The sequence below is a fragment of the Salmo salar genome, chromosome ssa02 (genome assembly GCF_905237065.1).
Source record: "Salmo salar chromosome ssa02, Ssal_v3.1, whole genome shotgun sequence".
Classification (NCBI taxonomy): domain Eukaryota; kingdom Metazoa; phylum Chordata; class Actinopteri; order Salmoniformes; family Salmonidae; genus Salmo; species Salmo salar.
In genome coordinates this window covers 1,251,775-1,367,620 of record NC_059443.1, presented here as the reverse complement: position 1 = coordinate 1,367,620, position 115,846 = coordinate 1,251,775, and the positions used below count along the sequence as shown (strand labels likewise).

Sequence of the window (115,846 nt, the reverse complement as noted above, 5' to 3'; positions counted from 1 at the left end):
AATACATTCATAACATCTTTCATAAAACATTAGGTTGTGCCCTCAGGCCACCACTCTACTACCACATATCTACAACACAAAATCCATGTGTACGTGAGTGTATAGTGGGTATGTTATCATGTGTTCGTATACATGTGTCTGTGCCTATGTTTGTGTTGCTTCACAGTCCCTGCTGTTCCATAAGGGGTATTTTTATCGGTTTTTACTTGATGTGGAATAGAGTTCCATGTAGTCATGGCTCTATGTAGTACTGTGCACCTCCCATAGTCTGTTCTGGACTTGGGGACTGTGAAGAGACCTCTGGTGGCATGTCTTGTGGGGTATGAATGGGGTGTCCGACCTGTGTGGTAGTCGTTTAAACAGGCAGCTCGGTGCTTTCATCATGTCAATACCTCTCATAAATAAAAGTAGTGATGAAGTCAATCTCTCCTCCACTTTGAGCCAGGAGAGATTGACATGTATATTATTAATATTAGCTCACTGTGTACATCCAAGGTCCAGCCGTGCTGCCCTGCTCTCAGCCAATTTTCATAAGTCCCTCTTTGTGGCACCTGACCACACGACTGAACAGTTTTGTCCAAGTGCGACAAAACTAGGGCCTGTAGGACCTGCCTCTCTGATAGTGTTGTTAAGAAGTCAGAGCAGCGCTTTATTATGGACAGACCTCTCCCCATCTTAGCTTCTGTTGTATCAGTATGTTTTGACCATGACAGTTTACAATCCAGGGTTACTCCAAGCAGTTTTCTCACCTCAATTTTCTCAATTTCCACATTATTCAATTCACAATTTAGTTGAGGTTTAGGCTTTAGTGAATGATTTGTCCCAAATACAATTATTTTAGTTTTTGTAATATTTAGGACTAACTTATTCCTTGCCACCCGTTCTGAAACTAACTTCAGCTCTTTGTTCAGTGTTGCAGTGATTTGAGTTTCTGTAGTAGCTGACGAATCTAGTGTTGAGTCATCTGCATACGTAGACACATTGGCTCAAAGCCAGTGGCATGTCGTTAGTAAAGATTGAAAAAAAGAAAGGGGCCTAGACAGCTGCCCTGGGGAATTCCTGATTCTACCTGGATATTGTTGGAGAGGCTTCCATTAAAGAACACCCTCTGTGTTCTGTTAGATAGGTAACTCTTTATCCACAATATAGCAGAGGGTGTAAAGCCATAACACATCCTTTTTTCCAGCAGCAGACTATGATCAATAATGTCAAAAGCTGCACTGAAGTCTAACAAAACAGCCCCAACATTCTTCTTATCATCATTTTCTCTCAGCCAATCATCAGTCATTTGTGTTAGTGCTGTGCTTGTTGAATGTATTTCCCTATAAGCATGCTGAAAGTCTGTTGTCAATTTGTTTACTGTAAAATAGCATCGTATCTGCTCAAACACAATTTTTTTCCAAAGGTTTACTAAGGGTTGGTAACAGGTCGATTTGTCGGCAATTTGATCCAGTAAAGGGGGCTTTACTATTCTTAGGTGGGGGAATTACTTTTGCTTCCCTCTAGGCCTGAAGCCACACACGATCTAGTAGGCTTAAATTGAAGATGTGGCAAATAGGAGTGGTAATATTGCCAGCTATTATCCTCAGATTTCAAAAATTACAAAGCTTGTCTTTCACAATTTGGTCAAATATACTTGGATGTGTAGTGTCAGCGTTTGTTGCTGGTATGTCATGCCTAAGTTTGCTAATATTACCAATTTTAAAAAATCATTAAAGTAGTTGGCAATATCAGTGGGCTTTCAATGAATGATGGAGCTGAGTTTGCCTTTTTGCCCAAAAATGTAATTTAAGGTGTACCAAAGCTTTTTACTATCATTCTTTAAGTAATTTTTCTTTGTTTCATAGTGTAGTTTACTGACATTATTTCTCAATTTGCAATACATTTGTCAATCGTTTGTGCAGCCAGACTTATTTGCAATTTATTTTCCCTCATCCCTCTCAACCATACAATTTTTCAATTCCTCATCAATTCAAGGGAATTGAGGAGGAGAAGGAAATGGAGATGTCTTCCTTGGAAGGCAAGTTCCAGGCTCTACAGCCTAGCTCTGTGGCTCTACAGCCTAGCTCTGTGACTCTACAGCCTAGCTCTGTGGCTCTACAGCCTAGCTCTGTGGCTCTACAGCCTAGCTCTGTGGCTCTACAGCCTAGCATTGTGACTCTACAGCCTAGCTCTGTGACTCTACAGCCTAGCTCTGTGGCTCTACAGCCTAGCTCTGTGGCTCTACAGCCTAGCATTGTGACTCTACAGCCTAGCTCTGTGTCTCTACAGCCTAGTTCTGTGGCTCTACAGCCTAGCTCTATGGCTCTACCGCCTAGCTCTGTGGCTCTACAGCCTAGCTCTGTGACTCTACAGCCTAGCTCTGTGGCTCTAGAGCCTAGCATTGTGACTCTACAGCCTAGCTCTGTGACTCTACAGCCTAGCTCTGTGGCTCTACAGCCTAGCTCTGTGGCTCTACAGCCTAGCATTGTGACTCTACAGCCTAGCTCTGTGACTCTACAGCCTAGTTCTGTGGCTCTACAGCCTAGCTCTATGGCTCTACCGCCTAGCTCTGTGGCTCTACAGCCTAGCTCTGTGACTCTACAGCCTAGCTCTGTGGCTCTACAGCCTAGCTCTGTGGCTCTACAGCCTAGCTCTGTGGCTCTACAGCGTAGCTCTGTGGCTCTACAGCCTAGCATTGTGACTCTACAGCCTAGCTCTGTGACTCTACAGCCTAGCTCTGTGACTCTACAGCCTAGCTCTGTGGCTCTACAGCCTAGCTCTGTGACTCTACAGCCTATCTCTGTGACACTACAGCCTAGCATTGTGACTCTACAGCCTAGCTCTGTGACTCTACAGCCTAGTTCTGTGGCTCTACAGCCTAGCTCTGTGGCTCTACCGCCTAGCTCTGTGGCTCTACAGCCTAGCTCTGTGGCTCTACAGCCTAGCTCTGTGACTCTACAGCCTAGCTCTGTGGCTCTACAGCCTAGCTCTGTGGCTCTACAGCCTAGCTCTGTGGCTCTACAGCCTAGCATTGTGACTCTACAGCCTAGCTCTGTGACTCTACAGCCTAGCTCTGTGGCTCTACAGCCTACATCTGTGACTCTACAGCCTACCTCTGTGGCTCTACAGCCTAGTTCTGTGGCTCTACAGCCTAGCTCTGTGACTCTACAGCCTACCTCTGTTCAGCCCATGCTGAGGGAAGGATAGGGAAGAGATAGCGTGACAGCAGTCTGTCTGTGCCCCTGGTTGACCCTGAGTGACAGGTAATCTTGTGCTGTAAAGGGCCTTAAATGTTTAACACGTTGCCTGGTGATATTGGTGCTAGGGTCTTGGCTGAGAGCGCTCCTGAATAGACGGTGGTGTACTTGTCATATCACAGTGCCTCCATGTACCCCCTGACTCCTCTGTGAACCCTACTCATCCAACCAACACTCTGTGTGCCCCACTCACAACGCCACGGTCCCCCCGCCCCCCTCGTCTCAGCCAAGTGAGAAACGAAGATGACATCAGATCTATTGACACTTCTAGAGAGAGTGTGTCAAAGCTTAGACAGCGTCCTGTCCTGAGTGCTCAGATTGTCACTAGAGAGGATTTGGGATAAGAGGGTGATATACGGTGTGTTGCTGTTGTTGTCCGTGGTTGTCCGTTCTATACCGGAGAATGAGAGCAGTTCAGAGGTATTGTATTTATTAGGGATCTCCATTAGCTGCTGCCAAGGCAAGTCTGTGGGCCTCCAATAGCCTGTTCTGGACTTGGGGATTGTGACGAGATTGGTGGCAGGTCTTGTGGAGGTATGGATGGGTGTCTGAGCTGTGTGCTAGTCGTTTAAACAGACACCTCGGTACATTCAGCTTGTCAACACTTCTTACAAAAAACAAGTAGTGATGAAGTCAATCTCTCTTTCACTTTGAGCCATGAGAGATTGACGTGCATGTCATTAATGTTAGCTCTCTGTGTACTTTTAAGGTCCAGCCGTGCTGCCCTGTTCTGAGCCAATTGTCATTTTCATAAGTCCATCTTTGTGGCAGCTGATCACATGACTGAACAGTAGTCCGGGAGTGACGAAACTAGGGCCTGTAGGACCTGCCTTGTTGATAGCCTCTTGGACCTGCCTTGTTGATAGCCTGTAGGACCTGCCTTGTTGATAGCCTGTAGGACCTGCCTTGTTGATAGCCTGTAGGACCTGCCTTGTTGATAGCCGCCTGGACCTGCCTTGTTGATAGCCTCCTGGACCTGCCTTGTTAATAGCCTGTAGGACCTGCCTTGTTAATAGCCGCCTGGACCTGCCTTGTTGATAGCCTCCTGGACCTGCCTTGTTAATAGCCTGTAGGACCTGCCTTGTTAATAGCCGCCTGGACCTGCCTTGTTGATAGCCTCCTGGACCTGCCTTGTTGATAGCCTCCTGGACCTGCCTTGTTGATAGCCTGTAGGACCTGCCTTGTTGATAGCCTGTAGGACCTGCCTTGTTGATAGCCTGTAGGACCTGCCTTGTTGATAGCCGCCTGGACCTGCCTTGTTGATAGCCTCCTGGACCTGCCTTGTTAATAGCCTGTAGGACCTGCCTTGTTAATAGCCGCCTGGACCTGCCTTGTTGATAGCCTCCTGGACCTGCCTTGTTAATAGCCTGTAGGACCTGCCTTGTTAATAGCCGCCTGGACCTGCCTTGTTGATAGCCTCCTGGACCTGCCTTGTTGATAGCCTCCTGGACCTGCCTTGTTGATAGCCTGTAGGACCTGCCTTGTTGATAGCCTCCTGGACCTGCCTTGTTGATAGCCTCCTGGACCTGCCTTGTTAATAGCCTGTAGGACCTGCCTTGTTGATAGCCTCCTGGACCTGCCTTGTTGATAGCCTGTAGGACCTGCCTTGTTGATAGCCTCCTGGACCTGCCTTGTTGATAGCCTCCTGGACCTGCCTTGTTGATAGCCGCCTGGACCTGCCTTGTTGATAGCCTGTAGGACCTGCCTTGTTGATAGTTTTGTTAAGAAGGCAGAGCAGGGCTTTATTATGGACAGACTTCTCCCCATCTTAGCTTCTGTTGTATCAACATGTTTTGACCAGGACAGTTTACAATCCAGGGTTACTCCAAGCAGTTTAGTCATCTCAACTTGCTCAATTTCCACATTATTTAATACAATATTTATTTGAGGTTTTGGGTTTAGTGAATGATTTGTTTCAAATACAATGCTTTTAGTTTTATAAGTACTTAGGACTAACTTATTCCTTGCAACCCATTCTGAAACTAACTGCAGCTATTTGTTTAGTGTTGCAGTCATTTCAGTAGCTGTGGTAGCTGACGTGTTTAGTGTTGAGTCATCCGCATACATAGACACACTGGCTTTACTCAGAGCCAGTGGCATGTCGTTAGTAAAGATTGAAAGGGGCCTAAACAGCTGCCCTGGGAAATTCCTGATTCTCCCTGGATTTTGTTGGAGAGGCTTCCATTAAAGAACACCCTCTGTGTTCTGTTAGATAGGTAACTCTTTATCCACAATATAACAGAGGGTGTAAAGCCATAACACATGCAGTACGTTTTTCCAGCAGCAGACTATGTCTAACAAAACAGTCCCACAATCTTTTTATCATCAATTTCTCTCAGCCAATCATCAGTGATTTGTGTAAGTGCTGTCTGTGCTTGTTGAAGGTATTTCCCTATAAGCGTGAAGAAAGTCTGTTGTCAATTCGTTTACTGTTAAAATAGCATTGTATCTCGTCAATAGTTTTCTAAGGGTTGGTAACAAGCTGATTGGTCGGCTGTTTGAGCCAGTAAAGGGGGCTTTACTATTCTTGGGTAGCGGAATGACTTTTCTAGTAGGCTTAACTTAAATATATGACAAATAGGAGTGGCAATATCATCCTCTATTATCCTCAGTCATTTTCCATCCAGGTTGTCAGACCCCGGTGGCTTGTCATTGTTGATAGACAACAATCGTTGTTTTCACCTCTTCCACACTCACTTTTCGGGAATTCAAAAGTACAATGCTTGTCTTTCAGAATTTGGTCAGATATACTTGGATGTGTAGTGTCAGCATTTGTTGTTGGCATGTCATTCCTGAGTCTGCTAATCTTGCCATTGAAAGAAATCATTAAAGTATTTGGCATTATCAGTGAGTTTTGTGATGAATCAGCCATCTGATTCAATGATTGATGGAGCGGATTTTGCCTTTTTAAATCAAAAACATAATTTAAAGGTGCTCCAAACTTTTTACTATCATTCTTTAAATCATTTATTTTTGTTTCATAATACAGTTTATTTTTTTATTTAGTTTAGTCACATGATTTTTCACTTTTCGGTGTGTTTGCCAATCGGTTGTTCTGCCACACTTATTTGCCATTCCTTTTGCCTCATCCCTCTCAACCATACAATTTGTTTATTTTTATGAATCAATCCAAAGGGGATTCAACCGTTTTTACAGTTATTTTCTTAATGGGTGCATGCTTATTAGTAACTGGAATAGGAAATTTCATACATGTGTAAAAGTGTAGCGTCTGGTTGCTCCTCAATACACACCACAGACCAGCAAATATTCTTTACATCATCAACATATGAATCACTACAAAACGTATTGTATGACCTCTTATACACTATATTAGGCCCAGCCTTTGGAACTTTGGTTTTCCTAGATATGGCTGCTATATTGTGATCACTAAATCAAGAGGATCTGGATACTGCTTTCAAGCTCATTTCTGCAGCATTAGTAAAGATGTGATCAATACATGTTGATGATTTAATTCCTGTGCTGTTTGTAACGACCCTGGTAGGTTGACTAATAACCTGAACCAGGATGCCGACACTAGTTACAGTTTGAAGCTTTCTCTTGAGTGGGCAGCCTGACAAAAGCCAGTCAATACTTAAATCACACAGAAAATATTCTTCTCTGTTGATATCACATACATTATCAAGCATTTCACACATGTTATCCAGATACTGACTGTTAGCACTTGGTGGTCTATAGCAGCTTCCCACCAGAATGGGCTTTAGGTGAGGCAGATGAACCTGTAGCCAGATTACTTCAACAGTATTTAACATGAGATCCTCTGTAATCTTTACAGGAATGTGGTTCTGAATATAGACCGCAACACCTCCACCTTTGGCATTTCTGTCTCTTCTGTAGATGTTATAACCATGTATTACTACCACTGTATCATCAAAGGTATTATCTAACTGAGTTTAAGAGATAGTCAGAATATGAATGTCATCTGTTACAAACTAGTTATTGACTTCATTAACCTTTTTTCTTAGGCTACATATGTTAATATGGGCTATTTTAACACTTTTCTGGGTTGCTTGAATGTTTTCAATGCTTTACTGGGAAGCTTATCAGAAGTAGACTTGGACGGACTGCTGACTGATTTCTAATCTTCTGTGTAGTAAAGGTGCACTGACAAATGTGAAGCACAAGACCTCTTCCTTGACTGAGGGCTTTAGATCAGGGCTTCAGAGCGGGGCTTCAGAGCAGGGCTTCAGAGCAGGGCTTCCCAACTTCTTTGGCCCACAACTCCATTCTGATATCTGAAAATGTGCGAATGATGTCTGGAGCCCCAGGCTATCCGTAAAAAAAATAAAAAATAAGAAAAGAAAATGGTGCCATTTGGTTTGCTTAATATAAGGAATTTGAAATAATTTATACTTTTACTTTTGATACTTCAGTATATTTAAAACCAAATACTTTTAGAATTTTACTGAAGTATAACAATCGGTTACTTTTTCCACCACTGGAAGGGGGGCAGGGTTCGCTTTCGAAGGACTCTCTCCGATAAGAATTCCTTCCTTTTAATCCCCTGATTCGGTCAATGATCTGTAGAATGTTGTTGTATTTCCCTGCATGCTTGCATTCAGTTCGTTCAGTTTCCCAAATATGTCTGTTACATAGGCAAGGAGAGACATTTTATTTAACCAAGTCATTATTTAATTTTTTCCATCAATTGTGAATAACAACAGCTCCTCTCTCAACGCCAAAAAAATCTTTCCAACATTCCCCGACAATGGTTTGCTTAATATAAGGAATTTGAAATAATTTATACTTTTACTTTTGATACTTCAGTATATTTAAAACCAAATACTTTTAGAATTTTACTGAAGTATAACAATCGGTTACTTTTTCCACCACTGGAAGGGGGCAGGGTTCGCTTTCGAAGGACTCTCTCCGATAAGAATTCCTTCCTTTTAATCCCCTGATTCGGTCAATGATCTGTAGAATGTTGTTGTATTTCCCCTGCATGCTTGCATTCAGTTCGTTCAGTTTCCCAAATATGTCTGTTACATAGGCAAGGAGAGACATTTTATTTAACCAAGTCATTATTAAATTTTTTCCATCAATTGTGAATAACAACAGCTCCTCTCTCAACGCAAAAAAATCTTTCCAACACTCCCCCTCGATAACAACCAAGCCTGGGTGTGAAATAGAGCATTGTCATGCTCAGTGGGGATTTTAGCATGTCAGTCTTGGTGGGGCAATTTTTTTTGGGGGGGGGGGGGGGTGAATACCAGCTAAGCAACTACACAGATTTTGAGGTGACGTGGTGTCCCCATGAGTGACAAAACAGTGAGCCAAGAAAATGCCCAACCCCCCTACGCTCCGTATTTTCCCCTGGCTGCCCCACCACCACAGAAAGCACTGAGCTGGGCTGAAACACCTGCATTTTGGAGCTGCCTTGCGAAAAAAAAAAAAAAAGAGACCATTTTTGTATGTGGCTTATTAACTCAATTATATAGATTATTTTTTACATTGTTTGCAAACTGATATGTGACACATATTAATGCCAAAATAACACATTTTTTATTTGATTTTTTTAAATATTTTTTATTATTATTTAAAAAAATGTTTTTACACATTTTTAGTTAAACAGCTGTGACTCCAAACAGGCCGTGAACAACGGGTCGCTACTGGTCCTGCTCTGATCCCGTGTCTCCACATAGTTCTGAACGACGTGTCGCTACTGGTCCTGCTCTGATCCCGTGTCTCCACATAGTTCTGAACGACGTGTCGCTACTGGTCCTGCTCTGATCCCGTGTCTCCACATAGTTCTGAACGACGTGTCGCTACTGGTCCTGCTCTGATCCCGTGTCTCCACATAGTTCTGAACAACGTGTCGCTACTGGTCCTGCTCTGATCCCGTGTCTCCACATAGTTTTGAACGACGGGTCGCTACTGGTCCTGCTCTGATCCCGTGTCTCCACATAGTTTTGAACGACGGGTCGCTACTGGTCCTGCTCTGATCCCGTGTCTCCACATAGTTTTGAACGACGGGTCGCTACTGGTCCTGCTCTGATCCCGTGTCTCCACATAGTTTTGAACGACGGGTCGCTACTGGTCCTGCTCTGATCCCGTGTCTCCACATAGTTTTGAACGACGGGTCGCTACTGGTCCTGCTCTGATCCCGTGTCTCCACATAGTTCTGAACGACGGGTCGCTACTGGTCCTGCTCTGATCCCGTGTCTCCACATAGTTCTGAACGACGGGTCGCTACTGGTCCTGCTCTGATCCCGTGTCTCCACATAGTTCTGAACGACGGGTCGCTACTGGTCCTGCTCTGATCCCGTGTCTCCACATAGTTCTGAACGACGGGTCGCTACTGGTCCTGCTCTGATCCCGTGTCTCCACATAGTTCTGAACGACGGGTCGCTACTGGTCCCGCTCTGATCCCGTGTCTTCACATAGTTTTGCGAACATGCGTGTGCGATGCAGGATATCTCAGAGTTCTGTGCTCAGCTCTTTTGCCTCCAGTTGCTCTCTGTGTTTCATACAATGAGTCCATATAGCAGAGAGAGACACATTCAGAGGCCTGCCCACCGTTCCACCATAGATGGAGCCTCATCTGTACAAAAGTCCACCATTCCATCCCCATGGAATCTGTTTTTCCATCATTTGGGGAGGGCGGGCTCGTGGTAATGTCTGGAGCGGAATCAGTGGAATGGTATTAAATACATCCAACACATGGTTTCTAGGTGTTTGATGCCGTTCCAGATATTATTATGAGCTGTCCTCCCAACAGCAGCCTCCTGTGATAGCCACGCAGCACACTGAACATCCCCTGTGTTCGTTTCCTGTTCGGGAATCGTGAGACAGAACAATATGTCCTCGTGAATAGCGTCCCCCCGACATGTATAGCGAACAGAAGTCAATGCATGGGGCGTCTCGGCCCTCACAGCTAACGTCCATTTGGAGAGCAGAAGCTGGGGAGTTTTTGTGTCGCTCAGTCAGTTTCCTGTTGATTGTTAGCTATAGTATCAATTCTTAGTTTAACCGTTTTATCTGACGAAAGGTATTGATGTGTGTTTCTTTGTCTCTTCTTTGTCTCGGACTTATAACCGAAAGGTTGCAAGATCGAATCCCTGAGCTGACAAGGTAAAAGAAAACTGTCGCTCTGAACCCACTGTTCCTAGGCAGTCATTGAAAATAAGAATTTGTTCTTAACTGACTTGACGAGTTAAATAAAATAAAAAAACACATTGCTTTCACCATAACAATTGCATCTGGTTTTATCAAAGTCTCTGCAACAGTGTGTGGTTTAATAGCATAGTGTCCTAACCATTCACCGTGGGAATGATTCAATACTGTGTGGTTTCATAGCATAGTGTCCTAACCATTCACCGTGGGAATGATTCAATACTGTGTGGTTTAATAGCATAGTGTCCTAACCATTCACCGTGGGAATGATTCAATACTGTGTGGTTTAATAGCATAGTGTCCTAACCATTCACCGTGGGAATGATTCAATACTGTGTGGTTTAATAGCATAGTGTCCTAACCATTCACCGTGGGAATGATTCAATACTGTGTGGTTTAATAGCATAGTGTCCTAACCATTCACCTTGGGAATGATTCAATACTGTGTGGTTTAATAGCATAGTGTCCTAACCATTCACCGTGGGAATGATTCAATACTGTGTGGTTTAATAGCATAGTGTCCTAACCATTCACCGTGGGAATGATTCAATAGTGTGTGGTTTAATAGCATAGTGTCCTAACCATTCACCGTGGGAATGATTCAATACTGTGTGGTTTAATAGCATAGTGTCCTAACCATTCACCGTGGGAATGATTCAATACTGTGTGGTTTCATAGCATAGTGTCCTAACCATTCACCGTGGGAATGATTCAATAGTGTGTGGTTTAATAGCATAGTGTCCTAACCATTCACCGTGGGAATGATTCAATACTGTGTGGTTTCATAGCATAGTGTCCTAACCATTCACCGTGGGAATGATTCAATACTGTGTGGTTTAATAGCATAGTGTCCTAACCATTCACCGTGGGAATGATTCAATAGTGTGTGGTTTAATAGCATAGTGTCCTAACCATTCACCGTGGGAATGATTCAATACTGTGTGGTTTAATAGCATAGTGTCCTAACCATTCACCGTGGGAATGATTCAATAGTGTGTGGTTTAATAGCATAGTGTCCTAACCATTCACCTTGGGAATGATTCAATAGTGTGTGGTTTAATAGCATAGTGTCCTAACCATTCACCGTGGGAATGATTCAAGTGCAATGAATGGTTAAGTGTGGCCTTTTCCCACGATCTAACGCAATCTCTGGTTGAAATGTATCTTTTAGATTTTAATACATTTTAGTTTGATTTTTAAGGTCAACCACATTACAATGATTTTGACATACAAAGACGATATTATAATAAATATATTTTTGTATGCATACATATATATATTTATTTCAGAATTTGGGAAATTCGCGCAACCCCATTTTCATACCAGGCGACTCCACATGGGGTCGCGACCCCTAGTTTTAGGAACTGCTGCTTCAGAGCCTTGTGACCCAATTCTCAGTCCATTATGACAAGAACAGGATGGTCTATGGGTCTTTATTATCTAACGAATGATGAACCTAAAGATGAGAAAACACTCCTCAACAACACCTCTACAGGGACGATGGACCCATGATTCATAATATCACATCTAAAAGCAGCAGGTTATTTCAGCAGTCGCTAGCTTTTCTAATTCCTACTGGCTCCTATTTATCCTGAATCGTGGAGCAGATCACAGAAGAGAGGACAAGCTTCAGAGGAAAAGGTGCTAAAATATACAGCGAGGGGAGAAAAAAAAACTCCCAATGTGATAGAGAGGAGTAGAGAGCAAGCAGAAGGAGGAGAGGAAACATATGGGGGAAGAAGGAGGAGAGGGGGTTGATTTGGGTTTCAGTTCTGTGAGACTACACCAATCTGCCTTCACTCTCAGGGGAAATTCTCCTCTGAGCAGTTTTTTATTTACATCTAAGGTTGTTTTCTATATGATGTTGTCTTCATCAAAGGAATTGAGGAGGCTACCAAGGTCAGATAGAGAGATATGGAGGAGGCTACCAAGGTCAGATACAGAGATATGGAGGAGGTTACCAAGGTCAGATCCAGAGATATGGAGGAGGTTACCAAGGTCAGATCCAGAGATATGGAGGAGGCTACCAAGGTCAGATCCAGAGATATGGAGGAGGCTACCAAGGTCAGATCCAGAGATATGGAGGAGGCTACCAAGGTCAGATCCAGAGATATGGAGGAGGCTACCAAGGTCAGATCGAGAGATATGGAGGAGGTTACCAAGGTCAGATCCAGAGATATGGAGGAGGTTACCAAGGTCAGATCCAGAGATATGGAGGAGGTTACCAAGGTCAGATCCAGAGATATGGAGGAGGTTACCAAGGTCAGATCCAGAGATATGGAGGAGGCTACCAAGGTCAGATCCAGAGATATGGAGGAGGTTACCAAGGTCAGATCCAGAGATATGGAGGAGGCTACCAAGGCCAGATCCAGAGATGGATTGTGGAGATCGTAGATCCACTGACAGCGACCACAACGATCACGATCATCACAGTGTTGTGAACGTCTTATTGAGGTGAATCTTCCATCTCACTTTCTTTTTTTCTTTCTTTCTTTCTTCCTTTCTTTCTCTGTGTTTACTGGCTCCCTATTCTCTCCCTCCATCCCCATCCCCATCTCCTCCTCTCTCCTCTCCATCTCTCCACCCAGCCCCATCTCCTCCTCTCTCCTTTCCATCTCTCCACCCAGCCCCATCTCCTCCTCTCTCCTCTCCATCTCTCCACCCAGCCCCATCTCCTCCTCTCTCCTCTCCATTCCAGCCCCATCTCCTCCTCTCTCCTCTCTCCTCTCCATCTCTCCACCCAGCCCCATCTCCTCCCTCTCTCTCCATTTATCACCCCATCTCCTCCTCTCTCCTCTCCATCACCCCACCCAGCCCCATCTCCTCCTTTCCATCTCTCCATCTTTCCCCCCAACCCCATCTCCCCTTCTCTCCTCTCCCGAGCACAGGGAGCAGAGCAGCAGCCTCTCAATTAACGACCTCTCCTCACAGCTCCTCACAGCTCCTCACAGCTCCTCACACCTCGTCTGTTTCTGTTAATCACAGGATTAGTGACTCTGATTAAGATGCATTTAACCCACAGCACCAGCTACCATTCAACCACCATTAAAAACCCTATTAAATGAAGCAGGGTCCTCAATTAGTGACAGACAAAGGCCACAGTACCTAAAGTGTGTGTGTGTGTGTGTGTGTGTGTGTGTGTGTGTGTGTGTGTGTGTGTGTGTGTGTGTGTGTGTGTGTGTGTGTGTGTGTGTGTGTGTGTGTGTGTGTGTGTGTGTGTGTGTGTGTGTGTGTGGTTTACCTATCCTTATGAGGACCACAAGATTCAGGGTTGAGGGGGTGGCGTTGATGGGAGCAGGGGGATACCCTTGTATTTAGCATCTTCCCCAGCAGCTTGGGGGGGGGAGTAGGAACATAAAAAAGGAGGTAACAGGTTTCCGCCTGCGGGTGGGAACCAATTTCCATGACGATTTGTTTTTTGTTCATCTTTGAGCAGCCGAAAGGAATAAAATGGTTAAATGATATGCGTGGCTTAGAATACCCCTTATTTCTCAAGAGCATTTCTAATGTAATTAATTTAGAAAAGGGGTTTAAAAATATAACTTTACATCTCTAAAGTCTGATCACATTTATCTTGTTCGACCTTTGATTTGACGTGAATGCTTCATATTCCTACTCTGTCTGTAGTCCACCTCAGATTCATGGGAACATTTCTACTTCCTTTAAAACTTCTCCCAAAGCCCGTGATGATAACGATCTAGAGTTTACATGATTTATTCATTTAGCAGACGCTCTCATCCAGAGAGACTTACAGTTTGGACAGTTGGGACAGGTCAGACAGGTGGGACAGGTTGGACAGGTAGGACAGTTGGGACAGGTAGACAGGTGGGACAGGTTGGACAGGTAGGGCAGTTGGGACAGGTAGACATGTGGGACAGGTGATAAGGTGGGACAGGTAGAACAGGTGGGACAAGATGACAAGTGGGACAGGTAGACGGGTAGGACTGGTGGGACATGTAGGACAGGTGGGACAGGTGGACAGGTAAGACAGGTAGAACAGGTAGGACAGCCACATATCACAGGCATAGTCAGTACATGGCCTCCTAAGACGCTTGTTATTTCACTGCTGCTGTTTAATTATTTGTTACTTTTATTTTTTCTATTTTCAATTTTTTACTTAACACTTATTTTTTATTAACTTCTTAAAGCTTCATTGTTGATTTAAGGGCCTGTAAGTCAGCATTTCACTGTAAGGTGAATGTGAGAAATAAAATTGGATTTAATTTTATTACATTTTTCCTCAATAAAGTAGTTACCAGCAAGGTCAGAGTTAATCGGGGGGGTCAAGGTCAGAGTTAATCGGGGGGAATCGATATGGGGTCAAGTGTGAGTGTTCGTTCACTAAGGGGGGGGGGCTGTGGGCTTATTTAAGATACACTTTGAAGAGGTAGGGTATCAGTTATTTTTCTGAAGCTGGCCAGGGACTCCACCAATGGAGTGCCAGGACAGAAAAGAGCTTGGACTCGGCTGAGCGGGAACCCGGGGGTTTGGCCGGGAGTACCGAGAGACCAGAGGCGGTAGAACAGAGTGCTCGAGTTAGGGAGATCTGTACCCCTTCCCCCGTACCGCCGCTGGGAAACTTAAGGAGCTTACCCATTACCCCCCCTGGGGAAGTGATTAGCCACAGAACCGATAACAGTACATCAAATCAATGAATCCCAACGAAGCCTGAGCATCTCCACTGCTTATTATCTATGTGCTCTGATTACCAATCATCTGTGGAAAAACAATGAAAACAACACAAGAGTCCTTTGCAGGTTGTTAATCCTAAATGTGAGGACAGACTCAGCACATTCCACACCAGAGGCAGGCGTCTTTAGCTCTGAACCGCAATAAGGGCAATAGTAATACCACTCTCCATTTCCTCAGATAATGTATTGTAGGAGCTGTTCCTTGGTGGTCACAAGATACATTCTAATTGATATGTATGGGATTGTGTTGACGTTTCTTTGTCTCTCTCTGTCTCTCTGTGTTCTTGTGACAATGAGGAAGTTTGACAATATTTCACTTGTGAGTTGAGCGCTTAGATCAAAATCAAGGAAAATTTAAGACAAAGTTGTTTAATTCAAATGTTTTTTTTTTTTTTGCTTGATGTGAGTGATTTTAATTGATTTGATATTTTAATCTAAGAGCTCTGTTCAAATCTCTCGATTTGTCTTCAGGTAACTAGAGTTTTTGACGTGACATCTCCTCGGATATCGTCCCAGATTTAACGGCAGTAAATAACATCAGCATCGGGTTTTTTTCTCGACAGACGTTCAAATTCACTACCTTCTAAAAGTGTGTTGCATCTAAAAAAGAATTATGCTAATAGAATCTAATTAGCAAATGCAAAAGGAGAAAAGCTGAGATGTTCAGCGAGGCAGAAGAGGAGCTCCACGGGAGACCTGGAACATGTCAGCTCGACCACCCACCCCCCCCACGATGGGCACCAAATGTGATGGTCCGCTCCTGCTGCTGCTCTACACAGGACACTGGACTCTACCATTAACAGAAAGGCGGGGGGGAGAAGAGGGGAAGAGGGTCACTGGAGTTCTTCACCTTCTGGCATCCGTACCTCCCCTCTCCAAAATGTCCCCATGGTACATTTGACTGCATGGAGGGGTTTATGTACTGTTATTCACATTCCAATAATTGTATGTAAAACTGTACACCCCTGAGTCAATCTGAATTCCACTATTTGCTGAGCATCAGATGGTAGGTCTACCCACTGCCAAATCAGGTTGACAGTTCTAGAAGCAAATCAGAGCTGCGGAGAAAGATGGAACTCACCATTCCACCAATCGCAGCCTCTCACCGGCCCCTGTCATTATGACATCATGAGGAGCGTTGGAGCGTAGTGTTCCTGGCATGGCGCAGGGGGACCGGACCTTCTGCTCTCCGCAGGGTGGGATTGGCCTCACCCTCGGCAGCGGTGGCCTGGGTCACAAGCTCTTTCTTCCTGCCTGGGCACGGCGGGGGAGGGGGGGCAGGATGGCAAGGTGTCAGAAACAACCCTTTAGACGTGTCAAAAAGAAAACACAGGGGAAGCTGCTCATCAAGCGTGACGGTCGAGATAATCTCCCTTCCGAGACTGTCCACTCTGCATTCAGGAACTCTACTGTTACCCTGTTACATGTCATGTTTTCTTAGGTCTCTTTTTATGGTCTCTCTTTATGTAGTGTTGTGTTGTCTCTCTTGTCGTGATGTGTGTTTGTCCTATATATATATATTTATTTGTTTACATTATTTTAATCCAAGCCCCTGTCCCCGCAGGAGGGTTTTTGCCTTTTGGTAGGCCATCATTGTGTCACGTCCTGACCAGCAAAGGGGTCATTTTGTTTGTTTTGTGTGTTTCGGGGTTTTTGGTGTATGTTCTATGTTTTCTATTTCTATGTGGGTTTTCTAGTTTTTCTATTTCTATGTTAGTTTTGGGAACGACCTCCAATTAGAAGCAGCTGGTTGTCGTTGCTTCTAATTGGAGGCCATATTTAAGTGGGTTTATTTTCTCTTGTGCTTGTGGGTGGTTGTTTCCATGTTTAGTCATAGTACCTTACAGGACTGTCGTTTTGGTTCAGTGTTCACCAGTAAATAAAAGTATACTTACCACACTGCGTATTGGTCCGATAATTTCTCCTCTTCAGACGATGAAGAATATGACACATTGTAAATAAGAATTTGTTCTTAACTGACTTGACTAGTTCAATAAAAAAATAAAAATAAAATCGAGGTACAGACCAGATAACATTACACATTATAGAGGTACAGACCAGATAACATTACACATTATAGAGGTACAGACCAGATAACATTCCACATTATAGAGGTACAGACCAGATAACATTACACATTATAGAGGTACAGACCAGATAACATTACACATTATAGAGGTACAGACCAGATAACATTACACATTATAGAGGTACAGACCAGATAACATTACACATTATAGAGGTACAGACCAGATAACATTACACATTATAGAGGTACAGACCAGATAACATTACACATTATAGAGGTACAGACCAGATAACCAATAATGAATGTTGGTTTAAAGGTTTTCCTTCACAAAATGGTTGTAATTTATTAGTTATACTTTACATAGGCAGATCAAATGAATATCAAAATGAACTTGGTTCTGTCAGAGTTGTGATGGGAACATGCAGTAAATCTGTCCCCTCCTGTTGTTACGCTCGTCGTAAACATTGGACCAAGGTGCAGCGTGGTAGATGAACATTTTACTTTTATTTAAAATGAACACCGACAAAACGACAAAATACCAAACGAACGTAAAGTTCTACAGGCTACACAGCAACTATGCAAAAACAAGATCCCACAAACTAAGGTGGGGGAAAAAGGCTGCCTAAGTATGATCCCCAATCGGAGACAACGATAGACAGCTGCCTCTGATTGGGGACCATACCCGGCAAACAAAGAAATAGAAAACTAGAATGCCCACCCAAATCACACCCTGACCTAACCAAATAGAGAAATAAAAAGGCTCTCTAAGGTCAGGGCGTGACACCTGTCCCCTTCTGCCCCTCCCCCTCCTGTCCCTGTTTGCCCCTCTGTCCCCTCCCCTCCTGTCCTATCCAGTCCCCGTCTGCCCCTCCCCCTCCTGTCCCTGTTTGCCCCTCTGTCCCCTCCTGTCCCCTTCTGCCCCTCCCCTCCTGTCCCTGTTTGCCCCTCTGTCCCCTCCTGTCCCCGTCTGCCCCTCTGTCCCCTCCTGTCCTATCCAGTCCCCGTCTGCCTCTCTGTCCCCTCCTGTCCCCTTCTGCCCCTCCCCCTCCTGTCCCTGTTTGCCCCTCTGTCCCCTCCTGTCCCCATCTGCCCCTCTGTCCCCTCCTGTCCTATCCAGTCCCCCGTCTGCCTCTCTGTCCCCTCCTGTCCTATCCAGTCCCCCGTCTGCCTCTCTGTCCCCTCCTGTCCCCGTATGTTCCCTCTTGTCCCCGTCTGCCTCTCTGTCCCCATCTGCCCCTCTGTTCCCTCCTGTCCCCATCTGCCTATCTGTCCCCTCCTGTCCCCTCCTGTTCCTGTCTGCCCCTCTGTCCGCTTCTGTCCCCGCCTGCTCCTTTGTCCCCGTCTGCCCCTTTGTCCCCTCCTTTCCCCGTCTGTTCCTCTGTCCCCGTCGTCCCCTCCTGTCCCCGTCTGTCCCCTCTCTCTGTCGCTTTCTCTCGCTACAAGAGGTGTTGAGGGGGCAAGAGGTGTTGAAGGGGTCTGAGCTATGAGAGCGAGGAGAGCCCACCTCTTCACACCTGTGGCTGGCAGCAGAAAGAGTCAATGAGTCACTGAGAACAGCCAATACTCCCACATCTTGAACACACACCACGCACACACACACACACACACACACACACACACACACCCACACACCCCCACACACAAACACACACACACACACACACACACACACACACACACACACACACACACACACACACACACACACACACACACACACACACACACACACACACACACACACATACACCCCCACACACAAACACAGACACACATTGTTGCCAACCAACACTTGTTTATCCGTTTGTGTACATGCATCTGTGCGTACATCCTGATGTTTGCGTTCTACTGTCTGTGTGAAGACAGTGATCAAGTGTGTCTTTCGTATCTTCGCTTGAGAACCAAACCCACAAAAACTACATAACCCATCACAACCTGGGCCACACCAGGGGAAGCCAAACCACATGTCTGGCGGCCGACCCAGGGTTTCTCTCTATCTCTCTCACACACTCTCTCACACACACGCACACAGACGCACGCACACACACACAGACGCACACACACACACACACTCACACACACTCACAGACGCACACTCGCACACACAAACCCACACACACACACTCACAGACGCACACACACTCACAGACGCACACTCGCACACACGCACACACAAACCCCCACACACACTCACACACATTTTGCAGTACAATCAATCTCTACAGAGAACAACAAATCAAATCAAAGTTAATTTGTCACGTGGGCCGAATACAACTGGTGTAAACCTTACAGTGAAATGCATACTTACAGGCTCTATCCAACAGTGCAAAAAAAAAAATAGAATTAAAATCATGTGATAATTGTATTTATTTTTGTTAAATCTTGGAGCATTTTGAAGTACAGGGTTTGCAGACAGCGTTCTGACTCCAAACACCTCCATCTTGGTCTGAGAAGACAGTGATGCAACATCAGGAGTCACTTCTACTGAGGAGGGGGAAGAAAAACGCTTTTTCAAACTCCACATTGGAGCAGGAGTTGGATCTGGGTGTAATGTGGGATGTCTATGTGTGTGTTCCTGAGAGAAAGACGGAGATAAAGAGAGGCCGGAGAGAAGCAAAGCCTTATCAAGGCTGTATCAAAACCGGCCGTGATTGGGAGTCCCATAGGGGCGGAGCACAATTGGCCCAGTGTTGTCTGTGGTGGGCCGTCATTGTAAATAAGACTTGCCTAGTAGCCTTGTGGTTAGAGTGTTGGACTAGTAACCGAAATGGTTGCAAGATTGAATCCCCGAGCTGACAAGGTAAGAATCTGTCGTTCTGCCCCTGAACAAGGCAGTTAACCCACTGTTCCCCGGTAGGCCATCATTGAAAATAAGAATTTGTTCTTAACTGATTTGCCTAGTTAAATAAAGGTCAAATACAAATTACGGTCACAGGACAAGCACAAGAAATGGCAGGCTACTCAGAGTTTGATCAAAACACATATTCATCAGATGAATATACCTTGATAAACACCGTCCTGAAAAGGGGACCGTTTTAACTGGATGCCGTTCAGATTGAATTTAAATTGGTTTTATTAAAACAGGATAAATGAAAAGATAGAGTCTCTGTGGAGTTGATTTGAGGTGGGACAGCTACACTAATCTCTTCACCATCAGCCTGTCTTTCACATGTAAAAGACCCAGTAAGCAGCGTCTGGAGGTTTGACTGTGGCCTTGAAGTTCATGTTGTGACAGGATGTGTTTTAGAGGGTCTTTAAGCTGCTATCAGCTTAAAGAACCCCAACAGATCAACAGATGACCCCCCCAACAGATCAACAGATGACCCCCCCAACAGATCAACAGATGACCCCCCCAACAGATCAACAGATGACCCCCCCAACAGTTTCACAGATGACCCCCCCCCCAACAGATCAACAGATGACCCCCCAACAGATGACCCTCCCACCAACAGATTCACAGATGACCCCCCCAACAGATTCACAGATGAACCCCCCCAACAGATCAACAGATGACCCTCAGCCCCAACAGATCAACAGTTGACCCCCCCAACAGATCAACAGATGACCCCCCAACAGATCAACAGATGACCCCCAACAGATCCAGAGATGAATGCTCGTCGTCAACACACACCAACACAGTCGTAAAGACCCCTTTTCCCCCTCAGGAGGCTGAAAATACTTTTCATGGGCCCTCATCCTCAAAAAGCTATACAGCTGCACCATTGAGAGCATCTTGACCGGCTGCATCACCGCCTGGTATGACAATTGCTTGTCATCCGATGGCACAGAGGGTAGTGCGTACAGTCGAGTACATCACTGGGGCCGAGCTCCCTGCCATTCAGGACCTCTATACCAGGCGGTGTCAGAGGAAGGCCATAAAAATGATCAAAGACTCCAGCCACCCAAGTCATAAACTGTTCTCTCTGCTACCATACAGCAAGCGGTACTGGAGCACCAAGTCTGGAACCAACAGGATCCTGAACAGCTTCTACCCCCCCAAGCCATAAGACTGTTAAATAGTTAGTTAAATAGTTAACCAATAGCTACCCGGACAGTCTGCATTGACCCTTTTTGCACTAACACATATAGTATACTGCTGTTAATGTTTATTATCTATCCTGTTGTCTAGTCACTTTACCCCTACCTATACGTACAGTACATATCTACCTCCATTACCTCGTACCCCTGCACATGGACTCGTACCACATGTATATAGCCATGTTATTACCTCGTACCCCTGCACATGGACTCGTACCACATGTATATAGCCATGTTATTACCTTGTACCCCTGCACATGGACTCGTACCTCGTGTATATAGCCATGTTATTACCTCGTACCCCTGCACATGGACTCGTACCCTCGTGTATATAGCCATGTTATTACCTCGTACCCCTGCACATGGACTCGTACCGCGTGTATATAGCCATGTTATTACCTCGTACCCCTGCACATGGACTCGTACCTCGTGTATATAGCCAAGTTATTACCTCGTACCCCTGCACATGGACTCGTACCTTGTGTATATGGCCAAGTTATTACCTCGTACCCCTGCACATGGACTCGTACCGCGTGTATATAGCCATGTTATTACCTCGTACCCCTGCACATGGACTCGTACCACGTGTATATATCCATGTTATTACCTCCTACCCCTGCACATGGACTTGTACCATGTGTATATAGCCATGTTATTACCTCGTACCCCTGCACATGGACTCGTACCGCGTGTATATAGCCATGTTATTACCTCGTACCCCTGCACATGGACTCGTACCTCGTGTATATAGCCATGTTATTACCTCGTACCCCTGCACATGGACTCGTACCCTGTGTATATAACCATGTTATTACCTCGTACCCCTGCACATGGACTCGTACCGCGTGTATATAGCCATGTTATTACCTCGTACCCCTGCACATGGACTCGTACCCTGTGTATATAACCATGTTATTACCTCGCACCCCTGCACATGGACTCGTACCTCGTGTATATAGCCAAGTTATTACCTCGTACCCCTGCACATAGATTCGTACCTCGTGTATATGGCCAAGTTATTACCTCGTACCCCTGCACATGGACTCGTACCTTGTGTATATAACCATGTTATTACCTCGTACCCCTGCACATGGACTCAGTACTGGTACCCTGTGTATATAGCCAAGTTATTACCTCGTACCCCTGCACATGGACTCGTACCTCGTGTATATATGGATATCATAAGGTGAATGCACCAATTTGTAAGTCACTCTGGATAAGAGCGTCTGCTAAGTGACTTAAATGTATACAGCCAAGTTATCGTTACTCAGTGTGAATTTATTCCTCATGCTATTATTTTTCTGTTATTTCTCTATTTTTTTTTTATCTCTGCATTGTTGGGAAAAGCCTGTAACTAAGCATTTCACTGTTAGTCCACATATGTTGTTTACGAAACATGTGACAAACACAATTAGATTTGATTTATTCATCATGATGGGATCCAATCACAGCGTGATCAATCTGTTGGTCTTTGATCAGGAAAAGGCCATCACAAAGAGAAACCAGCTCTCAAACAACTTCTACAAGTTTATCCGTTGGCAGCAATGATCAACCATGTCCCTGATACTACCCTGTCTACCCAAAAGCATATATTCTACCGTTAACCTAAACAAAGATATCTGTACCACTAATCTCATCATGTACAATGGACCACTGGTTTATAAAAATCAAATCAATTCACATGTTATTTGTCACATACCCATGGTTAGCAGATGTTAATGCGAGTGTAGCGAAATGCTTGTAAATAATATATATCAAGTCATCTCAGGTTACACAGACCCACAAAGAATTAGAAAACAAACCCAATTTTGATAAACTCCCATATCTACTGGGTGAAATACCACAGTGTGACATCACAGCAGCAAGATGTGTGACCTGTTGTCACAAGAAAAGGTCAACCAGTGAAGAACAAACACCATTGTAAATATAACCATATTTATGTTTATTTATTTTCCCTTTTGTACTTTAACTATTTGCACATCGTTACAACACTGTATATAGACATAATATGACATTTTAAATGTCTCTATTCCTTTGGGAGTGTAATGTTTAATGTAAATTTTTTAATTTTTATTTCACTTTTGTTTATTATATATTTCACTTTGGCAAGAGAGAGAGAGAGCGAGAGAGAGGGAGAGAGAGCGAGACAGAGAGAAAGACATCAAGTACCAAGTAGTTGATTGGTGTGTGATAATGAATTTCAGTCTGATATGACGTGGATGGATGTCAGTCCCCAGTCATGTGCAGGTTTGTGCCTCTAAATACGCCTCATCAGTTGACTAGGAGCATCCTGGCCGTTTCATTACCCCCTATTACTGATGTGTTTTCCCGTTCTGCTCCGACCTTCTACAATCTAACACAACTACAATTAATTAAGCCTGAAATTATACGACTATTCAGGGGGCCGCTAATGAGTATCACCGAGTGAAACAATCGCTACAGCATAACGTGCGTTATTGCTGGCAGCGTGTTTCTCGTGTTGTAGGCCTATATTCTGTATATATTCTGCTTGCCCAGTCACTCTTGGGAATCGAAAGCTACATTTATAAGAGGCTGCTATGTGCGTAACTTCGACACAAGAGAGCGCTCCTAAACGGGGGACGGTTGCAGCTGAACCGCAAGAAAGGATTGTAGAGCCAGTAGTCTACATATAAGCGCATACTTTTAACCATCTCCTTCAAAACAAGGAGAGGAGAGAAGATGCGTTGAAATACTTACAAATTAACGTTCTCTCTTATTTTCATTATTGTGATTGAAAACAAAATATATGTCGCGTATTTATTTATTTCCAAATTGCAGCCTATATTTCAATATTTTTTATTTTTATGTATTAGCTATATATATTAGCCTCATTTGAAAACGAAGTAGGCCAAACAAGGACCAAGATTGGTAAGTTTGTTCTATTGATTTGTATATAATATAAATCGACTAACCCTATTTAAACATATGTATCGGTATAGATTCATGCATTAACAATTCGTAGGCTATATGTTTTTTATTTTATTGTTTTATTTTACCTTTATTTAACCAGGTAGGCAAGTTGAGAACAAGTTCTTATTTACAATGTTACAAGATAAGTTACAGAAATTATATTTTAAGAATTTCATTTAAAAATATATATTCTGTCAGTGAAATCAGTGCACTATATTTGACTGATCACTGCTGCTACAATTCAGTCGGAGCTTTGTGTCACCAATATGCTTGTATCTGTATAGCAGTTCCTACAGCAGTTCCTACAGCAGGCTGTCGGTTCGGCAATACATCACAGGCTTCTTCAAACGGAAAGATAATTGACCGTTTCCACTCTGTTCACAAAGGGCAGTCCGGTGGGACAGAATAACGTGAACTCGTCTCTCTGGGAAATTAATGCAAATTCATGACTCTAAATTTATTGTGAACTCCGGATGTGAAAATATATTAATTAAATTATCTTAAAATTGAAGGAAATATAGTAAATTATAGCCATAGTCTAAACAAACTGTTTGGAAAATAATTTCTAAAATGATCTAATAATTGTCTGAACAATCCGTTTAGGCTAGCCCTATAGCCTAATCATTTTATAGACAAAAAAAATTACAATTAACAAAATTAAATAGAAGAAAAAAAAACATTGAAAACATTACAGGCCTAGTTAATATATCAGGGAACATAACAAGTCAAACCTTTGTCGCCCAAACGTGATTCCGTGGCGCTACATGAGAAATACCGTGGAAAGCGTGAACACAAAAAATACTAGTAGCTGTTTCGATGAGGGTGACAACTTTCCATAGAGCGTTTTCACACCTTTATACAAACCCTCAGCTCTCGGCTTTTCTGAAAACAAATCTACAATTCGTCATGTGGTTTACAAGAAAACGAATAGTTAAGTGAAAGGTATAAATACCAAGCGATGCAATATTTTACCGTAGCTAATTCCTCTTTATAGGTCTAACAGACGAATTTTACTACAAATATCTTTGCTATCAATTGAATTGCTACACCATAATTAAATTGTTTTTATCATATTGCTGTTATAAATCAGTCTGCCAGAAAAGAGAGCTTAAACAAACATTTAGATGTACCGCGGGGCCCGGGGAGGTAAATCCTATATGTCTTAGTGAAGGCTTCCTTAATGAGGTGATAATTGTCGCTCATCAGCCGGTCAGTGACCTGATGGGCTGTAGAGAGATGGTTCGGCGAGCGTTGTCTGCCGGGAATACACAAATAACTAGAGAGATGGGGGGTGGGGGGACACGGGAAACCTGGATGTACATTTTTATTTAGGATGTTACAAAAAAACAGACACAACATTTACTCCAAGAAGTTCAAATATATAACAAGAAAAAGACTTTCGTGAACATTCGCACTTGACCCCCCCCCCTTACTAACTCTGACCTAGCTACTTTATGAGGACAAATGTACTGACTACGACTGTGATATGTGGTTGTCCCACCTAACAATCTGTAGATTAATACACTGACTATAAGTCACTCTGGATAAGACCGTCTGCTAAATGAATAAAATGTATTCAAATAATAATAATAATAATAATAATAAAAAGCCAAATATAGGCTAGCCATGGGAAGTAGGTTACTCCTTTATTAATAAAATGTACAGAGCAGAATAAGAATCCTTCCTCTCTGACAGGGTCCTTATCTGGGAGATATAGTGCAGCGCAAAGTTTCACTATCAGTCTTACTGCGCAATAATATATTTTATGAACTAAAACATGTTTTTTATCAGTTAATATCCCACCCCAAAATGGTAAATCTATGTGGACTGAGCCATCTATCACGATCCATCCTAAAAGCCACACCCATGGCCTTCACAGCAGATTGGGAGTGTGAAACGGGAATCACGTAATCACCCGTGCAGGTTATCACAGGAGATCAGCACGTCAGTCTCCACAGTGGTAACTCAGTGCACACGGCCAGCCAGACTGGCAGGAGGACTTCCCTGCCTCTTGATTTACAGCCTTTAGCCACTTAGCCCGTTTGAGAGTATAGGTCTATAGCCTATGCGATTCTAATTAGGATATTTTTGGATATACTTAAAAACAAAAAATAATTGTACTTTTATTTCTCAAAAGGATGCAGAACTTTTCAGGAAGATCTCTGGTTCCGGTTCGTCTCCAATCCTTCTGACAGAAGCCCCGGACAAGAATAAAAAAGACCGTGGGACCGAATAACATTTAATCTTGCCTGACAAAAATTACCATGCTCGGAGAGGGAGAGAGCAACACCTTTCCTTCCCCAAGGACGCCCCCGCCCGGAGGAGAGGAGAAAGTCCCCGGTGGTGGGTGCAGATGACCCGGCTATGGCCGGCAGCGCTAGCCGATACACCGACGGACTCGGGCCGGACCGCTATTATATCTCACCCTCATCCAAACAAACTGGAGACATGGCGAGTCCATGTTCGTTATTCCCTTATTCCCAGTCCGGTACCGTTTACACGGCATCCGGCGGATCCAGATATTCGACATCTCTTCACTTCAGCTCGGTGTTGCCTCCCACGGGATTCTCCTCGACGGTGTGCGCGGGGCGTAATCAGTTCGGCTCGGCCTACCAGTTAGGACAGGGTGGATGTCTCTACCCTCCATACAGCAGCGGGTCCGGGATCGGCTCGGTGCCCCTACCCTCAGGCACGGGGGTGAGGGGCTCAGGTCTACCTCTGTAACCGGCCTCTCTGGCTCAGGTTCCATCGGCATCAGACTGAAATGATCATCACCAAGCAGGGCAGGTGAGTGCGATGTGGCCAACCGCTAAACCGAATGCTTCGGTTCGGCGGGTGCGGAGTGAGCTTTTAAACTCCGTTTAAAATATAGGAAACGGCTCCTGCATGCTGAAAAGGATGCCATCATCAGTTCGATTTTATTTATATTTGATGTTGTGAAAATGTATTCTCTGAAACGCACCCACACATTCATTTGTTGTCAAATTCTCACCAGATCTGGCACATTTAAAAATACACACACACACATTTGAATCCCTGTCTGTTTATCAGGCGGATGTTCCCGTTCCTGAGTTTCAACCTGATGGGTCTGAATCTCTCTGCTCATTACAACGTGTTTGTGGAGGTCATGCTCGCTGACCCCAACCACTGGAGGTTCCAAGGCGGGAAATGGATCACCTGTGGAAAAGCGGACAATAATATGCAGGGTATGATCCTAGAAAGTATAGGCAGTATAAAGATTATAAACTATTTCTAAATAGTTGTTTTTTAATTACATTAACCACAGCAATTAATAAAACATTTTTTAATTATGAAACATAAAAAAAATGTTTACCCATTTTCCTTGTTTAGGAAACAAAATGTACGTCCACCCTGAATCTCCCAACACGGGAGCACACTGGATGAGACAGGAGATCTCCTTCGGCAAACTGAAGCTCACCAACAACAAGGGAGGCAGTAACAACAACGCACAGGTGATGCGTTTTATATACCACCTGCATGGGGGATCATTTTAATAAGGAAAAAATATAGATATTCTAATAAGCCTGGGAATGTATTGATTTATGTACAAAATATTTTCATCATTTAAAAGTAAAAAAGTAAAAAAATCTTCCTACTGTGGTTAATGTGTAACTTCTAGACTCACCCACAATCTTTTAAATGCAAAACAAAATAAACACCTATTTATTTTATTGTTATTATTATGAAGATCATCCATACATACATAGATATCTTGATTAAGTCAAATCCTGAAAACTTTCGCATAAAATTGCATTGATGTCAGTGGTATGTGTCAATATTTTTTTAAATGTATTTTACCTTTAATTTAACCAGGCAAGTCAGTTAAGAACCAATTCTTATTTTCAATGATGGCCCCTGAACAGTGGGTTAGCTGCCTTGTTCAGGGGCAGAACGACAGATATTTACCTTGTCAGGTCTGGGATTCGATCTAGCAACCTTTCGGTTACTGGCTCTAACCACTAGGCTACCTACCTGCCCCACCACCTGCACCTGTATAGGATTTGGCCCACAAATAAGTCTTGTCCATTGACTTTCTGTTCTGTTTTTCTGTGTACAGATGATAGTCCTTCAGTCTCTTCATAAGTATCAGCCGCGGCTGCACATTGTTGAGGTGACAGAGGGGCTGGAGGACATGAGCAGTGACCCAAAGACCCAGACCTTCACCTTCCCTGAAAACCAGTTTATAGCCGTCACTGCTTATCAGAACACTGATGTAAGAATGCATCTTTCACTCTCTCTCTCTCTCTGTCCTCTCCCTCTGCTTTCTCTCTCGTTCTCCCTCTGCTTTCTCTCTCGCTCTCTCTCGCTCTCTCCTCTCCCTCTTTCTCTCTCTCGCTCTCTCTCACTCTCTCCCTTTCTCTCTGTCCTCTCTCTCTCTGCTCTCTTTCTCTCTCTCTGTCCTCTTTCTCTCTCTCTCTCAATGTTTCTTAACCCTTTTATCTCATTATAAGACATTGAGTTTTCTAACTGCTTCTCTCGTTTTCCATAGATCACACAACTGAAAATTGACCACAACCCTTTTGCAAAAGGATTCAGGGATAACTATGATTCGTGAGTATCTTCAATATTTATATTCACTTACAATGACTGTAACACAACAAAGGTTTTTGCGTGATGTCTTATCCCTGTCACATTTCCTTATACACAGAGTGTACAAAACATTAAGAACACCTTCCTAATATTGTGTTGCAGACCCTTTTCCCAGTCTCAATTTGTCAGGACATGGATTCTACAAGGTGTCGAAAGCGTTCCACAGGGATGCTGGCCCTTGTTGACTCCAATGGTTCCCTCAGTTGTGTCAAGTTGGCTGGATGTCCTTTGGGTGGTGGACCATTCTTGACACACACAGGAAACTGTTGAGTGTGAAAAACCCAGCAGCGTTGCAGTTCTTGACACACTCAAACTGGTGTGCCTGGCACCTACTACCATACCCTGTTCAAAGCCACTTGAGTCTTTTGTCTTGCCCATTCACCCTCTGAATGGCACACATACACAATCGATATATCAAATGTCTCAAGGCTTAAAAATCCTTCTTTAACCTGTCTCCTCCCCTTAACCTGTCTCCTCCCTTAACCTGTCTCCTCCCCTTAACCTGTCTCCTCCCCTTAACCTGTCTCCTCCCTTAACCTGTCTCCTCCCCTTAACCTGTCTCCTCCCCTTAACCTGTCTCCTCCCCTTAACCTGTCTCCTCCCCTTAACCTGTCTCCTCCCCTTAACCTGTCTCCTCCCCTTAACCTGTCTCCTCCCCTTCATCTACACTGATTGAAGTGGATTTAACAAGTGACATCAATAAGGGATCATAGCTTTCACATGGATTCCCCTGGTCAGTCTATGTCATGGAAAGAGCAGGTGTTCCTAATGTTTTGTATACTCAGTGTACATTCTCCATCTCTCTTCTCCTGTGGTATTGTAGGATGTACACAGCTCCAGAGGGTGACCGACTGACCCCCTCCCCCACTGACTCCCACCGCTCCCACCAGATCGTCCCAGGTGCCCGCTACGCCATGCAACCTTTCTTCCAGGACCAGGTCATCAACAACCTGCCCCAGAACCGCTTCTACAGCGGTGAGAGGACAGTACCCCAGACCAACAGTCTCTTTTCCCCCCAGCCAGAGGACAGCGCCTCCCAGAGGTGGTTTATCTCCATGCAACAGGGAGGAGCTGGCCCCAACAAGCTGGATCTCAGTTCCTATGAAGGGGACTACTCTAGCAGCCTGCTCCCTTATGGTATTAAGTCCCTGCCTCTACAGAACTCCCACGGTCTCACCTACTACCCGGACTCTCCCTTCACTTCCATGGCAGCAGGATGGGGCTCTAGAGGATCTTATCAGAGAAAGGTGACCACAGGCTTGCCCTGGTCCCCTAGACCCAGCCCCACTGGGTTCCCAGAGGACCAGCTGTCTGTGCCTGACAAAGACAAGGCTCAGGGGGAAGAGATCAACAGCAGTAGTGTTGGTAACATAGCTTCAACGTGGACTGATACTCAGTCTTCCACGCTGAGCCTGGAGAAAGCTGACTCTGGGGCCATGGTGTGTAAAAGGAGACGAGCGTCTCTGAATGGACCCGGCCCAGAGAACTCCTCCACTATAAAGTGTGAGGATCTGACTGCTACTAACACCTACAGCAAAGAGTCCTCTGTTTCTAAAAGCATGGCTTACTATTCCTTCTACACAAGCCCTTAATTAGCTTGTTTCTTGTCACCTTTAAAAAAAAAAATCATCTTTGATGCCAGATTTCCCCCTTTTCGTATTTGTTGGAAGTTCCAAGTCGGTTGATATTCTGCCAAACCAGTGCTACCTGTACCAACCGTACTCACCAGGTGTTTAACAACATGTGACTGGACGGTGTGATTTTTCTTAAAGGGCCAGAGTACTCGATACACCCAGTGGGTTGTGCTCTAATGTGTATTGTCCTTCAATGTACCCAGTGATGTGTGTTTGTACAAAATATGCCTTCACATTGAAGTTTTGTTTACATATGTGACTAATTTATTGAAGGCTTGTGAATATGATATTTGTGCACTGTAAAATGTGAGGGATCTTGTATCAAATATACTGTACATTGCAATGCTAAGAAGTTTTTTGGTTTTTTTTGTAATAAAAAACGCTTCAAGCTTCGTTATCCAACTACTGAAAGAATAGAAGTCTTTGGTCCATCAGAGAAGCGGATTAAGATAACAGCATAAATCATCGACTATACCATCGACTCTATATCTACAACACAATACGGTCTCCATCTGTACCATTTATATTCTATTTAACTAGGCAAACCATTTAAGAACAAATTCTTATTTACAATGATGGCCTTCCCAGGGAACAGTGGGTTAACTGCCTTGTTCAGGGGGCAGAACGACAGATTTTTACCTTGTCAGCTCGGGGGATTCGATCCACCAACTGTTTTGGTTACTGGCCCAACGCTCCGACCACTAGGCTACCTGCCGACCACTAAGGCTACCTGCCGACCACTAGGCTACCTGCCGACCACTAAGGCTACCTGCCGACCACTAAGGCTACCTGCCGACCACTAGGCTACCTGCCGACCACTAGGCTACCTGCCGACCACTAGGCTACCTGCCGACCACTAAGGCTACCTGCCGACCACTAGGCTACCTGCCGACCACTAAGGCTACCTGCCGACCACTAGGCTACCTGCCGACCACTAGGCCACCTGCCGACCACTAGGCTACCTGCCGACCACTAAGGCTACCTGCCGACCACTAGGCTACCTGCCGACCACTAAAGCTACCTGCCGACCACTAGGCTACCTGCCGACCACTAAGGCTACCTGCCGACCACTAGGCTACCTGCCGCTACCTGCTGCCATCAAGGTCCAGACATCTTGGCAGTTTGTTACTTCGGTTGCTACAGGCTCAGAAATACATATCCTCTCTTTTGGTCACAGAGATATATATATATTTTATTGTCACACACCGGATAGGTGCAGTGAAATGTGTTGTTTTACAGGGTCGGCCATAGTAGTATTATAGGTGCAGTGAAATGGGTTGTTTTACAGGGTCGGCCATAGTAGTATTATAGGTGCAGTGAAATGTGTTGTTTTACAGGGTCGGCCATAGTAGTATTATAGGTGCAGTGAAATGGGTTGTTTTACAGGGTCGGCCATAGTAGTATTATAGGTGCAGTGAAATGTGTTGTTTTACAGGGTCGGCCACAGTAGTACAACGCTCCTGGAGCATATTGGCACGTTATAAAGAGGCAATAGGCTGGATTTGACTCTGATCATCAGTCAGAGCAATGGTCACCAACCTTTTCGGAGTCAAGGTCACCTTCGGAGTCAAGATCACCTTCGGAGTCAAAAAGCAAGCCGAGATCTACCACTCAGATGATTTTTTTAACCCTGTTGAGTGGATTTCCCAGAAGCCTCAGCAGACTGTCATGAAGGTAGCCCGGTACCAGTTAAAAACGTTAATGGAAGTAGTTTAGTGTCTAAAAAAGGGGTTAAATATGTTTAAAGAAAGCCGTTTCCAGATCTTTCTTATATCTCTGAGATATCAGACAGACGCTTCAAAACAAACTTCCTTTAGATTTGTTTTTACTATCTGTGTTTCAATGTATGAATCTGTTATTCAATGTGTTTCTATGGGCTAATAGCAGTAAGGCCAATGTTTCATCAAATAATTTGTTAATATATATATATATATTTTATACCTAAAGGGGTCCTAAAATTCAAAATACAGCAGTAGCCCAGGTGAGAGCCCTCCTGGACATCAGCGTGATGAGAAAGGCTATATTGGAATCCTCCTGGACATCAGCGTGGTGAGAAAGGCTACATTGGTGTCCTCCTGGACATCAGCGTGATGAGAAAGGCTATATTGGAGTCCTCCTGGACATCAGCGTGATGAGAAAGGCTACATTGGAGCAATCCGAGGGGAAGGAGGGCTGAAGCTCGATAATGAGGGCACGCTGAGCTAGGCTAGTATCAAACTTTACTGTTCTCTTTGACAGTCTATCTCTGGTCATGGTTTGAAAGGTTATTAAATCTCACCTAGGCTAATATCAAACTTTGCTCTGGGGTCGTGGAAGTTGTAGGCACTGTGATTTGAGCTATCTGATTGGCCAGCGCGGTAGGCGTATTTTATTTAGCTCTCCTGGTCACCTGGGTAACCAGGATGTTTATCCCATCAGACAAATGAAATGGTTGAAAATGGGAACACTTTTCCTACCAGGCGCGCAGGGCTTCTGAATGAAGTACACCTACCACCAACAAACCAAGACAAATAGAAAAACAAAATCGGCTTTATCGTTGGCTTTTCCATAGAAATGTTTGGTGATCGACTAGTAATGCCTTGAAGATCGACCAGTCGATCATGATCCACTGGTTAGTGACCACTAAGTCTGAGAGTTTGTCAAACACAAAATAGTATCCTGTATCTGGTAAAGCAAAGCAATCGCTGAAAGAGACTTTCAATAACTTATTTTCTGAAATAATCAGTGTCAGGGAATACTTTATAATCGCTGGATTTCGAACCATGATCAGAATGAAAGGCCGAGGCCAATCCTATGTAAATGGAAAGCTCTGAGCCTATCCACAAACAATCACATCCCTCCATTGAGAACAATGAGGGGATTTGAATGAGTCTGTTCCGGGCACGGGTGAAAGTTAATTGCATTGGTTTTGGAACCGGACTGCTTCCAGGGCTTGAACCAGGTTCCCGCTCTGGCCCACGGTGAACTCTGCTCAAAGGGATGTAAAGGAGAGAACATCATTTATAATAAGGGTTACATGAAGAATATCACACCTCTCTGAAATGAAAATGGATGACCCTCTCTTCAGCAAAATATATTTTACCCAATCCCTCCCTGAATGCTTGGTGGGTGGAAAAAACAAGTGACCCTCCCCTACACCCAAAATAACAATTAAAACAAAGTGGATAGCAGAGAGCGTCTACCATTTAACCTCACGTCTTGGACAGACCAGAGCCGTAGATACGCAGTTTTAGAAAGCGTTCTTCATCCTGTAAGCATTACATGGCAACAAAGGAATTTTGACAGCGCAAACAGGGCTGCGGGCCAGAAGGTTCTGGGTTCGCAGACCACTATGGACAAGAGTAGGTGGTGGAAAGAATCTGCTTAAATATTTAAAAGCATTGCATGAATCTATCATCGTATTTGTAGGTCCAAGAATTTATAAACATTTCAGGGAAATCTAGGTCATTTTACATATTAGCGGAATCTTCCAGGCTAAGAACGGACAGAGAGATAAACCTATGTGTTCATCTGATCATATTTCTCCAAGGCCAAATCACTGTGTCTTGTTTGCAACGAAACTGTCCCCATTTGCAAATAATTAAATCTAAGACTTCATTATGAATCTGAGCATGGTACTTTCAAAAGTACGGCCTACCATTCCACCCCAGACAGAGTAGGTCTACCATTCCTCCCCAGACAGAGTAGGTCTACCATTCCACCACAGACAGAGTAGTCCTACCATTCCTCCCCAGACAGAGTAGGCCTACCATTCCACCACAGACAGAGTAGTCCTACCATTCCTCCCCAGACAGAGTAGGCCTACCATTCCTCCCCAGACAGAGTAGGCCTACCATTCCTCCCCAGACAGAGTAGGCCTACCATTCCACCCCAGACAGAGTAGGCCTACCATTCCACCACAGACAGAGTACGCCTAGAACCTTCTGGCCCGCATTCCACCCCAGACAGAGTAGTCCTACCATTCCTCCCCAGACAGAGTAGACCTACCATTCCTCCACAGACAGAGTAGGCCTACCATTCCTCCCCAGACAGAGTAGGCCTATCATTCCACCCCAGACAGAGTAGGCCTACCATTCCTCCCCAGACAGAGTAGGGCTACCATTCCACCCCAGACAGAGTAGGCCTACCATTCCTCCCCAGACAGAGTAGGCCTACCATTCCTCCCCAGACAGAGTAGGCCTATCATTCCACCCCAGACAGAGTAGGGCTACCATTCCTCCCCAGACAGAGTAGGCCTACCATTCCTCCCCAGACAGAGTAGTCCTACCATTCCTCCCCAGACAGAGTAGGCCTACCATTCCTCCCCAGACAGAGTAGGTCTACCATTCCTCCCCAGACAGAGTAGGCCTACCATTCCACCACAGACAGAGTAGGCTTACCATTCCACCACAGACAGAGTAGGCCTAGAACCTTCTGGCCCGCATTCCACCACAGACAGAGTAGTTCTACCATTCCTGGAATCCACTGGAATCCTCATCTCTCCCAAGTGGACATTCTCTCTTTCTCCCCTGACCCATTTGTCTATCTCCTCATTTGAATTCCATGCTGTCACAGTTACCAGCCCTTTCAAGCTTAACATCCTTATCATTTATCGCCCTCCAGGTTCCCTTGGAGAGCAATGAGTTGAGCCTTGATAAGTTCCTTTCCTGAGGATGGCTCACCTTTCACAGTTCTGGGTGACTTTAACCTCCCCACGTCTACCTTTGACTCATTCCTCTCTGCCTCCTTCTTTCCACTCCTCTCCTCTTTTGACCTCACCCTCTCACCTTCCCCCCCTACTCACAAGGCAGGCAATACGCTTGACCTCATCTTTACTAGATGCTGTTCTTCCACTAATCTCATTGCAACTCCCCTCCAAATCTCCGACCACTACCTTGTATCCTTTTCCCTCTTGCTCTCATCCAACACTTCTCACTCTGCCCCTACTCGGATGGTATTGCGCCGTCCCAACCTTCGCTCTCTCTCTCCCGCTACTCTCTCCTCTTCCATCCTATCATCTCTTCCCTCTGCTCAAACCTTCTCCAACCTATCTCCTGATTCTGCCTCCTCAACCCTCCTCTCCTCCCTTTCTGCATCCTTTGATTTTCTCTGTCCCCTATCCTCCAGGCCGGCTCGGTCCTCCCCTCCTGCTCCGTGGCTCGATGACTCACTACGAGCTCACAGAACAGGGCTCCGGGCAGCCGAGCGGAAATGGAGGAAAACTCGCCTCCCCTGCGGACCTGGCATCCTTTCACTCCCTCCTCTCTACATTCTCCTCTTCTGTCTCTGCTGCTAAAGCCACTTTCTACCACTCTAAATTCCAAGCATCTGCCTCTAACCCTAGGAAGCTCTTTGCTACCTTCTCCTCCCTCCTGAATCCTCCTCCCCTCCCCCCTCCTCCCTCTCTGCGGATGACTTCGTCAACCATTTTGAAAAGAAGGTTGACGATATCCGATCCTCGTTTGCTAAGTCAAACGACACCGCTGGTCCTGCTCACACTGCCCTACCCTGTGCTTTGACCTCTTTCTCCCCTCTCTCTCCAGATGAAATCTCGCGTCTTGTGACGGCCGGCCGCCCAACAACCTGCCCACTTGACCCTATCCCCTCCTCTCTTCTCCAGACCATTTCCGGAGACCTTCTCCCCTTCCTCACCTCGCTCATCAACTCATCCTTGACCGCTGGCTACGTCCCTTCCGTCTTCAAGAGAGCGAGAGTTGCACCCCTTCTGAAAAAACCTACACTCGATCCCTCCGATGTCAACAACTACAGACCAGTATCCCTTCTTTCTTTTCTCTCCAAAACTCTTGAACGTGCCGTCCTTGGCCAGCTCTCCTGCTATCTCTCTCAGAATGACCTTCTTGATCCTAATCAGTCAGGTTTCAAGACTGGGCATTCAACTGAGACTGCTCTTCTCTGTGTCACGGAGGCTCTCCGCACTGCTAAAGCTAACTCTCTCTCCTCTGCTCTCATCCTTCTAGACCTATCTGCTGCCTTTGATACTGTGAACCATCAGATCCTCCTCTCCACCCTCTCCGAGTTGGGCATCTCCGGCGCGGCCCACGCTTGGATTGCGTCCTACCTGACAGGTCGCTCCTACCAGGTGGCGTGGCGAGAATCTGTCTCCGCTCTCACCACTGGTGTCCCCCAGGGCTCTGTTCTAGGCCCTCTCCTATTCTCGCTATACACCAAGTCACTTGGCTCTGTCATATCCTCACATGGTCTCTCCTATCATTGCTATGCAGATGACACACAATTAATCTTCTCCTTTCCCCCTTCTGATAACCAGGCGGCGAATCGCATCTCTGCATGTCTGTCAGACATATCAGTGTGGATGACGGATCACCAGCTCAAGCTGAACCTCGGCAAGACGGAGCTGCTCTTCCTCCGGGGAAGGACTGCCCGTTCCATGATCTCGCCATCACGGTTGACAACTCCCTTGTGTCCTCCTCCCAGAGTGCTAAGAACCTTTGCGTGACCCTGGACAACACCCTGTCGTTCTCCACTAACATCAAGGCGCTGACCCGATCCTGTAGGTTCATGCTCTACAACATTCGCAGAGTACGACCCTGCCTCACACAGGAAGCGGCGCAGGTCCTAATCCAGGCACTTGTCATCTCCCGTCTGGATTACTGCAACTCGCTGTTGGCTGGGCTCCCTGCCTGTGCCATTAAACCCCTACAACTCATCCAGAACGCCGCAGCCCGTCTGGTGTTCAACCTTCCCAAGTTCTCTCACGTCACCCCGCTCCTCCGCTCTCTCCACTGGCTTCCAGTTGAAGCTCGCATCCGCTACAAGACCATGGTGATTGCCTACGGAGCTGTGAAGGGAACGGCACCTCCATACCTTCAGGCTCTGATCAGGCCCTACACCCAAACAAGGGCACTGCGTTCATCCACCTCTGGCCTGCTGGCCCCCCTACCTCTGAGGAAGCACAGTTCCCGCTCAGCCCAGTCAAAACTGTTCGCTGCTCTGGCACCCCAATGGTGGAACAAGCTCCCTCACGACGCCAGGACAGCGGAGTCAATCACCACCTTCCAGAGACACCTGAAACACCACCTCTTTAAGGAATACCTAGGATAGGATAAAGTAATCCTTCTAAACCCCCCCCTTAAAAGATTTAGATGCACTATTGTAAAGTGGTTGTTCCACTGGATATCATAAGGTGAATGCACCAATTTGTAAGTCGCTCTGGATAAGAGCGTCTGCTAAATGACTTAAATGTAAATGTAAATGTAAATGTAATTCCACCACAGACAGAGTAGGCCTACTGACCAAAAGAATGTAAGCTTTAACTGGCTACTCTTCTTCCGTGGCTGAACCCAACGACAGAACTTAACCCAACGACAGAACTTAACCCAACGACAGAACTTAACCCAACGACAGAGACAGAACTTAACCCAACGACAGAAACAGAACTTAACCCAACGACAGAAACAGAACTTAACCCAACGACAGAACTTAACCCAACGACAGAGACAGAACTTAACCCAACGACAGAACTTAACCCAACGACAGAACTTAACCCAACAACAGAAACAGAACTTAACCCAACGAAGAACTTAACGACAGAACTTAACCCAACAACAGAAACAGAACTTAACCCAACGACAGAACTTAACCCAACGACAGAGACAGAACTTAACCCAACGACAGAAACAGAACTTAACCCAACGACAGAAACAGAACTTAACCCAACGACAGAGACAGAACTTAACCCAACGACAGAAACAGAACTTAACCCAACGACAGAGACAGAACTTAACCCAACGACAGAGACAGAACTTAACCCAACGACAGAACTTAACCCAACGACAGAGACAGAACTTAACCCAACGACAGAGACAGAACTTAACCCAACGACAGAAGGTCACAAATTTTTCCCTAAAAGCTGTCTGGGTTTAAACATCTTCTATTGTACAGGAAGTGAATAGCTTCATCAATTGACAGTGACGGAATTAGATTACTTCCTAGGTCTATTTTTTGTCTCCTCGGCTATAGAAGGTTGTAGCTCAGCCTCTGAACGTCAAAGAAATTAAACAGTGATATTCCCACAATACATCGGAGTCACATCTTTCCCAGGGTACTTTGCAGCTTGTTTCTAGCAGAAAGCATCGCTGGACCAAAGCCCTGTTATTGATCACTTTCTATAATTGGATCTGTATTTAAGCTAACAATGTGCTTTTTGCCATTTTCTTTCATAAAAAGGTAAGCCTATGGCATAGCCTCTCATAACCCCTCATATTTGAGTCTTGGTTTTAACTTAACAGCCCCTCACTGACATGTAGGTAGGCTGTTTAAAGAGTGTGTGGTGGGTGGAGGAACTGACTGACACATCTCTGGATCAACGGTAGCAGCTTATAGTCTGATTGATTGTCCTGCAGCTGCTGTTTCAAGATTCAGCACCTTAATGTAAGGTACTTGCTTATTGCTTATTGTGAGGTCAATGACTCTGATAAATACATCATGGGGCAAGAAACATCATTGTTTTTTTAATAAACATCAATTATAGTAGTAGCCAGCTATCAAAGTTGACTTCCAGTCTTCCTTCTCATCTTCGTGCTCTCCTTGTCAAACTGAACAGAACAGCCTATAGGCTAGTCCACGTGGAAGATAGGGAATTTACTTTGGACGGCCTTAATCAAAATAAATAAAATGGGAAGAAACCTTTGATTCTCCTCCTGAACTGCCATCATAGGCAGCACACAGCACAGCCATTGGTTAGGCAGCACACAGCACAGCCATTGGTTAGGCAGCACACAGCACAGCCATTGGTTAGGCAGCACACAGCACAGCCATTGGTTAAGGTTAGCAGCACACAGCACAGCCATTGGTTAAGCAGCACACAAACACGTTTTGGATCAGCAAGAGCAGAGCGGGCGGGGCTCAGGGTTGGAATATCCATTTCAGTGTTTAATGCAGCCTAGTTAAGCAATAAGGCACGAGGGGGTGTGGCGTATGGCCAATATACCACGGCTAAGGGCTGTTCTTATGCACGACGCATTGCGGAGTGTTTTTACACAGCCCTTAGCCGTGCTATATTGGCCATATACCACAAAGCCCTTAGGTGCCTTATTGCTACTATAAACTGGTTGCCAATATAATTAGAGCAGTAAAAATAAATGTTTTGTCATACACGTGGTATACGGTCTGATATACCACAGCTGTCAGCCAATCAGCATTCAGGGCTCGAACCACTGTTTATCATTTTATTTATACCATACTAGCAGCTATCTTAGAAGTATAACTTTGCTCTGTGCTTCTCCCAGCATGCACTTCGTACCTTTTAGCCTATATAGGCTATGGATCATTTGATTGAGATCACACTAAATAGCCTATAGGTGAACTTGATATTGTGCACCTAGCAGAGAATCATAGATGAGGGGCGGCATCGGGCACACGTGGATATATACCCTAATAAGCAACTATTTTTAAAACACTGAGAAATATTTGCATTTAATCAATTACAAAAAGCAAGACCCTCCCCCATTTTCCTCCATTCTGTATATTTCGACCCATTACCCACTGGACAAAAACTAGTTTAATCAACATTGTTTCTACATCATTTAAATAAATAAAATATATGTAATGATGTTGAATCAATGTGGAAAACTGATTTGATTTGCAAAACAAATCATCCATGTAAAGGCATGGTGACATTTTTTTGTTCATTTCATGTTGAATTCATGTTAGTTGACAACTCAACCAAATGTAAATCAAAACTAGATGTTGAACTGATGTCTGTGCCCTGTATCTAAGCACGTGGAGTAATGAGGATTCTGTGAATGAGTATTCTGTTTTCACATGAAAAAAGGATTGCTTTTGATAAAAAAACGCTTTGTCTGCCTTGCCAATAAAAACTCGTTTGAAAATTCAAACCTGTATTTTATGGAACAAAGATATTGTTGCCTATGTTTCTGGACGATGCACCCTGCTGCCTTATTGACAACATGACAGAGTGGCGCAGTGGGAGCTCCTCCCGCACAGTTAAACGCGTTCATGTCACGGGCCATATACCAGATTCCTGCGGCTTAGCATAATCGAATCCCCCCATTGATTTATAAATACAGACACATCATTGCTTGAGAAAGCCAGGACCAAGAGAAGAATGACCATTGAATTGATGGACTCTGCCGCCCTCGAGTGGGAGAAAGTTACAAATGCTAGTTGTACAAGAGAAAACCACTCATTTGTTTTCCCTATGTGGAATATTCACTCTCTGGAAGGGTGGAAGCGTTTACCGGTTAATTTAAAGTAAACACACAGGATATGAGCAATTGTTTACATAAAACTATTTTTGAAAGATTCTTCGAAAAAAAAAAGGAATCATTATTTGACTTCAAACTTCCTGGAACGTAAACATCCTGCAATTTATAGTGCAGCCCTGATTCCTGAAAACACTGGACTGGCAGTCTGCTGATTTGAGCGTCAGTGGCTAACAAAACCAGAGGGAGGGCAGAGTGCAGACAGACAGCTACACACTAACAGCTAGAAGAACAGCTAGAAGAACAACACAAGCTTTTGAGTTACACATTCAATATGGAATATCAGCATTGCCTGACAGGATAATAGACACTGGCAGCAGGACAACATTCTGGGGAACCGTACGAACCTCTTTTGTAAGTCTAGTTAGCTAGCTAGGTAATCAATGTTTTTTTATTATCTTGCTAGTTAACAAACACAGAAAAGCCAGAAGTGTAGAACATTTTTAGTAATAAAAAAAACCCCATGACATTTGCTAGCTAGTCACTGTCAACTACTGCGAGTTGTTAGCTAACGTTGGCTAGTTAGTTAGCTTTCTCCAGGTAGCTAGCTAGGTCAAAACAGCTAGCTAACTTTAGCTAGTTGGCTAGCTAACGATAATTTAGCTAGCTAATCTGCCTAAACACCGATATGTGTTCGCTAACTAGTTTACAAACACGAACAATTAGTAAGTCATTAACTAGCAAGTACCATTTGTACGTTTTTAAAATGTTGGCTTTCGTTGAAACAACTAAAAGTTGGATGATGATGATGCTAACTAGGTAGATACAACAATGCTAGTTACAAAACATGCCAGCCACTTGATATCCCGTAATGGCCTAAAATTAATCTTTACAGTCAAGTCTGGCTCTGGGCATTGCTACTTTATCTGTTGTTGTTGAATATCTTGGTTGCTACGGATTAGCAAGCAGTCAGGCGATGAACATGCAAACATGATCACCTTTGAAAAGGCAGTGCCAATGTGGACAGTGTTTTGGATGACAGTTTTTAGATAATAAATAGCTAGCTAGCTATCATGTTTGCCAAGTTAGTTGTACGTTCTTATCAAAGATTGAACACTCGTATCAACAAGTGACCCAGTGTTTCCAAGAAACGCGTTATTTCTAACTTCGGCCTTGGTACAGAATGTGCTTAGTGGGCAGTATCATCAACATTTTATTTGGGGGGGGGGGGGGGGACTAATTCGGGGTCTCAAATGACTGTTGAGTTAGAATAATTAGAATACACAAGGTGCAATTTCGAAAATGTGTTAAGCCCATGTCAGCATTGAAATGTTTTATTGGTAGTCCAGGTAATTTATCTAAGATTGTAGTAATGGTTGAATTACCGACAGGGGTGGGGCCATTGATCATCAGTTATTATATTAAAAACGGTAAACATTTGCCTCCACCCTATGGAATTTTTTTGGGTAGAATTGCAGGAAATTAGCAAAAACTTTTTTGGGCTTGCGGGGATATGCAGACCCATAAGCCACTGCAGCCCCTCATGAAGAGTTCAATTTTTTTTTTTTTTTTGTGTCTCCAACCTCCATCAAAGTTGCCCATCCCTGAGCTAGATGATGAGAAATCTCTAGCTAACACTAGACTGACACAATGTCATGAAACCAGGCCAGATCCAACATACAGCTCCAGACCATTTGACAGTTCTAATAGCTAGGTTACCTGCCACCCGGTATTCATGAATGTTCAATCAGATTTATCATGTCACTCAACTGGACATCTCATGCAGCATCAGGAAAACTAAGGGAACTTCTAAGAATTGTAACTTGTGTTAAGAGACAAACAATGATTACATCTCACCTGCCCAGACCTGCGTGCTGACACCTCCATTCATACTGCCTGCAGTATTGTTTTCCACTTGGCCTTAAATTGTATGAAGTAGTTTTTTCTCGGTTGCCCAGGCTATTTCAATAATTAGATTTGGTCTGTTGTTTCGATGATGATGATGATGATGATGATGATGGTGGATTGATTGACTTCCACATTGTTAGTTAAAGTGATTTTTTTTTCGAGATGAGAAGAGAATCGTCTAGCCCATTGGATATCTCACTAGATCTTTTCACATCCAATATTTTCCAGAAGTGATCTGATTGGTCAAAAGAACAATTAGTGTAGAAAAAAAAAAGGTCAGAATTTGTCCGTCTGTGTAAACGAAGCCTAAGAAGTGACTGTTCAACGTTGGTTTGACCAATCGGAATGTATGTTTCCAGATGGACTGGGATGTGATCACGCGGACTGGGATGGGTTCCAGGTTGCCTCTGAGAATAATCATCAATGACGTGAACCCGTGTGGCTCAGTTGGTAGAGCGTGGTGTTTGCAACGCCAGGGTTGTGGGTTCGATTCCCACGGGGGACCAGTATGGGGAAAAAATGAATGAAATGTATGCATTCACTACTGTAAGTCGCTCTGGATAAGAGCGTCTGCTAAATGACTAAAATGTGAAATGTGTACACTGACTCAGTGACTTGAGTTCATCAGGAAGTGCATAGAGCAGTGATCGCCAACCGGTCGATTCAGATCGACTGGCCAATCTTCTTCAAGGCATTCCTAGTCGATCATCAAACATTTCTGTAGAAATGTCTATTTTTCAATTCGTCTTGCGCTGTTTGCGATAGGTGGACTTGATTCTGGATCCCTGGGCGCCTGGTAGGCAGTGTTCCCATTTTTAACCATTTAATCACACAATAAAACCATCAAAACAGCCCCAACAGGTCCCACAATAGAACCATCAAAACAGCCCCAACAGGTCCCACAATAAAACCATCAAAACAGCCCCAACAGGTCCCACAATAAAACCATCAAAACAGCCCCAACAGGTCACACAATAGAACCATCAAAACAGCCCCAACAGGTCACACAATAGAACCATCAAAACAGCCCCAACAGGTCCCACAATAAAACCATCACAAGACAATCACATTGAATATGTGGAGGCTGAGCCAAGTAAACAAACATTGTGTAACATGCCTTGGAAGAGTTATACAATAACTTGGTTTGTCACATGAATTCCCAAACGTTAGCTAGTAGCATGTTTTGTAATTTGTACTGTTGAGTGGAGCCGAGGTTTTAATACAGTCTGTGCCTTTGTAAGACGTGACAATGTAGTCCTAGTCGACACTGTGTACATGTCTTTGTAATCTATTACAGTACACATTTGGTACTGTCTCCCACACTCTGTCTGGGTCCTGTCTCCCACACTCTGTCTGGGTACTGTCTCCCACACTCTGTCTGGGTCCTGTCTCCCACACTCTGTCTGGGTCCTGTCTCCCACACTCTGTCTGGGTCCTGTCTCCCACAGCCTGTCTGGGTCCTGTCTCCCACAGCCTGTCTGGGTCCTGTCTCCCACACTGTCTGGGTCCTGTCTCCCACACTGTCTGGGTACTGTCTCCCACACTGTGTCTGGGTACTGTCTCCCACACTGTGTCTGGGTACTGTCTCCCACACTGTGTCTGGGTACTGTCTCCCACACTCTGTCTGGGTCCTGTCTCCCACACTCTGTCTGGGTCCTGTCTCCCACAGTCTGTCTGGGTCCTGTCTCCCACACTCTGTCTGGGTCCTGTCTCCCACACTCTGTCTGGGTCCTGTCTCCCACACTCTGTCTGGGTCCTGTCTCCCACACTCTGTCTGGGTCCTGTCTCCCACACTCTGTCTGGGTCCTGTCTCCCACACTGTGTCTGGGTCCTGTCTCCCACACTCTGTCTGGGTACTGTCTCCCACACTCTGTCTGGGTACTGTCTCCCACACTCTGTCTGGGTCCTGTCTCCCACACTCTGTCTGGGTCCTGTCTCCCACAGCCTGTCTGGGTACTGTCTCCCACACTGTGTCTGGGTACTGTCTCCCACACTGTGTCTGGGTACTGTCTCCCACACTCTGTCTGGGTACTGTCTCCCACACTCTGTCTGGGTACTGTCTCCCACAGCCTGTCTGGGTACTGTCTCCTACACTCTGAGTACTGTAGAGATGTCCCTATTGTGAGCAGGACAGGATGGTAGTAGGAGCCTGTCCGTGCCCACTGCCCTGTGCCTGTGTGCCCACAACGACATAACAACATATGGCATCGGTGGAGTCCAAGTCCACAATGGGTCTTATGGTTAGTCCCAAATGGCACCCTATTCCAGGGTTAACGTCAAAAGTAGTGCACTACATAGGGAATAGGATTCAATTTGAGCCTGGGCACTGGTCTCAGGGTGAGGACAGTTGGCTGAGGGAAGCAGGAAGCCCCTGGTGATACTAGAGGAAGTCTTGTCTCTCTCTCTCTCTCTTTCTCTCTCTCTCTCTCTCCTCATGAGATGAGCTGGCATGGTGAGCCAGTCAGAAAATAGCATTAGCCTTAGCAGAACAACACGGTGTATGGGTGGAAAGGGGACTTGTGTGGAAGCAGCCTCTCCTCTTCCTCAGTTTGGACTTGCAGTTACTCAGTTAGGCTACTCTTCTCCCCTGTTTTTTTGTTGGTAAGTAGGCTGGTTTTGTAGGATTTTATGATATTGTGTTTGTTGTCAGTAGAAAAGCTTGTTGTTAGGATAAATCAGAATGACAGTCTTAGCTAAAGCCATTTTTTTTTCTGGTGAACCGATGTTTGGTTTGAGACATCCTGTTGTTGTTGTCTTGTTGAAATCTGGGTCGCGTTCAGTAGGGACCAATGTTGTGGAATGTAAAGACAGAAATATATATAGCCTAAAACATACATACCTCTGAGTAAAGGAATCATTTAGATTAAAGGAATGCCCTATTCATGTGCACCCCGAATGTTATTCCATGCATTGCACCCTCCTGAATGTTATTCCATGCATTGCACCCTCCTGAATGTTATTTCATGCATTGCACCCTCCTGAATGTTATTCCATGTGTTGCACCCTCCTGAATGTTATTCCATGTGTTGCACCCTCCTAAATGTTATTTCATGCATTGCACCCTCCTGAATGTTATTCCATGTGTTGCACCCTCCTAAATGTTATTCCATGTGTTGCACTCTCCTAAATGTTATTCCATGTGTTGCACCCTCCTAAATGTTATTCCATGTGTTGCACCCTCCTAAATGTTATTCCATGCATTGCACCCTCCTAAATGCGAGCATGATGTATTGTTATGGTCTGATAGAATCACAAACCTAGCCCAGTTCCATTTCTTTGGCTGCAATTTCTTCTCTATCCTCTCTGTCTGCTCTTAGGCCCAGTTCCATTTCTTTGGCTGTAATTTCTTCTCTATCCTCTCTGTCTGCTCTTAGGCCCAGTTCCATTTCTTTGGCTGTAATTTCCTCTCTATCCTCTCTGTCTGCTCTTAGGCCCAGTTCCATTTCTTTGGCTGTAATTTCTTCTCTATCCTCTCTGTCTGCTCTTAGGCCCAGTTCCATTTCTTTGGCTGTAATTTCCTCTCTATCCTCTCTGTCTGCTCTTAGGCCCAGTTCCATTTCTTTGGCTGTAATTTCCTCTCTATCCTCTCTGTCTGCTCTTAGGCCCAGTTCCATTTCTTTGGCTGTAATTTCCTCTCTATCCTCTCTGTCTGCTCTTAGGCCCAGTTCCATTTCTTTGGCTGTAATTTCCTCTCTATCCTCTCTGTCTGCTCTTAGGCCCAGTTCCATTTCTTTGTCTGTAATTTCCTCTCTATCCTCTCCGTCTGTCCTTTTAGGAGCTTCGATATGCTGTTCTTCTGCAGTTGGTCAGGTTGAATATCACCAAACACCTTCAGGTTGAAGCTCCTCCTGGTAGAATCTGAGGGGCGATGGGGAACACAGCCACTAAGTTCCGCAAGGCTCTGATCAGCGGTGACGAGAGTCTGGCCTATCAGCTGTATGAGGGGAGCCCCCAGTTTAAAGAGAGCCTGGACCCCAACACTTCGTATGGCGAACCCTACCAGCACAACACTCCTCTGCACTACGCCGCCAGGCACGCCATGACACGACTCATCAGGTGAGGACATGACTGATACGTCTCCCTTTTAAAAAAAATATACAGTGTTACCTGACCCTCTGGCCCATCTTAACTCTATGAAGTCATCTGACATTTTGAGTCATGAAATGTGTTAATAACCTGAAATATGAAAACTGTGGAAAGAACCTGGGGAAAAATGTTTTATTTAACAAAGGAGCTCAAAATGTACTTCCCTCTGTGTGATGGGCTTATAGGAAGGTTTCATAACGTGATTTTTATTTTGCCGCCCAAGTTTTCTGAGCAAAAACAAAATATATACAGTACCGGTCAAAAGTTTTAGAACACTTACTCATTCAAAGGTTTTTCTTTATTTTTACTATTTTCTACATTGTAGAATAATAGTGAAGACATCAAAACTATGAAATAACACATATGGAATCATGTAGAAAACCAAAAAAGTGTTGAACAAATCAAAATATATTTGAGATTCTTCAAATAGCCACCCTTTACCTTGATGGCAGCATTGCACACTCTTGGCATTTACTCAACTAGATTCACCTGGAATGCTTATCCAACAGTCTTGAAGGAGTTCCCACATATGCTGAGCACTTGTTGGCAGCTTTTCCTTCACTCCGCTGTCCAACTCATCCCAAACCATCTCAATTGGGTTGAGGTCGGGTGATTGTGGAGGCCAGGTCATCTGATGCAGTACTCCAACACTCTCCTTCTTGGTCAAATAGCCCTTCACAGCCTGGAGGTGTGTTGGGTCATTGTCCTGTTGAAAAACAAATGATAGTCCCACTAATCACAAACCAGGTGGGATGGCGTATCGCTGCAGAATGCTGTGGTAGTCATGCTGGTTAAGTGTGCCTTGAATTCTAAATAAATCCCAGACAGTGTCACCAGCAAAGCACCCCACGCCATAACACCTCTTCCATGCTTCACGGTGGGAACCACACATGCGGAGATCATCCGTTCACCTACTATGCGTCTCAAACCAAAAGTCTAAAAGTTGGACTCATCAGACCAAAGGACAGATTTCCACCGGTCTAATGTCCATTGCTCATGTTTCTTGACCCAAGTAAGTCTCTTCTTATTGGTGTTCTTTAGTAGTGGTTTCTTTGCAGCAATTCGACCATGAAGGACTGATTCACACAGTCTCCTCTGAACAGTTGATGTTGCGATGTCTGTTACTTGAACTCTGTGAAGCATCTATTTGGGCTGCAATTTCTGAGTCTGGTAACTCTAATGAACTTATCCTCTACAGCAGAGGTAACTCTCTGGGTCTTCCATTCCTGTGGTGGTCCTCATGAGAGCCAGTTTCATCATAGCGCTTGATGGTTTTTGAAACTGCATCTGAAGAAACGTTCAAAGTTCTTGAAATGTTCCATATTGACTGACCTTCATGTCTTAAAGTAATGATGGAGTGTCGTTTATCTTTGCTTATTTAAGCTGTTCTTGTCATAATATGGACTTGGTCTTTTACCAAATAGGCCTATCATCTATATACCCTCCTACCTTGTCACAACACAACTGATTGGCTCAAACGCATTAAGATTGAAAGACATTTCACAAATTAACTTTTAACAAGGCACACCTGTTAATTGAAATGCATTCCAGGTGACTACCTCCTGAAGCTGGTTGAGAGAATACCAAGAGTGTGCAAAGCTGTCATCAAGGCAAAGGGTGGCTACTTTGAAGAATCTCAAATATAAAATATATTTTGATTTGTTTAACACTTTTTTGTTGTTGTTGTTGATTACTACATGATTCCATATGTGTTATTTCATAGTTTTGATGTCTTCACTATTATTCTACAATGTAGAAAATAGTAAAAATAAAGAAAAACCCTTGAATGAGTAGGTGTTGTAAAACTTTTGACCAGTAATGTATATATATTTTTGTTGTTAGACATAAAAGACTGTAAAGTGATTTTCATTTTGTAAATCTGTTCCAAAGTATTCCCATGCATAATAGAGATATACACAACATGCTCGTCCAACATCTCATTGCAAAATATGTCCCCCTTTTACTGCTATAACAGCCTCCGCTCTTCTGGGAAGGCTTTCCACTAGGTGTTGGAACATTGCTGCGGGGACTTGCTTCCATTCAGCCTCAAGATCATTAGTGAGGTCAGGCACTGATGTTGAGCGATTAGGCCTGGCTCGTGGTTCGCCTTCCAATTCAGCCCAAAGGTGTTCAATGGGGTTGAGGTCAGGGCTCTGTGCAGGCCAGTCAAGTTCTTCCACTCCGATCTCGACAAACCATTTCTGTTTAGTCCTCACTTTGTGCACGGGGGCATTGTCATGCTGAAATTTGTCCGTCGGATTGCCAGATGGTGAAAGGTGATTCATCACTCCAGAGAACGTGTTTCCACTGCTCCAGAGTCCAGCTTTACACCACTGGAGCTTTACACCACTCCAGCCGATGCTTGGCAATGCGAATGGGGATCTTAGGCTTGTGTGCGGCTGCTTGGCCATGGAAACCCATTTCATGAAACTTTCCGACGAACAGTTCTTGTGCTGACGTTGCTTCCAGAGGCAGTTTGGAACTCAGTAGTGAGTGTTGCGACCGAGGACAGAAGATTTTTTACGCGCTTCAGCACTCGGAGGTCCCGTTCTCCTGAGCTTGTGTGGCCTACCACTTCGAGGCTGAGCCGTTGTTGCTCCTAGACGTTTCCACTTCTTCACAATAACAACACTTACAGTTGACCGGGGCAGCTCTAGCAGGGCAGAAATGTGACGAACTGACTTGTTGGAAAGGCGGCATCCTATGACGGTGCCACGTTGAGTCACTGAGCTCTTCAGTAAGGTTATCCTACTGCCAATATTTTTATTTGAAGATTGCATGACTGTGTGCTCGATTTTTATGCGTGTCAGCAACGGGTGTGGCTGAAATAGCCGAATCCACTAATTTGAAAGGGTGTCCACTTACTTGTTTAAATGTGATCGTATACAAATGTGAGCAAGGTTTGAAATGATTTTTTTTGTTGTCAAATATTACATCTGATTTGGGCTGACCATCCGCGGCAGAAAAAAAAGGACCTGCTGCTGAAATCTAGTTGATGGTCCATGGATTCTAGCATAGATTACCCAGGCTGCTCGCTGGGGAGTGTTCCTGCAGTACCCAGGCCGCTCGCTGGGGAGTGTTCCTGCAGTACCCAGGCTGTTCGCTGGGGAGTGTTCCTACAGTACCCAGGCCGCTCGCTGGGGAGTGTTCCCGCAGTACCCAGGCCGCTCGCTGGGGATTGTTCCCGCAGTACCCAGGCTGCTCGCTGGGGAGTGTTCCCGCAGTACCCAGGCCGCTCGCTGGGGAGTGTTCCTGCAGTACCCAGGCTGCTCGCTGGGGAGTGTTCCTGCAGTACCCAGGCTGCTCGCTGGGGAGTGTTCCTGCAGTACCCAGGCCGCTCGCTGGGGAGTGTTCCTGCAGTTTTGTTGTGCAACCTTCCGTTTCGTCCTGAATGTCTTTTGTCTGGACCCAGCAACAAACGGCTTGTTTGGTTTCACCCCTAATTCAATGTGTTTATCTAACCGTTTGTTTAACCTTTTTATTTATCCAGCAACAGCCAGTCAGATGAGATAGTTGCATTTAGGTTACCGTGACGACTTGGAAATGACATTCAGTTGATTTTTTTATTATCTCCAAAAGGACAAAATGGTGGCAGCGAGTTGCACAACAGACAGATGAAAACATGCTTTTTAAAATGTGATTAAATTAAGCGGTTAGTTTTGAAGATGACTTGTCAAGTATTAAAAATGGGGATTGTTTTTCCATTTTTGTTTTCAATGGCTTTTCAAATGGGAGTTATTCACCACTACGTTTATGCTGTAGGAAGCACCTTTTTAGCTGTATAAAGCACCTTTTTAGCTGTATAAAGCACATTTCTTTTAGCTGTATGAAGCCTATGTGGTAGCAGCTATTCCGTGCTCTCTGTGTCCAGGATGGGGGAAGAGTGTTGTGTGTCTCTCTGTCCCATCTGCCCCTGCTAGGAACCATCTGTTAGACACGTCACAGGAATGTTCCACCCTGAGACTGAGCTACAAGCCTCCTTCACTCTCTACCGCTGTAGTTCTTTAGCAGGACACCAACACCTATAAAGCCAGGGTCGTGTTCATTAGGCACCAAAATGGCACCAAAATGGCACCAAACAGGCACCAAACAGAAGAAATCCTACTGAAACAGGAAGTGACTACCTGGACTGTAGGGTTCCACTACTAGTTCCTCCAGTCTCTAACACCAGGGGCCCCTACGTTATAAATCCATCCTTCCTTCCTTGTTGCATTGAGCTAAGCACAGATCTGTAAATGATTTGGACAGGTGGAAACCAAGGTTACCGTTTTATATTACTTCTACCGACCCAGCCAGTTCAGATAGGTGATCACTTCAAAGGAGGGGTCGGCATGGTAGCCTAGTGGTTAGAGCGTTGGGCCAGTTTACCGAAAGGTTGCTAGATCGAATCCCCCGAGCTGACAAAGTATTAATCTGTCGTTCTGCCCCCTGAACAAGGCAGTTAACCCACTGTTCCCCGGTAGGCCGTCATTGTAAATAAGAATTTGTTCTTAACTGACTTTCCTAGTTAAATAATATTCCATTTAAAAACAAAAAGGAAGCACACTAGGCATTTCTGAAGGATTCCAACAGGATGTAGTTCTGTATCAGGGTACCAGTTTCCAGAAAGCCACTACTTAGCTAATACTTAGCTACTACTTAGGTACTACTTAGGTACTACTTAGCGCTATACGTTCTATGAAGGTTTAATAGGGCATGATAGTGAGTGAGTGTGTGTGTGTGTGTGTGTGTGTGTGTGTGCGTGTGTGTGTTATTTCTCTAGGACAACTTGCGGCGAACTACATTGACCCGGAGACACTCATTTTCCCAGCATTCTTCATCATACTGTCATTTACTTAGTATGTGTCTCAAATGGCTTCCTATCCTCTATGTAGTACACTTCTTTTGACCAGGTCTCCCTACATACACAGACTTGGCGTTATTGGCTGAACCTGTCAGAGTAGCTGTGTGTGTACTCCTGCTTCAGCTCTCTTGAGTTCATCACACGTTCAGAGAGACGTTTATTCTATGCTGTTATTTGTAATCGATTGTTGGCCGTCAATACTGGTGGCCGTGGTCCTCTGTAAACTTGTGGTTGGTTATTGCTGTGGACACGGGGGTTTTCTAGACCATAGAGAGGATAAATGAGTCAAACGGTTAAAGTCAGATAAGAGTGTTTTCATCATAACAACAGTGGAGTTGACAGTAGCCCCTGGCCTAACCATTACTGTAGAGAACAACCTCCATCTTGTCTGTTAACTGTTCCCACAGGACTGCTACTCTGAAAAATGATTTGGTGGTATGTGCTCAGAAATGTTTCTTGAAGACAACATTAATTTGCTTTGACTCCAGTGTTCCATGTTGACTCCAGGGGTCCATAGTCCTACATGTTGTTGACTCCAGGGGTCCATAGTCCTACATGTTGTTGACTCCAGGGGTCCATAGTCCTACATGTTGTTGACTCCAGGGGTCCATAGTCCTACATGTTGTTGACTCCAGGGGTCCATAGTCCTACATGTTGTTGACTCCAGGGGTCCATAGTCCTACATGTTGTTGACTCCAGGGGTCCATAGTCCTACATGTTGTTGACTCCAGGGGTCCATAGTCCTACATGTTGTTGACTCCAGGGGTCCATAGTCCTACATGTTGTTGACTCCAGGGGTCCATAGTCCTACATGTTGACTCCAGGGGTCCATAGTCCTACATGTTGACTCCAGGGGTCCATAGTCCTACATGTTGACTCCAGGGGTCCATAGTCCTACATGTTGACTCTAGGGGTCCTACATGTTGACTCTAGGGGTCCTACATGTTGACTCTAGGGGTCCATAGTACTACATGTTGGCTCTAGGGGTCCATAGTCCTACATGTTGACTCTAGGGGTCCATAGTCCTACATGTCGTTGGCTCTAGTGGTCCATAGTCCTACATGTTGACTCTAGGGGTCCATAGTTCTACATGTTGACTCTAGGGGTCCTACATGTTGACTCTAGGGGTCCTACATGTTGACTCTAGGGGTCCTACATGTTGACTCTAGGGGTCCATAGTCCTACATGTTGACTCTAGGGGTCCATAGTACTACATGTTGACTCTAGGGGTCCATAGTACTACATGTTGGCTCTAGGGGTCCATAGTCCTACATGTTGACTCTAGGGGTCCATAGTCCTACATGTCGTTGACTCTAGTGGTCCATAGTCCTACATGTTGACTCTAGGGGTCCATAGTCCTACATGTTGGCTCTAGGGGTCCATAGTCCTACATGTTGACTCTAGGGGTCCATAGTCCTACATGTTGACTCTAGGGGTCCATAGTCCTACATGTTGACTCAAGGGGTCCATAGTCCCACATGTTGACTCTAGGGGTCCATAGTCCTACATGTTGACTCTAGGGGTCCATAGTACTACATGTTGACTCTAGGGGTCCATAGTCCTACATGTTGACTCTAGTGGTCCATAGTCCTACATGTTGACTCTAGGGGTCCATAGTCCTACATGTTGACTCTAGGGGTCCATAGTCCTACATGTTGACTCTAGGGGTCCATAGTCCTACATGTTGACTCTAGGGGTCCATAGTCCTACATGTTGGCTCTAGGGGTCCTACATGTTGACTCTAGGGGTCCTACATGTTGACTCTAGGGGTCCTACATGTTGACTCTAGGGGTCCATAGTCCTACATGTTGACTCCAGGGGTCCATAGTCCTACATGTTGACTCTAGGGGTCCATAGTCCTACATGTTGACTCTAGGGGTCCATAGTCCTACATGTTGACTCTAGGGGTCCATAGACCTACATGTTGACTCTAGGGGTCCTACATGTTGACTCTAGGGGTCCATAGTCCTACATGTTGACTCTAGGGGTCCATAGTCCTACATGTTGACTCTAGGGGTCCATAGTCCTACATGTTGACTCTAGGGGTCCTACATGTTGACTCTAGGGGTCCTACATGTTGACTCTAGGGGTCCTACATGTTGACTCTAGGGGTCCATAGTCCTACATGTTGACTCTAGGGGTCCATAGTACTACATGTTGACTCTAGGGGTCCATAGTACTACATGTTGGCTCTAGGGGTCCATAGTCCTACATGTTGACTCTAGGGGTCCATAGTCCCACATGTCGTTGACTCTAGTGGTCCATAGTCCTACATGTTGACTCTAGGGGTCCATAGTCCTACATGGTTGGCTCTAGTGGTCCATAGTCCTACATGTTGGCTCTAGGGGTCCATAGTCCTACATGTTGGCTCTAGGGGTCCATAGTCCTACATGTTGACTCTAGGGGTCCATAGTCCTACATGTTGGCTCAAGGGGTCCATAGTCCCACATGTTGACTCTAGGGGTCCATAGTCCTACATGTTGACTCTAGGGGTCCATAGTCCTACATGTTGACTCTAGGGGTCCATAGTCCTACATGTTGACTCTAGTGGTCCATAGTCCTACATGTTGACTCTAGGGGTCCATAGTCCTACATGTTGACTCTAGGGGTCCATAGTCCTACATGTTGACTCTAGGGGTCCATAGTCCTACATGTTGACTCTAGGGGTCCATAGTCCTACATGTTGACTCTAGGGGTCCTACATGTTGACTCTAGGGGTCCTACATGTTGACTCTAGGGGTCCATAGTCCTACATGTTGACTCCAGGGGTCCATAGTCCCACATGTTGACTCTAGGGGTCCTAGTCCTACATGTTGACTCTAGGGGGTCCTACATGTTGACTCTAGGGGTCCATAGACCTACATGTTGACTCTAGGGGTCCTACATGTTGACTCTAGGGGTCCATAGTCCCTACATGTTGACTCTGGGGCCATAGTCCTACATGTTGACTCTAGATGGTTCTTCATCTCTCCCGTGACCTATGGGCCAGGGCATTCTTCATCTCTCCCGTGACCTCTGGGCCATGGTTTCTTCATCTCTCCCGTGACCTCTGGGCCATGGTTTCTTCATCTCTCCCGTGACCTCTGGGCCATGGTTTCTTCATCTCTCCCGTGACCTCTGGGCCATGGTTTCTTCATCTCTCCCGTGACCTCTGGGCCATGGTTTCTTCATCTCTCCCGTGACCTCTGGGCCATGGTTTCTTCATCTCTCCCGTGACCTCTGGGCCATGGTTTCTTCATCTCTCCCGTGACCTCTGGGCCATGGTTTCTTCATCTCTCCCGTGACCTCTGGGCCATGGTTTCTTCATCTCTCCCGTGACCTCTGGGCCATGGTTTCTTCATCTCTCCCGTGACCTCTGGGCCATGGTTTCTTCATCTCTCCCGTGACCTCTGGGCCATGGTTTCTTCATCTCTCCCGTGACCTCTGGGCCATGGTTTCTTCATCTCTCCCGTGACCTCTGGGCCATGGTTTCTTCATCTCTCCCGTGACCTCTGGGCCATGGTTTCTTCATCTCTCCCGTGACCTCTGGGCCATGGTTTCTTCATCTCTCCCGTGACCTCTGGGCCATGGTTTCTTCATCTCTCCCGTGACCTCTGGGCCATGGTTTCTTCATCTCTCCCGTGACCTCTGGGCCATGGTTTCTTCATCTCTCCCGTGACCTCTGGGCCATGGTTTCTTCATCTCTCCCGTGACCTCTGGGCCATGGTTTCTTCATCTCTCCCGTGACCTCTGGGCCATGGTTTCTTCATCTCTCCCGTGACCTCTGGGCCATGGTTTCTTCATCTCTCTCTCTGACCATGCTTAGAATAATGCCTTGTAATGCTTGTTAATGCTTTGTAAGTTAAGCTTTATGCCTTGTATGTGAATCCATTCATTTGACAAAGTAATTAAATACACTTGTATTTAGAATTCCGTTCAGACATTTCTTCATGGTCTATTGCTGTAACTCAGCTCAACTATTGTGTTAGTGATTGTATGTTTTGTTTATTCCATGTGTAACTCTGTGTTGTTGTTTGTTGTGTCGCACTGCTTTGCTTTATTCTTGGCCAGGTCACAGTTGTAAATGAGAACTTGTTCTCAACTGGCCTACCTGGTTAAATAAAGGTGAAATATAAAATAAAACTGTAGTCTTTTGCATATTGCTATTTATCGTTATGGAGTCAGATAAACATTTTAATAGGCTAGTGTTATTTACGAGTCTCGTGTGTGTGTGTGTGTGTGTGTGTGTGTGTATACACATCAAATATTACTTCACTATAGTAAAATAGTCTGAGGTACTCACTATGTACTTGTACTTAAAGGGATAGTTCGGGACTTCCGCAGAGTGTGAGAAATTTGTGGATATAATTTTTATGTCTCTGCATCCAGTATGAAGGAAGTTAGAGCTAGTTTCACGAACCAATGCTAACTAGTGTTAGCGCAATGACTGGAAGTCTACAGGAACAGCTAGCATGTTAGCCATTCCCATAGACTTCAAGTCATTGCGCAAACGCAAGTAAGCAATTTTACGCAAACGCTAGTTGGCAACTTCCTTCAACCTGAACGCAGAGACATAAAAAATGGTATCCACAAGTTCATCTGAATCTGGGGAAGTAGACGTAGGGCCTCATTGCCAAAATCCTGAACAATCCCTTTAAGGGTGACGGTGATATTTTTCAAAAGGGTCATATTAGTACCAAGTAAACCGTGTCCCTTTTTCTTCCCTTCTCCCCTCCAGGTCCTTTCTCTTCAGTAAGGACGGAAACCCCAACAAGCGTAACGTTCACAGTGAGACGTCTCTCCATCTCCTCTGTATGGGCCCCCAGATCCTAATGGGGGAGGGGGCTCTGCAGCCGCGGCTGGCCCGGCCTGAGCTGGACGAGATGAAGAGGGCAGAGTGTCTCCAGATCATCCTGAAATGGACCGGAGCCAAGCTGGACCAGGGAGAGTATGAGAACGCTAACCTCCATGCTACTGATAACAAGAAGAATACAGCGCTGCATTACGCAGCCGCCGCAGGGATGAAGAAGTGTGTTGAGGTGCGAACCCCTATAGCCCTAACACTAACCCTTAAACACTTCCCCTACCCCTATAGCCCTAACACTAACCCTTAAACACTTCCTATAGCCCTAACACTAACCCTTAAACACTTCCCCCTATAGCCCTAACACTAACCCTTAAACACTTCCCCCTACCCCTATAGCCCTAACACTAACCCTTAAACACTTCCCCCTACCCCTATAGCCCTAACACTAACCCTTAAACACTTCCCCCTACGCCTATAGCCCTAACACTACCCCTTAAACACTTCCCCCTACCCCTAACACTAACCCTTAAACACTTCCCCCTACCCCTATAGCCCTAACACTAACCCTTAAACACTTCCCCTACCCCTATAGCCCTAACACTAACCCTTAAACACTTCCCCCCACCCCTATAGCCCTAACACTAACCCTTAAACACTTCCCCCAACCCCTATAGCCCCTAACACTAACCCTTAAACACTTCCCCCCCCCCCTATAGCCCTAACACTAACCCTTAGACACTTCCCCCACCCCTAACCCTACCCCTGCCCCTTAGACACTTCCCCTACCCCTATAGCCCTAACACTAACCCTTAAACACTTCCCCTACCCCCTATAGCCCTAACACTAACCCTTAAACACTTCCCCACCCCTATAGCCCTAACACTAACCCTTAAACACTTCCCTATAGCCCTAACACTAACCCTTAAACACTTCCCCTACCCCTAACCCTAACACTAACCCTTAAACACTTCCCCTACCCCTATAGCCCTAACACTAACCCTTAAACACTTCCCCTACCCCTATAGCCCTAACACTAACCCTCAAACACTTCCCCCTACCCCTATAGCCCTAACACTAACCCTTAAAGACTTCCCCTACCCCTATAGCCCTAACACTAACCCTTAAACACTTCCCCCTACCCCTATAGCCCTAACACTAACCCTTAAACACTTCCTATAGCCCTAACACTAACCCTTAAACACTTCCCCACCCCTATAGCCCTAACACTAACCCTTAGACACTTCCCCTACCCCTATAGCCCTAACACTAACCCTTAAACACTTCCCCTACCCCTAACACTAACCCTTAAACACTTCCCCTACCCCCTATAGCCCTAACACTAACCCTTAAACACTTCCCCCTACCCCTATAACCCTAACACTAACCCTTAAACACTTCCCCCACCCCTATATCCCTAACACTAACCCTTAGACACTTCCCCTACCCCTATAGCCCCTAACACTAACCCTTAAACACTTCCCCACCCCTATAGCCCTAACACTAACCCTTAAACACTTCCCCCACCCCTATAGCCCTAACACTAACCCTTAGACACTTCCCCTATAGCCCTAACACTAACCGTTAAACACTTCCCCTACCCCTATAGCCCTAACACTAACCCTTAGACACTTCCCCTACCCCTATAGCCCTAACACTAACCCTTACACACTTCCCCTACCCCTATAGCCCTAACACTACCCCTATAGCCCTAACACTAACCCTAACCCTAACCCTAGCCCTACCCCCTACCCCTGCCCCTTAGACACTTCCCCCACCCCTATAGCCCTAACACTAACCCTTAAACACTTCCCCTACCCCTAACCCTAACAGTAACCCTTAAACACTTCCCCTACCCCTATAGCCCTAACACTAACCCTTAAACACTTCCCCTACCCCTAACCCTAACACTAACCCTTAAACACTTCCCCTACCCCTATAGCCCTAACACTAACCCTCAAACACTTCCCCCTACCCCATAGCCCTAACACTAACCCTTAAACACTTCCCCTACCCCTATAGCCCTAACACTAACCCTTAAACACTTCCCCTACCCCTATAGCCCTAACACTAACCCTTAAACACTTCCCCCACCCCCTATAGCCCTAACACTAACCCTTAAACACTTCCCCTACCCCTATAGCCCTAACACTAACCCTTAAACACTTCCCCCTACCCCTATAGCCCTAACACTAACCCTTAAACACTTCCCCTACCCCTATAACCCTAACACTAACCCTTAAACACTTCCCCTACCCCTATAGCCCTAACACTAACCCTTAAACACTTCCCCTACCCCTAACACTAACCCTTAAACACTTCCCCACCCCTATAGCCCTAACACTAACCCTTAAACACTTCCCCCACCCCTATAGCCCTAACACTAACCCTTAAACACTTCCCCTACCCCTATAGCCCTAACACTACCCCCTATAGCCCTAACACTAACCCTAACCTTAGCCCTCCCCCTGCCCCTTAGACACTTCCCCCACCCCTATAGCCCTAACACTAACCCTTAAACACTTCCCCTACCCCTATAGCCCTAACACTAACCCTTAAACACTTCCCCTACCCCTATAGCCCTAACACTAACCCTTAAACACTTCCCCCTATAGCCCTAACACTAACCCTTAAACACTTTCCCTACCCCTAACCCTAACACTAACCCTTAGACACTTCCCCCACCCCTATAGCCCTAACACTAACCCTTAAACACTTCCCCCACCCCTAACCCTACCCCTGCCCCTTAGACACTTCCCCTACCCCTATAGCCCTAACACTAACCCTTAAACACTTCCCCTACCCCTATAGCCCTAACACTAACCCTTAAACACTTCCCCCACCCCTATAGCCCTAACACTAACCCTTAAACACTTCCCCTATAGCCCTAACACTAACCCTTAAACACTTCCCCACCCCTAACCCTAACACTAACCCTTAAACACTTCCCCCACCCCTATAGCCCTAACACTAACCCTTAAACACTTCCCCTACCCCTATAGCCCTAACACTAACCCTTAAACACTTCCCCCTACCCCCTATAGCCCTAACACTAACCCTTAAACACTTCCCCTACCCCTATAGCCCTAACACTAACCCTCAAACACTTCCCCCTACCCCTATAGCCCTAACACTAACCCTTAAACACTTCCTATAGCCCTAACACTAACCCTTAAACACTTCCCCTACCCCTATAGCCCTAACACTAACCCTTAGACACTCCCCTACCCCTATAGCCCTAACACTAACCCTTAAACACTTCCCCTACCCCTAACACTAACCCTTAAACACTTCCCCTACCCCTATAGCCCTAACACTAACCCTTAAACACTTCCCCCTACCCCTATAACCCTAACACTAACCCTTAAACACTTCCCCCTACCCCTATAGCCCTAACACTAACCCTTAAACACTTCCCCTACCCCTATAACCCTAACACTAACCCTTAGACACTTCCCCTACCCCTATAGCCCTAACACTAACCCTTAAACACTTCCCCCTACCCCTAACCCTAACACTAACCCTTAGACACTTCCCCCTACCCCTATAGCCCTAACACTAACCCTTAAACACTTCCCCTACCCCTATAGCCCTAACACTAACCCTTAGACACTTCCCCTATAGCCCTAACACTAACCCTTAAACACTTCCCCCTACCCCTATAGCCCTAACACTAACCCTTAGACACTTCCCCTACCCCTATAGCCCTAACACTAACCCTTAAACACTTCCCCCTACGCCTAACCCTAACACTAACCCTTAAACACTTCCCCTACCCCTATAGCCCTAACACTAACCGTTAAACACTTCCCATACCCCTAACCCTAACACTAACCCTTAAACACTTCCCCTACCCCTATAGCCCTAACACTAACCCTTACACACTTCCCCTACCCCTATAGCCCTAACACTACCCCCTATAGCCCTAACACTAACCCTAACCCCAACCCTAGCCCTACCCCCTACCCCTGCCCCTTAGACACTTCCCCCACCCCTATAGCCCTAACACTAACCCTTAAACACTTCCCCTACCCCTTACACTAACCCTTAAACACTTCCCCTACCCCTATAGCCCTAACACTAACCCTTAAACACTTCCCCCACCCCTATAGCCCTAACACTAACCCCTTAAACACTTCCCCCACCCCTATAGCCCTAACACTAACCCTTAAACACTTCCTCCCACCCCTATAGCCCTAACACTAACCCTTAAACACCCCCACCCCTATAGCCCCTAACACCAACCCTTAAACACTTCCCCTACCCCTAGCCCTAACACCTAACCCTTAAACACTTCCCCCACCCCCATAGCCCTAACACTAACCCCTAAACACTTCCCCACCCCTATAGCCCTAACACTAACCCTTAAACACTTCCCCCACCCCCATAGCCCTAACACTAACCCTCAAACACTTCCCCTACCCCTATAGCCCTAACACTAACCCTTAAACACTTCCCACCCCTATAGCCCTAACACTAACCCTTAAACACTTCCCCTACCCCTATAGCCCTAACACTAACCCTTAAACACTTCCCCACCCCCTATAGCCCTAACACTAACCCTTAAACACTTCCCCTACCCCCTATAGCCCTAACACTAACCCTTAAACACTTCCCCTTACCCTAACACTAACCCCTAAACACTTCCCCTAACCCTAACACTAACCCTTAAACACTTCCCCTACCCCTATAGCCCTAACACTAACCCTTAAACACTTCCCCCACCCCTATAGCCCTAACACTAACCCTTAAACACTTCCCCTACCCCTATAGCCCTAACACTAACCCTTAAACACTTCCTATAGCCCTAACACTAACCCTTAAACACTTCCCCTACCCCTAACCCTACCCCGTAGACACTCCCCCTGCCCCTTAGACACTTCCCCTACCCCCACCCCTAGCCCTACCCCTGCCCCTTCGACACTTCCCCTACCCCTATAGCCCTACCCCTTAGACACTTCCCCTATCCCTACCCCTATCCCTACCCCTTAGACACTTCCCCCTATCCCTACCCCTATCCCTACCCCTTAGACACTTCCCCTACCCCCATCCCTAACCCTACCCCTTAGACACTTCCCATAGCCCTACCCCTGCCCCGTAGACACTCCCCCCCGTAGCCCTACCCCTTAGACACTTCCCATAGCCCTACCCCTATAGCCCTACCCCTTAGACACTTCCCCTATCCCTAACCCTATCCCTACCCCTTAGACACTTCCCCTACCCCCACCCCTAACCCTACCCCTTAGACACTTCCCATAGCCCTACCCCTGCCCCTTAGACACCTCCCCCTACCCCTATAGCCCTACCCCTTAGACACTTCCCCATAGCCCTAACCCTACCCCTTAGACACTTCCCCTATCCCTATCCCTAACCCTATCCCTACCCCTTAGACACTTCCCCTACCCCCACCCCTAACCCTACCCCTTAGACACTTCCCATAGCCCTACCCCTGCCCCTTAGACACTTCCCCTACCCCTAACCCCTTAGACACTTCCCCTATCCCTACCCCTAACCCTATCCCTACCCCTTAGACACTTCCCCCTACCCCCACCCCTAACCCTACCCCTTAGGCACTTCCCCCCCGGTGCCCTACCCCATTGACACTTGTTCCCTAATGCCCCTTTCCCCTAAGCCAGGGCTCTCCATCCCTGTTCCAGGAGATCTACCCTCCTGTAGGTTTTCACTCCAACCTGATTAAAAAAAATAAACGGTTAATTATTAGAATCAGGTGCGCTAGATGAGGGTTGGAGTGAACCTATAGGATGGTAGTTCTCTAGGAAGAGGCTTGGACAGCCCTGTTCTAGACACCTCTGTAGGGTTGGAGTGAACCTATAGGATGGTAGTTCTCCAGGAAGAGGCTTGGACAGCCCTGTTCTAGACACCTCTGTAGGGTTGGAGTGAACCAATAGGATGGTAGTTCTCCAGGAAGAGGCTTGGACAGCCCTGTTCTAGACACCTCTGTAGGGTTGGAGTGAACCAATAGGATGGTAGTTCTCTAGGAAGAGGCTTGGACAGCCCTGTTCTAGACACCTCTGTAGGGTTGGAGTGAACCAATAGGATGGTAGTTCTCCAGGAAGAGGCTTGGACAGCCCTGTTCTAGACACCTCTGTAGGGTTGGAGTGAACCAATAGGATGGTAGTTCTCTAGGAAGAGACTTGGACAGCCCTGTTCTAGACACCTCTGTAGGGTTGGAGTGAACCTATAGGATGGTAGTTCTCCAGGAAGAGGCTTGGACAGCCCTGTTCTAGACACCTCTGTAGGGTTGGAGTGAACCAATAGGATGGTAGTTCTCCAGGAAGAGGCTTGGACAGCCCTGTTCTAGACACCTCTGTAGGGTTGGAGTGAACCTATAGGATGGTAGTTCTCCAGGAAGAGGCTTGGACAGCCCTGTTCTAGACACCTCTGTAGGGTTGGAGTGAACCAATAGGATGGTAGTTCTCCAGGAAGAGGCTTGGACAGCCCTGTTCTAGACACCTCTGTAGGGTTGGAGTGAACCTATAGGATGGTAGTTCTCCAGCAAGAGGCTTGGACAGCCCTGTTCTAGACACCTCTGTAGGGTTGGAGTGAACCAATAGGATGGTAGTTCTCTAGGAAGAGGCTTGGACAGCCCTGTTCTAGACACCTCTGTAGGGTTGGAGTGAACCAATAGGATGGTAGTTCTCCAGGAAGAGGCTTGGACAGCCCTGTTCTAGACACCTCTGTAGGGTTGGAGTGAACCAATAGGATGGTAGTTCTCCAGGAAGAGGCTTGGACAGCCCTGTTCTAGACACCTCTGTAGGGTTGGAGTGAACCAATAGGATGGTAGTTCTCTAGGAAGAGGCTTGGACAGCCCTGTTCTAGACACCTCTGTAGGGTTGGAGTGAACCAATAGGATGGTAGTTCTCCAGGAAGAGGCTTGGACAGCCCTGTTCTAGACACCTCTGTAGGGTTGGAGTGAACCAATAGGATGGTAGTTCTCCAGGAAGAGGCTTGGACAGCCCTGTTCTAGACACCTCTGTAGGGTTGGAGTGAACCAATAGGATGGTAGTTCTCTAGGAAGAGGCTTGGACAGCCCTGTTCTAGACACCTCTGTAGGGTTGGAGTGAACCAATAGGATGGTAGTTTTCCAGGAAGAGGCTTGGACAGCCCTGTTCTAGACACCTCTGTAGGGTTGGAGTGAACCTATAGGATGGTAGTTCTCTAGGAAGAGGCTTGGACAGCCCTGTTCTAGACACCTCTGTAGGGTTGGAGTGAACCTATAGGATGGTAGTTCTCTAGGAAGAGGCTTGGACAGCCCTGTTCTAGACACCTCTGTAGGGTTGGAGTGAACCAATAGGATGGTAGTTCTCCAGGAAGAGGCTTGGACAGCCCTGTTCTAGACACCTCTGTAGGGTTGGAGTGAACCAATAGGATGGTAGTTCTCCAGGAAGAGGCTTGGACAGCCCTGTTCTAGACACCTCTGTAGGGTTGGAGTGAACCAATAGGATGGTAGTTCTCCAGGAAGAGGCTTGGACAGCCCTGTTCTAGACACCTCTGTAGGGTTGGAGTGAACCAATAGGATGGTAGTTCTCTAGGAAGAGGCTTGGACAGCCCTGTTCTAGACACCTCTGTAGGGTTGGAGTGAACCTATAGGATGGTAGTTCTCTAGGAAGAGGCTTGGACAGCCCTGTTCTAGACACCTCTGTAGGGTTGGAGTGAACCTATAGGATGGTAGTTCTCTAGGAAGAGGCTTGGACATCCCTGTTCTAGACACCTCTGTAGGGTTGGAGTGAACCAATAGGATGGTAGTTCTCCAGGAAGAGGCTTGGACAGCCCTGTTCTAGACACCTCTGTAGGGTTGGAGTGAACCAATAGGATGGTAGTTCTCTAGGAAGAGGCTTGGACAGCCCTGTTCTAGACACCTCTGTAGGGTTGGAGTGAACCAATAGGATGGTAGTTCTCCAGGAAGAGGCTTGGACAGCCCTGTTCTAGACACCTCTGTAGGGTTGGAGTGAACCAATAGGATGGTAGTTCTCTAGGAAGAGACTTGGACAGCCCTGTTCTAGACACCTCTGTAGGGTTGGAGTGAACCTATAGGATGGTAGTTCTCCAGGAAGAGGCTTGGACAGCCCTGTTCTAGACACCTCTGTAGGGGTTGGAGTGAACCAATAGGATGGTAGTTCTCCAGGAAGAGGCTTGGACAGCCCTGTTCTAGACACCTCTGTAGGGTTGGAGTGAACCTATAGGATGGTAGTTCTCCAGGAAGAGGCTTGGACAGCCCTGTTCTAGACACCTCTGTAGGGTTGGAGTGAACCAATAGGATGGTAGTTCTCCAGGAAGAGGCTTGGACAGCCCTGTTCTAGACACCTCTGTAGGGTTGGAGTGAACCTATAGGATGGTAGTTCTCCAGGAAGAGGCTTGGACAGCCCTGTTCTAGACACCTCTGTAGGGTTGGAGTGAACCAATAGGATGGTAGTTCTCTAGGAAGAGGCTTGGACAGCCCTGTTCTAGACACCTCTGTAGGGTTGGAGTGAACCAATAGGATGGTAGTTCTCCAGGAAGAGGCTTGGACAGCCATGTTCTAGACACCTCTGTAGGGTTGGAGTGAACCAATAGGATGGTAGTTCTCCAGGAAGAGGCTTGGACAGCCCTGTTCTAGACACCTCTGTAGGGTTGGAGTGAACCAATAGGATGGTAGTTCTCTAGGAAGAGGCTTGGACAGCCCTGTTCTAGACACCTCTGTAGGGTTGGAGTGAACCAATAGGATGGTAGTTCTCCAGGAAGAGGCTTGGACAGCCCTGTTCTAGACACCTCTGTAGGGTTGGAGTGAACCAATAGGATGGTAGTTCTCCAGGAAGAGGCTTGGACAGCCCTGTTCTAGACACCTCTGTAGGGTTGGAGTGAACCAATAGGATGGTAGTTCTCTAGGAAGAGGCTTGGACAGCCCTGTTCTAGACACCTCTGTAGGGTTGGAGTGAACCAATAGGATGGTAGTTTTCCAGGAAGAGGCTTGGACAGCCCTGTTCTAGACACCTCTGTAGGGTTGGAGTGAACCTATAGGATGGTAGTTCTCTAGGAAGAGGCTTGGACAGCCCTGTTCTAGACACCTCTGTAGGGTTGGAGTGAACCTATAGGATGGTAGTTCTCTAGGAAGAGGCTTGGACAGCCCTGTTCTAGACACCTCTGTAGGGTTGGAGTGAACCAATAGGATGGTAGTTCTCCAGGAAGAGGCTTGGACAGCCCTGTTCTAGACACCTCTGTAGGGTTGGAGTGAACCAATAGGATGGTAGTTCTCCAGGAAGAGGCTTGGACAGCCCTGTTCTAGACACCTCTGTAGGGTTGGAGTGAACCAATAGGATGGTAGTTCTCCAGGAAGAGGCTTGGACAGCCCTGTTCTAGACACCTCTGTAGGGTTGGAGTGAACCAATAGGATGGTAGTTCTCCAGGAAGAGGCTTGGACAGCCCTGTTCTAGACACCTCTGTAGGGTTGGAGTGAACCTATAGGATGGTAGTTCTCTAGGAAGAGGCTTGGACAGCCCTGTTCTAGACACCTCTGTAGGGTTGTAGTGAACCTATAGGATGGTAGTTCTCTAGGAAGAGGCTTGGACAGCCCTGTTCTAGACACCTCTGTAGGGTTGGAGTGAACCAATAGGATGGTAGTTCTCCAGGAAGAGGCTTGGACAGCCCTGTTCTAGACACCTCTGTAGGGTTGGAGTGAACCAATAGGATGGTAGTTCTCCAGGAAGAGGCTTGGACAGCCCTGTTCTAGACACCTCTGTAGGGTTGGAGTGAACCAATAGGATGGTAGTTCTCCAGGAAGAGGCTTGGACAGCCCTGTTCTAGACACCTCTGTAGGGTTGGAGTGAACCAATAGGATGGTAGTTCTCCAGGAAGAGGCTTGGACAGCCCTGTTCTAGACACCTCTGTAGGGTTGGAGTGAACCAATAGGATGGTAGTTCTCCAGGAAGAGGCTTGGACAGCCCTGTTCTAGACACCTCTGTAGGGTTGGAGTGAACCAATAGGATGGTAGTTCTCCAGGAAGAGGCTTGGACAGCCCTGTTCTAGACACCTCTGTAGGGTTGGAGTGAACCAATAGGATGGTAGTTCTCCAGGAAGAGGCTTGGACAGCCCTGTTCTAGACACCTCTGTAGGGTTGGAGTGAACCAATAGGATGGTAGTTCTCCAGGAAGAGGCTTGGACAGCCCTGTTCTAGACACCTCTGTAGGGTTGGAGTGAACCAATAGGATGGTAGTTCTCCAGGAAGAGGCTTGGACAGCCCTGTTCTAGACACCTCTGTAGGGTTGGAGTGAACCAATAGGATGGTAGTTCTCCAGGAAGAGGCTTGGACAGCCCTGTTCTAGACACCTCTGTAGATCTGATCAGATTTCACAACAATGAAAATCTGTCTTGTCGATTTTCCTCTAACATCTTATATACAGGTAACTGCCAAGATAAATGAGGGATACAAAGTATATTGAAAAGCAGGTGCTTCCACACAGGTGTGGTTCCTGTGTTAATTAAGCTATTAACATCCCACCATGCTTAGGGTCAGGTATAAAAATGCTGGGCAGGCCATTATTTTTGTCTCCCATGGCTATGTCCCCATAGAATGACAATGCCCCGATCCAGAGGACAGTGATCACTGAATGGTTTGATGAGCATGAATATGATGTAAACCATATGCCATGGTGGCCGTCTGTCACCAGATCTCAACCCAGTTGAACATTTATCTGAGATTCTGAAGCGGCGCCTGACACGGCGTTTTCCACCACCATCAACAAAACACCAAATGATGGAATTTATTGTGGAAGAATGGAGTGGCATCCCTCCAATAGAGTTCCAGACACTTATAGAATCTACGCCAAGGTTCATTGAAGGTGTTCTGGAGGCTGGTGGTGGCCCAACGCCCTATTAAAACACTTTATGTTGGTGTTTCCTTTATAACAGTGACTCTCCTCTCCCTCTAGTTCCCAGGCAAGAGAATCCATCCTGTTTGACTATTCTCTCTTTCCAATGAATGCCATGTCTCTTCTGTCCTCTCTCTAGATTCTAGTAAATAGGGAAGCGGACCTGTTTGCGGAGAATGAGGACCGTGAGACGCCGTGTGACTGTGCAGAGAAGCAGCACCACAAGGAGCTGGCCCTCAGCCTGGAGTCTCAGATGGTCTTCAGGGTGACCCCAGAGGGCGTAGAGACAGAGTACACTGCTCTGGACCACAGAGAGGTAGGCTAGATACTAGATATCTCTACTGTAGAGAGATACTGTAGTTATCTCACCATGTCTTCAGTCTGGCCCCAGATGGCGTAGAGACAGAGTACACTGCTCTGGACCACAGAGAGGTAGGCTAGATACTAGATATCTCTACTGTAGAGAGATACTGTAGTTATCTCACCATGTCTTCAGTCTGGCCCCAGATGGCGTAGAGACAGAGTACACTGCTCTGGACCACAGAGAGGTAGGCTAGATACTAGATATCTCTACTGTAGAGAGATACTGTAGTTATCTCACCATGTCTTCAGTCTGGCCCCAGAGGGCGTAGAGACAGAGTACACTGCTCTGGACCACAGAGAGGTAGGCTAGATACTAGATATCTCTACTGTAGAGAGATACTGTAGTTATCTCACCATGTCTTCAGTCTGGCCCCAGATGGCGTAGAGACAGAGTACACTGCTCTGGACCACAGAGAGGTAGGCTAGATACTAGATATCTCTACTGTAGAGAGATACTGTAGTTATCTCACCATGTCTTCAGTCTGGCCCCAGAGGGCGTAGAGACAGAGTACACTGCTCTGGACCACAGAGAGGTAGGCTAGATACTAGATATCTCTACTGTAGAGAGATACTGTAGTTATCTCACCATGTCTTCAGTCTGGCCCCAGAGGGCGTAGAGGCAGAGTACACTGCTCTGGACCACAGAGAGGTAGGCTAGATACTAGATATCTCTACTGTAGAGAGATACTGTAGTTATCTCACCATGTCTTCAGTCTGGCCCCAGATGGCGTAGAGACAGAGTACACTGCTCTGGACCACAGAGAGGTAGGCTAGATACTAGATATCTCTACTGTAGAGAGATACTGTAGTTATCTCACCATGTCTTCAGGGTGGCCCCAGAGGGCGTAGAGACAGAGTACACTGCTCTGGACCACAGAGAGGTAGGCTAGATACTAGATATCTCTACTGTAGAGAGATACTGTAGTTATCTCACCATGTCTTCAGTCTGGCCCCAGATGGCGTAGAGACAGAGTACACTGCTCTGGACCACAGAGAGGTAGGCTAGATACTAGATATCTCTACTGTAGAGAGATACTGTAGTTATCTCACCATGTCTTCAGTCTGGCCCCAGATGGCGTAGAGGCAGAGTACACTGCTCTGGACCACAGAGAGATACCACTTTACCTTCAGAGGATGTCAGACCCAACCAAGGTCATCTTCAGTGCAACTTAGCAGAAGGTATTTTTCAATACAGGGGACTGTCTTTCACAGCAGTCCAATGTTGTTGTAGGAAATGAGCTGACCACTTGAACAGCCAGGCAGAACTGTCAGCTGCAGGGCTAATGGCCAAACTACAGAAACATTATTAGTGTTGGAGTCCCATGCATGTGACTGTCCTGCTCTCTGTTTTTTCTCGTCTCTCTCTCTCTCTCTCTCTGTCGCTCTCTGTCTCTGTATCTGTCTCTCTCTCTCTCCCCTCTCTGTGTCTCTCTGTCTCTCTCGTCTCTCTGTCTCTGTCTGGGTGTCGCTCTCTGTCTCTCTGTCTGTCTCTCGTCTCTCTGTCTGTCTGTGTCTCTCTGTCTCTCTCTCTGTCTCTCGTTCTCTCTCTCCCTCCAGCTATACGAGGGTCTGAGGCCTCAGGAGCTGCGTCGTCTGAAGGACATGCTGATAGTGGAGACGGCAGACATGCTGCAGACCCCCCTCTTTACTGCTGAGGCTCTGCTCAGAGCGCATGGTATGGACTACACACACACACACACACACACACACACACACACACACACACACACACACACACACACACACACACACACACAACACCCCTTTTGTTATTACACTGCTGCTACTCGCTGTTTATTATCAATGCCTGGTCATTTTACAAATTACCTCGACTAACCTGTACCCCCACACATTGACTCGGTACCTTTTTCTTCCTGTGCAGACAAAAGACTGGCGTAAATGATTGCTTTGCACTAATTTGCAGGTGCTGACCAGATTGTCTCTCTCTGCTGTGCCACAGACTGGGATCTAGAACCTGCTGGAGGATGTAGTGGAGAGTACAGCCTTCAGACTGTAAAGGGTATTACCTAACTAGTGTTTTCTATCTCTCCTGCTGTAGACTGGGACAGAGAGAACCTGCTGGAGGATGTAGTGGAGAGTACAGCCTTCAGACTGTAAAGGGTATTACCTAACTAGTGTTTTCTATCTCTCCTGCTGTAGACTGGGACAGAGAGAACCTGCTGGAGGATGTAGTGGAGAGTACAGCCTTCAGACTGTAAAGGGTATTACCTAACTAGTGTTTTCTATCTCTCCTGCTGTAGACTGGGACAGAGAGAACCTGCTGGAGGATGTAGTGGAGAGTACAGCCTTCAGACTGTAAAGGGTATTACCTAACTAGTGTTTTCTATCTCTCCTGCTGTAGACTGGGACAGAGAGAACCTGCTGGAGGCCTGGATGTCTAACGCTCAGGAATGCTGCCAGCGGTCTGGGGTCCACATGCCCAGTGCTCCTCCTAGTGGGTACAACGCCTGGGACACCCTGCCCTCCCCTCGTACCCCCAGGACCACCCGCTCCTCCATCACCTCCCCTGATGAGATCAGCCTCACCCCCGGGGACGACGGTAGAACACTGGTGAGAGCAGGGAACATCGCGAGAGGAGGAGACACATACAGGGAAACACAACTATAATATAATGTGTTGGTCACATACACGTGGTTAGCAGATGTTATTGGGGGTGTAGCTAAATGCTTGTGCTTCTAGCTCCGACAGTGCAGTAATATCTAACAATTAATATCGAACAGTTTCACAACATATATACCCAAAATACACGTCAATCTAAGTAAGGAATCGATTAAGAATATATACACACACACACACACACACACACACACACACACACACACACACACACACACACACACACACACACACATAACACACACACTGGTGCTTATAGATTCATCTAATCAAAGACTGGGGGCATCTCAATAGTGTAGAGTGGCTTCCCTTCCTCTCTTATCTCTGGTGAAAAGGAGACTTACTTATAGTTTCATGTGTCAGAGACAAGGAAAGGAAGCCATGAGTCAGTATTGAGATTTACTCCCAGTTTCATGTGTCAGAGACAAGGAAAGGAAGCCATGAGTCAGTATTGAGATTTACTCCCAGTTTCATGTGTCAGAGACAAGGAAAGGAAGCCATGAGTCAGTATTGAGATTTACTCCCAGTTTCATGTGTCAGAGACAAGGAAAGGAAGCCATGAGTCAGTATTGAGATTTACTCCCAGTTTCATGTGTCAGAGACAAGGAAAGGAAGCCATGAGTCAGTATTGAGATTTACTCCCAGTTTCATGTGTCAGACACAAGGAAAGGAAGCCATGAGTCAGTATTGAGATTTATTCCCAGTTTCATGTGTCAGACACAAGGAAAGGAAGCCATGAGTCAGTATTGAGATTTATTCCCAGTTTCATGTGTCAGACACAAGGAAAGGAAGCCATGAGTCAGTATTGAGATTTACTCCCAGTTTCATGTGTCAGAGACAAGGAAAGGAAGCCATGAGTCAGTATTGAGATTTACTCCGTTTCATGTGTCAGAGACAAGGAAAGGAAGCCATGAGTCAGTATTGAGATTTACTCCCAGTTTCATGTGTCAGAGACAAGGAAAGGAAGCCATGAGTCAGTATTGAGATTTACTCCCAGTTTCATGTGTCAGAGACAAGGAAAGGAAGCCATGAGTCAGTATTGAGATTTACTCCCAGTTTCATGTGTCAGACACAAGGAAAGGAAGCCATGAGTCAGTATTGAGATTTACTCCCAGTTTCATGTGTCAGACACAAGGAAAGGAAGCCATGAGTCAGTATTGAGATTTACTCCCAGTTTCATGTGTCAGAGACAAGGAAAGGAAGCCATGAGTCAGTATTGAGATTTACTCCCAGTTTCATGTGTCAGAGACAAGGAAAGGAAGCCATGAGTCAGTATTGAGATTTACTCCCAGTTTCATGTGTCAGACACAAGGAAAGGAAGCCATGAGTCAGTATTGAGATTTATTCCCAGTTTCCTACAGAGTCTCTAGTACTTATTGGGTTGTGTCATGGATCGACCAGACAAATAGGATTTGGAGAAAAATCACATATCATCTCTGACATGAAAATGAACTAATAACAATTTATGTCAGACTTTATCAGCAAATCAACTCAGTGGGGGAGGAAACCAGTGAACAGCTAGACCAGTCCTGAACCTGACTGTTAGGTTACACTGTGTTGTATTGTTCCAGTGAATAGTTAGACCAGTCCTGAACCTGACTGTTAGGTTATACTGTGTTGTATTGTTCCAGTCCTGAACCTGACTGTTAGGTTACACTGTGTTGTATTGTTCCAGTCCTGAACCTGACTGTTAGGTTACACTGTGTTGTATTGTTCCAGTGAATAGCTAGACCAGTCCTGAACCTGACTGTTAGGTTATACTGTGTTGTATTGTTCCAGTGAATAGTTAGACCAGTCCTGAACCTGACTGTTAGGTTACACTGTGTTGTATTGTTCCAGTGAACAGCTAGACCAGTCCTGAACCTGACTGTTAGGTTACACTGTGTTGTATTGTTCCAGTCCTGAACCTGACTGTTAGGTTACACTGTGTTGTATTGTTCCAGTCCTGAACCTGACTGTTAGGTTACACTGTGTTGTATTGTTCCAGTGAATAGCTAGACCAGTCCTGAACCTGACTGTTAGGTTATACTGTGTTGTATTGTTCCAGTCCTGAACCTGACTGTTAGGTTACACTGTGTTGTATTGTTCCAGTCCTGAACCTGACTGTTAGGTTACACTGTGTTGTATTGTTCCAGTGAATAGCTAGACCAGTCCTGAACCTGACTGTTAGGTTACACTGTGTTGTATTGTTCCAGTGAATAGATAGACCAGTCCTGAACCTGACTGTTAGGTTACACTGTGTTGTATTGTTCCAGTGAATAGCTAGACCAGTCCTGAACCTAACTGTTAGGTTACACTGTGTTGTATTGTTCCAGTGAATAGCTAGACCAGTCCTGAACCTGACTGTTAGGTTACACTGTGTTGTATTGTTCCAGTGAATAGTTAGACCAGTCCTGAACCTGACTGTTAGGTTATACTGTGTTGTATTGTTCCAGTCCTGAACCTGACTGTTAGGTTATACTGTGTTGTATTGTTCCAGTCCTGAACCTGACTGTTAGGTTATACTGTGTTGTATTGTTCCAGTCCTGAACCTGACTGTTAGGTTATACTGTGTTGTATTGTTCCAGTCCTGAACCTGACTGTTAGGTTATACTGTGTTGTATTGTTCCAGTCCTGAACCTGACTGTTAGGTTATACTGTGTTGTATTGTTCCAGTCCTGAACCTGACTGTTAGGTTATACTGTGTTGTATTGTTCCAGTCCTGAACCTGACTGTTAGGTTACACTGTGTTGTATTGTTCCAGTCCTGAACCTGACTGTTAGGTTATACTGTGTTGTATTGTTCCAGTCCTGAACCTGACTGTTAGGTTATACTGTGTTGTATTGTTCCAGTCCTGAACCTGACTGTTAGGTTATACTGTGTTGTATTGTTCCAGTCCTGAACCTGACTGTTAGGTTATACTGTGTTGTATTGTTCCAGTCCTGAACCTGACTGTTAGGTTATACTGTGTTGTATTGTTCCAGTCCTGAACCTAACTGTTAGGCTACATACTTTGTTGATTGACCAATTCTCTGCTCAAGGGTCCTTTCTGAAGGTTTTAGTAGATGGGATTACAAGCTTCTCTTTCAGAGATCAATACAGTCATTGTTGAATTCCAGTGGGTGCCTCACAGTCCATTGTTCCTCTTCAGACTCTACAACAAGGAAGCAGTGTGTGGAGTAGAGTGGGCCTGGGCATTGCATTGTATTTTAATGGGATAGACATTTTGTCAAAAGACATGATGACGTTTTTTCTTGGTTGTTCTCCACCATCACAGATAGTCAAGTCTAAAATGTGTATTGGTTAAGAAAGAACTTCCTGTTCACTGTAACACTGTAGCCAGATCCTCAAACTTATCCAAGCAGGATATTTGTGTTTTCAATTTTAATTTGTACTAAACGGAATCTAAAATATTGCCTGTCATTCTGTCAGTCTTGTGTTTTCTCTTCTCCTGATGCTCTGACAATCTAAGCAGCTATTTCATTTGTGTTAGTTTTGTAATATATTTTTCTGTAAAGAGACTTTGTAATTCCTGTCAAAATATGTGTTTCCTGTCATTCCTCCGTCCTGTGTTGTTCTCCCTGTGCCTTTTTTGAAAAAAAGTTCATAAAGATTGTTGAACAGTTTTTAGATTGTCAAAACATATCGAAGCAGCTATTAAGCCCATGTGAGCTGGGCATCCTTGAAGATGAATGGCACTATATTAATACAATCAATCAATCAATCGATCTGTAAGCATTTACATTGTGTTCTTCTCCCTGTCTCTCTGACAGTGTGGTATCTGCATGTGCCCCCTCTCTATCTTCGAGGAACCAGTCGACATGTCATGTGGTCACGAGTTCTGCCGAGCCTGCTGGGAAGGGTGAGCTTATTCCTTCCATAAAACAATGGCTGCGGCCCAACTGGCACCTTCTATTCCCTACGTAGTGCACTACTTTTGACCAGTGCCCTGTTCAAGTGAAGGGCACTACATGGGGAGTAGGGTGCCATTTGGGATGCAGATTGGTTATCTCTGGGGTTTCTTCATTGATTTTAACTGAGTTGTTTTTTCTAGGACTAAGTGTGATTAATAGGGGGAAGATAAACCACTAGTAGGATACTTAACTTTAAGCCTCTGTCTGTCTGTCTGTCTGTCTGTCTGTCTGTCTGTCTGTCTGTCTGTCTGTCTGTCTGTCTGTCTGTCTGTCTGTCTGTCTGTCTGTCTGTGTCTGTCTCTCTCTCTCTCTCTCTCTCTCTCTGTGTCTCTCTCTCTCTCTCTCTGTCTCTCTCTGTCTCTCTGTCTCTCTTTCTGTCTCTCTCTGTCTCTCTCTCTCTCTCTGTCTCTCTTTCTGTCTCTCTCTCTCTCTCTGTCTCTCTCTCTCTCTCTGTCTCTCTGTCTCTCTGTCTCTCTCTGTCTCTGTCTCTCTCGCTCTCTCTCTCTCTCTCTCTCTCTCTCTCTCTCTCTGTCTCTCTCTCTCTCTCTCTGTCTCTGTCTCTCTCGCTCTCTCTGTCTCTCTCTCTCTTTCTGTCTCTCTCTCTCTCTCTGTCTCTCTCTCTGTCTGTCTCTCTCTCTGTCTCTGTCTCTGTCTCTCTCGCTCTCTCTGTCTCTCTGTCTCTCTCTCTGTCTCTGTCTCTCTCTCTGTCTCTGTCTCTCTCGCTGTCTCTGTCTCTCTGTCTCTGTCTCTCTCGCTGTCTCTGTCTCTCTCTCTCTCTCTCTCTCTCTCTCTCTCTCTCTCTCTGTCTCTCTCTCTCTCTCTCTCTCTCTCTCTCTGTCTCTCTCTCTCTCTCTCTCTCTCTCTGTCTCTCTGTGTGTGTCAGGTTTCTGAATCTGAAGATCCAGGAGGGGGAGGCTCACAACATCGTCTGCCCGGCGCACGACTGCTTCCATCTGGTTCCTGTGGAGGTCAGAGAGTGTCGTCTCCAGAGAGATGGACAAGCGCTACCTGCAGTTCGACATCAAGGTACACACACACACACACACACACACACACACACACACACACACACACACACACACACACACACACACACACACACACACACAGTACACACAGACACAAATGTACACACACACACACACAGAGGCACACACACAGACACAAAGGTACACACACTCACACACAGACACAGACACAGACACAAAGGTACACACACACACACACACACACACACACACACACACACAGACACAGAGGTACACAAGCTACACCTGCAGGCAGGCAAACTGAAAAGGAAGGAAATGATTTATTTATCTTTGAATGTCAAGCTGTATTCATTTAAACATGTATTTTAATGAGGAGAGAAGACATCTGCTGCTGTCCCTGACCCTGTCCCAGTACATAGGGTCAGAGACTGGTGTGTACTAACCGCAGGCGGCGCTGGCCCTAACCGCAGGCGGCGCTGGCCCTACTAGCAGGCGGCGCTGTAATGAACCCGTAGTCTTAAGTGGCACAGATGTTACAGTTTAGAAATGTTTCAGCTATGTTGCAAAACACTGCTCTCTCTCCCTCAGTTCTGTAGCTAAATATTAATACTGTATTCATGTGTTTTTTAATGTATTTCCTCCCTAGGCGTTTGTGGAGAACAACCCAGCTATCCGCTGGTGTCCCAAGGCGGGTGTGAGCGGGCGGTCCGTCTCTCATCCCAGGGTCCAGGTAGCAGCTCCTCGGACCCTTTCAGTCTACCTCTCCTCAGAGCGCCTGCTGTGGACTGTGGCAAGGGACACGTCTTCTGTTGGTCAGTTCTACTCTGATATTCATACATCAGATTATAAAGGCTTTATAGAGAATTCATATAGGCTTCATAAGCGCTACATGCCTTGTTAACCTCTATGGGCTAGGTGGGACGCTAGCGTGCCACCCGTGGTGCACTCCATCAACAGCAGGTGCATTTCAAGAGCGGCAAATTTGAATCCAAATAAATGTCAAAATTCAAATTTTTGAAACATACAACTATTTTACACCCTTTGAAAGATAAACATCTCCTTAATCTAACCACGTTTTACGATTTCAAAAAGGTTTTACGGCAAAAGCATAAATTTAGAGTATGTTAGGACAGTACATTTACAAGAGTTGTGTGTAATGTTTTGTCAATTCAAAGACAGGGTCACCAAAACCATAAAACCAGCTAAAATGATGCACTAACCTTTTACAATCTCCATCAGATGACACTCCTAGGACATTATTTTAGACAATGCATGCATTTTTAGTTCTATCAAGTTCATATTTATATCCAAAAACAGCGTTTTACTATGGCATTGATGTTGAGGAAATCGTTTCCCTCCAATAACCCGGCAGTCAAGTCAGCAACACAAATTAAATAATTAAAATTAGAAAACATTGGTAAAATATTATATTGTCATTTAAAGAATTATAGATTTACATCTCTTGAACGCAATCAACTTGCCAGATTTAAAAATAACCTTACTGGGAAATCACACTTTGCAATAATCTGAGCACTGCGCCCAGAAAAATACGCGTTGCGATACAGACTAGACGTCATGTTGGGGAGATCTAAAATCGAAAATACTATGTAAATAATCCATTACCTTTGATTCTCTTCATCAGATGTCACTTCCAGGTATCACAGGTCCATAACGAATGTAGTTTTGTTCAAAAAAGCTCATCATTTATGTCCAAAAATCTCCGTCTTGTTAGCACATGATCTAAGCCAGCCGGACTTCTCGTCATGAACGAGGGGAAAAAATATATTTACGTTCGTTCAAACATGTCAAACGTTGTATAGCATAAATCATTAGGGCCTTTTTAACCAGAACATGAATAATATTCAAGGTGGACGAATGCATACTCTTTTATAACGTATTGGAACGAGGGTACCCAACATGAACTCGCGCGCCAGGTGTCTAATGGGACATCATCGTTCCATGGCTCTTGTTCGGTCAGATCTCCCTCCAGAAGACTCAAAACACTTTGTAAAGGCTGGTGACATCTAGTGGAAGCAATAGGAAGTGCCAAAATATTCCTCAGCCCCTGTGTTTTTCAATGGGATAGGTTTAAAGGTAATACAACACATCAGGTATCCACTTCCTGTCAGAAAATGTCTCAGGGTTTTGCCTGCCAAATGAGTTCTGTTATACTCACAGACACCATTCAAACAGTTTTAGAAACTTTAGAGTGTTTTCTATCCATATATAATAAGTATATGCATATTCTAGTTACTGGGTAGGATTAGTAACCAGATTAAATCGGGTACATTTTTTTTATCCAGACGTGCAAATGCTGCCCCCTAGCCCTAACAGGTTAAATAAAGATTAAATAAATAAAAAATATTTTAAAAAATACATAGACTGTGGCAAGGGACACCGTTTCCCTGGTCAGTACTGCTGCTCTGTTTTCCATAGGGGTCATTATATGTGATGCACTTGGAACAACAGCTTATAAAGGCTTTATAGAGCATTGATAAGCACTACATACGTAGATCAGGGACTATCGACTGTGGCAGGGCACACGTCTTCTGCTGCTGCTGCTGTTTGGTCCACAGGGGCCATTACATGTGTTAATAAGGTGAACTAACAGCAGCTTATAAAGGCTTTATAGGCCACTGCATAGGTGCTTCACAGATCATTCATAAGCATTACATGTGCTGTGCGACATTACACATCTCCTTTGTCAGCTGTTCTTTGTCAATAGGGGGAACACACAGATACCGGCCTAAATATACATTTGTAAATTTGCATTTTAAAATGCAAAGAACGTCTCTGCTGTCAGACATCTATTTTCATGTAGGCTATGGTGCCCTGCAATATTCACTAACGAACTTAGCAGAAGTTATTTTAACCACTTTAGTTCTTCTCTTGCTGTTAATGTTAACTCACCTGTTTCTCCTCAGAGAATAGGATTAGAATCTACATGTATACATTAGCGGTGTTAACGTTTAAAACCTTTAAATGAAATTGGGATCGTTCATGGTAAGAAAAATCCCTAACAGGAAAATGCTTTTTTCTTTTTGGTTCACCACAAAATGTAAATCCCAGCTGGCTGGTCTGCTCTCTCTCTTCGCTCACGATGCCAGTGTGTGTTCAGTCTGTTGCGTGTAGAATATCCTAGCATATTAATTGATGACTGGCCCTGCTTTACTGAGTGTGCAAAGCTGTCATCAAGGCAAAGGGTGGCTTACTTTGAAGAATCTACAATATATAATATACACTTTTTTTATTACTACATGATTCCATATGTGTTATTTCATAGTTTTGATGTCTTTACTATTATTCTACAATGTAGAAAATAGTAAAAATAAAGAAAAACCCTTGTGTGAGTAGGTGTGTCCTAACTTTTGACTGGTTCTGTAGGTATGTACGGCAGGACCAAATCAGAGACATCGGTAGGAGCAGGTCCATGTAATGCATTGTAGGTTAGCAGTAAAACCTTTATCAGCTACTAGCCTTAACAAGACAGTATCAAAAATACATAGGATTGTTTTTATTCTCCATCATTCAGGTTGGAAAAGTAGGATGATCGAGCAGCAGTGAGGGCTCTTCGATACTGCACGGTACTGTATTTCCAAGCTAGTCGGAAGACTTCAAATTTGGTGGAGCGCCATTTCCGTTTTTCTGGAAGCTTGCTTCAGAGCTCGGGTATTTTCTGCATACAAGGCAGCTAGGTTCTTCGCGAGGTTAAGTTTAGATCCTCGGTTAGGTGATTAACTGATTTTTGTACTCCGACGTCCTTGTGTAGGTGGAGGGAGTCTGGAAGGGCATCTAGGAATTCTCAGACAATCTTTGGGTTGTCTAAGAATTTATAGTGTGGCTTTCGATAATCCTTGGTTGGGGTCTAAGTGAATTATTTGTTGCAAATGTAATAAGATGGTTGTCTTGATAGTCCAGGATTAAGCTGAATCAACTGGGGTTTGATTGAAAACCTACAGGAGGGTAGCACTCCAGGACCAGGGTTGGAGAGCCCTGTCCTATCAGATATCTTAGCAACATGTTTATCTAGTCAGCTAGCTAGCATAGTAGCTAATAACGCCACAGATGAAAGGGTTAGTTATCATAGTCTTTGATGGTAGCTAATATAGCTAGTTAGATAACATCAACGGGGCTGTAGTGGTGTTAATTGGGGCCTGTTCATTGCACTTTAAAAATATATATTCAGGTAACTGCCGAAGTAAAGGAAACACCAACATAAAGTGTTTTAATAGGGCGTTGGGCCATCACCAGCCTCCAGAACACCTTCAATGAACCTTGGCGTAGATTCTATAAGTGTCTGGAACTCTATTGGAGGGATGCCACTCCATTCTTCCACAATAAATTCCATCATTTGGTGTTTTGTTGATGGTGGTGGAAAACGCCGTGTCAGGCGACACTCCAGAATCTCCCATAAGTGTTCAATTGGCTTGAGATCTGGTGACACACACACACACACACGCACACACTTTAAACCCCCTATGCTGCTTTGAGACCCCTCTTTCAATGTCACTGAGATCTCTTCTAGCCATGGTAGACAAAATAATGGGCAACTGGGCATTTTTATACCTGACCCTAAACATGATGTGGAAGCACGTGCTTTCAATATAAACTCTATCGCCCTTTTACTCAAGTGTTTCCTTTATTTTGGCACTTACCTGTATATATTTATTCTTGTTATTTTTGTAAATGTTTCATATTTCAAGTTATTACACATTTCATGATTTAGAATGTCAGATGACTTCATACAATCTGACATTTAGATGGGTCAGGACGTTTCTACATTGTTCAAAGGCAGTGCTTCTCAATCTTGGTCCAGGGGACCCAACGGGGCGCACACCCCCAGCCCCGCACACCCCCAGCCCCGCCCCCGCACACCCCCAGCCCCGCCCCCCCACACCCCCAGCCCCGCACACCCCCAGCCCCGCACACCCCCAGCCCCGCCCCGCACACCCCCAGCCCCGCCCCCACACCCCCAGCCCCCCACACCCCCAGCCCCGCACACCCCCAGCCCCGCACACCCCCAGCCCCGCACACCCCCAGCCCCGCACACCCCCAGCCCCGCCCCGCACACCCCCAGCCCCGCCCCCCACACCCCCAGCCCCGCACACCCCCAGCCCCGCACACCCCCGCCCCGCCCCACACACACCCCCAGCCCCGCCCCACACACCCCCGCCCCACACACCCCCAGCCCCCACACACACCCCGCCCCCCACACACCCCCAGCCCCGCCCCCACACAGCCTCGCCCCGCCCCCATACACCCCCCGCCCCCCCACACCCCCAGCCCCGCCCACACACACCCAACCCCAATGAGAGGTTCGATATAGACCTAGGGATCTCACAGTGTTTTGATTCTGCATTCTATCCTGTCTAGTCATTAGATTAGATGTGTGGTATGAGCAGTAAGACATCTCTTACAATCTTGTTAGAACACAGAGATGTTTTGATACTGCATTCTATTGTCTACTCCTTTCATGTCTGTGGTAGTCTGAGTAATGCTTAGGATGTGTTCCCAGACAGAACATAAACAGACAGTATGATGTGTCTGGAGGGTAAAGTCGTCTGTCTGTCTGTCTCCAGGGAGTGCCAGGGAGAAGCCCATGAACCATGCGACTGCCAGACATGGAAGATGTGGCTGGCTGAAGTTACTGAGATGAGACCCCAAGAATGTAAGCATCTCTACTATTGATGAGTTAGTTTTCTAAAGGAAAACCCAGTGGACTTCTTCATCTGATGTTGTTGTTGTTGTGCATCTCTTGCTCTTTTACCTCAGTAGACTGTTTATACCTCTTCACATACTAAATATGGCTTCTGTCCTTCATTACACATTACAACAATGTCTTTTGACAGAAGCAGAAATGTGGAATCAGTCACAGATGCTCTATTTATGAAAGCCGTTCAGTCACCCAAACAGCTTGCTACTGAGGGAGCCACAACCCCAAAATGTTTGTTTCCTGTGTGATGATATGGACACGTTGTCTTTTAGAAATCAAATAATCCCAAAACAAATTCAGCTGTATCAAGTCAGTGCTGCTAGGTTTGATATCTACCATCCATTGATGGACAGTTCAACTTCATGGACTCAAATGTCACCCTATTCTCTTTATAGTGCACTACTTTTGACTTGAGCCCTATATAGGGAATAGGATGCAATTTGGGACTCAGCACTGCTCACATCACCACTTCAGATGCTAGCGACAGACAACACTAGGTTTCAGATGCTAGCTACAGGCAACACCAGGTTTCAGATGCTAGCTACAGGCAACACTAGGTTTCAGATGCTAGCTACGGGCAACACCAGGTTTCAGATGCTAGCTACAGGCAACACCAGGTTTCAGATGCTAGCGACAGACAACACTAGGTTTCAGATGCTAGCTACAGGCAACACTAGGTTTCAGATGCTAGCGACAGGCAACACTAGGTTTCAGATGCTAGCTACAGGCAACACTAGGTTTCAGATGCTAGCGACAGACAACACTAGGTTTCAGATGCTAGCTACAGGCAACACTAGGTTTCAGATGCTAGCTACAGGCAACACTAGGTTTCAGATGCTAGCTACAGACAACACTAGGTTTCAGATGCTAGCTACAGGCAACACCAGGTTTCAGATGCTAGCTACAGGCAACACTAGGTTTCAGATGCTAGCTACAGGCAACACTAGGTTTCAGATGCTAGCTACAGGCAACACTAGGTTTCAGATGCTAGCTACAGGCAACACTAGGTTTCAGATGCTAGCTACAGGCAACACTAGGTTTCAGATGCTAGCGACAGGCAACACTAGGTTTCAGATGCTAGCTACAGGCAACACCAGGTTTCAGATGCTAGCTACAGGCAACACTAGGTTTCAGATGCTAGCTACAGACAACACTAGGTTTCAGATGCTAGCTACAGGCAACACTAGGTTTCAGATGCTAGCTACAGGCAACACTAGGTTTCAGATGCTAGCGACAGACAACACTAGGTTTCAGATGCTAGCTACAGGCAACACTAAGGTTTCAGATGCTAGCGACAGACAACACTAGCTTTCAGATGCTAGCGACAGACAACACTAGATTTCAGATGCCAGCTACAGGCAACACTAGGTTTCAGATGCTAGCTACAGGCAACACTAGGTTTCAGATGCCAGCTACAGGCAACACTAGGTTTCAGATGCTAGCTACAGGCAACACTAGGTTTCAGATGCTAGCGACAGACAACACTAGGTTTCAGATGCCAGCTACAGGCAACACTAGGTTTCAGATGCTAGCTACAGACAACACTAGGTTTCAGATGCCAGCTACAGGCAACACTAGGTTTCAGATGCTAGCTACAGGCAACACTAGGTTTCAGATGCTAGCTACAGGCAACACTAGGTTTCAGATGCCAGCTACAGACAACACTAGGTTTCAGATGCCAGCTACAGACAACACTAGGTTTCAGATGCCAGCTACAGACAACACTAGGTTTCAGATGCAAGCTACAGGCAACACTAGGTTTCAGATGCCAGCTACAGGCAACACTAGGTTTCAGATGCCAGCTACAGGCAACACTAGGTTTCAGATGCCAGCTACAGGCAACACTAGGTTTCAGATGCCAGCTACAGGCAACACTAGGTTTCAGATGCCAGCTACAGGCAACACTAGGTTTCAGATGCCAGCTACAGGCAACACTAGGTTTCAGATGCCAGCTACAGGCAACACTAGGTTTCAGATGCCAGCTACAGGCAACACTAGGTTTCAGATGCCAGCTACAGGCAACACTAGGTTTCAGATGCCAGCTACAGGCAACACTAGGTTTCAGATGCCAGCTACAGGCAACACTAGGTTTCAGATGCCAGCTACAGGCAACACTAGGTTTCAGATGCCAGCTACAGGCAACACTAGGTTTTAGATGCCAGCTACAGGCAACACTAGGTTTCAGATGCCAGCTACAGGCAACACTAGGTTTCAGATGCCAGCTACAGGCAACACTAGGTTTCAGATGCCAGCTACAGGCAACACTAGGTTTCAGATGCCAGCTACAGGCAACACTAGGTTTCAGATGCCAGCTACAGGCAACACTAGGTTTCAGATGCCAGCTACAGGCAACACTAGGTTTCAGATGCCAGCTACAGGCAACACTAGGTTTCAGATGCCAGCTACAGGCAACACTAGGTTTCAGATGCCAGCTACAGGCAACACTAGGTTTCAGATGCCAGCTACAGGCAACACTAGGTTTCAGATGCCAGCTACAGGCAACACTAGGTTTCAGATGCCAGCTACAGGCAACACTAGGTTTCAGATGCCAGCTACAGGCAACACTAGGTTTCAGATGCCAGCTACAGGCAACACTAGGTTTCAGATGCCAGCTACAGGCAACACTAGGTTTCAGATGCCAGCTACAGGCAACACTAGGTTTCAGATGCCAGCTACAGGCAACACTAGGTTTCAGATGCCAGCTACAGGCAACACTAGGTTTCAGATGCCAGCTACAGGCAACACTAGGTTTCAGATGCCAGCTACAGGCAACACTAGGTTTCAGATGCCAGCCAGCTACAGGCAACACTAGGTTTCAGATGCCAGCCAGCTACAGGCAACACTAGGTTTCAGATGCCAGCTAGCTACAGGCAACACTAGGTTTCAGATGCCAGCTACAGGCAACACTAGGTTTCAGATGCCAGCTACAGGCAACACTAGGTTTCAGATGCCAGCTACAGACAACACTAGGTTTCAGATGCCAGCGACAGACAACACTAGGTTTCAGATGCCAGCGACAGACAACACTAGGTTTCAGATGCTAGCTACAGACAACACTAGGTTTCAGATGCTAGCTACAGGCAACACTAGGTTTCAGATGCTAGCTACAGACAACACTAGGTTTCAGATGCCAGCTACAGACAACACTAGGTTTCAGATGCCAGCTACAGACAACACTAGGTTTCAGATGCCAGCTACAGGCAACACTAGGTTTCAGATGCTAGCTACAGGCAACACTAGGTTTCAGATGCTAGCTACAGGCAACACTAGGTTTCAGATGCTAGCTACAGGCAACACTAGGTTTCAGATGCTAGCTACAGGCAACACTAGGTTTCAGATGCTAGCTACAGGCAACACTAGGTTTCAGATGCTAGCTACAGGCAACACTAGGTTTCAGATGCTAGCTACAGGCAACACTAGGTTTCAGATGCTAGCTACAGACAACACTAGGTTTCAGATGCTAGCTACAGGCAACACTAGGTTTCAGATGCTAGCTACAGGCAACACCAGGTTTCAGGCAGGAATAAAAGGTGTTATTGTTGTGCTTTGAAACCAGTTTCACTGGGTGCTTTTGTTCAGGCTTTAAAAGCTGTCACGGTTCCATTCTGTTCAGTCAGTGATTTTTTCTCAAAAGTTACCCTATTCCCTACATAAGGCTCTGGTCAAAAGTAGTATACTATGTGCCCTATGTACCCTGGTCAAAAGTAGTGTACTATATAGGGAATAGGGTGCCAATTAGGATGCTACCAGAGAATAAAGACGCAGTGTTTCAATAGCAGCGATTACCGTCAGGTTGAATGGGCTATTAGAGAGGAAAAAAAACACACACACACACACACACACACACACACACACACACACACACACACACACACACACACACACACACACTGTAGGTTGTAGGAACACTACCACTTTTCCCCCTCTCTGAATGCTGAGCTGTGGAATGAGTCGTGTCCAGTTATCGGTCTGTTGTGTTGTTGTTTTCCCTGGGAAGTGGCTGGTGTGAGTGAAGCCTATGAAGATGCAGCCAACTGCTTGTGGTTACTGTCAAACGCCAAACCCTGCGCCAACTGCAAGTCCCCTATTCAGAAGAACGAAGGCTGCAACCACATGCAGTGTGCTAAGGTAGGTAGGCCACAGTGTCTTGGATTGAGTACCAAATGGCACCCTACTCCCTATATATAGTGCACTACTTTTGACCAGAGTCTATGGGGCCCTAGTCAGAAGTAGTGCACTAAATAGGGAATAGGGAGCCGGTTGGGAGGATATCTATCTGAGGAATGTTATAATTAAGCAATAAGGCCTGAGGGAGTGTGGTATGTTGCCAATATACCACGGCTAAGGGCTGTTCTTAAGTACGACGCAACGCAGAGTGCCTGGACACAGCCCTTAGCTGTGGTATATTGGCCATATATCACAAACCTTCGAGGTACCTTATTGCTATTATAAACTGGTTACCAACTTAATTAGAGGTAGTAAAAATACATGTTTTGTCATACCCATGGTATACGGTCTGATATACAACGACTGTCAGCCAATTAGCATTCAGGGATGGAACCACCCAGTTTATAATGTTAGATACGCCAGAGAATGTATTTGAGGACCTAGAGTTATCTGGAAAATGCTGTTTTGGAAAATGCTGTCAGGGGAAAGTAGGGCAACTCTGACGGTGTGGCGCTCTAAGGGTCTAATCACATTCAACCCTTTGAAACTTGGATCTCTCTTTTATATACAGTGCTTTCTGAAAGTATTCAGACCCCTTGACTTCTTCCACATTTTTGTTACGTTACAGCCTTATTCTAAAATTGATTATATTCATTTTCTTCCTCATCAATCTGCAATACCCCATAATGACAAAGCAAAAAAACAAGATTCTTCCTAGAGCTGGCCGCCTGGCCAAACTCTGTAATCGTGGGAGAAGGGCCGTGGTCAGGGAGGTGACCAAGAACCCGGTTATCGCTCTGACAGAGCTCCAGAGTTCCTCTGTGGAGATGGGAGAACCTTCCAGAAGGACAACCGTCTCTGCAGCACTCCACCAATCAGGCCTTTATGGAAGAGTGGCCAGACGGAAGCCACTCCTCAGTAAAAGGCACATGACAGCCCGCTTGGAGTTTGCCAAAAGGCACCTAAAGGACTCTCAGACCATGAGATACAAGATTCTCTGGTCTGATGAAACCAAGATTACTCTTTGCCCTGAATGCTAAGCATCACGTCTAGAGGAAACCTGGCACCATCCCTACATTAAAGCGTGGTGGTAGAATTATGCTGTGGGTATGTTTTACAGCGGCAGGGACTGGGAGACTAGTCAGGATCGAGGGAAAGCTGAACGGAGCAAAGTACAAAGAGATCCTTGATGAAGGAGCGCTCAGGACCTCAGACTGGGTCGAAGGTTCACCTTCCAACAGGACAGCGACCCTAAGCACACAGCCAAGACAATGCAGGAGTGGCTTTGGGACAAGTCTCTGAATGTCCTTGAGTGGCCCAGCCAGAGCCCGGACTTGAATCCGATCGAACATTTATGGAGACACTTGAATATAGCTGTGCTGCGACGCTCCCCATCCAACCTGACAGAGCTTGAGAGGATCTGCAGAGAAGAATGGGAGAAACTCCCCAAATACAGGTGTGCCAAACTTGCAGCGTCACACCCAAGAAGACTTGAGTCTGTAATCACTGCCAAAGGTGCTTCAACAAAGTACTGAGTAAAGGGTCTGAATAGTTACGTAAATGTGATATTTGATATTATGTGATATTATTTGAACTACATTTGCAAAAAGAATTTGACCTGTTTTTGCTTTGTCATTATGAGGTATATTGTGTGTAGATTGACAAGTGAAAAAAAACAATTTAATCAATTTTAGAATAAGGCTGTAACGTAACAAAATGTGGAAGAAGTAAAGAGGTCTGAATACTTTCTGAATGTACTGTACCTTCAGAATGTATTCATACCCCTTGACTTATTCCACATTTTGTTTTATTACAGCCTGAATTCAAAATTGATTAAATGTTTTTCTCACCACTCTACACAAAATACCCCTTAATGACAAAGTGAAAACATGTTTTTAGAAATGTTTGCAAATTGATTGCAAATGAAATATTTAAATTTGATATTTCTGTAAGTATTCATGCCCCTGAGTCACACATTAGAATCACCTTTGCCAGTGATTACAGCTGTGAGGCTTTCTGGGTAAGTCTCTAAGACCTTTACACACCTTGATTGTACAATATTTGCACATTATTCTTTAAAAAATTCTTCAAGCTTTGTCAAGTTGGTTGTTAATCAGTGCTAGACAGCCATTTTCAAGTCTTGCCATAGATATTCAAGCTGCTTTTTAAGTCAAAACATGATGTTGTAGGGCTGTAGTGACAGGCCTGTTGTACTACATGATGTTGTAGGGCTGTAGTGACAGGTCTGTTGTACTACATGATGTTGTAGGGCTGTAGTGACAGGTCTGTTGTACTACATGATGTTGTAGGGCTGTAGTGACAGGTCTGTTGTACTACATGATGTTGTAGGGCTGTAGTGACAGGTCTGTTGTACTACATGATGTTGTAGGGGCTGTAGTGACAGGTCTGTTGTACTACATGATGTTGCAGGGCTGTAGTGACAGGCCTGTTGTACTACATGATGTTGTAGGGCTGTAGTGACAGGCCTGTTGTACTACATGATGTTGTAGGGCTGTAGTGACAGGCCTGTTGTACTACATGATGTTGTAGGGCTGTAGTGACAGGCCTGTTGTACTACATGATGTTGTAGGGCTGTAGTGACAGGCCTGTTGTACTACATGATGTTGTAGGGCTGTAGTGACAGGCCTGTTGTACTACATGATGTTGTAGGGCTGTAGTGACAGGCCTGTTGTACTACATGATGTTGTAGGGCTGTAGTGACAGGCCTGTTGTACTACATGATGTTGTAGGGCTGTAGTGACAGGCCTGTTGTACTACATGATGTTGTAGGGCTGTAGTGACAGGCCTGTTGTACTACATGATGTTGTAGTTCTCTCTCTCTTCTCTCTTTCTCTCTCTCTCTCTCTCTGTTTCTCTCTCTCTCTTCTCTCTCTGTTTCTCTCCCTCTCTGTTTCTCTCTCTCTGTCTCTCTCTCTCTCTCTCTCTCTCTCTCTCTCTCTCTCTCTCTGTCAGTCACTATATAGTATAGATTATCTTGAGTGTCGTCCAAGTCCTGTCTCCTCAGGACAACAGCGGTTTCAGCAGTTGGCTTTGTGTTTTAGTTTCCTTTTTACATTTTCACCACACCAGACAGCAAAGCAGTGTTTCTAGTGGGAATGACCGAGGGCTGAATAGGACTGGAAATCATGTTGAAAGGTAGTAGTGTTTGGTGGTTTTAACTCTTGTCGAACATTTCCCCCAGATGGATAGATCTGTATGCAGTGTGTAAACGGATGGTCTGTCTCCCTGGTGACAGATCAAAAGAACACATAGAGGACCATTGATTAGTTTTAAGCCACAGGGGAAAACTCTTGTTCAGTCCGCGTTCCAGCAACCTCTGAGCTTCAGGCCAGCTATCTTTGGCCGGCTCCCTTATGGGTCCCAGGCTTTAAAGGTTAGGGCCTTGCTATTTCCTGCTACTGACTGACTACCTTTAGCCATGCCAGAGGTTAGGGCCTTGCTATTTCCTGCTACTGACTGACTACCTTTAACCATGCCAGAGGTTAGGGCCTTGCTATTTCCTGCTACTGACTGACTACCTTTAACCATGCCAGAGGTTAGGGCCTTGCTATTTCCTGCTACTGACTGACTACCTTTAACCATGCCAGAGGTTAGGGCCTTGCTATTTCCTGCTACTGACTGACTACCTTTAGCCATGCCAGAGGTTAGGGCCTTGCTATTTCCTGCTACTGACTGACTACCTTTAGCCATGCCAGAGGTTAGGGCCTTGCTATTTCCTGCTACTGACTGACTACCTCCTCTTCCGTCTTTCCCTCTCTGCAGTGTAAGTATGACTTCTGCTGGATCTGTCTGGAGGAATGGAAGAAACACAGCTCGTCTACTGGAGGGTACTACCGCTGTACCCGCTATGAGGTCATCAACCAGGTGGAGGAGCAGAACAAAGACATGACTGTGGAGGTGTGGAACACACACACACACACACACACACACACCAACTCTAGACTTCAGAGAGAAACTCAGTGACAGTCCACCTCCATCACAGATGACCAGAGGGTCATCAACCTGTTGGTAATGTACTTCTGCACTACACCTTTGTCCTGTGTTATATTCCTGTACTCCACTCAACAAGACCAGCCCTGCCAGGGAGAGATGAGACACTGGAGGCAATAAGAATCGCTTGTTTAGTCGTTTAGCTGGCAGAGCACACTGTGGCTGGCTGAATCGACACCCTATCCTCATAGGCTCTGGTTAAAAGTAGTGCACTATATAGGGATTATGATGCCATTTGGGACACACTGTGAGTCTGGAGGCTAGAGCGGGGTGGGGGAAACGTTTTGTCTGGAGGGCCACATCGGGAGTCTGGAGACTAGAGAGGGGTGGGGAAACGTTTTGTCTGGAGACTTGAGCGGGGTGGGGAAACGTTTTGTCTGGAGGGCCACATCGGGAGTCTGGAGACTAGAGCGGGGTGGGGAAATATAAAATATAGGTCCGTTATAATTTATATAAATATATAGGTCCATTATAATTTATATAAATATATAGGTCCGTTATAATTGATATAAATGTATAGGTCCATTATAATTTATATAAATATAAAGGTCTGTTATAAGCTATAGAAATGTATAGGTCTGTTTATAATTTCTTCATACTTTCTATCTAGTTATAGACAGTCGGGTGAAGTGGGTTTTTTTGTTTGTTTTTAAAAAAATTACTCAAACCTCCCGGATCAGGATTAAATGGGCTCGGGGGCCGTAGTTTACCCAACTCTGGACCAGAGGTAACACTGTCTGTCTTGTCTTCTTGTCATTGCAGGCTGAGAAGAAGCATAAGGGCTTCCAGGAACTGGACCGCTTTATGCACTACTACACCCGCTTCAAGAACCATGAACACAGCTACCAGGTAAGAACTGGACCAGTACCAGAACCATGAATACAGCTACCAGGTAAGAACTGGACCAGTACCAGAACCATGAACACAGCTACCAGGTAAAAACTGGACCACTACCAGAACCATGAACACAGCTACCAGGTAAAAACTGAACCACTACCAGAACCATGAACACAGCTACCAGGTAAGAACTGGACCACTACCAGAACCATGAACACAGCTACCAGGTAAAAACTGAACCACTACCAGAACCATGAACACAGCTACCAGGTAAGAACTGGACCACTACCAGAACCATGAACACAGCTACCAGGTAAAAACTGGACCACTACCAGAACCATGAACACAGCTACCAGGTAAGAACTGGACCACTACCAGAACCATGAACACAGCTACCAGGTAAAAACTGGACCACTACCAGAACCATGAACACAGCTACCAGGTAAAAGGGTCTGTGGTGCATTTTTGTAACACTTGCCAGTTTGTATTAGGATGTCCTTGTGCAGCCTGACACCCTGTCCAGGTAAGTAGGGCAGCGGTGGGTTTGTTTAACTGTCATGTAGCTTTAGTAAGTCCTGTAGTGGGTCCTTTACCTTGACTGTCCTTCTATCTAGCTGGAGCAGCGCCTGTTGAAGACAGCCAAAGACAAGATGGAACAGCTGAGCAGAGCCTTGAGTGGAAGTATGTGGATATTTCTCAATGTTTTTTCATAGTTTTGTTCAGATAGACATTTCACATAAATAGACCAACACACAGACTACAATCATACAGTGGAGATGTATTAATGACACTCTAAACTACTTGAAATCTATCACTTCTTCTTCTTCTGAATGTAATATGATGTGTTTGTGTGTATGAGAGAGGGAGTAATCCTGATCCGTGATCTCTTCTCTCTCAGGAGACGGAGGCCCACCCGACACTACGTTCATTGAAGATGCGGTGCTGGAGCTGCTGAAGACTCGCAGCATACTCAAGTGCTCTTACCCCTACGGCTTCTTCCTGGAGATCAAATCCACCAAGAAAGAGATTTTTGAACTTATGCAGGTACGGACGGATCTTAGAGAAAGGTTTCGTATATAAAACATCTGAAATGTCTTGTCAAAAACCTACTTCCTCTTAAACACTGAGGTTTTAAAACGACTTCCTCTCAAACACTGAGGTTTTAAAACGACTTCCTCTCAAACACTGAGGTTTTAAAACGACTTCCTCTTAAACACTGAGGTTTTAAAACGACTTCCTCTTAAACACTGAGGTTTTAAAACGACTTCCTCTTAAACGCTGAGGTTTTAAAACGACTTCCTCTTAAACGCTGAGGTTTTGAAACTACTTCCTCTCAAACACTGAGGTTTTAAAATAACGGATCTTGTTGTGAAGAACCCTTTTTACTCTCTTCGTTAATGACTTCCTCACACGGCTGGCCTGTTCATTAGGCGGGATTAGGCGTCCGCCTATGGCGGCAGATTGACGAGGGCTGGCCCTGCTTCCTCACGGTTTAAAATTATACAGCTAAGAGTTACTTTTTCCTCTACAGTTTGTAGACTTTTTGTCTTGCCTCTTCCTGTCTGTGTGTAGACTGACTTGGAGATGGTGACAGAGGACCTAGCTCAGAAAGTCAACCGTCCTTACCTCCGAACTCCCCGTCATAAGATCATCCGAGCGGCCTGTTTGGTGCAGCAGAAGAGACAGGAGTTCCTGGCCTCCGTCGCCCGGGGGGTGGCCCCCAGCGACTCCCCAGAGGCCCCTAGACGCAGGTGGGAATCCCTGACCCCTCACAAACCGTTTCAGTCCCCAACTCAATCAATTGTAGATAAAGGTCACCCCCAATGTGGGTTCACTCAGAATGTTTTCTTGTGCAGTTGTTGTGTTCTGTTTTCTCTCTCCACTAATTGAATTGTTTTAATAACATAACAGAATAACTGCTATTACGTTGTACTTTTTGTATTTCTAGTTTTGGAGGTGGAACGTGGGACTGGGAGTATTTGGGCTTTGCATCTCCTGAGGTAAGTAAATATCTAGCTAGCTGTTGTAGGTCTGAATATCTAGCTAGCTGTTGTAGGTCTGAATATCAAGCTAACTGTTGTAGGTCTGAATATCTAGCTAGCTGTTGTTGGTCTGAATATCTAGCTAGCTGTTGTAGGTCTGAATATCTAGCTAGCTGTTGTAGGTCTGAATATCTAGCTAGCTGTTGTAGGTCTGAATATCTAGCTAGCTGTTGTAGGTCTGAATATCTAGCTAGCTGTTGGAGGTCTGAATATCTAGCTAGCTGTTGGAGGTCTGAATATCTAGCTAACTGTTGTAGGTCTGAATATCTAGCTAGCTGTTGGAGGTCTGAATATCTAGCTAGCTGTTGTAGGTCTGAATATCTAGCTAGCTGTTGTTGGTCTGAATATCTAGCTAGCTGTTGTAGGTCTGAATATCTAGCTAGCTGTTGTAGGTCTGAATATCTAGCTAGCTGTTGTAGGTCTGAATATCTAGCTAGCTGTTGTAGGTCTGAATATCTAGCTAGTTGTTGTAGGTCTGAATATCTAGCTAGCTGTTGTAGGTCTGAATATCTAGCTAGCTGTTGTAGGTCTGAATATCTAGCTAACGGTTGTAGGTCTGAATATCTAGCTAAATGTCAACAACCTCTGTTAATGTCTAGTTGATCAGTATGTGAGGGTTAATTTCTGCCACTGTCATGTGACTATTTGCCTAGTTAAATGAAGATTAAATTATTATTATTATTATTATATATATTTTTTAAATCCTGTGACTATTAGGAAGTGAATAGAGCTACTTAATACATCATGCGACTATTAGGAAGTTGGAGCTGCTACAGTTATAAATTGCACAATAATTATACATTCATGGCTTTTTTAAAGGTATTGTTTTCTGTTTATTCAACCCGGCACCCACCCACCCTTCATCCACACAATATTTTATACCCACCCGCCCTGAGGATATAACCGTTGGGGGGCTGCGGGTTATGAGTCAACCCTGCGCATCACTATCAGACAGTGGATGTCTGGAGAATGTGACTCTGTCTCAATGTGTCTTCCTGTGAGTCAGTGTATCCCATGCCCTCGCCTCCTTTAACTGGATTGGATGAGAATATCAGAAGTCCCTCCCTTCTGATCTTCTCATCCAACGGGTTTTTAAAATAGAGGTGAGTAGAGAGGACGTCAGGAGTCAATTGAGATTCTCCCAATGTGTGTGTGTGTTTACGTTATGACGTACGACCTGTGACGTCATGGTGTGTCATGTGACTGACCCTACAGGAGTATGCAGAGTTCCAGTACCGGAGGAGACACAGGGATCGTCAGCAGAGGAGACAGAGAGGGGACATTCCCCATCTTGACGACCCTAGCGACAGCACTTTAGGTAATAATGAATCAATAACTAAAAGATACATGGATAGATACTATAGCTTATTCTAGACGCTCACAGTGCTTCAGACTAGCCGTCTCGGTGCTTCAGACTAGACATCTCAGTGCTTCAGACTAGCCGTCTCGGTGCTTTAGACTAGCTGTCTCGGGGCTTCAGACTAGCCGTCTCGGGGCTTCAGACTAGCCGTCTCGGTGCTTCAGACTAGCCGTCTCGGTGCTTCAGACTAGCCGTCTCGGTGCTTCAGACTAGCCGTCTCGGTGCTTCAGACTAGCCGTCTCGGTGCTTCAGACTAGCCGTCTCGGTGCTTCAGACTAGCCGTCTCGGGGCTTCAGACTAGCCGTCTCGGCGCTTCAGACTAGCCGTCTCGGCGCTTCAGACTAGCCGTCGCGGCGCTTCAGACTAGCCGTCTCGGCGCTTCAGACTAGCCGTCTCGGCGCTTCAGACTAGCCGTCTCGGCGCTTCAGACTAGCCGTCTCGGCGCTTCAGACTAGCCGTCTCGGCGCTTCAGACTAGCCGTCTCGGCGCTTCAGACTAGCCGTCTCAGGGCTTCCGACTAGCCGTCTCAGTGAGAGAAAATAAAGATTACATTCAACTGAAAGATGATACCCAGAGTTTGTCCGTGATGTCAGGGTGTTGTTACGCAACCTATCGTTTCACTTCCTGTGTGAGAACCGTGAGCACAGGATGTCTGACTTGGCTCTGCTGTACCGTAGCCAAATAGCCTTCCGCCAGCGCCAATTTCCTAATTTAGCTTACCAAAGGTTTAGATAAGGTTAGCATGCTAGCTAGCTACCGTGATCGTTGTCCGTGTCAGAGCCCTAGTGGTTATGTTTCTCTCCAGTCCACGTGGAATTCACCCCCACGTTCAGACCCCCAATTCCTGAATATTTAGCCTGTCTGTCTGTCCTCAGCAATAGGCTAGGCCAAGGCTTGTCCAACTGCCCTCCCCTCCCTCCCTTCCCTCCCTCCCTCCCTCCCTCCCTCCCTCCCTCCCTCCCTCAGCAATAGGCTATGCCAAGGCTTTTCTCTCTCTCTCTCTCTCTCTCTCTCTCTCTCTCTCTCTCTCTCTCTCTCTCCCTCTTTCCCTCTTTCTCTCTCTCTCTCTCTCTCTCTCTCTCTCTCTCTCTCTCTGTCCCGTCCCTCCCTCCCTCAGCAATAGGCTAGGCCAAGGCTTTTCTCTCTCTCTCTCTCTCTCTGTCTGTCCGTCCTCTGGAGCATGAGGTGAGCAGCTGGAACCAGTTTCAGCTGGACATAAACTGAATGTTTTATTGAGTTGTAATTGGCTGAAACAGATGACAACCTCTCTCAGTTCTCATCACATTTACATTACATAACCACACACGTGTTAAATAAACAGAGGACTGGTCCAGTTAGTAAATCTATTTTAATTGCAGATACCCGAGACCCGTGGAAATTTTATCATAACCCAATCCGGACCCGCTCGGGTCCTGGGTCGGGATCTCGTAATTTCTGGGTCTACTGGAACCGTGAGGACCTCTAGTTCACGCCCCCCAATTCCTGAATATATATTCGGAGAGAAGTAAACAGGCATTTCCCCTCTAGGACAGGAATTACGTTGAAATATGGGCCGCCCTCTGGGTGTGGCTTTAAACAAGCCATCACACTGCCAACTCACATCATCTCACTACTAATGTGTAGCACCCATGTGTTTCCTGGTATCTGTCTACCTGGTATTTCTATAGGATCTCCAGCTATGACTGGATGTGTTTCCTGGTATCTGTCTACCTGGTATTTCTATAGGATATCCAGCTATGACTGGATGTGTTTCCAGGTATCTGTCTACCTGGTATTTCTATAGGATATCCAGCTATGACTGGATGTGTTTCCAGGTATCTGTCTACCTGGTATTTCTATAGGATATCCAGCTATGACTGGATGTGTTTCCAGGTATCTGTCTACCTGGTATTTCTATAGGATATCCAGCTATGACTGGATGTGTTTCCAGGTATCTGTCTACCTGGTATTTCTATAGGATATCCAGCTATGACTGGATGTGTTTCCAGGTATCTGTCTACCTGGTATTTCTATAGGATATCTAGCTATGACTGGATGTGTTTCCAGGTATCTGTCTACCTGGTATTTCTATAGGATATCCAGCTATGACTGGATGTGTTTCCTGGTATCTGTCTACCTGGTATTTCTATAGGATATCCAGCTATGACTGGATGTGTTTCCTGGTATCTGTCTACCTGGTATTTCTTCAGGATATCCAGCTATGACTGGATGTGTTTCCAGGTATCTGTCTACCTGGTATTTCTATAGGATATCCAGCTATGACTGGATGTGTTTCCTGGTATCTGTCTACCTGGTATTTCTATAGGATATCCAGCTATGACTGGATGTGTTTCCAGGTATCTGTCTACCTGGTATTTCTATAGGATATCCAGCTATGACTGGATGTGTTTCCAGGTATCTGTCTACCTGGTATTTCTATAGGATATCCAGCTATGACTGGATGTGTTTCCAGGTATCTGTCTACCTGGTATTTCTATAGGATATCCAGCTATGACTGGATGTGTTTCCTGGTATCTGTCTACCTGGTATTTCTATAGGATATCCAGCTATGACTGGATGTGTTTCCAGGTATCTGTCTACCTGGTATTTCTATAGGATATCCAGCTATGACTGGATGTGTTTCCAGGTATCTGTCTACCTGGTATTTCTATAGGATATCCAGCTATGACTGGATGTGTTTCCAGGTATCTGTCTACCTGGTATTTCTATAGGATATCCAGCTATGACTGGATGTGTTTCCAGGTATCTGTCTACCTGGTATTTCTATAGGATATCCAGCTATGACTGGATGTGTTTCCAGGTATCTGTCTACCTGGTATTTCTATAGGATATCCAGCTATGACTGGATGTGTTTCCAGGTATCTGTCTACCTGGTATTTCTTCAGGATATCCAGCTATGACTGGATGTTTCCTACACGTTTATTAAAAGGCTGATGTGTTTCTGGCCCCCCCATTAATGGGGTCAGTGTTTTCACTACATGAATGGCTTCGATCCTGGAAAACAGTAACAAAAGGAATAATCTCTAGCTTTTCCTTCGCTGGGAAGACCTTGAATAGTTTGAGCTGTGAGTTTGTCAGTGTGATTGTTCTGTAACGTTGACTGACTGTGGGGTTTATCTTTCTTCATAAAGCAGACACACAGGAAATGGGAGGTGGGTTGACTGACTGACTGACTGTGGGGTTTATCTTTCTTCATAAAGCAGACACACAGGAAATGGGAGGTGGGTTGACTGACTGACTGACTGTGGGGTTTATCTTTCTTCATAAAGCAGACACACAGGAAATGGGAGGTGGGTTGACTGACTGACTGACTGTGGGGTTTATCTTTCTTCATACAGCAGACACACAGGAAATGGGAGGTGGGTTGACTGACTGACTGACTGTGGGGTTTATCTTTCTTCATACAGCAGACACACAGGAAATGGGAGGTGGGTTGACTGACTGACTGACTGTGGGGTTTATCTTTCTTCATACAGCAGACACACAGGAAATGGGAGGTGGGTTGACTGACTGACTGACTGTGGGGTTTATCTTTCTTCATACAGCAGACACACAGGAAATGGGAGGTGGGAGAAGACGAGGTCCCCCCATGGTGAGTTCAGTGTGTTTTTCATGTCGTCTGTGTATTCGTCTTTACCTCTTATTAAACATAAGCCAGATCATTTTTTTGTCTGTCGAATAAACTAAGTTGTTGTGTGCCAATGTGAAGTTCAGTCTTGCCGATTTCTAAAATGGTTTTATTTCTTGCTTTTTCTAACATTTTTCTATACCGTCTGTCTTCACAGACATATATCTTGCGTCATAACATCATTTTACAAGACATATAAACAGCACCAATAGTCTTAAACAGATGAAATATTTAGTATTCTACAAGGCCTTCGTCCCTTTCCACATGACATGCGTACTTTCCCCCATTCCTTCTGTTTATGTGTTAAACAGGGCTCATTGGATGAGGACGATCCCAACATCCTATTGGCTATCCAGCTGTCACTCCAAGAGTCTGGGTTGGCGATGGCCGGGGACACTCCAGAGTTCTTGTCCAATGAGGCGTCCCTGGGGGCCATCGGCACCTCCCTCCCGTCCAGATTGGACGCGGAGCCCCAGGGGGTGGAAGTGGGGCCCCGGGGAGCCATCAGCAGCTCAGAACTCCTGGAGCTGGAGGATCGTGTCATGAGACTAGGCAACATGGGGACCATCAGCAGCCAGCGCCTGTATGAAGGGGTTCCAGGGGTCTATGCCTTACACCACCACCCATCCCAGCAGCACTACAGCAATCACAATCTCAACCCATTCAGGGAGCCTTCTTCAGGTGAGGCTCTGTTCTCGTCCTCCAGTGATACTACGGACTCCACTACCACCACATCAACGGGGCTCCAGGACCCCTCACACCCCAACACCAACCTGCTGGGCAACATCATGGCCTGGTTCCATGATATGAATCCTCAGAGCATCACCCTCATCCCCTCCTCCACCAACACCACCTCCTCGGACACAGACCTAGACTTCAACACGGCAGCACAGACCACGGCCAACACAGCCTCCGTGGAGGAGGATGTCCAAGCTGACCTCCACCAGCCCCGTGCCAAGCTCCAGAAAGGTGAGGGCGAGCTGGGGGAAGATGGGGACTGTTTCCCTTTCCTTTCCCAGGGTCTGGAGGAGAAGGAGGCTGAGAGGGAGAGACCCACCCATCTAGACCTTACGGTGGGGTCAGAGGTCATGGCCCCGTCCTGCATGGTGACTACCGGGACAGGGGACAGGGCCGGGGAGAGGCTCGCTGGGGGTAACGTCGTTCACGTAGACACGCCCATGTGTGACTCTGTGACCTCTGACCTTTTGCCTAGCACCAGCTCTTCAGAATGGGAGGAGCAGATACACCTGGTCTGATTGGTGGGAAAATCTAAGTGGGAAGAAGAAGATGCACCTGGTCTGATTTGTGATTGGAAGAAAATTCCGAGTTGGTGGAGCAAATCCACCTGTTATGACTCTGATTGGAGGAAACATCTGAGTGGGAGGAGCAAACTCTCCTGGTCTGATGGAAGACAGAAGCCTTCAGAGGGGTCAAACCACTGACATGCAGAGAGAGAGAGAGAGGACCAATCCTGACTGAGAGGGGACAGTAGCCAGTGATGGTGTTGGAGGAATTTAATCCTGACTTGATTGTAGTGCAGGAGGAGATATATTATGATGGGAGTGTATTTCTCTTTCCAGTGTTTACAAGTACACATCAAACACTTGATAGCTGGTCTATACTGGCATGAGATGCCCTCCCGGGGGAAAGACGGACGGAGGACTGGGTGGATTCCTAAAAAGCGGGATGGAAGGTGTTTGAATGAGTGTTATTGGTATTATATTACCCACAATTGATATTTGCTGATAAAATGATGAACAAGTTGCTTCTTTCAGATGATCTGTTTTAGATTACAACATGAGGTGATTATAGTGCATTATTATAGTGAATACACTTTGCAGGAGTTTTTGATCTAGTATTTTTTTTATATTGATGATTAATATTTTTAAGTGTTTTCCGCTGAAGTATACTGTATTGTGTTTGGACTTGGTTCTGAGGGAGGCTGTAATCAGCTGTACAGGAGAGTTCTGAGGGAGGCTGTAGTCAGCTGTACAGGTGAGTTCTGAGGGAGATTGTAATCAGCTGTACAGGAGAGTTCTGAGGGAGGTTGTAATCAACTGTACAGGAGAGTTCTGAGGGAGGCCGTACAGGAGAGTTCTGAGGGAGGCTGTACAGGAGAGTTCTGAGGGAGGCTGTAATCAGCCGTACAGGAGAGTTCTGAGGGAGGCTGTAATCAGCTGTACTGGAGAGTTCTGAGGGAGGCTGTAATCAGCCGTACAGGAGAGTTCTGAGGGAGGCTGTAATCAGCTGTACTGGAGAGTTCTGAGGGAGGCTGTAATTGGCTGTACAGGAGAGTTCTGAGGGAGATTGTAATCGGCTGTACAGGAGAGTTCTGAGGGAGGCTGTAATCAGCTGTACAGGAGAGTTCTGAGGGAGGCTGTAATCGGCTGTACAGGAGAGTTCTGAGGGAGGCTGTAATCGGCTGTACAGGAGAGTTCTGAGGGAGGCTGTAATCAGCTGTACAGGAGAGTTCTGAGGGAGGCTGTAATCGGCTGTACAGGAGAGTTCTGAGGGAGGCTGTAATCAGCTGTACAGGAGAGTTCTGAGGGAGGCTGTAATCAGCTGTACAGGAGAGTTCTGAGGGAGGCTGTAATCGGCTGTACAGGAGAGTTCTGAGGGAGGCTGTAATCAGCTGTACAGGAGAGTTCTGAGGGAGGTGTAATCGGCTGTACAGGAGAGTTCTGAGGGAGGCTGTAATCAGCTGTACAGGAGAGTTCTGAGGGAGGCTGTAATCGGCTGTACAGGAGAGTTCTGAGGGAGGCTGTAATCAGCTGTACAGGAGAGTTCTGAGGGAGGCTGTAATCAGCTGTACAGGAGAGTTCTGAGGGAGGCTGTAATCAGCTGTACAGGAGAGTTCTGAGGGAGGCTGTAATCAGCTGTACAGGAGAGCAATGCTGTGCTACCTGCTTCTAGTAGTGTTATTATCCCAATATAACAGTGTACAGTCTGACTGAGCAGAAAAACCTGCTCTCAGTCCCGTCCAGATCTGCCTAATGTATCGCTAAGTTGTTAAGTGTCAAACACTGGCTAACAAAAGCACAGTTTTGTAATCACCAAGTGGACTCCAAAACGAATTGTGCCTGCTCAGATCTATTCCATGTTGTTGTACTGAACCCATTAGAAGACTGTCTGACTGACAGCCTGATGTCAAGTATTCATGAAGATGGACAAGGCTAGTAGCCCTGAAGGGACAATAGAGAGGAACAATCTGCTGCTGTTCACTCCAATAGGAAAATAACAGTAGTTAAAGAAGAATTGGAATCAGATATGTTCTTAGTGTTTTATACCTAATAATGATGTCACTGGTTCATTCTGAACTATTTTAGGGCTGCTTTCTCAGACTTACCCCTTGGTCCTGGACTAAACATCACTTTCAATGAAGATTCTCCCTGCTTTCTAGTCCAGAACTAGGTTTAGGCCTAATGAGGAAACCAGCCCATTATAAAGCTATTTATAAAAACCTATTATGAAAGTTTAAGCCTTGATGGGACTCAGCAACTACAGTAGATGGGTTCAGCGGGTCGTAAAAACGGTTCTCTACGCAATTCATTACAGTGCCTTTTATGTCAATCTTTTAAAGTGTATTGCCACATTTTCCTGAGGTCTTACAGTAAGTAATGGTGTGTGTAGCTACGCTATATATACAAAAGTATGTGGACACCCCATCAAATTAGTGGATTCGGCTATTTCAGCCACATCTGTTGCTGACAGGTGTATAAAATCAAGCACAAAGCAATGCAAACTCCATAGACAAACATTGGCAGTAGAATAGCCTTACTGAAGAGCTCATTGATGTCCGTGGCACCGTCCTAGGATGCCACCTTTCCAACAAGTCAGTTTGTCAAATTTCTGCCCTGTTAAAGCTGCCCTGGTCAACTGTAAGTGCTTTTATTGTGAAGTGGAAACGTCTAGGAGCAACAACGGCTCAGCCGCTAAGTGGTAGGCCACATAAGCTCACAGAACGGGACCACCGAGTGCTGAAGCGCGTAGCGCATAAAAATCATCTGTCCTCGGTTGCAACACTCACTACCGAGTTCCAAACTGCCTCTGGTAAGCAACGTCAGCACAACAACTGTCCGTTGGGAGCTTCATGAATTGGGTTTCCGTGGCCGAGCAGCCGAACGTAAGCCTAAGATCACCATGCGCAATGCCAAGCGTCGGCTGGAGTGGTGTAAAGATCACCACCATTGGACTCTGGAGCAGTGGAAAAACATTCTCTGGAGTGATGAATCACACTTCATCATCTGGCAGTCTGACGGAGGAATCTGAGTTTGACGGATGCCAGGAGAAAGCTACCTGCCTGAATGCATAGTGCCAACTGTAAAGTTTGGTGGAGGAGGAATAATGGCCTGGGACTGTTTTCATGGTTCGGGCCCCTTAGTTCCAGTGAAGGGAAATCTTAACGCTACAGCATACAATGACATTCTAGATGATTCTGTGCTTCCAACTTTGTGGCAACAGTTCCCCGTTCACAAAGTGAGGTCCATACAGAAACGGTTTGTTGAGATCAGTGTGGAAGAACTTGACTGGCCTGCACAGAGCCCTGACCTCAACTCCATCGAACACCTTTGGGATGAATTGGTTCGCAGACTGCGAGCCAGGCCTAATCGCCCGACATCAATGCGCCGACTTCACTAACGCTCTTGTGGCTGAATGGAAGAAAGTCCCCTCAGCATTGTTCCAACATCTAGTGGAAAGCCTTCCCAGAAGAGTGGAGGCTGTTATAGCAGCAAAGGGGGGACCAACTCCAGATTTAATACCCATGTTTTTTTGGAATGAGATGTTGGACGGGCAGGTGTCCACATACTTTTGGTCATGTAGTGTACAAACTACAAACACATGTTTATAGAAATTCCACTCACAACACTAACACGTGTCCAAACATGATACTTTTTTTAAAGACATTTTTATAATTGGAGCGTCTCTTTAGTGTGATATCAGATTGTTTCCAGAGTGTTTTATATAATGCATTTATTAATGAATAACTCTGATTTGACCTGATGATATTCAACACTGTTCTACTGGTTTGTTTGTTATTTTGTTGTGGATGGGCTGTAGGGGGTTGTTCTTGGATGGACAGACATATCTGTGGGTCGATAACTGAACTACAAGTTTATGACGAGTGTTGACTTTGGAAAGGTATTTGTGAAGTGTATCCTGGATCAGAAAACACAATGCAGGACAGTGGGGGGGGGGAAAAACAGATGTATTTATTTAAATTTAAAGTGTCTTATTACGATTGAAAATAAATATCAAGATATAATGAATAACTCATTTTGAAAAAATAAGATGTATTGATTTGTTGTCTATAAATTATTAGTGAAATATAAATGATATTGATATTTCAAAGTTTCACATTTTGGAATTGATCTTTTAGCCAAAACTAGTGTGATTTTTATTGAAGTAATTGTAAAGTGACTATTGAAACAACCACTGAAGAAACGTATTGCTGTGAGTGCCGTACACGGAGCTGGTGAACTTGTGGGACTTCAGTCATGTAAATTGGTTGAGTTGTCCTTGATGTAACAGTATGCTGTGCATGAAATGAGTAAAACAGAAAATTATATTGAATTTGGACTTTCTTGGCATTTTACTTAAAGAAATATATTTAAAGAAAAAAGGCAAACATGTTGTAAGCTGTTACATTTTTATTATAAAGTAACTAATCCTTGAAAATACTATTTGCACTTTCATAGTCTATACTTTATACATTCCCTCTTTTAAATGAAAAACATACTGTTTTGATGTGTGGCCAATAAACATGGAGTTTTACTACTGGGGTGGATTGTATTTTCTTTCAATACAAAAACATAAACATATCAATCATAACCAGTGCTTTCTATGGAGTTTTACATGTATATTTGAGTCATTTAGCAAGCTGTTATTTTTCTTATAAAACGTTCAAATCTATATCAATCATAACCAGTGCTTTCTATGGAGTTTTACTTCTGAGATGAATGTTATCTTCTATCTTTTATTATAAAACATTCAAAATAAAATGTTCACCAATGCTTTCCATTATCTACATTCATACAGTCCTGTCAAAGTATTCATACCACAATGACCAAGTGAAAACATGTTTTTAGAATTTCTTTGCAAATGTATTGAAAATGAAATACAGAAATATCTCATTTACACAAGTATTCACACCCCTAAATCCATACATGTTAGAATCCCCTTTGCCCAGTGATTACAGCTGTGAGTCTTTCTGGGTAAAAGGCTTTGCGTGGTCAATTCAAGACAGCCATTTTCAAGTCTTGCCATAGATTTTCAAGCTGATTTAAGTAAAAACTGTAACTAGGCCTCTCGGGAACATTACATGTCGTCATGGTAAGCAACTCCTGTGTAGATTCGGCCTTGTGTTTTAGGTTATTGTCCTGCTGAAAGGTGAGTTTGTCTCTCCGTGTCTGGTGGAAAGCAGACTGAAGCAGGTTTTCCTCTAGGATTTTGCCTGTGCTCAGCTCTATTCCATTTATCTTTATCCTAAAGATGTAACGAAACAAAATGTGGAAAAAGTCAAAAGGTCTGAATACTTTCTGAATGCATTGTATATGGCACAGCTGTCAATGTTTTGGTCCTTAAATTAAACTGGTAGTCTTTTATTCGTCACAATTTTCTTTAACCAATTTTGGTCTTTAATCCAGGGCCGACAGACAACTTTCTTGCCTTTTCCCCCTTCCACTTGCCTCTTCCATTTTTGCGATAATGCTGCAATTAGTTGGTTGTAATTTTGGGTAGAGCAGACATTTCTATATATTGTTGTTAGCTGCGTGTGTGACATAACTCCACCATTCCTATTTCTGATATAATTTACAAAGATTATACTGTTTTTAAAAATGTATCTCCAAAACTAACATTTTTTAAATCAATTAGTATAATTGAATTTAATCATAATATTTGTTCTTTCTTTTCTGGTAGATTAAATTGAAATTGCAAACAACTTCATGAGGCTGTGGAGGGATCCAAATTGTGGATTTAAAAGAAATCATGAATCATTAGCATACAATGACACCTTTGTTTTTAAGCCCTGGATTTCTAGCCCCTTGATATTATTGTTGGATCTGATTTTGATGGCCATAATAAAAAGATATGCCGATAGTGAACAACCTTGTTTTTTCTCTCCTCTTTTTCTCCTCTTGACAGTTGAATACTTTCTGAGAAGTAGCCAATATTTACTATTATACACCTAGGGTTACTATACATAACTTTAACCCATTATATAAGAGATTCTCCTAAATTGAAATATTCCAGGCACTTATATATATATAAACTCCAGTTGTACTTTATCAAAAGCCTTTTCAAAGTCAGCTATAAATACCAGGCCTGGCTTCCCAGATTTTTCATAGTGTTTTATTGTTTCCAGTACTTGTCTTATATTGTCTCCAATGTATCGTCCATGTAAAAAACCTGTCTGATTAGGATGAATAATATCAGACAATACCTTTTAAATGTTGCATTTCATTTTTATTTAATTAGTAAACATTTCTAAAAACACAATTCCACTTTGACATTATGGGGTATTGTGTGTAGGCCAGTGACATAAAATTACAATTAAAATTAAAATTCAGAATGTAACACAACAAAATGTGGAAAAAGACAAGGCGTGTGAATACTTTCTGAAGGTATTAAGTTGCATAACATGTAATGTCAATATGGTAATTTATACATCAAAGAATACGAAACATGGAAGTGCTTTCTTTGGCTGAATCTTTGATGCCGATCTACTGTTGGAGCTAGGAACACAAGCATTTTGCTACACTCTCAATAACATCTTCTAAATAGGTATATGTGACCAATACATTTGATTTGATTTATTAAAGGCATTATCCTAATTCCTACTCCACGCTCGTCCCTCCACTACATCAGGGCAGGTGGCTTGTTGCGCTATCTGACCTAAAACGACGTATTAACGGCTGAGTCCAATGAGTGCCAGTAGCATGGTGAACAGACCGATAATGTCCAGGTACAGGTTGAGAGCAGCAAAGACGTACTCCTCTGGTGAAATGCTGTATTTGTGTTTCCCACCCAGTATGAGCTGGGTGTCCATCACCAGGTACTGGAGAGATATACACACATATACACGAATCAGTTTGTTATATTGCTAAATAATATATTACTGTGTAGGTTGTTTCTGACTGTTTTACAGAATGAATCATACACATCTTTTTCATTTTAAAAAACCCCACATGGGTGACCATTCCAAAGCTTCTTAAAGATTGTGTATAAAGGACTACATACATTTTTATAGAGATGCCAGCGAACGTGTATTGCTTGGTGGTATGAAGGTGTCCTTGAAAGGGATAGCTTTCTCAACCACCCTAGCCAATGAATGGAATAGCTGGAGGAAGAATGTTACTTACCAAAGAAAATAGCAAGGTTCCCAGGCAAGCATACACAATGTACAGGTACTATAGATTAAAACACAAGACTAAGTTAGTTTCTGAACAAGTGTAAAACTGAAACATGGTCAATGTTCTTCAATCTCCATTTACAATATACAATTTAAAGGGGCAATCTGCGATGGGTACATCCATTTTCGGGCCAGTCAATACATCCATAGCCTATGAATTTGAGAGTGGTTACATTTGTCCAGACCCATTCTTCAGCTGTTTACCAAAATAGTGGCGGGGATGGCATTGCTACTGTTTATTAAACAGCAGATTACCTCTTTTGAAATATTTTGTACATACTGGTATACCTGTGAAATGACTGTTGACTTACCTGGGATCGCATGATTCCACACAACAATGCAAAGGATATGAGAGTCCAACAGAACACCCACAAGCCCCCACTGGTTAAGGTGAAGTCCCACTATAACAGAAATGAGGTAAGATGGTAGACTGCTTGAAAGCTACATTTTAGTCATTTAGCAGACGCTCTTAATCAGAGCCACTTAGTCAGTGCATTTAATGAACTAAGATACACTATGTGACCAAAATTATGTGGACACCTGCTCGTCTAACATCTCATTTAAAGATCATGGGCATTGATATGGAGTTGGTTTCCCCCCTTTGCTGCTATAACAGCCTCCACTCTTCTGGATGAAAAGGTCAGAGCTCCCTCCTGACCTTTTCATCCAATGGGTTTTGAGAAGGAGGGACCTCTGACCTTGTCATCCAATGGGTTTTGAGAAGGAGGCGAGGAGAGAGGACGTGACGAATCAAGGAAATGCTATTGAGATTCTCCCCATTTTGAAGTAGTCATTTGAATTCCATTCAGGTCATCAGGAGGGGTCAGCCAATTATTTAAACTCCTCAGCAAACATTCCATAACTGCAGTAAATCAGTAAATCACCAACCTGACTTTATACCTGTTCAGACTGTACACACTCTAGGTGGCAGTAAATCACCAACCTGACTTTATACCTGTTCAGACTGTACACACTCTAGGTGGCAGTAAATCACCAACCTGACTTTATACCTGTTCAGACTGTACACACTGCAGCACAGTAGATGGTGGTATGCAGTGTGTTATTGTTTCTTCATAGATTACCAGTACACTCACAAGTTGAAGGAGAGGAAATGGACTACTTTAAAATGGAGATAGCCACAATGGCGCTGCCCATGCTTTCACAGAACACGTTCATTACAAGGATTTCAGGTGTGTCATCTTTCTATATCTAAGGGAGAGGACGTACTCTGGACTGCATGGCGAAGACACTCAGAGCCAGGGAGACCAGTGCTGTGGCACCCACAGCCCACATAACAGCTTCCGCCTCATAGAACCTACAACACAAACCAAACTCTCATCTTTCACTGAAATAGGGTTGCAACAGTTCTGTAACTTTCCCCCAAATTCCCGAGGCTTTTACAGAAATCCTGGTTGGACGATACCCCGGAATTGGGGGGAATAAGAAGGAAAGCAGGAATTCTCCAACCATGATTTCTGGAAAATTTCCACATTTTGGGAAAGTTACTGGAGTTTATCAACCCTACACTGAAATATCACTGCATAGATTAGAGTCAGAGTTTATCAACCCTACACTGAAATATCACTGGATTTATTAGAGTCAGAGTTGATCAACCCTACACTGAAATATCACTGGATTTATTAGAGTCAGAGTTTATCAACCCTACACTGAAATATCACTGGATTTATTAGAGTCAGAGTTTATCAACCCTACACTGAAATATCACTGGATTTATCAGAATCAGAGTTTATCAACCCTACACTGAAATATCACTGGATTTATTAGAGTCAGAGTTTATCAACCCTACACTGAAATATCACTGGATTTATCAGAATCAGAGTTTATCAACCCTACACTGAAATATCACTGGATTTATTAGAGTCAGAGTTTATCAACCCTACACTGAAATATCACTGGATTTATTAGAGTCGGGTTTGCTTTGGAGGAAACTTTTATACTGCAAACCTCCCATGGAGGAATGGTTTAGACATAAGTTTATACTACAAACCACTCACTGCCAACCCGCCGTGTGCATGACTGACATGCTGGTTTGTAAAGGATTTAGTCTATCCAGCAGAGATCAAGTACATCAGGGTCACTCCAGAGGCATACAGTACTCACACAGTCATAGAGCCCAGCAGTAGACCTTCTGCAATGGTCTGCACAGAAAAATAACACAGAAAATAACACAAAGGTCAGACAATACAACTAACGTGTTTTCATTTAATTGATGCCTTTTTGGAATTGATACTTACAAACAGTCCCAAGGCTAGGAAATTGAACGGGACCTTCCGACGTATATTGACACAACAGGACAAGGCAATGATGATGACAAGCACCACTGCCCTGTTCAGGAAACAACAGTACAATATATCAATACAATATAGTACAATCACAGAGCTTAATATCAAGGTCTTCATGTGGGGTTAATTTGTCCACTGTTTAGATATCAGGGCCTGTATTCAAAGTGACTCAGAGTCGGAGTGCTGATTTGGCATCAGGTCCAATGTCCATGTCATGGCATTCACTATGATTGTGAGAGACAATTTACGTATTTACCTGAATTATTTGATATTAATTGTTAACCATTAATATTTAAGTAGTAGTAAGACATTTCTGTCCTGCTAGTGTCTCTGTTTTTATGGTCTCCACTCTAGCTTCCTGCAGCTAATCTGGGCGTATAGTCACTATAGATGGCTTGAGCTGACAAATGACTTAAAAACTGCATTACCTAGACAAGAATGTGTTTTACTAGAGATAGCTTAGTAGAACAATCCCTCATTATCTCAAAATCATCCTTGCATCGGGGAAACTAAGCCAGGGTGGGGTTATGACAACAACCCTGTGCAGATAATGACCGGATGAACCCAGAGTGGCTTATAATGCTCCTTGGTCTGCATGGGAGGGGTTGAACCAACCATGACTAAGCATTCTTAGTGTCAGTTGTATAAAGAACTCTGCATTTGTGTAAAGGTTAGGATATTCGGTCCAGTACTCAACGGTGTTGGGTCGACCAGCCTCATTATTGCAATAATCAATCGATATTGAATAAAGATGATTGTTTGAAGAAATGACAAAGTTTTCTCTCACTTGATTAGAATATTCCACAACATGATCTAAAAGACCAATCAGATCCTAGGTCAGCACTCCTGCTGTGAGAAGGTTTCTGAATACTGGCCCAGGACTCAAAGTAGAGAGATTCTGTAGAATTCAGTGGATGTCATGACATTACTTACATCATGCAGGAAGAAAACCAGTAGGTGTTCATAGACCAGACCCTCAGAGCCTCCCTACGATTACAGAAGACAACTCATCTCTTTGTTTTATACACTTCTTGTAGGTACATTATAAAGCTGTGGTATTGTGGAGTTAAAAAAAATGTAACATTGAATCTAACAGGAACTGCTTTCAACACTTCAAAGTGTTGGGCAACTGAAAGTGTTGAAGTCTTTAAGTGTTGAAGTCTTAAAGTGTTGAAGTGTTTAGGTGTTAAAGTTTTAATGTTGGGTAACACTTAAAGTGTTGAAGTGTTAAAAATGTTAATGTTAAGTAACAAAGTGTTGAAGTTTTAAAGTTGGGTAACACTTAAAGTGTTGAAGTTGTTAATGTTAAGTAACAAAGTGTTGAAGTTTTAATGTTGGGTAACACTTAAAGTGTTGAAGTTGTTAATGTTAAGTAACAAAGTGTTGAAGTTTTAATGTTGGGTAACACTTAAAGTGTTGAAGTTGTTAATGTTAAGTAACAAAGTGTTGAAGTTTTAATGTTGGGTAACACTTAAAGTGTTGAAGTTGTTAATGTTAAGTAACAAAGTGTTGAAGTTTTAATGTTGGGTAACACTTAAAGTGTTGAAGTTGTTAATGTTAAGTAACAAAGTGTTGAAGTTTTAATGTTGGGTAACACTTAAAGTGTTGAAGTTGTTAATGTTAAGTAACAAAGTGTTGAAGTTTTAATGTTGGGTAACACTTAAAGTGCCTCACCAATACAGAAAGGCGCAGATGATTCCAAAGGTGACTAGAAGCTGAATCATCAGAGTCAGGTATACCTTCTTTATAAAGCCTGTGGAAACAAATCCCTTAACTGTAACCAGGTGTTTACCGTAGGCCCACTGAGTTAGGTACACCTTCTTTATAAAGCCTGTGGAAACAAATCCCTTAACTGTAACCAGGTGTTTACAATGGGCCCACTGAGTCAGGTACACCTTCTTTATAAAGCCTGTGGAAACAAATCCCTTAACTGTAACCAGGTGTTTACAATGGGCCCACTGAGTCAGGTATACCTTCTTTATAAAGCCTGTGGAAACAAATCCCTTAACTGTAACCAGGTGTTTACAATGGGCCCACTGAGTCAGGTATACCTTCTTTATAAAGCCTGTGGAAACAAATCCTTTAACTGTAACCAGGTGTTTACAATGGGCCCACTGAGTCAGGTATACCTTCTTTATAAAGCCTGTGGAAACAAATCCCTTAACTGTAACCAGGTGTTTACCGTAGGCCCACTGAGTCAGGTACACCTTCTTTATAAAGCCTGTGGAAACAAATCCCTTAACTGTAACCAGGTGTTTACAATGGGCCCACTGAGTCAGGTATACCTTCTTTATAAAGCCTGTGGAAACAAATCCCTTAACTGTAACCAGGTGTTTACAATGGGCCCACTGAGTCAGGTACACCTTCTTTATAAAGCCTGTGGAAACAAATCCCTTAACTGTAACCAGGTGTTTACAATGGGCCCACTGAGTCAGGTATATCTTCTTTATAAAGCCTGTGGAAACAAATCCCTTAACTGTAACCAGGTGTTTACCGTAGGCCCACTGAGTTAGGTATACCTTCTTTATAAAGCCTGTGGAAACAAATCCCTTAACTGTAACCAGGTGTTTACCGTAGGCCCACTGAGTCAGGTACACCTTCTTTATAAAGCCTGTGGAAACAAATCCCTTAACTGTAACCAGGTGTTTACAGTGGGCCCACTGAGTCAGGTATACCTTCTTTATAAAGCCTGTGGAAACAAATCCCTTAACTGTAACCAGGTGTTTACAATGGGCCCACTGAGTCAGGTACACCTTCTTTATAAAGCCTGTGGAAACAAATCCCTTAACTGTAACCAGGTGTTTACAATGGGCCCACTGAGTCAGGTATACCTTCTTTATAAAGCCTGTGGAAACAAATCCCTTAACTGTAACCAGGTGTTTACCGTAGGCCCACTGAGTTAGGTATACCTTCTTTATAAAGCCTGTGGAAACAAATCCCTTAACTGTAACCAGGTGTTTACAATGGGCCCACTGAGTCAGGTACACCTTCTTTATAAAGCCTGTGGAAACAAATCCCTTAACTGTAACCAGGTGTTTACAATGGGCCCACTGAGTTAGGTACACCTTCTTTATAAAGCCTGTGGAAACAAATCCCTTAACTGTAACCAGGTGTTTACCGTAGGCCCACTGAGTCAGGTATACCTTCTTTATAAAGCCTGTGGAAACAAATCCCTTAACTGTAACCAGGTGTTTACAATGGGCCCACTGAGTCAGGTACACCTTCTTTATAAAGCCTGTGGAAACAAATCCCTTAACTGTAACCAGGTGTTTACAATGGGCCCACTGAGTTAGGTTTACCTTCTTTATAAAGCCTGTGGAAACAAATCCCTTAACTGTAACCAGGTGTTTACAGTGATCCCACTAGTTAACTTCAGGGAAATAAGACAGAACACAGCAGTAGGGCTGCTTTCACCACAACGCTTGTTTATTCAATGGCGTCAGGGGCCGTGTGTATCAAGCAGTAGGGTTGCTGATCTAGGATCAGGTTTCCCCTGTCCACACAATCGTATTAATTATGATCTTAAAGGGAAAACTGATCCTAAATCAGCACTCTTACTCGGAGAGGTTTGATGCGGCTCCAGATCATCATGATACAAGGACACCAACCCCCCAAAAAACCCTGTGTCCGAGTCTCAAATGGGCCCCTATTCCCTATGTAGTGCACTACTTTTCAACAGAACCCTATGGGCGCTGGTCAAAAGTAGTGCACTACATAGCAAATAGGGTACCATTTCAGACGTAGGCACTGACTAACCTCTTCTTATAGCTTTATCATCAAAGCAGCCGGTGTCCTCCAGCCCGGTGGAATAGTCAGGTGGTAGTGGAGCCCATTGTTGTCGCTGGTCCTCGGGATGACCCTGACCCATGTCGTCATACTGACCCGCTGGAGAGACCACTGCTATGTTGCCAGGACCAACGTTCAGACCATAGTGGGGAGAACTGTAGTTCTGTTGACCATAGGTGTTCTGTTGACCATAGGTGTTCTGTTGACCATAGGTGTTCTGTTGACCATAGGTGTTCTGTTGACCATCGGTGTTCTGCTGGCCATAGTCCTGAGAGTAGGGCGATGGGGGTTGGGCTTCTCTGCTTCTTTTCGATTGATCCATGTTTACCCTCCTAAAGGATGTCTGTCAGGTAATAAGTCCTAATCATTCACACACAGAGAAATATACCTGCGTCATTAACTGGCAATAAACCTTCCTCTTCCTTTCACTGTCCTGATAGACACAAGATCCTGTTGAATGATCCGTGAAATGGAGAGAAAAGCACTAGTAATCGCAGCAGAATTATGAACTACAAAGATATAAAATATATTCATATTTCATCTAAAAAAATACAATTATATTTGTAAATCATATAGGTAAAATCCAACTCTAAATTTTCCCCTGCCATTGTGGAATAACCCACCACTGTTGATAAGGAACCTTTATTTAAACTAGGCAAGTCAGTTACTGACATACATCATACATGTAATATACAACAGCAGTTGGCGTAACAAATCCTTTAATAAACACATTGATTGTCTTATAATTCTACCCTCAGATCTACTCACCTTACCTCTTACACAGGGCTCCGGTCGTTCTCTTCCTGTAACAGTCCCGCCAGGGCAAAGTCTACCTGTAATCAGTTGGCTTGCATCCTAAATGGAGACCTATTCACCTAATCCCTATGTGGTGCACTACTATACAGGGAATAAGTTACCATTTGGGACGTAACCATGGTTTCTCCAGAGACAGAACTTTGCTTTCAGCAAAGGAAAGGTTAGGGTTAAGGGTTAGCTAAGATGCTAAGTAGTTGCAAAAATGCTAAAATTGTCCGTGAGGCGATTTGAATACGCCACCTTTGATTTGTTATACGCCCACCAATCCACCCCGAACAACCACCGTCCTTTAGTTTTTGCCTTAAGTAACCTTCAGTCTTATGTAACATTACCATACGTAACATATCATGCTAATTTGAGTGTCACCGGATTTACGATAAATATGTTACGTCTAGTCTGTGAGACCAGGCTGATAATTCATTCATGTGAAGAGGACATTACATTCAGTATCAAAAAGAAACCCAACAAACCTTTATCCTGGTGTAAATCCCTTTTGGTGTTTCTTCTAAAACAGGCCCAAGACCAAACGTAACTATTTATATTAGCTTTAAAATAATTGAGGATGTAAACAACAGATCAATCACATATCTGATATATGATATTGTTTCTCATGATTTAGCAGGATACTTCTCCTGCCACTGACCTGACTACATCTAACAGCAGGATAAACCAGACTGACTACATCTAACAGCAGGATACACCAGACTGACTACATCTAACAGCAAGATAAACCAGACTGACTACATCTAACAGCAGGATAAACCAGACTGACTACATCTAACAGCAGGATAAACCAGACTGACTACATCTAACAGCAGGATAAACCAGACTGACTACATCTAACAGCAGGATACACCAGACTGACTACATCTAACAGCAAGATAAACCAGACTGACTACATCTAACAGCAGGATAAACCAGACTGACTACATCTAACAGCGGGATACACCAGACTGACTACATCTAACAGCAGGATAAACCAGACTGACACATACCTGACTACATCTAACAGCAGGATAAACCAGACCTGACTACATCTAACAGCAGGATAAACCAGACTGACTACATCTAACAGCAGGATACACCAGACTGACTACATCTAACAGCAGGATAAACCAGACTGACCTGACTACATCTAACAGCAGGATAAACCAGACTGACTACATCTAACAGCAGGATACACCAGACTGACTACATCTAACAGCAAGATAAACCAGACTGACCTGACTACATCTAACAGCAGGATAAACCAGACTGACCTGACTACATCTAACAGCAGGATAAACCAGACTGACTACATCTAACAGCAGGATACACCAGACTGACTACATCTAACAGCAAGATAAACCAGACTGACTACATCTAACAGCAGGATACACCAGACTGACTACATCTAACAGCGGGATACACCAGACTGACTACATCTAACAGCAGGATAAACCAGACTGACTACATCTAACAGCAGGATAAACCAGACTGACCTGACTACATCTAACAGCAGGATAAACCAGACTGACTACATCTAACAGCAGGATAAACCAGACTGACTACATCTAACAGCAGGATAAACCAGACTGACTACATCTAACAGCAGGATAAACCAGACTGACTACATCTAACAGCAGGATAAACCAGACTGACTACATCTAACAGCAGGATACACCAGACTGACTACATCTAACAGCAGGATAAACCAGACTGACTACATCTAACAGCAGGATAAACCAGACTGACTACATCTAACAGCAGGATACACCAGACTGACTACATCTAACAGCAAGATAAACCAGACTGACTACATCTAACAGCGGGATACACCAGACTGACTACATCTAACAGCAGGATACACCAGACTGACTACATCTAACAGCAGGATAAACCAGACTGACTACATCTAACAGCAGGATAAACCAGACTGACTACATCTAACAGCAGGATAAACCAGACTGACTACATCTAACAGCAGGATAAACCAGACTGACTACATCTAACAGCAGGATACACCAGACTGACTACATCTAACAGCAGGATAAACCAGACTGACTACATCTAACAGCAGGATAAACCAGACTGACTACATCTAACAGCAGGATAAACCAGACTGACTACATCTAACAGCAGGATAAACCAGACTGACTACATCTAACAGCAGGATAAACCAGACTGACTACATCTAACAGCAGGATACACCAGACTGACTACATCTAACAGCAGGATAAACCAGACTGACTACATCTAACAGCAGGATACACCAGACTGACTACATCTAACAGCGGGATAAACCAGACTGACTACATCTAACAGCAGGATAAACCAGACTGACTACATCTAACAGCAGGATACACCAGACTGACTACATCTAACAGCGGGATAAACCAGACTGACTACATCTAACAGCAGGATAAACCAGACTGACTACATCTAACAGCAGGATAAACCAGACTGACTACATCTAACAGCAGGATAAACCAGACTGACTACATCTAACAGCAGGATAAACCAGACTGACTACATCTAACAGCGGGATAAACCAGACTGACTACATCTAACAGCGGGATAAACCAGACTGACTACATCTAACAGCAGGATAAACCAGACTGACCTGACTACATCTAACAGCGGGATACACCAGACTGACTACATCTAACAGCAGGATAAACCAGACTGACTACATCTAACAGCAGGATAAACCAGACTGACTACATCTAACAGCAGGATAAACCAGACTGACTACATCTGACAGCGGGATACAATAACCATGAAGATAATTGAATACTGTTCATCCTAGTGTGTATCTTTAGTGTAATCATCAATGCTGTTATGAGGTGATGATCCAGAAGATTTAAACCACTGGTACAATGAGAGAACAACAGACGTAGTGTCTGTTTATCACCTGGACTGTTTGATCTGAACATATCTGGAATGATACCTCTGGAATGGGTGAAGTAGAGAGACATCCCAGTGATATTACCACAAACAGACTCTGGATGGGTGAAGTAGAGAGACATCCCAGTGATATTACCACAAACAGACTCTGGATGGGTGAAGTAGAGAGACATCCCAGTGATATTACCACAAACAGACTCTGGATGGGTGAAGTAGAGAGACATCCCAGTGATATTACCACAAACAGACTCTGGATGGGTGAAGTAGAGAGACATCCCAGTGATATTACCACAAACAGACTCTGGATGGGTGAAGTAGAGAGACATCCCAGTGATATTACCACAAACAGACTCTGGATGGGTGAAGTAGAGAGACATCCCAGTGATATTACCACAAACAGACTCTGGATGGGTGAAGTAGAGAGACATCCCAGTGATATTACCACAAACAGACTCTGGATGGGTGAAGTAGAGAGACATCCCAGTGATATTACCACAAACAGACTCTGGATGGGTGAAGTAGAGAGACATCCCAGTGATATTACCACAAACAGACTCTGGATGGGTGAAGTAGAGAGACATCCCAGTGATATTACCACAAACAGACTCTGGATGGGTGAAGTAGAGAGACATCCCAGTGATATTACCACAAACAGACTCTGGATGGGTGAAGTAGAGAGACATCCCAGTGATATTACCACAAACAGACTCTGGATGGGTGAAGTAGAGAGACATCCCAGTGATATTACCACAAACAGACTCTGGATGGGTGAAGTAGAGAGACATCCCAGTGATATTACCACAAACAGACTCTGGATGGGTGAAGTAGAGAGACATCCCAGTGATATTACCACAAACAGACTCTGGATGGGTGAAGTAGAGAGACATCCCAGTGATATTACCACAAACAGACTCTGGATGGGTGAAGTAGAGAGACATCCCAGTGATATTACCACAAACAGACTCTGGATGGGTGAAGTAGAGACATCCCAGTGATATTACCACAAACAGACTCTGGATGGGTGAAGTAGAGAGA

At 45.0% G+C, this 115,846-nt stretch overlaps 2 protein-coding genes and 1 pseudogene across 3 annotated transcripts; 2 read left to right on the top strand and 1 right to left on the bottom strand.

Annotated features, from left to right (window-relative positions):
* The first annotated feature begins 25,949 nt into the window (after nt 1-25,949).
* Nucleotides 25,950-30,709, top strand: LOC123727348 (eomesodermin-like; annotated as a pseudogene).
* A 9,863-nt stretch (nt 30,710-40,572) lies between these two features.
* Nucleotides 40,573-99,982, top strand: LOC106573240 (ankyrin repeat and IBR domain-containing protein 1). Its single transcript, XM_045696372.1, is given in 22 exon segments — nt 40,573-40,921; nt 46,169-46,449; nt 56,040-56,340; nt 67,110-67,286; nt 68,891-69,008; nt 69,696-69,904; nt 73,723-73,811; nt 74,747-74,833; nt 74,835-74,889; nt 75,499-75,538; nt 75,541-75,664; nt 80,432-80,520; nt 84,563-84,693; nt 88,516-88,650; nt 89,506-89,592; nt 90,195-90,261; nt 90,479-90,624; nt 91,153-91,331; nt 91,529-91,580; nt 92,838-92,940; nt 96,528-96,574; nt 96,922-99,982. Coding segments are annotated over 21 exon segments (3,369 nt in total). The 5' UTR covers nt 40,573-40,921; nt 46,169-46,261; the 3' UTR covers nt 97,867-99,982.
* A 4,075-nt stretch (nt 99,983-104,057) lies between these two features.
* On the bottom strand, nt 104,058-112,142 carry LOC106594189 (protein lifeguard 1). Of its 2 annotated transcripts, none has more exons than XM_045696362.1 (10): nt 111,878-112,141; nt 111,080-111,469; nt 108,998-109,076; nt 108,257-108,310; nt 107,276-107,366; nt 107,142-107,179; nt 106,248-106,335; nt 105,332-105,421; nt 104,971-105,018; nt 104,058-104,666 (listed from the first exon to the last, which is right to left on the bottom strand). In XM_045696362.1, exons 2-10 carry the CDS (start codon nt 111,429-111,431, stop codon nt 104,517-104,519), a joined length of 990 nt encoding a protein of 329 aa, XP_045552318.1. In that variant the 5' UTR covers nt 111,432-111,469; nt 111,878-112,141; the 3' UTR covers nt 104,058-104,516. The 2 variants fall into 2 exon arrangements, with proteins under 2 accessions (XP_045552318.1, XP_045552322.1); XM_045696366.1 differs by lacking the exon at nt 104,971-105,018 and adding an exon at nt 104,849-104,948 and having other exon boundaries at nt 104,403-104,666; nt 111,878-112,142.
* Between the last annotated feature and the right edge of the window lie 3,704 nt (nt 112,143-115,846).

What these genes read in the sequence shown, in the direction of transcription:
- LOC106594189 (XM_045696362.1), bottom strand. Translation starts at nt 111,431, where the DNA reads ATGGATCAATCGAAAAGAAGCAGAGAAGCCCAACCCCCATCGCCCTAC. An exon ending in TCCTAGCCTTGGGACTGTTT is followed by an intron (nt 107,180 to 107,275) that starts GTAAGTATCAAT and finishes TTTTCTGTGCAG; the next exon opens with ACCATTGCAGAAGGTCTACT. An exon ending in TCTTCGCCATGCAGTCCAGA is followed by an intron (nt 105,422 to 106,247) that starts GTACGTCCTCTC and finishes TTTCTGTTATAG; the next exon opens with TGGGACTTCACCTTAACCAG.